The sequence below is a fragment of the Rhinoraja longicauda genome, chromosome 31 (genome assembly GCF_053455715.1).
Source record: "Rhinoraja longicauda isolate Sanriku21f chromosome 31, sRhiLon1.1, whole genome shotgun sequence".
NCBI lineage: Eukaryota > Metazoa > Chordata > Chondrichthyes > Rajiformes > Arhynchobatidae > Rhinoraja > Rhinoraja longicauda.
Window position 1 is genome coordinate 29079380 of NC_135983.1, and position 142844 is coordinate 29222223.

General features: G+C 48.2%; 7 protein-coding genes and 2 non-coding genes across 14 annotated transcripts; 2 read left to right on the plus strand and 7 right to left on the minus strand.

Moving 5' to 3' along the window:
- Positions 1-6746: 6746 nt before the first annotated feature.
- On the minus strand, positions 6747-7313 carry LOC144608477 (E3 ubiquitin-protein ligase RNF183-like). Its single transcript, XM_078426282.1, has one exon. It carries the CDS (start codon positions 7311-7313, stop codon positions 6747-6749), a length of 567 nt encoding a protein of 188 aa, XP_078282408.1.
- A 12665-nt stretch (positions 7314-19978) lies between these two features.
- LOC144608312 (RING finger protein 225-like) lies at positions 19979-42325 on the minus strand. 3 transcript variants are annotated; one of them, XM_078425943.1, is made up of 2 exons: positions 42268-42325; positions 19979-21602 (listed from the first exon to the last, which is right to left on the minus strand). In XM_078425943.1, the coding sequence occupies exons 1-2, from the start codon at positions 42280-42282 to the stop codon at positions 21051-21053; spliced, it is 567 nt and encodes a 188-aa protein (XP_078282069.1). In that variant the 5' UTR covers positions 42283-42325; the 3' UTR covers positions 19979-21050. The 3 variants fall into 3 exon arrangements, 2 of the variants coding, with proteins under 2 accessions (XP_078282069.1, XP_078282070.1); XM_078425944.1 differs by lacking the exon at positions 42268-42325 and adding an exon at positions 30669-31071; XR_013549187.1 differs by lacking the exons at positions 19979-21602; positions 42268-42325 and adding exons at positions 24010-24096; positions 30669-31071.
- On the plus strand, positions 36716-36787 carry trnap-agg (transfer RNA proline (anticodon AGG)). The gene has a single exon. It is a non-coding gene; the product is annotated as a tRNA-Pro (tRNA).
- trnak-uuu (transfer RNA lysine (anticodon UUU)) lies at positions 38347-38419 on the minus strand. The gene has a single exon. It is a non-coding gene; the product is annotated as a tRNA-Lys (tRNA).
- Positions 42326-42628: 303 nt separating the features above from the next.
- Positions 42629-57767, minus strand: wdr31 (WD repeat domain 31). 2 transcript variants are annotated; one of them, XM_078425941.1, is made up of 10 exons: positions 57350-57767; positions 54863-55022; positions 54624-54753; positions 53396-53470; positions 51170-51314; positions 49570-49670; positions 47741-47808; positions 45770-45911; positions 43473-43635; positions 42629-42804 (listed from the first exon to the last, which is right to left on the minus strand). In XM_078425941.1, exons 2-10 carry the CDS (start codon positions 54907-54909, stop codon positions 42644-42646), a joined length of 1032 nt encoding a protein of 343 aa, XP_078282067.1. In that variant the 5' UTR covers positions 54910-55022; positions 57350-57767; the 3' UTR covers positions 42629-42643. The 2 variants fall into 2 exon arrangements, with proteins under 2 accessions (XP_078282067.1, XP_078282068.1); XM_078425942.1 differs by lacking the exon at positions 54624-54753.
- Positions 57768-59307: 1540 nt separating this feature from the next.
- LOC144608350 (ganglioside GM2 activator-like) lies at positions 59308-68024 on the minus strand. Its single transcript, XM_078426019.1, has 5 exons — positions 67866-68024; positions 67588-67725; positions 63719-63868; positions 63091-63273; positions 59308-61619 (listed from the first exon to the last, which is right to left on the minus strand). Exons 1-5 carry the CDS (start codon positions 67872-67874, stop codon positions 61464-61466), a joined length of 636 nt encoding a protein of 211 aa, XP_078282145.1. The 5' UTR covers positions 67875-68024; the 3' UTR covers positions 59308-61463.
- Positions 68025-81158: 13134 nt separating this feature from the next.
- bspry (B-box and SPRY domain containing) lies at positions 81159-98604 on the plus strand. Its single transcript, XM_078425934.1, has 6 exons — positions 81159-81382; positions 91618-91716; positions 92421-92651; positions 92738-92763; positions 94878-95002; positions 95995-98604. Exons 1-6 carry the CDS (start codon positions 81164-81166, stop codon positions 96516-96518), a joined length of 1224 nt encoding a protein of 407 aa, XP_078282060.1. The 5' UTR covers positions 81159-81163; the 3' UTR covers positions 96519-98604.
- A 1097-nt stretch (positions 98605-99701) lies between these two features.
- On the minus strand, positions 99702-107141 carry hdhd3 (haloacid dehalogenase-like hydrolase domain containing 3). 2 transcript variants are annotated; one of them, XM_078425936.1, is made up of 2 exons: positions 107039-107141; positions 99702-104388 (listed from the first exon to the last, which is right to left on the minus strand). In XM_078425936.1, exon 2 carries the CDS (start codon positions 104356-104358, stop codon positions 103642-103644), a length of 717 nt encoding a protein of 238 aa, XP_078282062.1. In that variant the 5' UTR covers positions 104359-104388; positions 107039-107141; the 3' UTR covers positions 99702-103641. The 2 variants fall into 2 exon arrangements, with proteins under 2 accessions (XP_078282062.1, XP_078282061.1); XM_078425935.1 differs by lacking the exon at positions 107039-107141 and adding an exon at positions 106419-106484.
- Positions 107142-125101: 17960 nt separating this feature from the next.
- LOC144608339 (torsin-4A-like) lies at positions 125102-128715 on the minus strand. 2 transcript variants are annotated; one of them, XM_078426005.1, is made up of 2 exons: positions 128683-128715; positions 125102-126624 (listed from the first exon to the last, which is right to left on the minus strand). In XM_078426005.1, the coding sequence occupies exon 2, from the start codon at positions 126611-126613 to the stop codon at positions 125354-125356; it is 1260 nt and encodes a 419-aa protein (XP_078282131.1). In that variant the 5' UTR covers positions 126614-126624; positions 128683-128715; the 3' UTR covers positions 125102-125353. The 2 variants fall into 2 exon arrangements, with proteins under 2 accessions (XP_078282131.1, XP_078282129.1); XM_078426003.1 differs by lacking the exon at positions 128683-128715 and adding an exon at positions 127350-127480.
- Between the last annotated feature and the right edge of the window lie 14129 nt (positions 128716-142844).

Sequence of the window (142844 nt, forward strand, 5' to 3'; positions counted from 1 at the left end):
CGATTACAATCAATCTGTTCAGTGTACAGATAAAGGGTACATTTAGTGCAAGGTATAGTCTGATTTTTTTTCATTGGAAAGGTCTCCAATGAGGTAGATGGAAAGTCAAGAACGCTCTCTAGTTGGTGAGAGGATGGTTCAGTTGCCTGATTACAGCTGGGAAGAAACTGTCCTTGAATCTGGAGGTGTATGTTTTCAAACTTCTGCACCTCTTGCCTGATGGGAAAGGGGAGAAGAGGGAGTGGCCGGGGTGAGACTGGTCCTTGATTATGCTGCTGGCCTTGCCGAGGAAGCGTAGTGTAGATGGAGTCAATGGAAAGGAGGTTGGTTTGCTTGATGGTCTGGGATGTGGCCCTGAATTTATTTTCATTTGTACCGTCTTCATTTAAGACGTCTCACTGCTGCCTCAAACTAAACCTACGAAGATCTCGTAGAAACCTAGTGTTTTAACAGAACCATAGAGAGTAGACCCAGAGAGGATGGTCATTATCTCCAGTGACTCCAGGACCAGGGGTCTCTGAGCCAGCGGGTCCATTTAGTGATCAGAAATTTCTTCAACCAGATGATGGTGCACCTATGGAAATTTCTCAAAGTGAAGGCAGTGGAGTCTTGTCATCTATTCTGGAGGGAATTGGATACATTCCTCACTGCTAAAGAGAGCAGTGATAGTGGAAGAGGCAGTTTCAGGGGAACTGAAATGGATCAGCCAAGAGTGTAAATTTGCCCAATCCTCTGCCTATTTTCTACATTTGGTTTCTGTCTCATAGAGTCAGTGTCACAGAGCGTGGAAACAGGCCCTTCAGTCCATACTGGCCAACATGTCCTAGCTACACTAGTCCCACCTGCTTGTGATTGGCCCACATCCCTCCTAACCTGTCCTATCCATGTACCTGTCCACATGTTGCGATAGTCCCAGCCTCAACTACCTCCTCTGGCAGCTCGTTCCATACACCCACCACTCTTTGTGTGAAAAAGTTACCCCTCAGATTCCTATTAAATCTTTTCCCCTTCACCATAAACCTATGCCCTCTGGTGCTCGATTCATCTACTCTGGGCAAGAGACTCTGAGCATCTACCCAATCTATTCCTCTCATGATTTTATACACCTGTGTTAGATTTCAAACAAGGAAACCAATTGTTAGTTGTGATGGGCAAGTCATTGGGATTTTCTAATGTAATGTTGGGAGTATTTCAGATAATGTTTATACTTCAGCATTACCAAAGCAGATGATCTCATCGATATCACAGTACTTGCTCATTTTTACAGCTCTACTTTTTGAGATTGGAGAGTGCTGACAATTCAGTGTTTAATTAGGGTCCTAAGACCACTGAAGCCAGATAACAACTACAAATTGTTTCCTATTTTATGATGATGAATATTAATGATATTCTGCATTACAATTAAAGAGAAGGAAGTTTAATACAGTTAATGCTCCGGTCTTTTCTATTTTGTTTAGTTTAGAGATATAGTGTGGCAACAGGCCCTTCGCCCCACTGAGTCTGTGCTGACCAATGATTACCCGTGCACTAGCACTATCCTACACACTGGGGACTATTTACAGAAGCCAATTAACCTACAAACCTCTATGTCCTCGGGATGTGGGAGGAAACGGGTACACCCGGAGAAAACCCACACAGTCACAGGGAGAACGTGCAAACTCCGTAGACAGCATCTGTGGTCAGGATCGAACCTGGGTCTCCGACGCTGTGAGGCAGCAACTCTACCGCTGCGCCACCGTGCCGCCTCTAGACAGATCATGATCTTGTGAGAGAGATGAATGAAGATATTTCCCATCAAATGAAGGTTTGCAAAACTAACAGCCATTACCAATTCCAACATTGCTATGGCAACCTAAGAGTTGATAAAAATCATAAACATCCACCAGGGAATGAAAGATTGTTGGCATATAGGGATTTCAATACTATAGGAACATGTGACAATGAAGTGTCGTTGAAACATCGAGCACATTAATGATCCCATTAAAGTTAATCTCATTGTATCATCCACACAATTTCCCATTAATTGCCCCTCAGATGCCACCATTTTTTACAGCAGCCAATTATCCCTCAACCTGCACGTCTTCACGAGATGGGAAGCAGAGTGACAAAGGAAAGCCCCCCCCCCCCCCCCCCATCACAAGGAAACTGCAAACTCCACGCATTTAGCAGTGAAAAGCCAAGGGAAGAACATTCCAGCAAAGCAAGGAATGAATCAGGAATATCCAGTTGTTCCACAGCCCACATGCCCCAGGCTGGAGGCTCAGCTGCGATTCTCTCATCCAACATATTTGGCAGCTTTCTTTAATGTCACACCCATTACAAAATGACAAAGGCACAAAGTTATTTATCTAAATTCCATTGCTGGCACTTCTCGGTGAAACTAACCCGTTCACCTGTTACACCCAAGCAGGGCGAGCTCACCCTAAAGCACCAGGGGGTCAGGCAACGTCTGTGGAGGAAAGTGGACAGACCACACTTTGGGTCGGGTCTGAGGTTCCTCCAGCAGTTTGGCTTTTACTTGGGTTTTTGGCATCTGCGGCCTCTTGAGTTTCGAGCTTAATTTTGAAATGTGATCTCAGCATTGGCTAAGATTGTGACCTCTGTCCCTCTACAAGATGTGGTGCTGCAGACCCACATGCGGTGGGAGTCAGTGTGCGCAACACACGGACACTGGGAACCTGACTACGGGTGCTGTCTGTATGGAGTTTGTACGTTCTCCCTGTGACCGTGTGGGTTTTCTATGGCTGCTTCGGTTTCCTCACACACTCTGAAGATGTACAGGTTTGTAGGTTAATTGGCTTCAGTAAAATTGCAAATTGCCTGTAGGCTAGTGCTAGTTTACGGGGCGATCGCAGGTCAGCACGGACTTGGTGGGCCGAAGGGCCTGTTTCCACACTGTATCTCTAAAGTCTAAAGTAAAGAACACAGATAGCATCCTTATCATATCACAACAAACAAGTGTGTGTAGTTAGTGTGTCAGACACACAGGTGCTGGGTGAAGGTACACCAGACCCAGAGGTTCTAGGAGTCAATACCCCCTGTTATTTTGTGTACTGATCACTCTTGTATGGAGTGATTAGTTCAGTCTGAAGAAGGGTCTCGACCCGAAGCGTCACCCATTCCTTCTCTCCAGAGATGCTGCCTGTCCCGCTGGGTTACTCCAGCATTTTGTGCCTAACTATAGACTGGTACAAGAAGCAGGTACAATAAAACACTTAAATAAAATTGTGATGTTAAATGACACTTGAACAGGTACATGAGGAAGGGTTTAGAAGGACGTGGGCCAAACGTGGGCAAATGGGACCAGCGTAGATGAGACATCTTGGTCGGCCGGGACAGGTTGGGCCGAAGGGCCTGTTTCCGTGTGAGCCCATGACTCTGAGATCGTTTAGCAGAGCAGGTTTCTCACTCCACCTTGGTATACGTGACAACAATGAACCAGGATCAGAACCAACACCAACACTAGGAGTGCCAGAGAGGCAGTCTCTCGTCTTCTATCAGAACTACCTAGTCTATCCATCAGGTACTGAGATGAGAAAAAAACGTTTTCACCCAGAGAGTTGTGAATTTGTGGAATTCTCTGCCACAGAAGGTAATGGAGGCCAATTCACTGGATGAATTTAGAATAGAGTTAGATAGAGCTCTAGGGGCTAGCAGAATCAAGGGATACGGGGAGAAGACAGGCACAGGTTACTGATTGTGGATGATCAGCCATGATCACAATGAATGGCGGTGCTGGCTCAAAGTGCCAAATGGCCTCCTCCTGCACCTATTGTCTATGTTTCTATGATGCTGATTCTAACCTGCTGTTGTACCTGTTCAAATGTCTTTCAAACCATATACCTGTTCAAATGTCTTTTAAATGTTTTTATAGTTTCTGCCTCAACTACCTGGTAGCTCATTCCATACACCCACCACCCTCTGCGTGGAAAAACCTGCCCCTCAGGTTCCTATTAAATCTCCCCCCCCCCCATCTTAAACCTATGTCATCTGGATCTTGATTCCCCTACTGTGAGTAAAGGACTGTGCATTCACCCAATCTATTACTAAAGTAACACATCAGTGTTTCCTGCAGCCAAGCACTGTCTCAGACAACTCCAGCCCAGTCTCTCAGCAGCCCCTGACTTTAGTTTAAGGATACAGCGTGGAAACAGGCCCTTCGGCCCACCGAGTCCACGCCGACCAGCGATCCCCACACATTAACACTATCCTACACACACAAGGGACAATTTACAATTTAACCCCAGCCAATTAACCTACAAACCTGTGTGGGAGGAAACCGGAGCACCCGGAGAAAACCCATGCAGGTCACGGGGAGAACGTACAAACTCCGTACAGACAGCACCCGTAGTCAGGATCAAACCTGGGTCTCTGGCGCTGTGAGGCAGCAACTCTACCGCTGCGCCACCGTGCCACCCTTGTGTTGCCCAGACCGAATAGCCCTGGGATAATGTGTGTGGTGGGAGGAGGGGGTTGAGGACTGCCCCATGTTGAGAGACGCTGATGATGGGGGAACAGATGTTAGCCCAGAGTAAGGATTGCACACCCCAGAGGTAATGGGGAGTGTTTCCAAAGTAAACTGAACTCAACTTAGTTTAGATAGACACAAAATGCTGGAGTAATTCAGCAGGACAGGCATCATCTCTGGAAAAAAGGAACAGGTGACGTTTCAGGTTGAGACCCTTCTTCAGAGTTTAGTTTAGTTTAATTTAGTGTATTACTGTTACGTGTACTGAGATACAGTTAAAAGCTTTTGTTGCATGCTAATCAGTTAACGAAAAGACTAGAAGGCAGACTCAAAATGCTGGAGCGGGTCAGGCAGCATCTCGGGAGAGAAGGAATGGGTGACGTTTCGGGTCCACAGTGTACAGATAAAGGATAAAGGGTATAACGTTTAGTGCAAGATATAACATTGAAGTCCAATAATGTTCGACTAAAGACAGTCCAAGGGTCTCCAATGAGGTAGATGGGAAGTCAGGACTGCTCTCTATCTGGTGATAGGAAGGCTCAGTTGGCTGATAACAGCTGGGAAGAAACTGTCCCTGAATCTGGAGGTGTGCGTTTTCACACTTCTGTACCTCTTGCCTGATGGGAGAGGGGAGAACAGGGAGTGGCCGGGGTGCGACTGGTCCTTGATTATGCTGGTGGCCTTGCCAAGGCAGCGTGAAGTGTAGATGATGTCAATGAAAGGGAGGTTGGTTTGCGTGATGGTCTGGGCTACATCCACAACTCTCTGCGATTTCTTGCGGTCTTGGATGGAGCTGTTCCTAAACCAGGCTGTGATGCATCCCAATAAAATGCTTTCTATGGTGCATCTGTAGAAGTTGGTAAGAGTTGTTGGGGAGCTGCCGAACTTCTCAAGTCTTGCCTCCTTAAGCGAGTGGGTGAGTTTAAAAACCACAAGGACAGAAGGGCAAAAGTAACATTGGCTGGAAATCTGAAATAAAAGCAGAAAATGCTGGAAACACTCAATGGGTCAGGCAGTGTCTGTGGAGATAGGAACGTGGAACAGTCAACAATTCGGGTCTGAGACCCTGTGTGGTTTAAACCTGCAGAGATTTTCCAGTAGTTTCTGTTTAATTTACCAAGGAAGGCAAGGTGTTAGAGGGTGGTGAATATGTGGAATTCATTGATTGAATGGGGGAGTAGACTCGATGGGCCGAATGGCCTAATTCTACTCCTATAACTTTGGAACTTGTGAGAAGGCTGTGGAGGCCAAGTCAATGGATATCTTCAAGGCAGAAATTGACAGATTTTTGATTTGTACAGGTGTGGGAAGAAGGCAGGAGAATGGGGGTGAGAGGGAAAGATAGATCAACCATGATGGAACGGCAAAGTAGACTTGACGGGCCGAATGGCCTCATTCTGCTCCTCGAACTTATGACGCTATGAGATGCATTTTCTCGCTGTTCAGACAAGCGTCTGTCCCCAAACACCGATCAAAACCCAATCACCCAGTTATTTCTGTGAGGTCAACTGGGTTGTCCTATTTGCTATATTACAACGTAACTACACACCCAGATCAGGTAAGTCATTGAGTCACACAGCGTGGAAACAGGCCCTTCGGCCCAACTTGCCCACCCTGGTCAACGTGCTGCAACTTTGTAAGCGCCCTTTATGGGAGTCTATTCGCATACCTTGGCATGGTGTGCAAGCAAAGAATTTCATTGTGACTTGTCACATGTGACAATAAAGTATTCAATTCAATGCCCCATCTACGCTAGTCCCACCTGCCTGTGTTTGGTCCATATCCCTCCAAATCTGTCTTATCCATGTGCCCATCTAATTATTTCTTAAACATTGGGATAGACCCTGCCTCAACTACCTCCTCCGGCAACTCGTTCCGTACACCCGCCACCCTATATGTGAAAAAGGTTTCCCCTCAGGCTCCCATGACATCTCGTCGCCCTTGGGTTGCCAACTGTCCTGTATTAGCAGGGACATCACATATTTTGGGCTACATCAGTTTGTCACGGTTGCCAACTCCCTCGCTCCCAAATACGGGACAACGGGTGACGACGTCATCGCCCCGCGCCCCACGTGACTTCGCCCGGCCGGCGGCCACGTGCTCCCGCTCCCCCAATGGCGGCCGCCCGGGCCGGGAGGGAGCACGTGACCGCTGGCCGGGCGAGGTCGCGCGGGGCGGCGACGTCACCCTCCGTCCCGTATTTGGGCGGGAGGCAGTTGGCAACCGTCGTCCGCCATTCACCTTGGCCAGGCGGGTCGTCGTGTGGAAGGTTCTCGGCTCAGCCCAGGTCCCAGAGTATCTTCTTGGTCCAGAAGAGGGAGATGACGAGGATGATGGTGATGCCGAAGATGACGATGAGGATGTAGGTGACGGTGCGGCATGGCGGGCTCTGGCAGCAGCGCCACATGGTGTTGTGTGGGAGTCTCTCGTCCATGGCGGGCGCGGCCTGTGTGCGGACGGGCAGCCCGTTCTCCCGCTCCACCTCCAGGCTCAGCGTGTAGACGGTGGGTCGGCGCAGCAGGAAGCTGGCCTTGCCTGGGCCCTTGTAGAAGAGGCGGCCATGGTCCAGGTAGACGTGCAGTGGCTGCAGCCTCATGCGGCTCAGGATGTCGCCGTTAGTGCGTAGGCCCGTCACCAGTTGCCCGGGGCCCAGGGGGGTAAGGTGGCGGCACAGTGGGCACGACATCGCAGGCTCCATGTCGGGCACTGAGGCCAAGCTCATGCGGGCCAGGCACTCCAAACAGAAGGTGTGTTTACACTCCAGGATCTTGGGCGTGCGGAACGCGTTGTCGTAAGGGTTCCAACACACGGCGCACTCACACTCTGACCCGTTACCCTCCAGCATGGTGATGCCCCCACCACCCTCACCCTCACCCTCCTCTCGCATACACCCCTCACTCACTCACCCACTCACTCACCCCTCACTATCACTCTCCCCCTCTCAACCTCTCCCCCCTCTCACTCACCCCCCCCCTCTCAACCTCTCCCCCCTCTCACTCACCCCCCCCTCTCAACCTCTCCCCCCTCTCAACCTCTTCCCCTCACTCACTCACTCACTCACTCACTCACTCACTCACCCCTCACTATCACTCTCCCCCTCTCAACCTCTCCCCCCTCTCACTCACCCCCCCCTCTCAACCTCTCCCCCCTCTCAACCTCTTCCCCTCACTCACTCACTCACTCACTCACTCACTCACTCACTCACCCCTCACTATCACTCCCCACCTCACTCACCCTTTCCCCTCACTCACCCTCCCCCCTCTCACTCACCCTCACCCTCCTCACTCTCCCCACTCACCCCCCTCTCACTCGCACTCACCCCCCCCCCCTCACTCTCCCCCTCACTCGCCTCTCCCCCTCCCTCTCTCCCCCTCACTCCCCTCCCTCACTCCCCCTCACTCACTCACTCACTCACCCACTCCACCCTCACTCACTCCTCACTCTCCCCCCTCTCTCTCTCTCTCTCTCACTCCTCTCTCTCTCCCCCCCTCTCTCTCACACAGCTGGGCTGGGCTGGGCTTCACATCTGGTCCTCAGTGTGAGAAGTTCACCGACTCAGGGTCTCAGTGCCTCTGGTCCCGGCCTCCAGCGCCCCTCGCCCCGGCCCGCAGCCTCCTTGTTAACCGGGACAGGTTCAACTTCACCAGCACGTCCAAAGTTTCTTTGCTCTTGATCCAAGCCGCCCTCGGCTGCAGAGCGGCAGCGACCCTCGGACTCCTTGCAGGAAGCCGCTCCGTCTACGCTCCGTCCTCTACCGCCAGCGCTGTCTCCGAGACTCGAGCAGCCGAGCAGCTTGAGTGCAAGTCTGGAGCAACAGGTTCTGCGGGTTTGGTGCGGGGAGGGTTCTCACCACAAGCTGCCTCCTCCCCTGCAGACAGGTTCATCAGAACCATCACCCCATCAATCACACGCCAGGGATACCCGAGATAGGCACAGAGTGCTGGAGTAACTCGGTGGGTCAGGCAGCATCTGTGGAGAACATGGATAGGTAATGTTTCACAGAGTGCTGGAGTAACTCAGTGGGTCAGGCAGCATCTGTGGAGAACATGGATAGGTAATGTTTCACAGAGTGCTGGAGTAACTCAGTGGGTCAGGCAGCATCTGTGGAGAACATGGAGAGGTGACGTTTTGGTCTCTAACTTCAAGTAACCTTTGCTTTCATTCTCTCTCGATCCCTACCCACCCTAGTTCTCCAACTAGTTTAACTGTCTTGATTAATTTTACTGTCTCATTAACTCATAAATGATAGGAGCAGAATGAGGCCATTTGGCCCATCAAGTCTACTCCACCATTCAATCATGGCTGATCTATTTTCACCCAGAGAGTTGTGAATCTGTGGAATTTTCTGCCACAAAGGCAGTGGAGGCCAATTCACTGGATGTTTTTTAAGAGAGAGTTAGATTTATCTCTTAGGGCTAACAGAATCAAAGGATATGGGGAGTAAGCAGGAAAAGGGTACTGATTCTGGATGATCAGCCATGCTCGAATTGAATGGCGGTGCTGGCTCGAAGGGCCGAATGGCCTACTCCTGCACCTATTGTCTATGTTTCTATATCTCCCTCTCAACCCCATTCTCTTGCCTTCTCCCCATAACCTCTGACACCCGTACTAATCAAAAATCTGTCTCTGCCTTAAAAATCTAAATTGACTTGGCCTCCACAGCCTTCTGTGGCAAGTAAACCTTCAAGTAACCCTGGCTTTCCCCCTCTGTCCCTCCACCACCCTAGTTCTCCGCCTAGTTTCACTGTCCTGATTAATTTTATTGTTTACATGCTCGTTATCACCTTCCCCTCAGCCAACAATGAACCATTCTACATTTCCGTGAACACCATCAGCTTTGATGTGTCGTTTTCACATCATACCCTTCATACCGTTCCGAGTCAGCATGGATTTACGAAGGGGAAATCATGCTTGACAAATCTACTGGAATTTTTTGAGGATGTAACTAGGAAAATTGACAAGGGAGAGTCAGTGGATGTGGTGTACCTCGACTTTCAGAAAGCCTTCGACAAGGTCCCACATAGGAGATTAGTGGGCAAAATTAGGGCACATGGTATTGGGGGTAGGGTACTGACATGGATAGAAAATTGGTTAACAGACAGAAAGCAAAGAGTGGGGATAAATGGGTCCCTTTCGGAATGGCAGGCAGTGACCAGTGGGGTACCGCAAGGTTCGGTGCTGGGACCCCAGCTATTTACGATATACATTAATGACTTAGACGAAGGGATTAAAAGTACCATTAGCAAATTTGCAGATGATACTAAGTTGGGGGGTAGTGTGAATTGTGAGGAAGATGCAATAAGGCTGCAGGGTGACCTGGACAGGTTGTGTGAGTGGGCGGATACATGGCAGATGCAGTTTAATGTAGATAAGTGTGAGGTTATTCACTTTGGAAGTAAGAATAGAAAGGCAGATTATTATCTGAATGGTGTCAAGTTAGGAGGAGGGGGAGTTCAACGAGATCTGGGTGTCCTAGTGCATCAGTCAATGAAAGGAAGCATGCAGGTTCAGCAGGCAGTGAAGAAAGCCAATGGAATGTTGGCCTTCGTAACAAGAGGAGTTGAGTATAGGAGCAAAGAGGTCCTTCTACAGTTGTACCGGGCCCTGGTGAGACCGCACCTGGAGTACTGTGTGCAGTTTTGGTCTCCAAATTTGAGGAAGGATATTCTTGCTATGGAGGGTGTGCAGCGTAGGTTCACTAGATTAATTCCCGGAATGGCGGGACTGTCGTATGTTGAAAGGCTGGAGCGATTGGGCTTGTATACACTGGAATTTAGAAGGATGAGGGGGGATCTTATTGAAACATATAAGATAATTAGGGGATTGGACACATTAGAGGCAGATAACATGTTCCCAATGTTGGGGGAGTCCAGAACAAGGGGCCACAGTTTGAGAATAAGGGGTAGGCCATTTAGAACGGAGATGAGGAAGAACTTTTTCAGTCAGAGGGTGGTGAAGGTGTGGAATTCTCTGCCTCAGAAGGCAGTGGAGGCCAGTTCGTTGGATGCTTTCAAGAGAGAGCTGGATAGAGCTCTTAAGGATAGCGGAGTGAGGGGGTATGGGGAGAAGGCAGGAACGGGGTACTGATTGATAGTGATCAGCCATGATCGCATTGAATGGCGGTGCTGGCTCGAAGGGCTGAATGGCCTACTCCTGCACCTATTGTCTATTGTCTATTGTCTATTGTCTAATATATTTAGTCTCCCTCCTGTTAGGTAACCTCTAAGTAAACCCCCTGCAGACTTCCCCTTCTCTCCCCTCCTCTCCCCTCCCTTGTTCCTTTGTACCTCATCTGTCATCCCCCCTAACCCCCCCCCCCCCCCTTGCTACTTTCCTCCCTCTGGCTTCACAATCCACAACTCTTCAAACCTGTCCCACACCTTCTGTTCCTATCTCTGGCCTTTGGGGTTAGCAAAAAAAGCCTCTCCCCTTATCCAACTTCCATCTCCTTCCCCCCCCCCCCCCCGCCCCTGATCCCATTCAGTCTGAAGAAGGGTCCCGACACAAAGCGTCACCCATCCTTTCTCTCTCCAGAGATGCTGCCTGAACCGCTGAGTTACTCCAGCACTTGGTATCTATCTTTGGTATATACCAGCATCTGCAGTTCCTTCCTAAATCTCTCTAGCCCTTAATCATTCCAATCTCTGCAACAATTTGAGTGTTTCCTGCACGCCCTCTATTGTCTGAAGATTATCACATTTACATTGAACCACTATGTTAGCCTGACATGCGATAGTAACATCAATATGCAAAAAAAAAACAATTATCTTCACCAAATTCCTGAAAACCTTTGCTGTAGGCCTTGTAAATACAGAGAAAATTACATTTGGAGTATTGCATGCCCCCATTACAGGAAGGATGGGGAGGCCTTGGAGAGGGTGGGTCGGAGGTTCACCACAACGCTGCCTGGATTAGAGGGCATTAGATACAGGGAGAGTGTGCAGAGGAGGTTTACCAGAGTGCTGCCTGGACTAGAGGGTTTCAGCTACATGGAGAGGTTGGATAGACTTGGATGGTTTTCTTTGGAACGTCGGAGATTGAGGGGAGACTTGATAAAAGTGTATAAAATTACGAGAGGCGTAGTAAGATGAACAGTCTGAACCTTTTTCCCAGAGTGGAAATGTCCAGCACTAGAGGGCACTAGAGGTTAGAGGGGAGAATGTGCAGGTGTTTCACACTGAGGGTGGTGGTGGCCTGGAACGCACTGCCAGGGGTGGTGGTAGAGGCACATGTAGAACGCATTGCCAGGGGTGGTGGTGGAGACCGATACCATAGTTGTGTTTAAGAGGCTTTTAGACAGGCACATGGAAGTGCAGGGAATAGAGGGATATGGGTCATGTGCAGGCAGGTGAGATCAGCGTAACTAGGCATCATGCTCTGCACGGACATTGTGGGCCGAAGGGTCCCGTTCCTGTGCTGTACTGGTCTATGTTCTAAAGCTGGCTCTGCACAATGCATCGACATAGACTGAGGGAGAGGACTGTTGGATGTGAACCATCTTGCACAGGGTTCACGTGTTATAGGAGTAGAATTAGGCCATTCGGCCCATCAAGTCAACTCCACCATTCAATCATGGCCAATCTCTGCCTGCTCATCCCATTTTCCTGCCTTCCCCCATAACCCTTGACACCTGTTCTAATCAAGAATTTGTCTATCTCTGCCTTAAAAATATCCCCTGACTTGGCCTCCACTGCCCTCTGTGGCAATGAGTTCCACAGATTAATGCGTTTAAAGTGAGGAATTCCTGGAGAAACTGCCTGATACAGGGGCAGCACGGTGGCACAGCGGTAGAGCTGCTGCCTCACAGCGCCAGAGACCTGGGTTCAATCCTGACTACGGGTGCTGTGGACAGAGTTTGTACGTTCTTCCTGTGACCGCGTGGGTTTTCTCCGGGATCTCTGGTTTCCACCCACACTCCAAAGATGTACAGGTTTGGGTACGTGTAGGTTAATTTGGCTTTGGTAAAAAAAAAATGTTAATTGTCTCTAGTGTGTAGTGTCTTCCCATCCCCTCCCCTCTCTGCGTTCCGCAGAGACCGTTCCCTCCGTAACTCCCTGGTCCACTCGTCCCTTCCTACCCAAACCACCCCAACCCCGGGCACTTTCCCCTGCAACCGCACGAGATGCAACACCTGTCCCTTTACCTCCCCCCTCAACTCCATCCAAGGACCCAAACAGTTTTTCCAGGTGAGACAAAGGTTCACCTGCACCTCCTCCAACCTCATCTATTGCATCCGCTGCTCTCGATGTCAACTTATTTACATCGGCGAAACCAAGCACAGGCTCTGCGATCGCTTCGCTGAACACCTGCGCTCGGTCCGCATTAACCAAACTGATCTCCCGGTGGCCGAGCACTTCAACTCCCCCTCCCATTCCCAGTCTGACCTTTCTGTCATGGGACTCCTCCAGTGCCATAGTGAGGCCCACCGGAAATTGGAGGAACAGCACCTCAAATTTCGCCTGGGCAATTTGCAGCCCAGTGGTATGAACATCGACTTCTCCAACTTTAGATAGTTCCTCTGTCCCTCCCTTCCCCTCCTCCTTCCCAGATCTCCCTCTATCTTCCTGTCTCCACCTATATCCTTCCTTTGTCCCGCCCCCCTGACATCAGTCTGAAGAAGGGTCTCGACCCAAAACGTCACCTTCCCGAGATGCTGCCTGACCTGCTGAGTTACTCCAGCATTTTGTGAATAAAACAATAAGGATACACCATTACGGTCTAAACATGTGGGTGAAAATAAACCCGAGCAAAAAAAAAACTACAGACTTTGGTTATTGAGGAGAACTATCGTGGAAAAAAGCTGTTTTTATGTCTGGCTGTGGCTGCTTTGACAGTCCAGAGTCGCCTTCCAGAGGGAAGTGCTTCAAAGAGTTTGTGGCCAGGGTGAGGGGGGTCAGAGATGATCGTGCCCGCTCGCTTCCTGGCCCTTGCAGTGTACAGTTCGTCAATGGGGGGAAGGTTGCAGCCAACAACCTTCTCAGCTGTGCGAACGATCCGTTGCAGCCTCCGGATGTCGTGCTTGGTGGCTGAGCCAAACCAGACCATGATGGAGGTGAGAACAGACTCAATGATGGCAGTGTAGAATTGGACCATCATTGCCTGTGGCAGATTGTGTTTCCTCAGTTACCACAGGAAGTACATCCTCTGTTGGGCCTTTTTGACTGTGGAGTCGATGGTGGCCCCCCATTTAAGGTCCTTGGAGTTCCAAGGAACTTAAATGACTCCACAGATGTGACTGTGGTGTTGTTGATGGTGAATGGGGGGAGGGGAGTGGGATCTCTTCGAAAGTCTACAATTAGTTCCACTGTCTGAGCATTGAGCTGCAGGTTGTTGCGATGGCACCAGGACGCCAGCTGTGTCACTTCCCCTCTGTAGGCAGATTCCTCCCCATCCTGGATCAGTCCAATCAGGGTAGTGTCATCCGCAAACTTGAGGAGCTTGACAGAGGAGTCTGTGGAGGTGCAGTCATTGGTGTAGAGAGAGTAAAGGAGAGGGCAGAGTACGCAGCCTTGCGGTGCTCCTATGCTGAGGGTCTGCGGGTCTGAGATGTGCTTTCCCAGCCTCACATGCTGCTTCCTGTCCGTCAGGAAGTTGATGATCCACTGACTGAGGGGTTCAGGCACAGTCAGCTGGGAGAGTTTGGAGTGTGGTAGCTCTGGCACAATGGTGTTAAAAGTAGAGCTAAGGTCCACAAACAGAATCCTGGCATATGTCCCCTTGCGGTCTAGGTGGTGGAGGATGAAGTGCTGGCCTAGATTGATTGCGTCATCCACTGATCTATTGGCCCTGTATGCAAACTGCAGGGGGTCCAGCAGGGGGTTTGTGATGTTTTCAGCTGGGCCAGCACAAGTCTTTCAAAAGTCTTCATGACTACAGAGGTCAGTGCGACAGGCCTGTAGTCATTAAGACCAGTGATCCTTGTCTTTTTGGGTACAGGGACAATAGTGGAGACCTTGAAGCAGGTAGGGACAGTGCAGGTTTGCAGGGACTGGTTGAAAATGTCTGTGTAGATCGGTACCAGTTCGGCACAGAGCTTGAGGGTAGAGGGAAATGATCAGCCATGATCACATTGAATGGTGGTGCTGGCTCGAAGGGCCGAATGGCCTACTCCTGCACCTATTGTCTGTTGTCTATCAACCTACAAACCTGCAAGTGTTTGGGACATGGGAGGAAACCGGAGCACTCGGAGAAAACCCACGTGGTCACAGGGAAAATGTGCAAACTCCCCACAGACAGCACTCGAGGCCAGGGTAGAACTGGGTGCCTGGCGCGATGAGGCAGCAGTTCTACCCGTTACACCATCATGCCGTCCCTCAGTTGCAACATCAAGGATGATCTGCATTCCATCCAGCTGTGGTAACCCCTCCAAGCTCATGTTTCAAGCATGCGCCTTGACGTAAGAGATGGGAACCTTGATCAAAGTGTTGGAGCAACTCCAAGAATGTGTCCACCTCTGACTCCAAAATATTCAAAGACTCTGCATCCTCCCTTCGAGAGAGACAAAGCCTCACAACCCTCTGAGAGAAAATATTTCTTCACCTTTGTCTTTTAAATAGTCATTGGTGATTCTAGATTCCCCCAAAGTGGGAATGTCCTCTCCAGAAGCAAGCTGCCGAGACCCCTCATCATCCAACACGATTCCATCATGTTCCTCCTCACCTAAACTCCTTCATTCAGGTCATGAGGAGAATAGTTTAGTTTGGCCTATCATTGTCATGTGTGCCAAAATACAGCAAAAAGCTTTTTTGTTGCGTGTTATCCAGTTAGCAAAAATTTGTCCAGTGTAGGGGAATCAAGAACCAGAGGACATGAGTTTAAGGTGAAAAGAGAAAGATTAAATAGGAACGTGAGAGGCAACTTTTTTACACAAACGGTGGTGGGTGCATGGAATGAGCTGCCAGAGGAGGTAGTTGAGGCAGGGACTATCATGACATTCTAAAAGACTCTTGGACAGGAACATGGATAGGACAGGTTTGGAGGGATATGGGCCAAACGCAGGCGGGTGGGACTAGTGTAGCTGGGACATGTTGGCCGGTGTGGGCAAGTTGGGCCGAAGGGCCTGTTTCCACGCAGTATCACTGTGACTATGATTCTAGCAGATAAAGGGCTAACCTGCGCAACCTTTCCTCATTCGATAGCTTGCCGATCCAAGTACCAGTCCACCTTCTCCCATCTGTTCCCAATACATAGACAAAAGGAACAGCACATTGAGGCAGTGGGACAGGACAGTGGGGCGGGACAGTGAGACACAGTGGGGCAGGACAGTGAGACACAGTGGGGCAGGACAGTGAGACACAGTGGGGCAGGACAGTGAAACACAGTGGGGCAGGACAGTGAGACACAGTGGGGCAGGACAGTGGGACACAGTGGGGCGGGACAGTGAGACACAGTGGGGCAGGACAGTGAGACACAGGGGCAGGACAGTGAGACACAGTGGGGCAGGACAGTGAGACACAGTGGGGCAGGACAGTGGGGCGGGACAGTGAGACACAGTGGGGCGGGACAGTGAGACACAGTGGGGCAGGACAGTGAGACACAGGGGCAGGACAGTGAGACACAGTGGGGCAGGACAGTGAGACACAGTGGGGCAGGACAGTGAGACACAGTGGAGCAGGACAGTGAGACACAGTGGAGCAGGACAGTGGGACACAGTGGGGCGGGACAGTGAGACACAGTGGGGGGGGCACAGTGGGGCAGGACAGTGAGACACAGTGGGGCAGGACAGTGGGACACAGTGGGGCGGGACAGTGAGACACAGTGGGGCGGGACAGTGAGACACAGTGGGGGGGGCACAGTGGGGCAGGACAGTGAGACACAGTGGGGCAGGACAGTGGGGCAGGACAGTGAGACACAGTGGGGCAGGACAGTGAGACACAGTGGGGCAGGACAGTGAGACAGTGGGGGGGGCACAGTGGGGCAGGACAGTGAGACACAGTGGGGGGGGCACAGTGGGACAGGACAGTGGGGGGGGGGGCACAGTGGGACAGGACAGTGGGGGGGGCACAGTGGGACAGGACAGTGAGACACAGTGGGGCGGGACAGTGAGACACAGTGGGGGGGCACAGTGGGGCAGGACAGTGAGACACAGTGGGGCAGGACAGTGAGACACAGTGGGGCAGGACAGTGGGGGGGCACAGTGGGGGGGGGGGGCACGGTGGTGCAGCGGTAGAGTTGCAGTAATTATCAGCCATGATTGAGTGGCAGAGTAGACTCGATGGGCCAAATGGCCTAATACTATCCGTATAACTTGTGAACTTGTGATTAACAAAAAGATCCATGTGACAGGTAGAAACGAGGAACTGCAGGTGCTGGTTAATTCACAAAAGTACACAGAGTGCTGGAGTAACTCAGAGGGTCAGGCAGCATCTGTGGAGAACATGGATAGGTGACGTTTCACAGAGTGCTGGAGTAACTCAGCGGGTCAGGCAGCATCTCTGGAGAGAAGGAATGGGCGACGTTTCGGGTCGAGACCCTTCAGATTTACAAGTCGACTTGCCTCTGATTCCATGGGCGACAGAGCAGCCCTGACCAGTGGAGGGCGACAGTGCACACTGGTTAATGGTCCAGTGATCGCCCAGAGCAGGGGAATGGAGGAGCAGAGGACCGAGGTTTAAGGTGAGGGGGGGAAAGATGTAATAGAAATCTGAGGGGCAACTTTTTCCCACACATGAGGGTGGTGGGAATATGGAACGAGCTGCCGGAGGAAGTAGTGGAGGCAGGGACTATCGGCTTGTTAAGTCTTCTTGTTGAGTTATTGTCAGTAACTCTTTTTCACCGAGCTCACAGCCAACAGCAGCCTGCTTCCTTTATCATCATTACCTTTTTGCAAATCTTTCATTCATTTAGAAACATAGAAAAATAGGTGCAGGAGTAGGCCATTCGGCCATGCTTTTCCCCATATCCCTTGATTCCTTTAGCCCTCAGAGCTAAATCTAACTCTCTATTTGTTTTATATCTCTCTACATCACTGGCTATATCTTTTGTTTCCCTTTCCCATGACTCTCAGTCCGAAGAAAGGTTCCGACTCAAAACATCACCTATCTCTAGAGAGAAGGAATGGGTGACGTTTCGGTTCGAGACCCAGGGTATCGACCCCAAACGTCACCCATTCCTTCTCTCCAGAGATGCTGCCTGTCCCGCTGAGTTACTCCAGCTTTTTGTGTCTACTCTCGCAATGTTTAAAAAACATTTAGACCGGTAGTGCGTAGGAAAGAACTGCAGATGCTGTTTTAAACCGACGATAGACACAAAAAGCTGGAGTAACTCAGCAGGACAGGCAGCATCTCTGGAGAGAAGGAATGGGTGACGTTTCGGGCCGAGACCCTTCTTCAGTCTGGTTAGTGATAAGGGAAATGAGAGATGTAGATGATGATATAGAGTTAAAGAACAATGAATGAAAGAAAAGCAAAAAAGTAACAATGATAGAGGAACTGTGAACTGTGAGGAAGATGCTATGAGGTTGCAGGGTGACTTGGACAGGTTGTGTGAGTGGGCGGATGCATGGCAGATGCAGTTTAATGTGGATAAGTGTGAGATTTTTCAGTCAGAGAGTTGTGAATCTGTGGAATTCTCTGCCTCAGAGGGCAGTGGAGGCCAATTCTCTGAATACATTCAAGAGAGAGCTAGATAGAGCTCTTAAGGATAGTGGAGTCAGGGAGTATGGGGAGAAAGCAGGAACGGGGTACTGATTGAGAATGATCAGCCATGATCACATTGAATGGCGGTGCTGGCTCGAAGGGCCGAATGGCCTACTCCTGCACCTATTGTCTATTGAAACAGGCCATTGTTTGCTGGGTGAAAATGTGACTTGGATGGGGAGGGATAGAGAGAGAGAGGGAATGCCGTGGTTACTTGAAGTTAGACAGGTACATGGATAGGACAGGTTTAGAGGAATAAGGGCCAAACGCAGGCAGGTGGGACTAGTGTAGATGGGGCATGTTGGTCGGTGTGGGCAAGTTGGGTGGAAGGGCTGAAGGGCCTGCTTCCACACTGTGTGACTCTACACTGGTTCGTGGGCACAATGATGAGGGACCTCTACATGCCACACGTGTCTGATGGTCACACACACTGGGGCAGGATCAATGACCTTCTCACCTGTTGCATTTTTACAGGCACATTTAATGCAACACACTACAAATAAACAGAATTTTCCTTGCTTCTACAATAAACTATCAGTGAGCTTCTGTTTTGTTTTTGCACAATATCGTTTTTTTAAATTTATTGAATTTTGTCTTTGTTTGATTAGTATATTATCTATGATGTTCTGTGTTTACAAATCTGTTGTGCTGCTGCAAGTAAGACCATTGTTCTGGTACAAATGTCAATAAAACACTCTTGCTAGTTTAGTTTACTTTAGAGATGCAGTGTTGAAGCAGGCCCCTCGGCCCACCTATTCCGCACCACCACGTACACTGGTTCCCCATCACTCGCACACTAGTTCTATCTTATACACTAGAGACAATTTACAGTAGCCAATTAACTTACAAACCCACACGTCTTTGTGATCTGGAAGGAAACTGGAGCATCTGAAGAAAACCCATGCGGTCACAAGGAGAACATGTAAACTCCTCACAGACAGCACCCAGTCAGAATTGAACCGGCGTCTCCGGAGCTGTGAGGCAGCAACTCTACCGCTGCATCACCATGCTGCCTGCTCCAAATACCTGATTTTTTTAATGATAAGGGAATTGAAGATTTGTGTCCTTTTATACGAATTACTGAAAGTTTAGTTTAGTTTAGAGATACAGTGCAGAAACAGGCCCTTCGGCCCACCGAGTCTACGTCAACCAGCAATCCCCGCACACTAACACTATTCTACACTCACTAGGGACAATTTACAGAAGTCAATTTACCTACAAATCTGTACGTCTTTGTGGAGTGTGGGGGAAAAACCGGAGCTCCCGGGGAAAACTCACATGGTCACGGGGAGAACGTACAAACTCCATACAGACAGCACCCGTAGTCAGGATCGAACCCAGGTCTCTGGCGCTGTAAGGCAGCAACTCTGTTCCTATGACTTGTGAACATGATCTCTAGTTAAACTGATCTAATTTGCCAGTACGTGACCTATATCCCTCCATTCCCTGCATTTCCATGTGCCTGTCTAAAAACCTCTTAAACACAACTATGGTATCGGTCTCCACCACCATCCCTGGCAATGCGTTCCAGGCCTCCACCACCCTCTGTGTAAAAACACTTGAACCACACTGACCAACATGTCCCATCTCCACTAGTCCTACCTGCCCGCGCTTGGTCCATATCCCTCCAAACCTGTCCTATCCATGTACCTGTCTAAATCTTTCTTAAACATTGGGATAGTCCGTGCCTCAACTACCTCCTCTGGTCCTCGATTCACCTGCTCTGGGCAAGATTTGCAGGATTTAGTGGGAACTGGCATTTCTCTGTCCAACCCGGCAAATGATATTGGATACAACACTGTTGGTTAAGAACGCAGATCAAACACAACACCTTAATGGATAATAATTTACTTTAGACAATGATTCATGCTGGAAATTATTTGTTGGACAACAATTCATTCTTAATAATAATTTATGTTCAACAATAATTCATATTGGGTAGTAACTGATGCTGGGCACAATGGCACATGAGAACATGTCATCAATAATAAACGATGGACAATAATACATTTATTTATGATTGTATTGGATCATAGTCCATTTTAGGCTGTAGACATGCCAGATATTCTGGTATTGGCCAATAATGAAAGCATGTACAGTCACAAAATGCAGGAGTAACTCAGCGGGACAGGCAGCATCTCTGGAGAGAAGGTTTTGGCTTGAGACCCTTTTTCATACATTCAAGCATTATGTATTATGCATATTATGCTGCGTTTTATGTTGGAAATCACAGTCTCTTTTCATCAAATTGGAAATCAAGTTGGGTGGGAAAGTACTTGGAACCAGGGCAGAACGTTAGTTTGGAAATTACTTCTTGTTGGCGATATTTTGTATTATTGAAGGTGGACACAAAATGCCGGGTAACTCAGCGGGACAGGCAGCATCTCTGGAGAGAAGGAATGGGTGACGTTTCGGGTCGAAACCCTTCTTCGGACTGCATTGTGTTATTGAACTCGACCATGGACTCTACCTTTTATTAAATTCAACCCTGTGTCGGCCCACAGCTGGTGTTGGAAGCTTCTCTACGTTACACTAATTTGTATCGGTGTGTCTTGTGTTGAGTGCTAATATATATATTACTCTTTGCCTTCTAGATCGCTACATCGTACTGGACCACATGAGAAGTTATCCCTTTCCATAGGCTTGTGGAGGCAGAGTTTCCCCCACGTTGGGAAGAGTCATTTAGATGACCAGAAGACAGAAGACCAAGTGTAGAAAGGTGGTGACCTGGAGCTCAGTAGCTTCAGTGATCCAGGGAATGAGGTTCAAATCAAACAGAGAGAAGGTTGATGACGTTCAGGAGCTGGAGTAAGAACAGGTTTACATTTACAAGTAAGTTTACAAGAAGAATGTCAGTATGAAAATCCTTCACCACACACGTTGCATTCCTTGAAGCCTCTGGTTCTGTCCAGGTTGGCCACCTTGGTCACTGCTGGTGATGGTGACTAACGCACCACAAACACCCAGATGGAAGTGATGAGGATGGCCAGTGTGACCAGGACGACGATCATGATGGTGACGTGGGACTTGTGGGCACAGCACCACCACCGCCGCCCCGTCTCCTGGCGATTGTCCTCGTCTGATGGGCGGCCCACGTCCAGGCTTTGACTCACTGAGCTGGCAAACATTTTCTTCTTCCCCCTCTTCTTCTGGGACCGCTGGCCCTTCTTCACGAAGAGCCGGCCCTTGCCCCGGTTGAAGCGAATGCTCTGGATTCTCTGCATGGCCTCGGGCAGGCAGGACAAGACGCTGGAGTTGTTGCCCAGCTTGGGCAGCCCATCCTTGGGCACGCGGGTCAGCGAGCGGCAGATGGGGCACTGGATGGCCTCTGCCACCTGCGCCTTCATGTTCATCCGCGCCAGGCACTCCAGGCAGAAGGTGTGGCTGCAGGCAAGCTGCTTGGGCGCACGGAACACATTGTTATAGTTGCTGAAGCAGATGGCACACTCCAGATCACAGTCTTTCACCTCCGACACGCTCATCCTGAAAGCAGCAGCCTGAGCAAACACAGTCACAATAGAGAGAGCCATTCATAGAGGCAGATAATCACAGAGTCATTCATAGAGGCAGATAGTCACAGAGTCATTCATAGAGGCAGATAGTCATAGAGTCATTCATAGAGGCAGATAGTCATTGAGTCATTCATTGAGTCATAGAATTAGTCATAAAATCATAGGGTCATTCATAGAGTCAAAGAGTCGTCATCATAGAATCAGATATTCATGGAGTCAGCCACAGAGTCAGAGTCATAGACAGTCATAGAGTGATACAGTGTGGAAACAGGCCCTTCAGCCCAACTTGCCCACACCGCCCAACATTGCTGCACTAGTCCCACCTGCCTGCGTTTGGCCCATATCCCTCCATCCCTTTTGAGGATGTAACTAGGAAAATGGACAGAGGAGAGCCGGTGGATGTAGTGTACCTTGACTTTCAAACAGCCTTCGACAAGGTCCCACATAGGAGATTAGTGGGCAAAATTAGAGCACATGGTATTGGGGGTAGGGTACTGACATGGAAAGAAAATTGGTTGGCAGACAGAAAGCAAAGAGTGGGGATAAATGGGTCCCTTTCAGAATGGCAGGCAGTAACTAGTGGGGTACCGCAAGACTCGGTGCTGGGACCGCAGCTATTTACAATATACATTAATGACTTGGATGGAGGGATTAAAAGTAACATTAGCAAATTTGTAGATGACACAAAGCTGGGTGGCAGTGTGAACTGTGAGGAAGATGCTATGAGGTTGCAGGGTGACTTGGACAGGTTGTGTGAGTGGGCGGATGCATGGCAGATGCAGTTTAATGTGGATAAGTGTGAGATTATCCACTTTGGTGGTAAGAATAGGAAGGCAGAGTATTATTTAAATGGTGTCAAGTTAGGAAAAGGGGACGTTCAACGAAATCTGGGTGTCCTAGTGCATCAGTCACTGAAAGGAAGCATGCAGGTACAGCAGGCAGTGAAGAAAGCCAATGGAATGTTGGCCTTCATAACAAGAGGAGTTGAGTATAGGAGCAAAGAGGTCCTTCTGCAGTTGTACAGGGCCCTGGTGAGACTGCACCTGGAGTACTGTGTGCAGTTTTGGTCTCCAAACTTGAGGAAGGATATTCTTGCTATTGAGGGCGTGCAGCGTAGGTTTACTAGGTTAATTTCCAGAATGGCGGGACTGTCGTATGTTGAAAGACTGGATCGACTAGGCTTGTATACACTGGAATTTAGAAGGATGAGAGGGGATCTTATTGAAACATATAAGATTATTAAGGGGTTGGACACGTTAGAGGCAGGAAACATGTTCTCAAGTCCAGAACCAGGGGCCACAGTTTAAGAATAAGGGGTAGGCCATTTAGAACGATGAGGAAAAACTTTTTCAGTCAGAGAGTTGTAAATCTGTGGAATTCTCTGCCTCAGAAGGCGGTGGAGGCCAATTCTCTGAATGCATTCAAGAGAGAGCTAGAGAGAGCTCTTAAGGATAGCGGAGTCAGGGGGTATGGGGAGAAGGCAGGAACGGGGTACTGATTGGGAATGATCAGCCATGATCACATTGAATGGTGGTGCTGGCTCAAAGGGCCGAATGGCCTCCTCCTGCACCTATTGTCTTGTCAAACCTGTCCTAGTTCTATGCTACTCGGGTTGCAACCTTCCTCACTCCCAAATACGGGACAAGGTGACGTCACCGCCCCGCGCCCCACGTGACCTCACCCAGCCAGCGGCCACGTGCTCCCGGCCCGGGCGGCCGCCATTGGTGGAGCGGGAGCACGTGGCCGCTGGCTGGGTGAGGTCACGCGGGGCGGTGACGTCACCCTTTGTCTCTTATCTGGGAGTCAGGAAGTTGGCAACCCTACTAATACGGGACAAGGGCGGTCCCGTACGGGACAAACTAGCCCAAAATACGGGATGTTCCGGCTAATACGGGACAGTTGGCAACCCTATAATGCTACACACCATGGACAATTTACAGAGGCCAATTAACCCACAAATCTGCACATCTTTGCAATGTGGGTGGAAACCAGAGCACTTGGAGAAAACCTACGCGGTCACCGGGAGAACGTGCAAACACCAAACCGACAGCAGCCAGGGTCAGGATCAAACCCAAGTCTCTGCTGCTGTAAGGCAGAAGTAGTAGTTTATCTGATTGTCACATGGAACAATCTTGAAGGAAAATAATCTGCTAATCTCTTGGAAATAGCCCTGAGGTAACGGGCTGAACAATCGCTCTCTGCAGAGGGACAACCAATGATGTTTCATCAGCTTTTGTCCCCTGCACCTCAATCCTCACTGTTCCCAGATTCCATCCCTCCCCTCACCCACCGTCTGTGGCTAAAACACATCCCGTGTCACCTCAGCTTGCACTCGCTGGAGTTTAGAACAACGAGGGAGGACCTCATTGAAACTTACCGAATAGTGAGCGGATGTGGATAGAGTGGATGTGGAGAGGATGTTTCCACTGGTGGGAGAGTCTAGGACCAGAGGCCACAGCCTCAGAATAAATGAACGTTCCTTTAGGAAGGAGATGAGGAGGAATTTCTTTAGTCAGAGGGTAGTGATTCTGTGGAATTCATTGCCACAGAAGGCTGTGGAGGTCAAGTCAATGGATATTTTTAAGGTGGAGATTGACAGATTCGTGATTAGTGCGGGTGTCAGGGGTTATGGAGGAAGGCAGGAGAATGGGGTTGGGAGGGAGAGATAGATCAGCCATGATTGAATGACAGAGTAGACTTAGTTTAGTTTACAGATACAGCGTGGAAACAGTCCCTTCGGGCCACTGAGACCGCACCGACCAGTGATCCCTGCACGCTAACACTATTATATACACACGAGGACAATTTACAATTTCACCGAAGCCAATTAACCTACAAACTTGTACGTCTTTGGAGTGTGGGAGGAAACCGAAGCACCTGGAGAAAACCCAGGTAGGTCACGGGGAGAACGTACAACCTCTGTACAGACAGCACCCGTAGTCAGGATGGAATCTGGGCTCTGGTGCTGTGAGGCAGCAACGCTACCGCTGCACCACCGTGCCGCCCTTGATGAGCTGAATGGCCTAATTCTGCTCCTGGAACTAACAGTATGAACCTGTGAGCGGCTGTAACCTTGTGTCACGTGGAGGCCTCAGCATGCCAGCTCCACAAGATCATCATTGCCCAACCCTGCCCCCACCTGCTCTCAGATGAAACTCTCCATTCAGCCCGACACGTTAGCCTGGCCACCTTCCCGGTCTCACACACTGACCTGATAGAAAGTGCTAAACCTGCTTCTGAACTGATCCACAATGATTCCTTGTTAACCACAGCCTCCATATTATATTATATTTTTCAATTCCACCCATGTTCTCACCCCTCCCTTCTCTAGGAACTCCCCCCAGGGCTGGTACTCTCTTAGATCGGCTGTACATCTCCAGTTCTGCCCTGTTACTGAACTCCTACACTATGTGGAGTGCCTTAAGCACTCACCTCTTCCCATTCCTTTGACCTTTGGGGTCTGTAAGTCCTAGGAACAGAATTAGGCCATTCGGCCCATCAAGTTTACTCTACTTAGGGGAGGCACGGTTTTTTCACTACCTCAGTACACGTGACAATAAACTAAACTGAACTAATCTAGACTGCTCTCTAGTTAGAAACTTAGAAAATATATGCAGGAGTAGGCCATTCAATATGATCACGGCTGATCATCCAAAATCAGTACCCTGTTCCTGTTTTCCCCCCATATCCCTTGACTCATAGACATAGAACATAGAAAATAGGTGCAGGAGTAGGCCATTCGGCCCTTCGAGCCTGCACCGCCATTCAATATGATCATGGCTGATCATTCAGCTCAGTAACCTGTACCTGCCTTCTCTCCATACCCCCTGATCCCTTTAGCCACAAGGGCCACATCTAACTCCCTCTTAAATATAGCCAATGAACTGGCCTCAACTACCTTCTGTGGCAGAGAATTCCACAGACTCACCACTCTGTGTGAAGAAATTACTCCGTTAGCCCAAAGAGTTAAATCTAACTCTCTCTTGAAAACATCCAGTGAATTGGCCTCCACTGCCTTCTGTGGCAGAGAATTCCACAGATTCATAACTCTCTGGGTGAATGTGTCACCCATTCCTTCTCTCCACAGATGCTGCCTGTCCCGCTGAGTTACTCCAGCTTTTTGTGTTTACTCTCTGGATGAAAAAGTTTTTCCTCATCTCAGTCCTAAATGGCCTAGCCCTTATTCTTAAACTGCCCCAGGTTGTGGTTGTAGTAGGATGGTTCAGTTGACTGATAACAGCTGGGAAGAAACTGTCCCCGAGTCTGGAGTGCAAGGAATGCAAACCCAGACTCTGCAGCTAACATTGATAAGACAACGCTGTCACCCAGGGGTTGACCCTGGCGGATATGTTGGGACTGTCTGTGATGAGCTGCGCCCAGCAGGACAGCATCACCTTCTCCCTGCCCCCCTTGTAAGCAAAGGCCAACACGTACCCCGTACATGAGCACAATCACCGGGTCAGCACAGAATGTACAGTACAGCCCACTGGCACTTTTCCACAGTCCCAGCTGCCAGTCCTGAAAGGGATTACGACAGTACAGACAGTGTGGGCCGAAGGGCCTGTTTCTGTGACTGTGATGGAAACAGAGGGACAGCATGAGCGTTATGGGCCTGTGCGCGTGACTGTGATGGAAACAGTGAGGGACAGTATGGGCAGAAGGGCCTATTTGCATGACTGTGACGGTGATGGAAGCAGAGAGGGGTCTCTGTGGGGAAAGCAGTGAGTCCTTGGTCGGCTGCCAGACCTCCTTAATATTCAGCTCCCCATGCAAAGGTTGGGCTGATTTGCCTGCTTCTGTGTAACTTGTCCTGACCATACTTTCCACCTTCATTTGATTATCAAATGTCTGCTACGTCACTGTGCCCATTGTGTCAGAGCTGATCAGACCCAGCGATCTGCACCATTTGCCTGTGGATGAAGGCATCGTGTGTCTGCGGTGAATCGCTCAGGCCCCAGCCTGTGCCTTTATGTAAGCAGATGAAAACGCACACCTCCAGATTCAGGGACAGCGTCATCCCAGCTGTTATCAGGCAACTGAACCATCCCAACACAACTAGAGAGCAGGGCTGAACTACCAGCTACCTCATTGGTGCCCCTCAGACTATCTTTGATCGGACTTTACTGCACTTTATCCTGCACTAAACGTCATTCACGTTTTTCCCTGTATCTGTACACTGGACGGCTCAATTGTAATATTTCTGATGACTGGATAGCAGCACCTCGGTACACGGGACAATAAACTAAACTCAACTGAACAAATTAAACTAAGTTTGAACTTAAACTGATGTTTTCAAGAGAGTTAGATAGAGCTCTTAGGGCTAACGGAATCAAGGGATATGGGGAGTAAGCAGGAACGGGGTACTGATTCTCGATGATCAGCCATGATCATGTTGAATGGCGGTGCTGGCTCGAAGGGCCAAATGGCCTCCTCCTGCACCTATTTTCAATGTTTCTAAACAAACTACAGAGGGCGGCACGGTAGCGCAGCGGTAGAGTTGCTGCTTTACAGCGAATGCAGCGCCGGAGACTCAGGTTTGATCCTGACTACGGGTGCTGCACTGTAAGGAGTTTGTACGTTCTCCCCGTGACCTGCGTGGGTTTTCTCCGAGATCTTCGGTTTCCTCCCACACTCCAAAGACGTACAGGTATGTAGGTTAATTGGCTGGGTAAATGTAAAAATTGTCCCTAGTGGGTGTAGGATAGTGTTAATGTACGGGGATCGCTGGGCGGCACGGACTTGGTGGGCCGAAAAGGCCTGTTTCTGGCTGTATATATATGATATGATATGATATAGGAATGAAGGATGACCTGATTCAAACATACAAGATCCAAAGGATACAAAGTGCTGGAGTAACTCAGTGGGTCATGCAGCATCTCTGGAGAAAAGATCCTTCTTCAGACTCTGACCTGAAACTTCGCCTATCCATGTTCTCCAGACATGCTGCCTGACCTGCTGAGTTACTCCAGCACTCTGTGAAACGTCACCTATCCATGTTCTCCACAGATGCTGCCTGACCCGCTGAGTTACTTCAGCACTCTGTGAAACGTCACCTATCCATGTTCTCCACAGATGCTGCCTGACCTGCTGAGTTACTCCAGCAATGTGTCCTTTTGTGTATTAACCAGTGTCTGCAGTTGCAGAGGGTGATGGGTGTATGGATCGAGCTGCTGGAGGAGATAGTTGAGGCAGGGACTATAACAACATTTAAAAGCCATTTGGATGGGTTTAATTTCCTCTCCCCAGGGCTGAAAGGTGCTATATAAATGTAATTTGTTGTTGTTGCTTGTTCTGTCTTTGAGTGAAGTAGGCAACTGTACTCAGCCCCTATGTCTAGGGTTGCCAACTATCTCACTCCCAAATACGGGACAAGGTGACGTCACCGCCCTGCGCCCCACCTGACCTCACCCAGCCAGCGGCCACGTGCCCCCGCTCCACAAATGGCGGCCGCCCGGGCCGGGAGGTGGGTTGCTACGCAACCTCCATTAAGCGAACACATGGCGTTAGCCTACACTGTCCCGGCCGACAGCGGCCTGCTGGCCTAGTGTGGGACAAGGGCGGTCCCGTACGGGATAAACCATTTTAGCCCAAATTACTAAATGGCGACTAATACGGGACAGTTGGCAACCCTATCCCTAATGTAAAAACCACTAAAGTGCTGCAGGTTAGTGTGACAGAGAAACAGAGAACGTTACTAGTGTGTGCAGGGGAAGGCTGAGGTCACATTTCAGTTTAACGCTGCCTCTCTTTCCACAGATGATAGACACAAATGCTGGAGGAACTCGGCGGGACAGGCAGCATGATCCACTGAGATGCTCCAGCATTTTGTGTCTATCTTCGGTGTAAACCAGCATCTGCAGTCCCATCCTACATATCTCTTTCCACTGATGCCTTCGGACCTGCTGTGTGTTTCCTGCATTTTTTTGCATTGATTTCAGGTTTCACAAGGTCATAAGTGATAGGAGCAGAATTAGGCCATTTGGCCCATCAAGTCTACTCCACCATTCAATCGTGGCTGATCTATCTCTCCCTCCTAACCCCATTCTCCTGCCTTCTCCCCATAACCCCTGACACCTGTACTAATCAAGAATCTATCTATCTCTGCCTTAAAAATATCCATTGACTTGGCGTCCACAGCCTTCAGTGGCAAAGAATTCCACAGATTCACCACCCTCTGACTAAAGATTTCCATCTATCACTAACAGCCTGTTGTACGATAGTCCCTCAGCCTGACAATTCCTTGAGGGACAGAATCAGAGAGCACGGAAACAGGCCCCCCAACCACTGCCTCCGTACACACCGCCCCACACTCAATAACACTCACCCCACACTCAATAACACTCACCCCACACAGCCTCATATTATCCCATCAATCCCCAAGATTCTACCACTCTACGGGAAAGTTCGTTTTCACTTTAGCGCAGAAACAGGCCCTTTGGCCCACCGAGTCCGCGCCGACCAGCGATCCCCGCACCCTAACACTATCCTACACCCACTAGGGACAATTTTACATTTGTACCAAGCCAATTAACCTACAAACCTACGTCTTTGGAGTGTGGGAGGAAACCGGAGATCTCGGAGAAAACCCACACAGGTCACGGGGAGAACGTACAAACTGTACAAACAGCGCCCGTAGTCAGGATCGAACCCGGGTCTCTGGCGCTGTGAGGCAGCAACTCTACCGCTGCGCCACCATGCCGCCCAATTTACAGTAGCCAATTAATGTAACAAGCTGCTCCATATCACCAATCTGTTACAGCTTTCTCATTCCATTTACAAGGCTAGCAGCATAATCTAAGACCAGTCTCACCCCGGTCACTCCCTCCTCTCCCATCGAGCAAGAGGTACAGAAGTGTGAAAACGCACACCTCAGATTCAGGGACTGTTTCTTCCCAGCGGTTATCAGGCATCTGAACCATCCTACCACAACCAGAGAGCAGTCCTGAACTACTATCTACCTCATTGGTGACCCTCAGACTAACCTTGATCAGACTTCACTGAACTTTATCTTGCACTAAATGTCATTCCCATAATCCTGTATCTGTACACTGTGGATTAGTAAATTAGGAAAGAAAACTGCAGATGCTGGTTTAAATCGAAGGTAGACACAAAATGCTGGAGTAACTCAGCGGGTCAGGCAGCATCTCTGGAGAGAAGGAATGGGTGATGTTTCGGGTCGAGACCCTTCTTCAGACGAAGGGTCTCGACCTGAAAAGGTCACCCATTCTTTCTCTCCAGAGATGCTGCCTGTCCCGCTGAGTTACTCCAGCATCTTGTGTCTACCAGTCAGTTAGTTTAGTATATTGTCAGCCGTACCGAGGCGTACCGAGGTACAGTGAAAAGCTTTTGTTGCGTGCTAACCAGTTAGTGGAAAGACTATACATGATTACAATGAAGGTGTCCACAGTATACAGATACACGATAAAGGCAATGTAGTCTTTCTGCTGACTGGTAAGCATTCAACAAAAGTTTTTCACTGTACCTCGGTGCAGGTGACAAAAACTAAACTGATCAATAAATTGCTTAAAATTGCTCCAATGCCTCCATGTAGTTTTGTTCCTGGTATCTGGGAGGTGAATAATTCCCAGTGTGTAGGAAGGAACTGCAGATGCTGGTTTAAATCGAAGATAGACACAAAAAGCTGGAGTAACTCAGCGGGTCAGGCAGCATCTCTGGAGAGAAGGAATGGGTGGCATTCCGGGATGAGACACTTAGCTATGAGTTGGGTGGTGAATTCATAAGTTCATCAGTGATAGGAGCAGAATTAGGCCATTTGGCCCATCGAGTCTACTCTGCCATGCAATCATGGCTGATCTATCTCTCCCTCCTAACCCCATTCTCCTGCCTTCTCCCCATAACACCTGACACCCGCACTAATCAAGAATCTGTCTATCTCTGCCTTAAATACCCCCACTGAATCTGCACTGGGAAAGGGGTCTCGGGTCTCTGCTGCTTTGAACGTGGGTCACCTGCGAGATGCATCAGACATTGGCTGGGTAAATATTCTTCAGAGTGAAGTCTGTTTAACGGGAACATTTAAGAGATACTCACGTTGTTGGATGAGTGATGAGGTCCGTGTCCTATCTCACCCACGCTGGGCTCCCCCTCGCCGACAGTGTTGGCCCGGGATAGTGGGCAGAACTTGGGACAGTGGCGCTGGGATAGACGGAGACTCTACACATGGGAGAGTGGAGAGGGTTTGCGACCTCGTTTAAAGGGCGCATGGACACTTCCTTGTGGAGTCCCGGGATGCTGAGCCTCCCTCCCTCCCTCAGGCGTGGCCGACACACATTCAAACACACACACACAATAGGGCTTTGTGTGGACACGCATTCCCCCGGCGCCCTGTTCCACTGAAACACGAGAACGGCGCTTGAATGAAAGAGGAATCCTCTTGCAGGCGGCTTTCATTGGTCCATGTTGTTGGGAGGGAGGGTGGCAGAGGGACACTAGTCTAGTCTACCCTCACCCCCCCCCCCCCCCGGGCAGCGGCGGGGACCCTGGCTCCAAACCAGCTTCACCCCGGCTCCACTCTGACTCACACCAAGATCACAGTCCCGCACTCTCTCCCTCGGTAATTGGGTCACAACCTGAGATCCCACCCCCACACCATGCTGAACACACACCACTTTCACACACACACATACACCCCCCCCCCCCCCCCCCCCACACACACACTCCCACCCCCCACACTACTCAATAACCAAAGTCTGTAGTCTCTTTTTTGCTCTGGTTTATTTTCACCCACATGTTTAGACCGTGATGTTGTATCCTTATTGTTTTGATGTGTTTATGCTTTATTCTTAATTGTTAACTGTATGTTTGTGTTGTCATTTGTGAGCGGAGCACCAAGGCACATTCCTTGTATCTGCACATACTTGGCCAATAAACTTGTTCATTCATTCATTCATTCAAAATGCTGGAGTAACTCAGCGAGACAGGCAGCATCTGTGGAGAGAAGGAATGGGTGATGTTTCAGGTCGAGTCCCTTCTTCAGGAACATTCATACCGCTGGGCTTAAAGTTGGGTTCCAAGTGAAATATAAGGTGCTGTTCCTCCAATTTGCATTGGACAAATTTGTTAGATAATTTTGCATCTGCAGTTCCTTCCTGCACAGATGATGCTGTTCACAAGTTACAGGAGTGGAATGAGGCCATTCAGCCCATCGAGTCCACTCCGCCATTCAATCATGGCTGATCTCTGACTCCTAACCCCATTCTCCTGCCTTGCCCCCATATCCCTTGACACCCGTTCCAATCAAGAATCTGTCTATCTCTGCCTTAAAAATATCCACTGACTTGGCCTCCTCAGCCTTCTGTGGCAATGAATTCCACAGATTAACTACCTTCTGACTAAAAAAGCTCCTCACCTCCTTCCTAATTTCTGAGGCTGTGACCTCTGGTTCTTCACTCTCCCACCAGTGGAAACATGCTCTCCACATCCTCTATCTATGCCTTTCAAGGAGGTTCTCCCCTCAACCTTCTAAACTCCAGCGAGTACAGGCCCAGTGCCGACAAACGCTCATCATATGTTGACCCACTCATTCCTGTTATGTAAGAAGATAACTGCAGATGCTGGTACAAATCGAAGGTATTTATTCACAAAATGCTGGAGTAACTCAGCGGGTCAGGCAGCATCTCTGGAGAGAAGGAATGGGTGACGTTTCGGGTCAAGACCCTTCTTCAGACTGAGAGTCAGGGGAGAGGGGAACGAGAGATGTGGAAGTGCAGGGTGTTGAAGGGAGAGGTTCGGCAAGAGAGAATGTTGCACAACTCTCCACAGCACCAATGGTGAATTCAGCAATACTTGCTGTGACTGGGGATTGGTTGGTTACAACACGGTTTTGATCGGGAACCACGGAACCTGTTGAGTAACTTTGTAAATTGGCAAGTAGAATAGAAAGCTGTCTTGATAAAGACCTGTTTCCATGTAACCACCCAGCAGTAACCAAACACCATTGTGTCTGAAAAACGACACTGTCACCACACTGCAGGAGGCCGCTGACAATACCCAGCAATCACTCCTGTTGCCACTCGACACCAGCGCGGTACACAATACTCAGCGTGTGGTCTTGCACAGAGCGCTACCCCGCCACCACTACTCATCCCAGGAGTGAGGTTTACAGGAATGATCCCACAAACATGTGGGTTAACACACGATGTGTGTTTGGTGGCACTGGGCCTGTACTCGCTGGAGTTTGGAAGGATGAGGGCGGAACCTCATTGAAACTTACCGAATAATGAAAGGCCTGGATAGAGTGGGTGTGGAGAGGAGTGGGAGAGTCTAGGACCAGAGGGCACAAGCTTAGAATAAAAGAACATTCCTTTTGGAAAGAGATGAGGAGGAATTTATTTCATCCAAGGGTGGTGAATCGGTGGAATTCTTTGCCACAGAAGGCTATGGGGGTCAATGGATATGTTTAAGGCAGAGATGGACAGATTCTTGGTTAGTACGGTTGTCAGGGATAATGAGGAGAAGGCAGGACAATGGGGTTAGGAGGGAGAGATAGGTCAGCCATGATTGGACGGTGGAGTAGACTTGATGGGCCGAATGGTGTATCTAAACTAAACCTCAGCCCAGCCCTGCTGACCTTTGGACAGCAGGAGTGGAGGGCGGAGGGGATTGGGTGGGTCAGTCTGGAGATCTCTTGTGGAGGAACAGGTTTACACTGAAGATAGACACAAAATGCTGGAGTAACCCAGCAGGACAGGCAGCATCTCTGGAGAGAAGGAATGGGTGATGTTTCACGTCGAAACCCTTCTTCAGAAGGATCTCGACCTGAAACGTCACCCATTCCTTCTCTCCAGAGATGCTGCCTGACCCGCTGAGTTACTCCAGCTTTGTGTGTCTATCTCCAGTCATCCTACTGTTTGCATCCTTGTATCCTTGTCATTAGTACACCTTCCCCAGCCAACAATGGGCCATTGTGGGCTCCACCCTTCCTGAGGTCAACTGTTGATTTGTTCTGGCCTTTTCTCGCCGCCTGTCCCCTCCCTCCTCACCTTTATCTTTCAGTCTGAAGAAGGGTCTCGACCTGAAACGTCACCTATTCCTTCTCTGCAGAGATGCTGCCTGCCCGCTGAGTCACTGCAGCATTTTGTGTCCATTTTCGGTGTAAACCAGCATCTGCAGTTCCACCCTACACTGCCATAAGCATTGACTGGTGGGGTAGGATCGAGGGACCGAGTGGCCTATTCCAGATCCTCATGGCGTGTATGCTGTGTGTAAGTCCATAACGTCATCGTGTCTACAAACTCTATCTGTCCTACTGAAATATATTTTTTAAGAAACCGTGTACACATTCTACAAATATAAGATGATTTATTAAATATATTGATTACCAAGTCCATTGATGTGAAAGACATCTAATGTTTGTATCATAATTACCACAGATTAACCAGACTAAAGAAAATCTTCCTCATCTCCTTGCTAAAGGTATGCCCTTTTATTTGTGTCTATCTGTGTCTACCTGTGTCTATGTGTCTATATGTCTACCTGTGTCTATCTGTGTCTACCTATGTCTACCTGTGCCTATCTATGTCTACCTGTGTCAATATGTGTCTACCTGTGTCTATCTTCACCAGATGGGTTTTGGTATCCCCTTTGGTTTACATTGAAACTCGATGAGCTGAAGGGAAAGGCTGGTGCACTGGGATTGTGTTACAGTGGAATGTTGGCCACATTCATTACTAACAATCAAAGAGGTTTGTTGTGACAACAGACTGAGCAGTGAACAACCTTTACACACAAAGGGTGCTGGGTGTATGGAACGAGCTACGAGAGGAGGTAGTTGAGGCAGGGACTATCGCAATGTTTAAAAAACATTTAGACAGGTACATGGATAGGGCAGGTTTAGAGGGATATGTGCAAACGCAGGCAGGTGGGACTAGTGTAGATGGGGCATGTTGGTCAGCATGGGCAGGTTGAGCCGAAGGGCCTGTTTCCACACTGTGTGACTGTGTCTATGTGACCAGTGTAGATGGGGCATGTAGGTTAGTGTGGGCAAGTTGGGCCGAAGGGCCTGTTTCCACACTGTGTGACTCTATGTCTATGTGACCAGTGTAGATGGGGCATGTAGGTCAGTGTGGGCAAGTTGGGCCTGTTTCCACATTGTGTAACTCTATGTCTATGACTAGTGTAGATGGGGCTTGTTGGTCAGCATGGGCAGGTTGGGCCGAAGGGCCTGTTTCCACACTGTGTGACTCTATGACTGTTGCCTGCAGCTTGGATAGACGTCATGCTGGGATTTGTGCTTGTTCACAGCAGCGTTTCTCGGTAAAGGTCAGCCAGTTTTGCTTCAGTTGATAATACTTTATGGCCTGGTAGTTTGCAATGGCCAGCGCTGTCCTGTCAGTGGTGGTGGGGATGAGTAAAGGGGCATTGTGTTGGGGACGGTTCCGTGGTTGCAGGCTCGGGCAGCTGCCGATGGGTTCGAGGACCATGAACGTGCCTGGGCTTGTGGAGTGATGCCGTATCCCAGCACAGCTTGCCATCACTCCCACTTCAGCAAGGCACTCTGCCAGAGCATTTAGCTGTGGTGTGACACAGTGCAACTAGAATTGCCAACCGTCCCGTATTAGCCGGGACATCCCGTATTTAGGGACAAATTTGTTTGTCCCGTACAGGACCGCCCTTGTCCCGTATTAGTAGGGTTGCCAACTTCCTCATTCCCAAATAAGGGACAAAGGGTGACGTCACCGCCTCGCGCCCCATGTGACCTCACCCCGCCAATGACCACGTGCTCCCGCTCCACCAATGGCGGCCGCCCGGGCCGGGAGGCGGGTTGCGAGGCCGCTGGCTGGGTGAGGGCACGTGGGGCGTGGGGCGGTGATGTCACCTCGTCCCGTATTTGGGATTGAGGAAGTTGGCAACCGCACTACACTAGAATGATGAACAAACAGAAGCCAACCAGCTCCCTCCCCACTGAGAGAGGAACGTTAATCCCAGAGGCTCGCACTGACCTACTGAGCAACTACTAAACAATCCTCGACCTGGGAATATATCGAAAGGCCACAATTACTCTGTCCGCCTTTTAGAGATACAGCATGGAAACAGGCCCTTTGGCCCATCGAATTCACGCCAACACACTATGACACTGAGAGAAATTTTCACTGTAGATATTAAGCCATTAGATGATTGACCTTAAAAAGACACAGAGTGCTGAAGTAACTCAGCGGCTCAGGCAGCATCTCAGGAGAACATTGACAGATAACATTTTGGGTCAACACCCTTCTCCAATCTTCCAGATGATAGTCCTTCATCTTTTAAATGCAGAAATTTACATCGAGATATCTGTAAAAAGTCTATTTTTCTCTGGGTTTATTCGTGGATTTCTACATTTAACCAGTGAGCCTGACAGACGCATCGTGCCCAGTTCCCAGCTACGTTAACTATGATCTCATAAGGTCATAAGTGATTGGTGCAGAATTAGGCCATTTGGCCCATCACGTCTACGCAACCATTCAATCACGGCTGATCAATCACTCCCTCCTAACTCCATTCTCCTGCCTTCTCCCCACAACCCCTGACACTCGTACTAATCAAGAATCTATCTCTCCTGTAAAAATATCCACTGATTTGGCCTCCACAGCCTTCTGTGGCAATGAATTCCACAGATTCACCAACCTCTGGCTAGAGAAAATCCTCCTCATCGCCTTTCTAAAAGGTATGTCCTTTTATTCTGCGGCTGTGACCTCTGGTCCTATACACTCCCATTACCGGAAACATCCTCTCCACATCCAGTCTACCCAGGCCTTTCATTATCCGGTAAGTTACAATGAGATCCTGCCATAAACTCAAAGACTAGAGGGCATAGCTTTTAAGGTGAGTGGGGTAACGCATAACGAGTGGTGAGTGCCTGGAATGCACTGCCACGGGTGGTGGATGGGACCGGTACAATAGTGGCATTTAGGATACTTGTGGATAGGCACATGGAAGCCAATGCCAGTGATGGTGTATCTGATTAAGAGTTGGCACCATGAACTGAGAAAGGAAAACTAAAACAAAATGATGCATGTATCTAAAATGTGAGATAAAGATCGAGATGGAGGTAGGGCTCCTCCACCATGCAATAAAACCATAGCAAATCCAACCGACCTGGCTCGTTGGTCTAGGGGTATGATTCTCGCTTAGGGTGCGAGAGGTCCCGGGTTCAAATCCCGGACGAGCCCTCATTTTTAGATGAATATGGACAAACGGGGACCAGGGTAGTTGGGGCATTATGGTCGGTATGTGCAAGTTGGGCCGAAGGACCAGTTTCCATGCGGGATGGTTCTACCACAGGACAGCACGGTGGTGCAATGGTAGAGTTGCTGCCTTACAGCGCCAGAGACCCGGGCTTCATCCTGACTACGGGCGTTGTCCTTTTGGAGTTTGCACGTTCTCCCCGTGACATGCGTGGGTTTTCTCCGTTTTCCCACCACACTTCAAAAACGCACAGATTTCTAGCTTAATTGGACTTGGTAAAAATTGTAAAATTGTCCCTGGTGTAGGATGGTGTTAGTGTGTGGGATGGTGTTAGTGTGTGGGATGGTGTTAGTGTGTAGGATGGTGTTAGTGTGTGGGATGGTGTTAGTGTGTGGGATGGTGTTAGTGTGTAGGATGGTGTTAGTGTGTAGGATGGTGTTAGTGTGTAGGATGGTGTTAGTGTGTGGGATGGTGTTAGTGTGTGGGATGGTGTTAGTGTGTGGGATGGTGTTAGTGTGTGGGATGGTGTTAGTGTGTGGGATGGTGTTAGTGTGTGGGATGGTGTTAGTGTGTGGGATGGTGTTAGTGTGTGGGATGGTGTTAGTGTGTGGGATGGTGTTAGTGTGTGGGATGGTGTTAGTGTGTGGGATGGTGTTAGTGTGTGGGATGGTGTTAGTGTGTAGGATGGTGTTAGTGTGTGGGATGGTGTTAGTGTGTGGGATGGTGTTAGTGTGTGGGATGGTGTTAGTGTGTGGGATGGTGTTAGTGTGTGGGATGGTGTTAGTGTGTGGGATGGTGTTAGTGTGTGGGATGGTGTTAGTGTGTGGGATGGTGTTAGTGTGTGGGATGGTGTTAGTGTGTGGGATGGTGTTAGTGTGTGGGATGGTGTTAGTGTGTGGGATGGTGTTAGTGTGTGGGATGGTGTTAGTGTGTGGGATGGTGTTAGTGTGTGGGATGATCGCCAGTTGGCATGGGCACAGTGGGTCAACAGGCTTGTTTCCACGCTGTATCTCTAAAGTCTAAACTTTCCTCAAGTCCACTTTCCTCTGCTCTCTCTATAACCTTGATCCTTCAAGAGTCAAAGTCTGAGATACAGCATGGCTACGAACCTTTCAGCCCATCGAGTTTCTCCAAACATCTACCACCTTTTTAGGCCAATCCTCTATATTATATTCTCCCCACATTCTCACCAACTATCTCCACACTCCACCGGTCACCTACACACCAGAGGCAATTTAATTTACAGCTGCCAAACACCCTCCCAACCCGCACAAGTTAAGCACTTAACGTTTATAAAGATCTATATGGTAGGTCACTTAACTTTGTAACTTTGTCAGCTCCAACACGTGTGCTTGTGGGCAAAACGAAGCATTTCAATGGTGACAATAAAGTATCATTCATCCATTCATCCATCCATCTATGGGATGTGAGAGACCAGAGCTGACAGGTAGAACGTGCAGCACAGACAATACCGGTCATTGGAGCTGTCCGTGAGTGCATCGGATCAGTGGGGTGGGTGACAATGTCCACAATATAATGACAACGCCTGAACAGGGACTTGAACCCTGGACCCTCAGATTAAAAGTCTGATGCTCTACCGACTGAGCTATCCAGGCTCTTAATAATCAAACATCTATTTCAGCTTTGAACACGTAAAGGGATTCAGTTTGCTGGAAAGAAATTCCAAAGACTGATAATCCTTGTGAGAAAGAACTCTTCCTTCGAATAAATTCTTCAAATATCACCAGCAATTTATCACATCGAAGAATGCACACCAACTTGGAAGGCTTAGGGGGTTGGGCATGAACCCCTACAACTCTCACCAACTTCTACAGATGCACCGGAGAAAGCATCTTAAGGGGATGCATCACAGCTTGGTTTGGGAACAGCTCCATCCAAGACCACAAGAAATTACAGAGAATTTCTGTAATTCGCAGCCCAGACCATCAAACAACCAACCTCCCTTCCATTGACCTCATCTACACTTCACACTGCATCATCAAGGACCAGTCTCACCCCGGCCACTCCCTCCTCCCCTCTCCCATTTGGCAAAAGCTACAGAAGTATGAAAACGTACACCTCCAGATTCAGGGACAGTTTCTTCCCAGCTGTTATCAGGCGACTGAACCCTCCTCTCACCAGCTAGAAGAGTCCTGACCTCCCATGTACTTAATTGGAGACCATTGAATTACCTTTAAACCGACTTTATCAGATTTCAATGTTATATCTTGCACTAAATGTTGTTCCTTTATCTGTACAATGTGGATGTCTTGATTGTATTAATGTAGTTTTTACTTTGACTCCTGAGCATGGAAACAAAAGCTTTTCACTATTCCTCAGTACATTGACAATAGTATCCAAACACATCTCACTCTGAAATGGACTACCTTTATTCTGATATTCTGCTCTCTGGTCTTTGATTATTTCATGAGGGAAAACATCCTCTCAGCTCGCCAGCCCATGGGACAGAGAGAGAGAGAGAGAGAGAGAGAGATAGATGGTTGAATGGCAAAGTAGACCTGATGGGCCGAATGGCCTAATTTTGCTCTGAGAACTTATGAATGTGGGAACTCAACAGCAGTGCTGAACTACCATCTACCTCATCGGTGACCATCAGACTATCTTTGATCGGACTTTGCTGGCTTTACCTTGCACTAAACGTTATTCCCTTATGTATCTGCACACTGGAAATGGCTCGATTGTATCATGTATTGTCTTTCTGCTGAATGGTTAGCACGCAATAAAAGCTTTTCACTGTACCTCAGTACGCGTGACAATAAACTAAACTTAACTTTCCTGTCATAGAAACATAGTAAATAGGTGCAGGAGTAGTCCCCTTGCTAACTTCACCGTTTATATTCCTTCATTATCACCTCATCCCCAGCCAACAATGGACCATTGTGGGCTCCACCTTCCCTGAATCATCAGTGGTGGCTCTGCTTTGTTCTGTACCTTCCCCTACCTCCAGTGTCCCCCTCCCTGACTCTCAGTCTCATGAAGGGCCTCGACCAGAAAGGTCACCTATTCCTTTTCACTGGAGATACTGCCTAACCTGCTAAGTTACTCCAGCATTTATCTTCGGTGTAACCGGCGTCTGCAGTTCCTTCTTAAACAATGCTGTTAGGAGTAATAGAAAATAGGTGCAGGAATAGACCCATCGGCCCTTCGAGTCAGCACCACCATTCAATATGATCATGGCTGATCATCCAAAATCAGTACCCTGTTCCTGCTTTTTCCCCATATCCCTTGATTCCTTTAGCCCGAAGAGTTAAATCTAACTCTCTCTTGAAAACATCCAGTGAATTGGCCTCCACTGCCTTCTGTGGCAGAAAATTCCACAGATTTACATCTGTCCTCATGCGCCAGATGTTTCATGGGCTTCAGCTGAGCAGATCCAAATCTGGACATTGGAAGCAACTTCCAGGTGAATAGGAGCCCTTTGATGGAACTGTTGATGGAACTACCATTCTGTTGAGGATTAAGTGCAGGCTGTTTCAACACCATTGCGATGGGTTGGATTTCTTCCGCTTGCTGTGGCTGTGGCACCGACATGTTTACTCAGCTACTATTCAAATCAACTAAAATACTTCCCTTTGCTGTGGTCACCACGAGCAGCCAGAGCTGGAGGAACAAGAAAACCCTTACTGTACAGGATTATTTTTAGCACTCATTTAATCATCCAAAACCTAATTTGGCTGTAACATTTATACAAATTAAATATTTAAATAGAGAATGATATTTTTATCTTCTGTTTCTATGTTCTTTAAATCTTGCTTTCAACATTTGTTGCAGTGTTACAGGAAGGCCATTTTACTTTGGCACCTGCTCCTGGAATACATGTACAGTATTACAACGATATGCCAGAATTGTAACCAAACAAGTGAATTACATTGTTTGTGAAAGACATTGTACACTAAAATGCACCGTAGATCAGTAGATGGATCCCATACACATTGTACACAAGGAGCAATTCTTCACATCATGATGCAGATTCCTGCTTTGGTGGTATCTCTTCACTAATCTGCAGTACAGGAGTCAACTCCAGAACAAGGTAGAATGATGGGACCATTGGAGCCCAGAAGGTAGGCTGCTTGTTTCAATGAGTCTACAGTCTCTCAGCAGAAAGGTTTGCATAGATCTAATGTGTAGGAAGGAACCGCAGATGCTGGTTTAAACCAAAGATAGACACAAAATGCTGGAGTAACTCAGCGGGACAGGCAGCACCTCTGGAGAGAAGGAATGGGTGACGTTTCGGGTCGAGACCCTTCTTCTTGCCCCAAAACGTCACCTATTCATTCTCTCCAGAGATGCTGCCTGCCCCGCCCCCCTGACATCAGTCTGAAGAAGGGTCTTGCCCCAAAACGTCACCTATTCATTCTCTCCAGAGATGCTGCCTGCCCCGCTGAGTTCTCCAGCATTTTGTGCCTATCTTCTTGCATAGATCTAATTTCTCTTTTTTCTTACTCTCCTCAACTAAAACTATTAGTGGAGGAAACCCACCAAAAGACTTGTGAAAGTTACTACAATCAAGTGAGCCAGGTCCTGATACTGGCTGCCATAATGTGCCACATATATCAATAACACCACAGTGCTGAAGTCAGCAATGTGCAAACATAGCAAAGTCTCATAACACATTGGGAGTTTGCAATAAAATAATTGGCCCAAATTATTAGAATTGGTCCAAAGTTCATTTTACCATCCGTTGTCCTTCCTCATGACGTCTTTTGGTTCAGCCTTATCTTATCTATTGCTCCGGGTGTCAGGGGTGATGGGGAGAAGGCAGGAGAATGGGGTTGAGGGAGAAAGATAGATCAACCATGATTAAATGGCAGAAGACTTGACGGGCCGAATGGCCTAATTCTGCTCCTACACCTTATGAACCCTATCCTTTCAAATAACCAAAGGTTTTTGCCTTCAATGCTGCCTATTATCAGACAGCACGGACACACAGCTAATGGCTGCTGCCCCGTAGCACCAAGGACCAGGTCCAGACCAGATCTTTAGAGCTACCTGAGGAGATTGCACATTCTCCCTGTGGCTGTGTGGGTTTTCTTCCACATCCCAAGGACACGTGGGTTAATTGCCTAACATGCTGTACTCCGATCACCACTACCAATAAAGCTGCAACTGATGTTAAAGTGAAAAGCTCAGAGGACAGGAGTGGCCACGGGTCGCTCCGGCCCATCGGATACAGTGCTGATAGATAACTGTCAGAAACAGGGTCTTTGTGAGTGAGGGGACGTGTGTGGCTCTGTCACCCAGCTACCCACCCCAGGGCCTTGAGACTGACTGCAATAGTGCTGCTCCTGCCCACTGGCATCAGCGAGCTCACCATTGACTGGCAATGAAAGAGGAGAACGTTCTTATGTCAGCAGCTCACGTACCCAATGGTTAAACAATGGGTATTTACAACAGTGCATTCAGGAGTTAATTCTGCACAATAAATTAAAGTATTCTGACCTACACAGATACAGTCCATATTCTGAGGATCTTTGTTGCATATGGAAATAGCTTATAAGAGGAAGCTTAGTTAACAGAGACCACCGTTCCTTTGCATCTTGCGTTGCTGCCTTCCTACTCTATGTTGAAGTGTGTCGGAAACAACTGCAGATGCTGGTTTACACTGATACACAGAATGCTGGAGTAACTCTGAAGATGGGTCTCGACCCAAAACGACACCCATTCTTTGTCTCCAGAGATGCTGCTTGTCCCGCTGAGTTAGTCCAGCTTGTTGTCTCTATCTTCAGTGTTGAAGTGTCTGGTCCGGTCTCCGCTTGTGATCCACTGCCGTCCATTCCACTAAGGGCCTCCCACAAACCAGCCTCAGCTCTCCGGCCCGCTCAGAACCTGGCCACCTCTGTCAGGCTGCAGCCGTTCCAATGGGTCAGCTGGAGACGGTGAATTCCGGTGTTAAAGCTGCCACACAGCAGGCTGGCAGCGTCACTGGAGACCAAGGACGTGAGAGTGCCGGCCCCATCCAGGCACAGAGAGCCCACACACACTGCAGTGAAGACGGAAAACACCCAGTCAACGTACAAACACATCCCTGTACCATCCCTCACCCCCTTTACTAACGTCACCCAGTCAACGTACAAACACATCCCTCTACCATCCCCCACCCCCTTTACTAACGTCACCCAGTCAACGTACAAACACATCTCTCTCCCTCCCTGTACCATCCCTCACCCCCTTTACTAACGTCACCCAGTCAACGTACAAACACATCTCTGTACCATCCCTCACCCCCTTTACTAACGTCAGGGTTAGATTTACCTCTTAGGGCTAACGGAATAAAGGGATATGGGGAGAAAGCAGTAACGGGGTACTGATTGTGGATGACCAGCCATGATCATATTGAATGGCGGTGTTGGCTCGAAGGGCCGAATGGCCTACTCCTGCACCTATTTTCTATGTTTCTATGTTGCCCATTGGAATCAATGTAATCTTCACTGCATGCTTTTTAAAAATAAAGTTTCCTGTCTTACAAAATGAATGCTTATTTTCCACGGGTTCGGGCTTCCTACATCTCTCTGGAGGAGCGCTGTAAGAACTGTAAGGCAGCAACTCTACCGTTGAACCCCAGGTTTTATGTTGCCGGGCAGCCGAGGGAGGTAGACTGAATCTAGATTCAAATGACTTCAAATGTGGCGTTCAGCACAAGGACAGTACCTGCAGTGTCGCGGTTCCAGATCCTCACAGTGCAGTCATGTGCAGAGGTTGCAACCAGAGGGAAGGAAGAAGTCCCACGTGGGAGGAAGATGCAGGCTGCAGTGCTCTCAAGATGCCCCTTATACTCGCACACCTTAAGCTTTGCCTGCCTTAAATCCCAGAGCTGGAAGAGAGAGGGAAGCTGAGTGATTAGTAATCATAGCAGCAACCCACTCGACTGTGTCGCTGATACTCGTGAGTCTTGCACTGTATTCACACTGTCTTGATATCATCCAGCAGCTTAATAATCTTTTGAAAACCCTCTTGCACTACCAGGTTATTGATAACTTTGTTACAATCTGTTTTGTAGGTAAAATTAAGAGTTTCTGGCGGGGACAGAAATGAACGTGAGAAATGCCACCCCCCCCCCCCCCCTCCAGCTCCCTTATATCCCCCCTTGCTGGGGTGTTTAGAACAGAGACACAGTCCTGCTATAAGGGGTTGACCATGAAGGACTGAGATGAGGAGAATGTCTGAAGAAGGGTCTCGACAGGGCGGCACGGTGCCACAGCGGTAGAGTTGCTGCCTTACAGCGAATGCAGCGCCGGAGACCCGGGTACCATCCCAACTACAGGCTCTGTCTGTACGGAGTATGTACGTTGTCCCCGTGACCTGCGTGGGTTTTCTCTGAGAACTTGGGTTCCTCCCACACTCCAAAGACGTAAAGGTTGTAGGTTAATTGGCTTGGGTTTGTATACTTGGTATAATTGTGAATTGTCCCTAGCGTGTGTAGGATAGTGTTAATGTGCGTGGATCACTGATCTGCACGGACTCGGTGGGCCGAAGGCTGTATCTCTAAACTAAACTAAAAGGACTCGAAAAGTCACCTATTCCTTCTCTCCAGAGATGCTGCCCGTGAGTTACTCCAGCTTTTTGTGTCTGTCTTCCAGATGAGGAGAACGTTCTTCAGCTGCTGGGAAGGGAATCCTGGTAAATCTTTCCCCAGGAGTGTTATGCCGGCTCGGTCACCAAATATATTTAAGACAGAAATTGAGGATCTTTGAGATATACTTAAGAGGGAGTTAGATGTGGCCCTTTTTGCTAAAGGGATCAGGGGGTATGGAGAGAAGGCAGGTACAGGCTACTGAGCTGGATGATCAGCCATGATCATATTGAATGGCGGTGCAGGCTCGAAGGGCCGAATGGCCTACTCCTGCACCTATTTTCTATGTTTCTATGTTTCTATGTTAAGGGAATCAAAGGTTATTGAGTTATTGCAAAGTAGTGCTGAGAAAAAGATTAGACGTGGTCTTATGGAATTGCTGAATAAGGATGAGAGGTCCTTATTCTGACCTACTCTGACTTTGATTTCTTTTACTCTTATATTATTAATTATTATTGCAGAATTTGAGAATAAAATCAAACTGGGGGTGGAGATAGGGGTGATATTCAAAGGAAGAAAGCACCAAAATACAACGCTAATAAACTTGTTTTTGGCAAATGTGATGGATTAAAGTACAGATAATTATGAGGTGGGGCATTTTTGGTGGAAAAAAATACTGATTGGATTATATTTACAAATGGAGCAGAGGTGCAAAGAGAGCTCCTTACATATTCATAAATCACTAAAGTAGTGAAATGCAGAAACGAGGAACTGCAGATGCTGTTTTACAAAAAAGACAAAGTGCTGGAGTAACTCAGCGGGTCAGGCAGCATCTGTGGAGAACATGGATAGGTGACGTTTCACAGAGTGCTGGAGTAACTCAGCGGGTCAGGCAGTATCTCTGGAGAACATGGGTAGGTGATGTTTCACAGAGTGCTGGAGTAACTCAGCTGGTCAGGCAGCATCTCTGGACTTCATGAATAGGTGGTGTTTCGGGTTTTCAGAGTGATTTCAAAGAGGGGGGGAAGAAAGCTGGAAGTGAGGTTGGGGCAGGACAAAGTCTAAAAGGGCAGCACGGTGGCACAGTGGTAGAGTTACTGCCTTACAGCGCCAGGGACCCGGGTTTGATTCTGACTACGGGTGCTGTCTGCATGGAGTTTGTACGTTCTCTCCGTGACCGCATGGGTTTCTCCGAGATCTTCGGTTTCCTCCCAAACTTGAAAGACGTGCAAGTTTGTAGGTTAGTTGGCTTGGTGTAATTGTAAATTGTACCTAGTGTGTGTAGGCTGGTGTTAATGTGCTGGGATCGCTGGTCGGTGCAGACTCAGTGGGCCAAAGGGCCTGTTTCCATGCTTTATCTCTAAAACTAAAAAAAACTAAAAGCTGAAAGTGATGGATGCATTCTTTAATCTGGGCTAATATGGTAATTACGTACTGTCGCCTCACATCCCTCGCCTCCAAAGCCGTTGCTACAGGTGATGCAATATCGCCCATCAGGACTGGTGTCACAGTGGGTCTGAATGTGCTGCTTCATGGGGAAGGTATGGGTCACCTGCAACTCACGGACATCCCAGATCCTGCAAGCACAACACAAATAACAGGAGGAAAAAAAACTGCAGATGCTGGTTTAAATCAAAGGCTGACACAAAATGCTGGAGTAACTCAGCGGGTCAGGCAGCATCTCGGGAGAGAAGGAATGGCTGACGTTTCGGGTCGAGACCCGTCCCCCATTCCTTCTCTCCAGCATTTTGTGTCGACCTACAAATAACAGGGGCGGAGACACCACTGGTTAATAATCGTAGTTTAAAAAATAATATTTTTTAGATTATTTCAGTTCCCTTATTTTTTACAGCCAAATCCTAATTCCCCATTCTGTATCTCAACATCAAACTGTGTTCTCAGCCACTAAATGAGGAGCAGTTTGTGGCATTATTTTCATATTTTTTCAAAAAACGTTGGGGCATTGCATAATAACATTTTTGAAATATCAAGCAAATTCATTTGACAAAGGATAATCAGGCATTTCACTGTGATAGAATCATACATACAAACAGTTATTTATATATCCAAAACATGGAAGTTTACCAAAAAATAGCTGTGAAACAGAACCAGCAGCTGTCGAGGCTAAACTAACCTGACTATTATAATTATAAGAGCATAGCACATAAACTAAACCTCAGTAGGAAAGAAAACTGCAGATGCTGGTTTAAATCGAAGGTAGACACAAAATGCTGGAGTAACTCAGCGGGTCTGGCAGCATCTCTGGAGAGAAGGAATGGGTGACATTTCGGGTCGAAACCCTGGGTCTTGAACCGAAACGTCACCCATTCCTTCTCTCCAGAGATGCTGGCTGACCCACTGAGTTACTCCAACATTTTGTGTCTACCTTAAACTAAACCGGTGGCTGATTCTTGCTGACAAATGCCAGCCGCTCCACAGCAAACTGCCGACATTTATTGTGTAAATGCTGATAAATTCAGGACATTGGCATATGTGTATGCAAAGACAGAAGGTGCAAACCTACAGAAAGATGTCAGCCGGTGAACCAGTCTCTTCTCTTTGTAGTGGACCATAGACATGTTGTGTCGGGTGAGCTGCGGTGCTCAACCTAACAGGACCTATGTTACTGCTATCATGCCCAAACTGCTGAGCGGAGAGATGTTGACTGATTCCAAAGATAGACACACAAAGCTGGAGTAACTCAGCGGGTCAAACGGCATCTCTGGAGAAAAGGAATAGGTGACGATTCGGGTCGAGACCCTTCTTCAGACTGAGAGTCAGGGGAAAGGGAAACGAGAGATATAGACGGTGATATAGAGAGATATAGAACAAATGAATGAAAGATATATAAATAAGTAATGATGATAAAGGAAACAGGCCATTGTTAGCTGTGGGCTAGTTGAGAACAGGTTACAGACAATGAGACTCAACAAGACAACTTTGAAGAGGTGCGACTTGGGTGGGGGAGGGATACAAGGGCTACTTGAAGTTAGAGAAGTCAATGTTCATACCGCTGGGGTGTAAGCTGCCCAAGCAAAATATGAGGTGCTGTTCCTCCAATTTGCATTTGGCCTCACTCTGACAATGGGGGAGGCTCACTACAGAAAGGTCAGTGTGGGAATGGTAAGTGGAATTAAAGTGTTTGGCAACCTGGAGATCAGGTAGGTCCAGGCGGACTGAGCGAAGGTGTTCAGCGAAACTGGAGTGTGGGAGGAAACTGAAGATCTCGGAGAAAACCCACGTGGTCATGGGGAGAACCAAACTCCGTACAGACAGCACCCATAATCGGGATTGAACTCGGGTCTCTGACACTGAAAGCGCTGTAAGGCAGCAACTCTACCACTGCACCATTGTACCCACTTGATTAATGATTCTTACTGGTTGAAGTGGACCTTGGTTTACCTACCTGATCATCTTATCTTCTGAAGTCTGGATGACCAGTGATTCTGTGGGGATCCAGCAGATATGTGTCACCTAGAAAAGCCACATCAATTAATCAATGCTGCCACATAATCAAACAGCTATAGGTCAACTTGTGACTGTGGCAGTAGTACACATAGTGACTGAATTGTGTCAAAGGCTTTGGGGAGAAGGCAGGAGAATGGGGCTGGGAAGGAAAGGTAGATTAGCCATGACTGAATGGCAGAGTAGACTTGATGGGCCGAATGACCTAATTCTGCTCCTATCACTTATGAACTTCTGAATCTTCTTGCATTGCTCTCTTTGGGCCACTGAGGGAGAATTTAGACCATGTTCTCTGGAGATGTTCATCATTGGTACCTTTGTCAAGCTGTTCTGGGACCTTTAGCAGGTGATAGTTTTACTTGTCCTCATGGTTCCTCCCCCATAACTAAAATGATTGCTGGTCCCAACCCCTGGATCCTTCTTCATATCAGCTGGTGACTTCCTTTGTGCATTGCTCCCAAGCTGAACAGAAACTTGTGATGGGAAGTTACATGATTGAACCACTTGTCGCTAGCTCCCTGCAACATCTACCAAGCTCACTCTTACTGGGTGCACTGCAATTGCAAGCCATTGCTCTACATAACTGTTTATTAACATGCAAAGAAAAATTGTAATTGTCATAACAAAGTTGGAAACATAAAAATAAAATGTTGCATCTTTCATAACCTCAGGATTTCTTGTGTTTACAGCTTTTGGTATTGTTTTGAGTTGGGTTAACAGCTGTGGAGCATGAAATGCAGCGGCCAGCCTGCACACAGCAAGCAGCAGTGAGATATAAAGTTAAATCATCTGGATGCTATGACAAGGCCAGCATTTATTGCCCAGTCATAATTGCCTTGAGAAGGTGAGCCACTTTCTTGAACAGCTGCAGTATCTTTCTGGTGAAGGTGTTCCCCTCATGTTGTTCAGCAGGGAGTTCCAACATTTTTACCCCATCAATGATTAAGGACCCGCATTTACTTTTCCAAAATCAGGATGTTATATGAGTTTGAGGGGAAGCTGCAGGTAGTCAATAGATGTTGCAGGTTGGACAGGTGTGGTGGTAGTACCTCGGCAAATAACTGCAGTGCATCTTGGAGATGGTGCATAGCATGTCCACTGTGCGCTGATGGTGGAGAGGATGAATACGGGTGCCCCCTGTTGATCAGATTCCAGTCAAATGGGCTGCTCTGTCCTGAATGTTGTGGAGCCTTTTGCAAGTGAGGACTACTAATTGCACGTGCTTCTGACTTGTGCACTGGAGATGGAGGAGAGGCCCAGCTGTGGCAGCATTTTAGGGAGAACACAGCTGCTCTTAGGTGCCATGTGATAGAGTCATAGAATCACACAGCGTGGGAACAGGCCCTTTGGCCCAACTTGCCCACACCGGCCAACATGTCCCATCTACACTAACCCCACCTACCTGCGTTTGACCCATATCCCTCCAAACCTGTCCTATCCATGTATCTGTCTAATTGTTTCTTGAACGCCGCAATAGTCCCTACCTCAACTACCTTCTCTGGCAGTTCATTCCATTCACCCACCATCCTTTGTGTGAAAAAGTTACCCCTTAGATTCCTATTAAATCTTTCCCCCTTCACCTTAAACCTATGTCCTCTAGTTCTTGATTAAACCTATGACCTCTAATCTGTACAGCTTTTACATTTATTAGAGGAGGCATGGTGACTTAGTTTAACAGGTCATCTGAAACATGGGACAGCTTGTAGGCTCTCAACATTGCAATCATAAACACTGGGAAAAAAACCATCAATAGTTGTTCATCAGTCGTACCAGATTCCTGGAAATGGAAGATTTTTGTAGACAGATTCCAGTTTGCACATCCCAGATTCGCAGGGAGTTATCCCGTGATCCCGTACACAACTGGAAGCCACCTGGCAAGAGAAATGAAACAAAACCGTGACACAGTCTGCAGCATAAATCACATCGTGCCACAAAGAAAGCTCACCATGGGTACAGTGTCCTTTCAGTAATGGTCGCAGAACAGAGTCAGGAAGAGATCAAACATCTGTTAGCAAAATTATTTATTAATAATAGTAATTATATATATGAGATAGCTCACAGAAATAAATGGTATTCTTCTCTTCCTGCCTCTTTCAATGCATGTTGTTCATTCTGCAACTTTTCCGTAGTTTCTATTTTTCTTTTCTTTCTGCCTGTCAAAGTTTTAAAATATTATCCCATTGGCATCTTTTCTCTTTCACTCTAAATCTTTCACGTTCTTTCGTTATATTTTCTCATTTCACTCTATCTGTAAGCCTCTTGTTTTCTGTCATCATTATTCGACTTGCCACAAACAAATAAATCAGGACAAGATAGACACAAAATGCTGGAGTAACTCAGTGGGACTGGCAGCATCTCTGGAGAGAAGGAACGAGTGATGTTTTGGGTCGAGATCCTTCCTTAGACTGTTACTCCAGCTTTTTGTGTCGACCTTTGGTTTAAACCAGCATCTGCAGTTCCTTCCTACACAATTAAGATGCCTGTTCTACCATTTAATAAGACTGGGCTGTTCTGGTTATGACCTCAAGGCTACATTCTATGCCACCCAAGTAACCTGTCATCACTGAAGATAGACACAAAAAGCTGGAGTAACTCAGTGGGACAGGCAGCATCTCTGGAGAGAAGGAATGGGTGAAGTTTCGGGTCGAGACCCTGCCATCTCCTTGCTTATCAAGTACACATTCATTTTAGTGTTAAAAGTATTCAAGGACTCTGCTTCCACAACCCTTTGAGAAAGACAGTTTCAGTCTCGTGAACCTCTGAGAGGAATAAATTGCCTCATCTTTGTCTTAAATGGGTAAGCCCTTATTATAAAACAGCTACTCCCTTAGTTCTAGATACTCCTAGGAGAAAACATCCTCTCCACATCAACCCTATCCAGACTCTTTAGGTTGTTATCAAATCCTCTGTCTTCTGGCAGATCCTATGACAACCTGCCCATTCCAGGCATTAACTAATAAATCTTCTTTCAACTGTTTCTGATGAATTAACATTCTTCTCTAAATAAGTAGGACAATACTCTATGCAATGGAGAAGGGCCTTGACCCAAAACATCACCTATTTCCTTTCTCCAGAGATGTTTTCTGACCCGCTGAGTTACTCCAGCTTTTTGTGTCTTTCTTCGGTTTAAACCAGAATCTGCAGTTCCTTCCTACACCAAGCAGTGCTCCAGATATGGCCTCACCAACACTTTATGCAACTGAGGCAGTTTTGTATTCAATCCCAGACCTATTCTGTTGTGACCCTTTCTCTCTTTATATCAGATGCATGATTTCACTCTGCCCTAGTTAAATATATTATGGCAACCACACTTACGACAGAATATAAATTCTAAGGTGCTATGGAGATTGATAGCTTCCAGTATCCAAACCTGGGCTCACAGCTAGGCCTGTCACTCCCAGTTCATGGCCAGTAAACTCCTGCAAAGGTCCAGCTTCACTATCCACATCCCACATCAGGGCCGTTTTATCACGTGAAGCACTGAAGATTCTATTTGATTGAAAGATGCACGTTACCTGAAATGAAACAAAAACAAGCACAGTTTAAAATATCCACATGTAGGTCATTTCAATGCAGGAATGGGTTTCAAACGACCACCCATTCACCGCCCACTCTGCCCCCTAATGCCCCAGTGAATAGCTGGGAATAGCCCCAGACACCTCAGAGAATATCACACTATGTGGGTGTTTCATGCACACCATGTACGGGTGCAAATGCAAAGACAAACCACAGGCATTAGATTGGACCTGACCACATTCTCACAACTCATCTTCATCTCTACAACTCCATACCACTGTAATACAATTCCCTCAGGTCAGCTGCTCAGATCTTAACTTTGATATCTGTGTTTGTCTGTACGGAGTTTGTACGGAGATCTCCCTGTGATCTGCGTGGGTTTTCTCCAAGATCGGTTTCCTCCCACACTCCAAAGACTTGCAGGTTTGTAGGTTACTTGGCTTGGTGCAAGTGTAAATTATCCCCTAGTGTGTTAATGTGCAAGGATCGCTGGTCGGTGTGAACTCAGTGGGCCGAAGGGCCTGTTTCCACGCTGTATCTCTAAACTAAACTGACTATGTGAAAGTAAAGACCACTATTTTATAAGTTAATTCCATTTATAAGTTTACATTGAGAATTATTTCACAGCTGACAGGAGCTCAGAGGCAATTTAAAAAAAACGTAGTCAGAATTACCCACTACAAGATGACACTGGGAATTTATTTTCAGTTCATGATGCAAAATAGGAAATATAAATGAAAATAGGGAACAATGTTTAGAAGTTGGCTACCATGCAATTCCTCCAAGTCAAAATTACTCTTACCACCAATTATAATCTTCACCACACAGTTTGTTTTTGACAATCTATTAAGATGTTTGAACGTCAGTGTTTTGAGTTTTAACTTTGCATACATTTTTAAGAGCTATACCAAGAGCTATTTGGCTTAGTTTAGTTCGGAGAAACAGATGGAAACAGCCCCTTGGCCCACCGAGTTCATGCCGACCAGCGATCACTAATTCTATTCGATACACCAGAGACAACTTATAGAAACCAATTAACCTACAAATCTTGGAAATATGGGAGGAAACCGGAGAAAATTCACATGGTCACAGGGAGAATGTACAAACTCTGTACAGACAGCACTTGTAGTTAGGATCAAACCTGGGTGTCTTACGCTGTCAGGACGCACTCTACCATAGGGCCACCGTGTGCACATTTCCTGTATGGTATTTCACAGCTAACAGAAGCAGAATCACATGTGTGCTTATAAAGGCAGCAAAAAGCTGCAGGTCACCTTTCACTCAGCCCTGTCCAACTTGATACGTCTCTTCACAATAACTGGAAACAATCCATGGTACACCAAAGTGTGAAGCAGGACTAGAATAATAGATCACCAATCAATGGAGGATTGTGTTTCTCCACTCTCAGTGCTTTGTGATCCCAACTGTCCGTGCCACATCAACCATCTTGACTTCTCCACTCCTGGTAATCTCGAGCAGCACGGTGGCACAGCGGTAGAGTTGTTGCCTTACACCGCCACAGACCCAGGCTCCATCCTGACAATGGGTGCTGTCTGTGAGGAGTTTGTACGTTCTCCCCATGACCGCATGGGTTTTCTCCAGATTCCTCCCACTCTCCAAAGATGTATAGGTCTGTAGGTTAAATGGCCTTGTTATAATTGTAAAGAATTGTTCCAAGAGTGTAGGATAGTACTAGTGTATGGGGATCGCTGGTCAGCCCTGACTCAGTGGGCCAAAGAGCCTTTCTCTGCCCTGTATCTCTAAACAAAACTCCTATCTCACCCCCTCCAACTCAGAGGCAGGTGAAGATGGGTCCCAACCCGAAATACCATCTATCCATGATCTCCAGGGATGCTGCCTGATCCGCTGAGTTACTCCAGCATTTCATGTTTCTACATCATTTTGGGAACCATACATCAGAACAAAATACATACTGAAACCTCTGCAAAAATCTATTACCAATGGGCAAGTTAAATCCCGGACATTAAAGCCTAGCCCGAGATAATAGTCTGTGGCAGACCTCTAGTTCTCCACTTGTGCATCAAGATTAGTTAGTACACTGCCAATAACGTATTCTCACCTTGGTCACGTCACGTTCATGGCCCATGAATTTCTGCTGCACAGCACCAGACTTCCAGTTATATATGACCACTGTCTGTAAGGCAGGAAATGGGAACATCTCAGTGACTCGACCATGGAATTAAATTGGTACTTAAATATCTGCAAACACCTGCACATGTACAATATAGCTGCCATAACCGTGATGCCATTTGAAAACCCATGTAAAACATTTAATAAGATGGATGATAGACACAAAAAGCTGGTTTAACTCAGCGGGACAGGCAGCATCTCTGGAGAGAAGGAATGGGTGACGTTTCGGGTCGAGGCCCTTCTTCAGACCCGAAACGTCACCCATTCGTTCTCTCCAGAGATGCAGCCCGTCCCGCTGAGTTACTCCAGCTTTTTATATCTATCTTCAGTTTAAACCAGCACCTGCAGAATCTACATATTAAATAAGATGGAATTCACAATACAAGTTGTGATTGACGTTACCACACTGCTGCACAGGGCACCAGTTACAATACCTCCACTATCTACCCCTACCACCACTAATCTGAACCAAACCACCCGTCTCAAGTGAAGCACAACACTACAGTGAGATAGGGAGAGAGAGGAGAATGAAAGATGCCTTGTGATAATGTGTATAAGATTGAGAGACATAGAGACAGGCAGCCCAGAAACAGGCCATTCGGCTCAACTCATCCAGGCTGACCAAGATGCTCCAACTAAGTGAGTCCCATTTACCCGCGCCTAGTCCATATCCCTCTGAATCCTTCCTATCCAGGTACCTATCCAAATGTTCTTTAAATGTTGTAATTGTACCTGCCTCAACTGCTTCATTTGGCAGACCGATCCACCACCCTTTGCACAAAAAAGCTGCCCCTCAGCCTCATTAATTTTTTCCCTTCTCACCGTGAACCTGTGCGCTCTAGTTTGTGAATCCCCTACTCTGGGTCACTGACTCGGTGCTTCACCCTCTCTGTATCCCTCATGATTTTATATACCATTGTAAGATCACCCCTTAGCCTCCTGCACTCCAGGAAATAAAGTCCTAGCCTGCTCATCCTCTCCCAGTAGCTCAGGCCCTCGAGTCCCGGCAACGTCCTTGTCGATCCTCTATTCTCTTTCGAGCATAATGACATAGTTCCCACATCACAAAACTATCACAATACCGGTGCCCAATGGTGTAAAGTGATGCTGAAATTCTTTCTCTCCAATTCTTCCCTCTCAGAAGATAAAAGTCTCACCTTGTCCTTGCCACCGGACACGCATTGTTCAGACGTGAGTGAGGTGAGTGATGTCACAGCATCATTATGTGCAGGGCTGTATTGCTGTACAGTGTGTGTGGAAGAACTGTGGCCTGCATGCCCATCAATCCTGGAAAATATACAACAACTCTAGTAGAAAGCAAACGGCTTGTAACTGCAGAGTGATGATAGATTTGTTAACTGTTCAAAGCTCAGTGGTCTCTGAACTCTTACTGTACCTGCATCGTGAGATGTTGCGTTTCTGCTTACTTTGCAGTTTTCCCATGGCAACAAAGCATCAACTGGAACCATCCAATAGTCAGGTGGACGGCTTACTTGTAGACATGGCTTCAGCTACAGTTAACACACTTTTCATAGATACATAGTGATGGTCAGACCCTATGAGAAGAGATAATCACATCGAGCAAAGAAATCACGTTAAAGAACCAATTAAGTGAAAGTTTTAAAGTTGTAATTTCATAAGGGATAGGAGCAGAATTCAGCCATTCGTCCCATCAAGATTATTCTGCCATTTGATACAGAATGTGCAAGCAGCATTCAAAAATGTTTGATCAATATTTTGCTTCCACAGATTTGCTTATAAGAGCCAGAAAATTTATCATAACTAGGTGTCAGAGATACATCAAAGGGAAGGAACATTTAATTGAACTATCCCATAACTCAAACACAATTCAACCTGGACAACCCTGTATCTGAACATTCAGAAATCCCAATGGTTGGGTGTTTGTTCACCAGGTTATGTGTTCCCTTCCAACTCACCAGGGCAATGCTTCCTATGTTCCGAAGTGATTGGAGCAGAATTAGGCCATTCAGCCCATCAAGTCTACCCCACCATTTAATGGTGGCTGATCTATCTTAATTCCATTCTCTTGCCTTCTCCCCATAACCCCTGACACCCATGTTAATCAAGAATCTATCTATCTCTGCCTTAAAAATATCCATTGACTTGGCGTTCACAATGTTCTGTGTCAACAAATTCCACTGATTCACCACCCTCTAACATGTAGGGCCTGGCTTTAGAAAACATAGAACACAGAAACAAAGAAAATAGGTGCAGGAGTAGGCCATTCGGCCTTTCGAGCCAGCACCACCATTCAATATGATCATGGTTGATCATCTAAAATCAGTACTCCGTTCCTGCTTTTTCCCCCATATCCCTTGATTCCTTTAATCCTAAGAGCTAAATCTAACTCTCCCTTGAAAACACATGCCATCCACTCACTGGAGCTCACATTCAACTCATTGGGACCCCTGCTTCCCTGGCTCTCATCAAAGTGAGCATGGTCCTACTTCCCCTTCTCCCTCTAAACTTACCTAGTTACAAGGACATTTATTACAATATAATGTATCATTCGCCAAAAACAAGGTTAAAATGGGTGATTCTAATCAAAGGAATAAGTGTGGAGAATCTGCTAACCCGGCACTGCCAAAATCCTGACCATTCAGATTATTGGTTTAGGTCACAAAATGGTGGAGTACCTATCACCTATCCATGTTCTCCAGAGATGCTGCCTGACCCTCTGAGTTACTCCAGCACTCTGTGAAACGTCACCTATCCATGTTCTCCAGAGATGCTGCCTGACCCTCTGAGTTACTCCAGCACTCTGTGAAACGTCACCTATCCATGTTCTCCAGAGATGCTGCCTGACCCTCTGAGTTACTCCAGCACTCTGTGAAACGTCACCTATCCATGTTCTCTAGAGATGCTGCCTGACCCGCTGAGTTACTCCAGCACTCTGTGAAACGTCACCTATCCATGTTCTCTAGAGATGCTGCCTGACCCGCTGAGTTACTCCAGCACTCTGTGAAACGTCACCTATCCATGTTCTCCAGAGATGCTGCCTGACCCGCTGAGTTATTCCAGTACTTTGTGTCCCTTTGTGTATTAGCCAGCATCTGTAGTTCTTTGTTTCCACTGTAGAATTAATAACATATTGCAGAATCAAGACTGTGTAGAATGCTGTTAAGTTAATTGAGCCTTATTTATTTTAATTAATCCAGAAACATAAAACTCAGCCACATATGGGTGCAAATTTGATGTAATGTGCCAATATAATGTTTCTAACTAAGGGAGTGGCCCCATGGCAGAAGCACCCATGTCGCAGGGCTGGAAACTAGAGGTGTCCTGAGCTAATTCTGCTACCACCATCATTTATTGTACAAGTGATGGCTCCCACTGATTGTCGCCGGAAGCTTGCGCCCTTTTCAGGACGGACAATGACAGTGATGTAACATTTGAGACATGGATGATGGACACAGAAGAAGAAGACTAAGGGAGTGAAATTGGCTGATGAACTCTCTTGTGCAAAAAACACAAAGTCCTGGAGTAACTCCAGAATATATAAACACTATAAAATATAAAACCTCTTTATATTTTCAGGACCACAAGAGGGAGATTGTACAGAAATTTTACAATCCAGTTGAAGTTAGTAAAACATGGTAATTTTAACATTATATTTTGCATGTATTGTATTTGGGGACGAGTGCAGGTTTATTCGGCTGAAGAAGTAATTGAATGTGGACTCAGATGCTGGGTTTTGCTTTCAGACTGATGAACTGTGGGGGAATGCTAACAACAGCAAGTTGCCCACTTTCTAAGAAATGTGTCATTGCAAATCCAATTTACGTGGATCAACATAATTTTCAGTGCATTGTGTTGGGACTGCTCTCTGGCTAAATGATGATGGACAATCTCAAAGACATACCTGATCGGAGATCTGCGGCCACTTGTTCAATCACAGGACACCACTGAGCTCTCATCTTGCATAGCAATGCTCAAGGCTGTTCACTCTGTTCATTGCCAACATGGGCTGCGTCCGGTTTATGTAATTATTTCCTCACGAATAATTGCTTCATTCCAATCCCTGTCACTTCTCCAGTCTCCGCTCTATTTTTCCGCATGCATTCACCTGCCCTCCTCACTGCATTTACCTGTCCCCCTCTCTGCATTTACCTGTCTCCCTCACTGCATTTACCTGTCCCCCTCTCTGTATTCACCTGTCCCTCTCTGCATTCACCTGTCCCTCTCTGCATTCACCTGCCCACCTCCCTGCATTTACCTGCCCACCTCTCTGTATTCACCTGTCCCCCTCTCTCTGCTTTACCTGTCCTCCACCTGGTCCCGCTTGCTCGCACCTAGCAACGCCTCTCCGGTATCCAAGGGGGTCCCTCCCTCTAACCTGTCCCACGCCGCTGCTTCCGGTCCGTCAGTCTAACTCCTCCCACGGCGCCCAGGTGAAGGTGCTGGGGCCCAGGAGCTGAGAGAAAGGCGCACACACAAGTCAAGTACTTTCATTATATTGTGTATATCAAGTTCATGAGAGAAAAAACAGTAATCAGTACTGACTTTCTGAATATTAATCCCGAATGATTTAAAATATATAATTGGAATTTTCCTAAGATTGTGTCTAGACCCACATTTGGTTAAACTTAGGCACTTTATTATCAGCACTAGTTTCTATAGTAAACTGCTTAGTTTTATTTGCTCTGTTTTCCCACTAAGGTTTGCCACCACCATATTGGCTCAATCTGAGTATAGTACGTCTATACTGCTGCTGCTGGAACTATACATGTGCCAAACTCACCTCAGTCTGAAGAGGGGACTTGACTTGACCTGAAACATTACCCATTCCTTCTCTCCAGAGATGCTGCCTGTCCCACTGAGTTACTCCAGCATTTTGTGTCTATCTTCAGTGTAAACCAGCATCTGCAGTTCCTTTTGACACACTACCTCACCTTTTATTGATTTTACAAATATTTTTCTTGTTGGCTTCGTTGCCTCCAATCTTTTGCAAATCCATGTTGTCAAAATCCATTGTCCTCTTCCACTTACCATTTAAAATCATCATCCAACTCCTGCCCTGCATTTGTGTTATTTGCTCAAACTCTTGTGGGCTAATTATGGGCTAACAATGATGCATTCTACATTTCCTTGATCTCAGTCTGCTTTTATCTGTCATTTTCACACCTTGCCCTTCCACATATCTCTAGTCCCTCTTTCCCGACTCCCAGTCTGAAGAAGGGTCGTGACCCAAATCATCACCCATTCCTTCTCTCCAGAGATGCTGCCTGTCCCTCTGTATTAATCCAGCATTTTGTGTCTATCTTCAGTGTAATCCAGCATCTGCAGTTCCATCCTAAACAACTATTGTCTTTTTTATTTCCTAATTGCATTGTTTGATGTACGAACAGATAATGTGGTGGGTGTTTCTAGTGTTATTTTCAAGAGTATGTCCTGTTATTTGTTATGAGTTATATCATTAAACTATCTTCAGTCTCTGCACTCTCCCAGGAAACATACGGGAGAGGTTTTCTGCCTCCCTTGAAGATCACCATGGCATCTGCGCTTTTACCTGTGAGGGCAGGAGGGGTCTTTGTTTAACATCTCATTCAGAATTCAGCAGATCAGAAGGGTCTCAACCCGAAACGTCACCCATTCCTTCTCTCCAGAGATGCTGCCTGTCCTGTTGAGTTACTCCAACATTTTGTGTCTATCTTCGATTTAAACCAGCATCTGCAGTTCCTTCCTACACATTCAGCAGATCAGGCATTGTAACACTCACTCACTGTGGAAACTGCCTGGGTTTAGTGCTGGAGCACAAATTAAATATAGTATTACAGAGAAAGTGATAGGAAACTTCTCATGTTGGCAAATAAAGCCTTTATTTTGGGAAAGCACAGCATTTCAAAAAAATTCAGAAACATTTTTAAAAAATCAGAAATGTTATTTTAGGTCCAGTTTGAGCATTTGCTTAAAGGGTTATAAGAAAAGCATTTATCAACGTTTATTTTTTAACCATTTCTTTGCATACAGTATGTGAAATGTTAGATTTTGAGATGCATCATAATTTCTCTCTGATTATTATCAAAAATGGTGCATATATCTAATGTCTTTCCCTCTAATTGAGATTGTCAGATTCTGCTAAAAATAGAATATATTACCTCTTTAAAAGTAGGTTTTGCAAATCTCTCGGAGTGCCGAAAACAATCAACTAAGTGCAATGTAAGGATAAGTAAACTGTCTCTGTGATTGTTTTAGCGTGCAACTTAGTTTAACTTCACCAACAAATAATTTGTGTTGATGCAGATTGATTAACAGTTCCGACTGTTTCATATTATTTGATAGTGTAACAGTGCAGTGTTGCAATTTTTAATTTGATGTACCTTTTGTAGTTTAGTTGAGTTTAGTTTATTGCCACGTGTACCGAGGTACAGTGACATTTTTGGTTGCCTGCTAACCGGTCAGTGGAAAGACAAAACATGATTACAATCAATTACAATTGTAAATGCAGAACTGAGAATGATGTCAATATTGTAAACATATGAAATGAAATAATTTAACTCTAAGGCTTTTTATCAGCAGATTAGCTAATAACCAGAGGGAAAAAAATGAGATGATTGGCAAATGAACTGGAAGCAAGATGGAGATTTAATTTTTTTTATATAGTAACCTGCAACCCACGTCTGGAAAGGATTGACTTTCAAAAGGGATTTGGATCCCCAACTTGAAGAAAGAAAAGAATTGTACAAATATGGTGAAAGGGGAAGCGAGATTAACTGGAGTCAGTTCGGCCGACACCCAGGCGATGGGGAAATGGCCTGCCTCTGGATGGGACTATTCTGGCCCTGGTCACTGCAGTTCACCGTCTTTCTGTACCCATCAAATAGAAAGACTGGGGGATCTTTGAAGTTTGCCCAAGGCACATGCAAGGTTGGCAGCAGCTCTCCACTTATCTGCTGGGTTAGTGTGAAGTAAATTATTGATGCTGTTCAGAAGGCTAATTGTTCTTGCGACAATTTCTATTGGCGTGCAGTGCGTTCACTTCAGGCTGTAAATTTGCTGTAGTTGGGTTAGTTGCTTCATAGTCGAATGAATTATACTTTATTATCCTTTAGCATGAGAAGCAAATATTGACGGGAATGTGAGAGTTTTAACCGATCAATACAATCAACAATCGTTCGTCTGATGAATACAATAAGGAAAACCGTATTACTGAGACTAGCTTTTTGATTTCGCCAGGCCTCTGTTCAAATTTGGAGCAGCATTAGTGTAATGCAGAACGTCACAAGAATGTTGTGAGTTTAGAAAACTCTCTTCGTCTGGAGCCTGTATTCCACTGCCTTGTGGAATTTAACCCAAACCTTGAGTAATGAGGGTTGTAAGAGGACAAGATGCTGCCAATAATGGCAAATCGATTTCAAATGTATCTGATAACCTGAGGATTTCAATACGCATTTTGCAACACAAAGACAACCAGCCGTTCGAAATTATCAATGTTCCTGTTTAAACCTCATCATGGTCTCCGAACAGTGAAGAAGGAATCAGAATAAGGATGACAACTGATTCCCATCAGATGAAGTGTGTGTGTTTTCTGTGCGTAAGAGAGAGTTTTCCCTGCCTTTATATTTTGGACAGAATTAATAAATGAAGATGAGACCCGCCCTACCTCTGTTTGACCCACCTACAAAGAGAGGAATGGTTCTCAGAGCACAAGGTTACTCAGTGAGTCAATATCTGGGGCATGAAATTCTCACCTCAGCACTAGTGACCTTACTCAGACTGGGGCATATTGATTTCTTAACTACTCCCCTTTTTACACGCTGAAAGAAACTCACTGGATGAAAAGAAAAGAAGCAACATATTTTAAACTGAAATAATGTTTTTGTGGCAGCAGATCATAGTTGGAAAAAAATGAACATTAGTTTTTCAGACGTGATTGCTGTTGCAAAACTTAGCAGATGGAGGCAAATTGTTATTTCTTGTTCTATGGTTCCAAGCAGCTGTGTGTTACAAGCTGGAGAGTTGCAGGCTTGATCTGATCATTCACTCTTCAGAGAGAAGGCGAGTTTGACACACGCCAGCTGCTCTTCGTTGCTTGTCAGGATTACCACAGCCTTGTAGTTCCCATTGGCCATCCAGTACGGAAACTGAACATAAGGGATGTTGAAGTTGGTCTTTGGCAGAGAGTACTTACCCTGGGTTAACAAAGAAAGAAAACAATGTAAAGCAGGAAATGCTCATCCCTGTGACTGCAGCCACCAGCTCCTACTTGCAGTGATTAGTTTTTGTTTTTTCCTCATACTACATCCTGCTCCAGGTTTGCTTGTTTATCCCTCCTCTTTTTGTTCTCTTCCTTCCATCCCTGACTGAGGAAGCTGGCTCCTTAAGTTCATAAGTGATAGGAGTAGAATTAGGCCATTCGGCCCATCAAGTCTACTCCGCCATTCAATCATGGCTGATCTGTCTGTCCCTCCTAACCCCATTCTCCTGCCTTCTCCCCATAATCCTTGACACCCACACTAATCAAGAATCTATCTATCTCTGCCTTAAAATATCAATTAACTTGGCCTCCACAACTGTCTATGGGAATGAATTCCACAGATTCACCACCCTCTGACTAAAGAAATTCCTCCTCATCTCTGTTCTAAAGGCGTCCTTTTATTCTGAGGCTGTGACCTCTGGTCCTAGACTCTCCCACTAGTGGAAACATCCTCTCCACATCCACTCTATCCAGGCCTTTTACAAGTTTCATCGTTCATTATCAAACAAAATTAGTTTGAATGAGGAGGCGTTTAATATGTGGAACCAGCAGCCAGATTGTTACACTCTTGTGACAGCACTTTAGAAGTAACTAATTGGCTCTAAAGTGCTTTGTAATGAACCAACACACCCAAAATAGATGCATCTCTGAACATGTAACCAAAGACCCAGACAGATGTGTGTATACACGAGCTGTGGATGCATAAAACCATGAATTTGTGTTCTAATTGCTCAGATAATGCAGCAAAGATGCAGTGTAAATGATCACAGTTGCTGCATTCATACGGCTGAAGACAGGCACAAAATGCTGGAGTAACTCAGCGGGACAGGCAGCATCTCTGGAGAAGGAATGGGTGTCGTTTCGGGTCGAGACCCTTCTTCAGACAGAGTCAGAGGGCACGGAGATATGGAAGGGTAAGGAGTGAAAACGAGGCATCAAAGGAGACGAGATCACGGAGAATGTAGAATAGATCATTGTTAGCCAGGGGAAGGTGACTACAAAGCATACAAAGATAACATTTAATCAGGAGGACAGTCAGACTGGTCGGAGAACTAGGGTGGGGTTGGGATGGAGAGAGAGGGAAATAGACAATAGGTGCAGGAGGAGGACATTCGGCCCTTCGAGCCAGCTTCAATGTGATCATGGCTGATCATTCTCAATCAGTACCCCGTTCCTTCTCCCCATACCCCCTGACTCCGCTATCCTTAAGAGCTCTATCTAGCTCTCTCTTGAATGCATTCAGAGAATTGGCCTCCACTGCCTTCTGAGGCAGAGAATTCCAAAGTTTCACAACTCTCTGACGGGTTACTTGATGTTAGCAAAGTCACATGGCTGATCCTGTGATCAGGAGAACATTTCAGATTGTGCTTTTACTCTGCCTGTGGAAAGAGGGATGAGCATCTTACCGCGTGAAAGGGACAGTGACATGGAAGGCCGTATGTGAGCAGTGGTTCAGGGCAGGTCTGTCCGGGTGGGATCAGCATGTTCAGCAGTTCACAGACATCGTTGTAGACGCAGCTTCCGATATCATCAATACATGGAATTCTCTCCCACATTCCTATTACTTCCTTGTACAACGTTAAATTACCCTGTCAAACAGAAACTTATTTATATAACTTGTTTATACAAGAATTTATACAGCTATTGCCACATCAAATATCCCAAGGGACTTCCCTGTTGTCTTTGAGGCCAAAACGTCCATAAGTTCTTAAGTGATGGCAGCAGAATTAGGCCATTCGGCCCATCAGGTCGACTTCGCCATTCAATCATGGCTGATCTCTCTCTTCCTTTCAACCCCATTCTCCTACCTTCTCCTCATAACCCCTGACACCCATATTGATCAAAAGTGACATCGACCCAACTAAGAGGTAACTAGGAAGGTGACAAAAATAAAAGAATGTAGAAACAAGGAACCGCAGAGACTGGTTTTACAAAACAAAAGACACAAAGTGCTGCAGTAACTTTGTTCTCTTTTGCCTGGAACAGGGTAGAGGAACCTAGCTGACAGCGTGCAGGGAAGGGATTGATTCTTACCGTTAAAGGTGTTGTAAGAATAACGCTGGTGGAACCTGTTGCACTGGCCTGAAGGTCCCCAGGAAGCACGATCGGATCAGGTTGAATTGAAAGAGCCTCAAGGACAGCAGGCTCTTTCTCACTCCCACAGTTGGCCCAGGAAAATGTGGCCTGAATAACATAAAAAGTGAACTTACATCTGAACACATCCGCTCAGTCCGCCTAAACCTACATGATCTCCCCGTTGTTAAACACTTTAACTCCCCCTCCCATTCCCACACTGACCTTTCTGTCCTGGGCCTCCTCCACTGTCAGAGTGAGGCCCAGCGCAAACTGGAGGAACAGCACCTCATATTGTGCCTGGGCAGCTTACACCCCAGCAGTAGGAATTATGACTTCTCTAACTTCAAGTAACCCTTCTTTTCCTCTCTCTCCATCCCTCCCCCATCCTAGTTCTCCAACCAGTCTGACTGTCTTAATTAAATTTTACCTTTGTATGTTTAATTGTCACCTTCCCCTAGCTAACAGATCTATTCTTCATTTTCCTTGACCTCCGTCCCCTTTGATGTCTCGTTTTCACACCTTACCCTTGCATATCTCTGTATCTCCCGCTCCCCTGACTCTCAGGCTGAAGAAGGGTCTCGACCCGAAACGTCACCCATTCCTTCTCTCCGGAGATGCTGCCTGACCCGCTGAGTTACTCTCTGGATAGGATGGATAGGTGACATTTCAGGTTGGAAACCTCTTCAGTCCGAAGAAGGGTCCCGACCCAAAACGTTAACTAACCATGTTCTCCAGAGATGCTGCTTGACCTGCTGAGTTACTCCAGCACTTTATATCTTTCCTATAGTGTGGTGCTCAGAACAGTATTTCAGTTACAGTGCTGCCAATGTTATATAAAACGGTCATCATGATTTCTTACCCTTGCATTTAACTCCTGTTGATAAAGCCAGGCTCTCATATGTCTTTGTCAGCCTTCATGTCAACCTGCTTTCAATGAAATAACTAAATGACCTTTAGATCTCTCTGTTTTTGTAGGGCTTTAGAATTATCTCCCACAGTTTATATATACTCTTCTTATTCTTTCCAACAAAATATAAACATTCCAATTTCTCTGCATTAAATTCCACCTACCACCCACCCTGCTTAACGTCCTGTGTTCTTAGAGGCCATTGTTATCCACTTCAGCATTCACCACAGTTCTAGATTTGTTCTATCTGCACATTTGGATATTTTGTTCATCATTCTCTGATCTGAATTACTATTTCCATTGAAGCAGAACCTTGATACCATCAAACTGAGAATTACCAGCTGGAGAATTACTGTTACATTTCTGCTGCAAGGACAGAGCCTGCATTGTTGATTTCACAATAACTGGAATGAACTTGTTAGCATCTAGCACAGTGTGTGTAGATTACATTGTGCAAAAATTAACCTCGAGAGATATGGGTCCTTGATGGGACTCAGCATTTTCTTATGTAAGGAATACTGCCAAAGCCTTGTTAACATTTTATGTTTACTCAACACCTTCCACAGCTTGAGGAGGTCAATTAACATATTTTTAGATAAGTCACTGCTTTTGAAACTTATGAAACGAGGCAGTCCGTATCTAGAACGTACAGGGCAGTACCGTGGGCCATAATGTCAGAGCTGTTGCCTCACAGCACCAGAGTTCGATCCTGACTACGGGTGCTGTCTGTACAGAGTTTGTACGTTCTCCCTGTGAAACAGGCCCTTCGGCCCACTGAGTCCTTGCCGACCAGCAATCACGCTGCACACTAACACTACCCTACACTCACAAAGGACAAATTACAACTTTGCCGAAGCCAATTAACCTACAAACCTGCACGTGTTTGGAGTCTAGGAGGAAACCGGGGCACCTGAAGAAAACCCACGCAGGTCACGAGGACAATGTACAAACTCCATCCGGACAGCACCTGTAGACAGGATCGAACCCGGGTCTCTGGCGCCGTGAGGCTGCAACTCTACCGCTGCGCCATCGTGCCGCATGACTGTATGGGTTCATACTCTCCAGGGTTGACTGAAGTCTCAGCTGGAAACTGCACTCCATATCTCCTGAGGTTACCTTTTGCACAATGTAACCCCCACACACTGCGAGATGCCAACAAGTCAGTTGTAAAATGCCATCGTAAAATCAAAAGCCTGATTCAGCAATTCAGACTCTGTTCTTGCAGTAAGTCTCTCACTGGCTTTGTCCAGTGCTGCCAAAGGATTCAGTAAGCTTCTAATTACATGGAAATTGTCAGATCAGAGAATGATGATCAAAGTTTCCAAATCTACAGATGGCACAAATTTAGATATGTGATGAAGAGAGAGGCAGATAATAATAGACTTGAATAACATATTTGGGAGTGTGGGCACTCAATAAAATTTAATGCAGAGAAATAGGGAGTTTTTACATTTTGACGAGAAGAGGAGACAATGGGACACAATTCTAAACGGGCTGCAAAAGGCAGAGAAATGGCAAAACATCGATATATGTCACTGAAAGTGCCATGATAGGTTGAGAAAATGGCTTAAGGAAAGCTTGTGGGGTCTCACGAAATAACCTTGCATTATTCAGCAAGACTGCTACTTCTGTTCGCCCACGACCATCCATGGGACTGCTTCAGCCCTTGTTATCTGTGACACACCGCGTTAGCATTAGCTGAAAGGCATTAACCTAAAGAGGTCCCATCGCCCTGTCTACATCAACCTACACTGATTGCATGCCCGACAATGCATTCATTGTAAAAGGACACAAAATGCTGGAGTAATTCAGCAGTCAATGGTGCAGGCAGCATCTCTGGAAAAAATGGGGAGGCAGCGTTTTGGGTCAGGACCCTTCTTTTAGCTGATTGTGGGGATGTGAAGGAGACAGCCAGCCACTACAATCAGTCTGAAGATGGGTCTCGGCCTGAAACGACCTCTATCCACATTCTCCACAGATGCTGCCTGACCCGCTGAGTTACTCCAGCACTCTGAAATGTCACCTATCCACATTCTCCACAGATGCTGCCTGACCCACTGAGTTACTCCAGCACTCTGTGAAACGTCACCTATCCATGTTCCCCAGAGATGCTGCGTGACCCACTGAGTTACTCCAGCACTCTGTGAAACGTCACCTATCCATGTTCCCCAGAGATGCTGCCTGACCCACTGAGTTACTGCAGCACTCTGTGTCCTTGTTGTGTATTAACCAGCATCTGCAGTTCTTTATTTCTAGTCATTATTAAAATTGTTTTTCCTCGGTGTATAAATCCTTCCAAAGGCAACACCCCTTCCTTGCTAGACACATAAAGCTGGAGTAACTCAGAGGTCTCGACCCCGAAACGTTAACATTCCTTCTCTCCAGAGATGCTGCCTGACCCGCTGAGTTACTCCAGCATTTGAGCGTCTATCTTCGGTGTAAACCAGCATCTGCAGTTCCTTCCCACACATTCCTCCCTTGCTCTTGGAGATTTCTTTCCTTCTCTAATTATGGGTTTGAGCTTGTTGTTTATTTTGCTGGTTGCAGCTTGCTCAGCTGTCAATCCCCCTCCTTCCCCATTTCATTACCTCAGCTTCCTCTTTTCAGAATGTCCACCAAATATCACCAATGTTCGGTCACCTGCCCTAATATCTTCTGAAGAAGGGTCTCGACTTGAAACGTCACCCATTCCTTCTCTCCAGAGATGCTGCCTGTCCCGCTGAGTTACTCCAGCTATTTTTGTGTCTATTTGCATGCAGTTCCTTCCTGCTCTGCCACCTTCTTGCGACATTTTTGTTCGGTAATACTGTTGCACTGAGTGGCATGAATGATACAAAATGGATTGCAAATGTCTACAAGAGTAAAACAGCTTGACCACAGCGAGAGGAGAAGACACATACAAACATACAAACATACATACCAGCGAGCGACGCTCAGCATTCGGCAACTGAACATAGATTGTATTTCCATTGTCCACGTGAGATGTTGTAGAGCCACATCCCAAACAACAGAGGATTGCAAAAATAACTTTAATTGCACTGAATTTTGTCTGAAAGGTCTGTGGGAGGAAAAAGGGATGCAGAGAGTGAAGGAGATGATAAAACTCTAAAATTGCAACAACAAAATCCTCGGTCGCATCAATAGCACTGACTGTAATTGGGGTGGGTGCTGTTTTGTTAAAATACAAGAGATACTTGCGTTCGTCATTGTTGCAGTGGCAGGCTCACACTGAAGAGTAGTAGCGTCGGCTCTGCAGAGTGCCCACCCAGTAAATCAGACAACCACAGACAAGGATACTAATGGCTGTGGACAAGGGGCTGGTTCAAGGCGTGCTGCCTCCCCATAAACAACGTGAGCAGAGAGACTGCCTCGCCCTCTGTGGGCTGGATGGCCATGTGTCTGGCCAGCAACATAGAAACATAGAAAATAGGTGCAAGAGTAGGCCATTCGGCCCTTCGAGCCTGCACCTCCATTCAATATGATCATGACTGATCATCCAGCTCAGTAGCCTGTACCTGCCTTCTCTCCATACCCCCTGACCCCTTTAGCAAAAAGGGCCACATCTAACTGCCTCTTAAATATAGCCAATGAACTGGCCTCAACTACCTTCTGTGGCAGAGAATTCCACAGACTCACCACTCTCTGTGTGAAGAAATGTTTTCTCATCTCGGTCCTAAAAGACTTCCCCCTTATCCTTAAGCTGGAGGACGACAGCTTGACTCAAGAGTCTTTTATTGTCAGATTTGATTTGAGGAAATAAAAAAAAGGAATGTTCCCAATGTTGGGGGAGTCCAGAACCAGAGGCCACACAGTCTGAGAATAAACGGGAAGCCATTTAAAAACTGAAGTGAGAAAAAACTTTTTCACCCAGAGAGTTGTTGTGAATTTGTGGAATTCTCTGCCACAGAAGGCAGTGGAGGCCAATTCACTGAATTAATTAAAAAGAGAGTTAGATAGAGCTCTAGGGGCTAGTGGAATCAAGGGATATGGGGAGAAGGCAGGCATGGGTTTACTGATTGTGGATGGTCAGCCATGATCACAATGAATGGCGGTGCTGGCTCGAAGGGCCGAATGGCCTCCTCTTGCACCTATTTTTTATGTTTCTCTGTAGGATGGCAATGTGGTACAGCAGTAGAGTTGCTGCCTCACAGCGCCAGAGACCCGGGTTCGATACTGACTACAGATGCTGACTGTGTGGAGTTTGTACGTTCTCCTTTTGACCGCGTGGGTTTTCTCCGGGTGAAACATAGAAAATAGGTGCAGGAGTAGGTCATTCGGCCCTTCAAGCCAGCACCACCATTCAATATGATCGTGGCTGCTCTGGTTACCTCCCACATTCTAAAGATGTGCAGGTTTGTTGGTTAATTGGCTTCTGTAAATTGTACCTAGTGTGTAGGATGGGAAAGTGGGATAACATAGAACTAGTGTATGGATGATTGATGGTCGGCATGGACTAGGTGGGCCAAAGGGCCTGTTTCCACGCTGTATCTCCAAGCTAAACTAAACTAAACTGTTTTAATTTCTGTCCCTGAATGGTGTTTAAAATAGTTTTTTCAATTATGTAAATCATTTTTAATTGTTTTAGATCTCTGCTCAGCAGAGACATTTAATGGGAGTTCAAAGACAGCAATGAGCTGCGGAAAAAACCCATCAGGGCAGTCAAGCCAGACGTGGGCTCAGTGTCCACCAGCTGCAGCCTAGATGTCCTTGTGGCCTGGTCGGCTTGACTCTGGGAAGCTGCAGCAGTAACTCCAGTAGATTCGAGTCAATAGGACTAGCTTAGGTGGGGCATTTTAATTGGCAGGGAAGAGTTGGGCCGAAAGTTGGGTTACCAACTGTCCCGTATTAGCCGGGACATCCCGTATTTTGGGCTAAATTGGTTTGTCCCGTATGGGACTGCCCTTGTCCCGTATTAGGCCCGGGGGGCACTGTAGGCCCGGACGCTGTAGGACTGGATGCTGTAGGCCCGGACAGTGTAGGCCCGGACAGTGTAGGCCCGGACAGTGTAGGCCCGGACATTGTAGGCCAGGACAGTGTAGGCCCGGACAGTGTAGGCCCGGACAGTGTAAGCCCGGACAGTGTAGGCCCGGACAGTGTAGGCCCGGACAGTGTAGGCCCGGACAGTGTAGGCCAGGACAGTGTAGGCCCGGACAGTGTAGGCCCGGACAGTGTAGGCCCGGACAGTGTAGGCCCGGACAGTGTAGGCCCGGACAGTGTAGGCCCGGACAGTGTAGGCCCGGACAGTGTAGGCCCGGACAGTGTAGGCCCGGGCAGTGTAGGTCCGGGCAGTGTAGGTCCGGGCAGTGTAGGTCCGGGCAGTGTAGATCCGGACAGTGTAGATCCAGACAATGTAGGTCCGGAGGCCCAGGCGCCGCCTAATGGAGGTTGCTTAGCAACCCGCTTCCCGGCCCGGGCGGCCGTCATTGGTGGAGCAGAAGCACGTAGACGCTGGCTGGGTAAGGTCGGTCACGTGGGGCGTGGGGTGGTGATGTCACCTTATCCCTTATTTAGGAGTGAGATAGTTGGCAACCCTAGCCGAAAGGCCTGTAACTGAGCTTTGTGATTCTATGTCCCGTATCAGTACACTGTGGATGGCTCGAATGTAATCATGTATTGTCTTTCCGCTGACTGGTCAGCACCAGTGTTGCAGTGCTAATTGTTTAGGTACCGGAGCTATCACTGGTGCCAGAGCGGCCGCTGTTTAATTCCCCGCTGGTTATTGTGGGTTGTTTACAGAGGTGATGGAGTGGCGCTGTGGTGAGCTCTAGCAGCACTGCCCCCCTGGTTAGCACGCAACAAAAACCTTTCACTGTACCTCGCTCGGTACGTGACCATAAACTAAACTTAAACTCAAAGAATTAACTGTTTCTCGTTCTACAAATGTTGCCTGACCTGCTGACTGTTCCGAGTACTTTTTTCATATGTTCATACGTTGTAGGAGCAGAATTAGGCCATTCGGCCCATCAAGTCTACTCTGCCGTTCAATCATGGCTGATCTATCTCTCCCTCCTAACCTCATTCTCCTGCTTTCTCCCCAAAACCCCTGTCACCCACACTAATCAAGAATTTATCTATCTCCACCTAAAAAATATCCATTGACTTGGACTTCACAACCGTCTGTAGCAATGAATTGCACAGATTCACCACCCTCTAACTAAAGAAATTCCTCCTCATTTCCTTTCTAAAGGCACGTCCTTTTATTCTGAGGCTGTGGCCTCTAGTCCTAGACTCTCCCACTAGTGGAAACATCCTCTCCACATCCACATATTTTGTTTTAGTGACTGGTGACTTAGTCCCTGATTATTATTTAATTCTCCTAAAATATGGTGTTTACCCTCCCCCTCTGTGGCCCTGAGGTTTTGCTGTGCGTTCACCCTGACGATGACCATCCTTTGCCTTCGTTGGTGAGGCCACATTTCATTGGCAGCCTGAGGGACAAGTGGTGGGAGTGGCAGGCTCCAACCTGTCTCAGTTGTGTGCAAATAAAACAGATCAACAGGTTCAGCAAGGAGTTACTTTATCCAGAGTGCTTGACATTTTGTGTACCGATCTTCTCTTTGCATAAAAAGCTGGAGTAACTCAGCGGGTCAGGCAGCATCTCAGGAAAGAAGGAATGGACGACGTTTCGGGTCGAGACCCTTCTTCAGACTGAAGAACCGAAACGTTACCCATTCCTTCTCTCCTGAGATGCTGCCTGACCTGTTGAGTTACTCCAGCTTTTTGTGAATAAATACCTTCGATTTGTACCAGCATCTGCAGTTATTTTCTTATATATTCTCTTTGCATTATGTAGGTGACGTTTCACAGAGTGCTGGAGTAACTCAGCGGGTCAGGCAGCATCTGTGGAGAACATGGATAGGTGACGTTTCACAGAGTGCTGGAGTAACTCAGCAGGTCAGGCAGCATTCCTGGAGAACATGGATAGGTGATGTTTCGGGTGGGGTCTCTTCGTCAGACTGCGGAGAGAGGAGCAGAGGTTCTTGAGGAGATCTTGAGGAGATTTTGCAGTGGAGCAGTCAAAATGTCGGAACAAGAAACTGCAGATCATATCATATCATATCATATATATACAGCCGGAAACAGGCCTTTTCGGCCCTCCAAGTCCGTGCCGCCCAGTGATCCCCGCACATTAACACTATCCTACACCCTCTAGGGACAATTTTTTTACATTTACCCAGCCAATTAACCTACATACCTGTACGTCTTTGGAGTGTGGGAGGAAACCGAAGATCTCGGAGTAAACCCACGCAGGTCACGGGGAGAACGTACAAACTCCTTACAGTGCAGCACCCGTAGTCAGGATCGAACCTGAGTCTCCGGCGCTGCATTCGCTGTAAAGCAGCAACTCTACCGCTGCGCTACCGTGCCGCCCTGTTGGGGTTGGGGTTTTTTTTAAAAAGACACAAAGTGCTGGAGTAACAGCAGATCAAGCAGCATCCTTGGAGAACATAGATAGGTAGATGGAAGAAGGGTCCCGACCCGAAATATCATCTATCCATTTTCTCTACAGATGCTGCCTGACTTGCTGAGTTACTCCAGCACTTTGTGTCTTTTTTTTATAAACCAGTATATACCAATTCTTTCCCTCTTTGCATAATAAGTGAATGGTTCTGGCATTACTATCTGGGAGTTAACTGTTTACATGCTGGACTTGTTATTTCTCACTGAGTTGTGTTCTGCTTTTTCCCCACACAATGACCCACCTATCACTCCCCACCATTCTTCAGCTTCATTGTTGATTCATAAACCCATCCTCATGGTTCACCTTCCACCTGCAACAAAAAAACAAAGCGCTGGAGGAACTTAAATAATATTTTTCTTACAACAAAAGGATAATTTCCCATTTTCCCCACTGCAAAGTTTTGAGCACTTGTTATATCACTTGTGTTCTGGGCTTGTATTCACTGGAGTTTAGAAGGATGAGAGGGGATCTTACAGAGACAGAACAAAATTATAAAAGGATTTATTCACAAAATGCTGGAGTAACTCAGCAGGTCAGGCAGCATCTCGGGAGAGAAGGAATGGGTGACGTTTCGGGTCGAGACCCTTAAAAGGACTGGACAAGCTTGATGCAGGAAAAATGTTCCCAATGTTGGACTAGTCCAGAACCAAGGGCCACAGTGTAAGAATAAAGGGGAGGCCATTTAAAACTGAGGTGAGAAAAAACTTTTTCACCCAGAGAGTTGTGAATTTGTGGAATTCTCTGCCACAGAAGGCAGTGGAGGCCAATTCACTGGATGGATTTGAAAGAGAGTTAGATAGAGCTCTTGGGGCTAGTGGAATCAAGGGATATGGGGAGAAGGCAGGCACGGGTTACTGATTGTGGATGGTCAACCATGATCACAATGAATGGTGGTGCTGGCTCGAAGGGCCGAATGGCCTCCTCTTGCACCTATTTTCTGTGCTTCTGTTTCTGTGTTCTCCTCACTGCCTACTTTCCCATGACGTTTGTATCATCAGCAAACTTGGGTGCAGCAGACTCATTCCAGAAACACATAAAGCTGGAGTAACACAGTGGGACAGGCAGCATCTCTGGATAGAAGGAATGGGTGAAGTTTTGGGTTGAGACCCTTCTCCAGAGGGTCAGGTGGGAGAGTCAGGGGAGAGGGAGATTAGAGATATGGAAGGGTAAAGTGTGAAAAGGAGAGATCAAAGGGGGGTGAAGTCAAGGAAAAATGTAGAATGGTTCATGGTGAACTGAGGGGAAGGTGGCAACAAGGCAGATATCAGTAACATTTAATCAGGAGGACGGTGAAACTAGTTGGAGAACTAGAGTGGGCGAGTGATGGTCCAGGATGGGAGAAGAGGGAGTGACCGGGGTGAGACTGGTCCTTGATAATGCTGCTGGCCTTGCCGAGGCAGCGTGAAGTGTAGATTGAGTCAATGTGGGGGTGCCAAATTCCTCACTCCCAAATACGGGACAAGGTGATGTCACCGCGCCCAAGGTGACCTCACCCAGCCAGCGGCCACGTGTCCCCACTCCACCAATGGCTAGGCAGCCCACCTCCCAGCCCGGTCGGCCGCCATTGGTGGAGCGGGAGCATGTGGCCGCTGGCTGGGTGAGGTTACGTGGGGCGTGGGGTGGTGACGTCACCTTGTCCCGTATTTGGGAGTGAGGAAGTTGGCAACCCTAATAACAACCCACCCTATGAAGCGATGCCTGAGATCAATATCCACACAGGCTGCCTGGGCACAGACCATCCAGCCTCATGTTGTACTGTGGAGGGCTGAGATTTATTGCACTTTCAAGAAGGTTAACCTTAACCGGTTACTGAACAGAATGAGTGTTTGTAAGGTGTAGAATTTATAAATGGTATGTGCTTGTATTCAATCACTCTCTGGTCATGGGGGTGCTGCTATTCTATGTGTTGTTGGAGGGATTCATGGATATAACTTGCTCCCTGAATCTGGCCTTAACATATCCCCTTAATTATGACTCAGGTCAGGACAATCACTGGGCCTGTACTCGCTGGAGTTTAGAAGGATGAGGGATGACTTCATCCACAGCCATCATTGTAATCATGGCTGTGGATGATCAGCCAAGATCACAATGAATGGCGGTGCTGGTTCGAAGGGCCAAATGGCCTCCTCCCGCACCTATTTTTAAAATCTAAACCTCATTGAAACTTATCGAATAGTGAAAGGCCAGGATTAAATGGATGTGGAGAGGATGTTTCCACTAGTGGGAGAGTCCAGGACCAGAGGGCACAGCCTCAGACTAAAAGGATGTACCTCTAGAAAGGAGATGAGAAGAAATGTCTTTAGTCAGAGGGTGGTGAATCTGTGGAATGTGTTGCACAGGACGGCTGTGGAGGCCAAGTCAGTGGATATTTTTAAGACTGAGATTGACAGATTTTCGACCAGTATGGGTGTCAGGGGTCATGGGGAGAAGGCAGGAGAATGGGTTTGAGAGAGAATGATAGATCAGCCATGATTGAATGGTGGAGTAGACCTGACGGGCTGAATAGCCTTTTACTGTTCCTAAAAACGGATGAACTTATGACAGCACACAAAGAAAATCTCATACAGCAGGGGAACGTTTAGAACATAAAATCTAGAACAGTACAGCACAGGAACAGGCCCTTCAGCCCACAATGTCCAGCACAACATGATGCCAAATTAAACCAATCTCCTCTGTCTGCACATGATCCACATCGCTCCACCCCTTGAACAAATCCGGTTCTTACGGCCTTATTGACATACATACTGGAAAGCATACCTGGGAGAGAGCTCAAACATACGCCATTTGCCAGAAATATTCCAGTACTTTCCAGTATTTGGGTTACAATATTTATAGAGTGATACAGCGTAGGGACAGGCCCAATGTTGTAACTTGCCCACACTGACCAACATGTCCCATCTACACTAGTCCCACCTGCCTGCGTTTGGCCCATATCCCTCTAAACCTATCCTATCCACGTACCTGTCCAAATATTTCTTAAATGTTGTGATAGTCCCTGCCTCAACTACCTCCTCCGGCAGCTCGTTCCATACACCCACCACCCTCTGTGTAAATGTTACTATTAAATCCTTTCCCCTTCACCTTAAACCTCTGTCCTCTGGTCCTCGATTCCTCTTGCTCTGGGCAAGAGTCTCTGTGCGACAACCAGATCTATTCCTTTCATGATTTTGTACACCTCTACAAGATCAGTTACATACAGATGCTGCAGTTTGCAATAAATCATCAGGTTCCTGCTCTTATTTGGGGACAGGGATTGTTATTCATTTATACGTTTCTTGCCTGACCACAGTTTCTCCTTCCTTCTCAGAGACAAGGACTTTGTGGGTTTGGTTTCCTGCGCTGATCATACCTTGCTAGTCCTGTCAATAGCCCAACATTCCAGCCCCAGACACTGCTCTATTTGTTCCGATTACTTCTGCCTTTTTCTACTCTAATTGCTAGACTGATCTTTTCTAACATGACCTTCAAGTTACCTTTTTTAAGTTAGCCTAATTTTCCATTGCACTCTCAACAAGGCACATGGCACAATGCACTGGAATTTAGAAGGATGAGAGGGGATCTTATCGAAACGTATATGATTATTAAGGGGTTGGACACGTTAGAGGCAGGAAACATGTTCCCAATGTTGGGGGAGTCCAGAACAAGGGGCCACAGTTTAAGAATAAGGGGTAGGCCATTTAGAACTGAGATGAGGAAAAACGTTTTCAGTCAGAGAGTTGTGAATCTGTGGAATTCTCTGCTTCAGAAGGCAGTGGAGGCCAATTCTGAATGCATTCAAGAGAGAGCTAGATAGAGCTCTTAAGGATAGCGGAGTCAGGGAGTATGGGGAGAAGGCAGGAACGGGGTACTGATTGAGAATGATCAGCCATGATCACATTGAATGGCGGTGCTGGCTTGAAGGGCCGAATGGCCTCCTCCTGCACCTATTGTCTATTGTCTATTGGGTTGACCATGTTACTAACATTGACTATTCTCTTCTGATTTCTGTGCATTCCTTCGTCTTCGCTGCTGCCGGGATAAGGGAACGGAGATGAATCACCTTCCCTGTGAGCAAGGAGATTTTGTGATGTAAAATGGGCCCAAGGCACGGTGCTGAGTGGCGATGGGGAAGTGGCTGAGATACGGGGCCTGAGGGTGGCTCTGGCTCCTGATAGTGGCTGAGATAAACGACCAGCTTGGACAGGGCTAGCTGCCAGGGTGACACGGTGGCGCAGCAGTAGAGTTGCTGCCTCACAGTGCCAGAGTCCAGGTTCAATCCTGACTATGGATGCTGTCTCTGTGGAGTTTGCACATTCTCCCTGTGACCGCGTGGGTTTTCTCCAGGTGCTCCGGTTTCCTCCCACCTTCCAAAGATGAGCAGGTTTGTAGGTTAATCGGCTTTGGTAAATTGTCGCAACTGTGTAGGATGTGAAAGTGAGATAAAGTAGAACTAGTGTATGGGTGATCAGGACCCAGGGGGCCGAATGGCCTGTTTCCATGCTGTATCTCGAAACTAAACTACACTGAAATGAACTGAACTAAAACTAAACTAAACTAAACGGAACGGAACTAAACGCATTGTCCGCCTTCTGTTGCAAGTGTGATCGGTGTTTCCTAATGACATGGAGTCTAGCCCCTGCTCGGGCTTTCTCTGGCAACTGCCCATGGTCTTTGGGTTCTTTGCTTTTCCAAGTCTCAGACATGTTGGGCTAAAACGAGACTTTTGGGTTAGCAAGGAGCTCTTGTAACTTGGATTATACAGCAGTTACTTCCAGCGAAGTGTCATTGAGTGTGGGGTGAGTGTTATTGAGTGTGGGGTGAGTGTTATTGAGTGTGGGGTGAGTGTTATTGAGTGTGGGGTGAGTGTTATTGAGTGTGGGGTGAGTGCTATTGAGTGTGGGGTGAGTGTTATTGAGTGTGGGGTGAGTGCTATTGAGTGTGGGGTGAGTGTTATTGAGTGTGGGGTGAGTGTTATTGAGTGTGGGGTGAGTGTTATTGAGTGTGGGGTGAGTGTTATTGAGTGTGGGGTGAGTGTTATTGAGTGTGGGGTGAGTGTTATTGAGTGTGGGGTGAGTGTTATTGAGTGTGGGGTGAGTGTTATTGAGTGTGGGGTGAGTGTTATTGAGTGTGGGGTGAGTGTTATTGAGTGTGGGGTGAGTGTTATTGAGTGTGGGGTGAGTGTTATTGAGTGTGGGGTGAGTGTTATTGAGTGTGGGGCGGTGTGTACGGAGGCAGTGGTTGGGGGGCCTGTTTCCGTGCTCTCTGATTCTGTCCCTCAATGAATTGTCAGGCTGAGGGACTATCTTACAACAGGCTGTTAGTGATAGATGGAAATCTTTAGTCAGAGGGTGGTGAATCTGTGGGATTCTTTGCCACAGAAGGCTGTGGAGGCCACAAGTCAGTGGATATTTTTAAGGCGGAGATGGATAGATTCTTGATTAGTACAGGTGTCAGGGGTTATGGGGAGAAGGCAGGAGAATGGGGTTGGGAGGGAGAGATAGATCAGCCATGATTGAATGGCAGAGTAGACTTGATGGGCCGAATGGCCTAATTCTGCTCCTAGAAGTTATGAACTATAAACCTTGCAAAAAGACCTATATTGATCAAGGGTTTGTTTTATTTCAGAAATAGTCTTTGTTTATTAAAAAATATACACAACAAACACAAAACAGTACATGGTTCTGTGTACATTCATCGTGTCATTAAATCTATAGTTGTAACTTTCTAACAAACAACTAAATGCTTCTTCCTTGGACTTGATCCAGAATTATGATTTCATTACATAATTGCTTAAAACTTTGTATTGAATATTTGGAAATAGGGATGCTGGAATCGCGAGCAAAATATAAAGTGCTGGAGCAAGTCAGTATCTGTGGAGGGGATGGATAGGTGATGTTTTGGGATCCTTCTTCAGACTGATTGTGGTAGAAGGGAGGAAAGCTGAAAAGAGAGGCATCCACTTATCACTGGCCAAGCTTTGTCGTGCCTCCAAACTCTCTTCTCCAGCTTTCTCCCCCCCAGCCACCCCCACCAGTTAAAATCAGCCTGAAGAAGGACCCCAACCCAAAAAGTGTAGGAAGGAACTGCAGATGCTGGTTTCAACTGAAGATAGACACAAAATGCTGGAGTAAATCAGCGGGACAGGCAGCATCTCTGGAGAGAAGGGATGGGTGATGTTTCGGGTCGAGACCCTTCTTCAGACGGTTAGGGATAAGGGAAATGAGAGATGTAGACGATGATGTGGAGAGATAAAGAACAATGAATGAAAGATATGCAACCCAAAATGTCACCTATCCATCCCCCCACAGATGCTGCTTGACCCGTTGAGCCATTTCAAAGTCTAGAAACTTGATTTAACTATTTGCTTCCCAGTATTTGCTTCAACAGAGTATGACTCCCTTATGAGTCATGAGGAACATGGTTTTGGGTAGGTGGTGACTCTGTGGTCCACACATTCGAGTTCAGGCCTATTTCTCACTTTGTTTCTAATTCCAGTAAATGGGTTTGTAACAAACATTCGAAGATAACCATTGGCCATAACCAATTAGAAAAATAAACATAAATAATTAATTACTATATGATTCAATTTATTCTTAATTAGACCGGGCTCTGGGGAATATTGTAGAGCAGAGAGATCTAGAAGTTCAGGTACATAGTTACTTGAAAGAGGTATCACAGTTAGATAGGGTGGTCAAGAAGGCTTTCGGTCCATTGGCCTTCATCAGTCAGAGTGTGGAGTATAGAGGTTGAGATATCATATTACTGTTGGTGAGGCCACATTTGGAGTCTTGTGGTCAGTTTTGCTCACCCACCTGTACGGAGTAGGTTGCTAAGTGGAAAGAGTGCAGAGCAGATTTACGAGGATGTTGCCTGAGCTGTTGGGAGAGGTGATGGGGCCTGAGCTGTTGGGAGAGGTTGAGCAGGCTAGGGCTGTATTCCTTGGGACTCAGGAGGATGAGGGGTGATCTTATAGACTGTATAAGAGCTGAAAGACCTAATTCAGCTCCTATCAGTTATGAACTTATGATATGGGCCAAGTTTGGACAGGTAGGACTGGTGTAGATGGAGCATGTTTGTTGCATGGGCAAGTTGGGCTGAAGGGCCTGTTTCCATGCTTTGTGTCTCTGTGACTCCATGGCAGATTCCTGGTGAGTTTACCATGAATGGTGTTTAAGAGCTGCCCTTTGTGAGTTTTCCACTCTGCCTCCCACAGCTGTTCAATGTCGATGTCCAGCACTCCCTGACCCTGTCTCAGCCATGTCATCTCTCTTAGGTCTTGCCCCAAGAACAACAACCGTCTGGTTGCAAAGATGTAAGATCGCAGATGACTGGAGATGTGGCCGTGAAGAGGAGGTGAAATAACCGATTTCGTTTTGAAGAGATGGTAGGTTTAAGTTGAAGGGAAAACGGGTTTAATAGGAATCTTTTTCACACAGAGGGTGGCGGGTGTATGGAGCGAGCTGCCAGAGGAGGTAGTTGAGGCTGGGACTATCGCTGCGTTTGGGAATCATTTAGACAGGTACATGGATAGGACAGGTTTGGAGGGATATGGACCAAACGCAGGCAGCTGGGACTAGTGTAGCTGGGGCATGTTGGCCAGTGTGGGCAAGTTGGGCCGAAGGGCCTGTTTCCACGCTGTATCACTCTGTGACTCTGAGATGTTTCGGATGTTCATTGGTATTTGCAAACCTGGTGGACTGTTGGGGAACCCGGAGCCGCGGAGTTGTCTGAGAAGCGAAGATCGACACAAAGTGCTGGAGTAACTCAGTGGGTCGGGCAGCATCTGTGGAGGGAAGGAATGGGATGGGTGGCGTTTCAGAAAGGTCTGAATTCACTCATTCTGAACAAGGGTCTCGACCCGAAATGTCACCAATTCCTTCTCTCCACAGATGCTGCCTGACCCGCTGAGTTACTCCAGCACTCTGTGTCTATCTTCGGTTTAAACCAACGCCTGCAGTTCCTTCCCAAACATCTCTGTGAAGCGAGTTTGGGCGTCTTGGAGGGTTATTAACACAAGGATTCTTCCATTAAATCGCTTTATTCGCACAGGACAAGCTGAGGGTTTGAGAGCAAGGAGCTCGCTGGATCTCAATACTTTCCCCACCCATCAGCTCAGGGCGGGAGGTGCGTGAAGTGTTCAAATGTCCAGAGGCGAACAGGCAGCGCCTCGGTATCTCCATATCACAGTCTCGCCATGTCCTCCCCTCCCCCTCCCTCCCCATCTCCCCCCTCCCTCCCTCCACCCTCCCTCCCCATCTCCCCCCTCCCTCCCTCCCCATCTCCCCCCTCCCTCCCCATCTCCCTCCACCCTCCCTCCCCATCTCCCCCCTCCCTCCCCATCTCCCTCCACCCTCCCTCCCCATCTCCCCCCTCCCTCCCTCCCTCCCTCCACCCTCCCTCCCCATCTCCCCCCTCCCTCCCTCCCCATCTCCCCCCTCCCTCCCCATCTCCCTCCACCCTCCCTCCCCATCTCCCCCCTCCCTCCCCATCTCCCTCCACCCTCCCTCCCCATCTCCCCCCTCCCTCCCCATCTCCCCCCTCCCTCCCCATCTCCCCCCTCCCTCCCTCCCCATCTCCCCCCTCCCTCCCTCCCCATCTCCCCCCTCCCTCCCCATCTCCCTCCACCCTCCCTCCCCATCTCCCCCCTCCCTCCCCATCTCCCTCCACCCTCCCTCCCCATCTCCCCCCTCCCTCCCCATCTCCTCCCTCCCCATCTCCCCTCCCTCCCTCCCTCACCCACCCACCTCACTCCCTCTCCCCCTCACTCTCTCCCCCACCCTCTTCTCTTCCTCCCCACCTGCCTTTCAACCTCCCTCCCTCCCACTCACCCATCTCCCCACCCACTGACCTCCACAGTTTCCGCGTTCACCTGTTACCGGCCGCTCCTCCCTCCCTCTCTTCCTCCCCTTCTCCCTCTCCCTCTCCCTCTCTCCCTCTCTCCCTGTCTCTCCCTGTCTCTCTCTGTCTCCCTCTCCCTCTCTCCCTCTCTCCCTCTCCCTCTCTCTCCCCCTCTCCCCCCCTCTCTCCCTCTCCCTCTCTCCCTCTCTCTGCCCCCATGTCCGAGCCCGGACCCGCTGTCCCCGCCGGCCCGGCCGCTGGAGCCGAGGCTGGGGGTGGAGATGCCGCTGGGAGCGGCGCCTGTCCCGTCCACGGAGCCCCGGCCGACGGGGTCAGCTTCACCGGGGGGAGGGCGCCGTGTCCCCGCTGTGTCCCCGCCCCCGGCAGCCAACACCTCGGCACCGGCACCGGGCAGGCGGCGGCGGAGTGCATGAGGGTGAGTGAGGGGAGGGGGGGAGGGAGGGAGAGGGGGTGTGAGGGGAGGGGGAGGGGGAGGGGGAGGGGGAGGGGGAGGGGGAGGGGGAGGGGGAGGGGGAGGGGGAGGGGGAGGGGGAGGGGGGAGAGAAGGGGGAGGAGAGGAGAGAGGGTGTGAGGGGAGGGGGCAGGTGTCAGGTGACAGGTAACAGGTAACAGGTGCAGAGAGTGTTGGGTACAGAGACAGTGTGGTACAGGTAGCAGGTACAGAGACACAGTCACACACAACATCCCTCCCCACCTCACTATTCCCTAGGGTACAGGTGACGGGTACCAGGTAGAGGCAGCGGGTCAGGGCTGAATGGGGTGCAGTGGGAGTAGGGTTGAAGTGTCGGGGCCAGGTGCATGGGGGGCCAGGTGCATGGGGGGCCAGGTGCATGGGGGGGGCCAGGTGCAAGGGGGACTGGGGTACAGGGGGACTGGGATACAGGATACAGGGAGGTGAGGTTCCAGTGAAGCAGGTACAGGGAGCAATGTGCAGGGCTGATACAAGGGGAATGGGGCGTGGGATACAGGGGAATATATCACAGAGAACGCCTGGGGAAGTGGGGCATTAAGAGAAGAGTGTGCAGGCTCTCAGGCAGAGGACTGAAGGCAGAGGGAGGGCACGCACGTCTCAGCCTATTTTTGGAAACTGCGACTGCATAAACCTGTTCTCAGGAGTCAGGTTAAAAATGTACACCCTGTGTTCAATCTCAGCTGTGAAACGTGACTCCTGGATCAACAGGAGTTGCTTTGGGAATGATCAGTGCTTTTGGTCCTTGTAGAACCTAAATCAGGTCACGCTGGTAAACACTGCCATTCATCAGCTCTCCCCCCCCCCCCCCCCTTCCAGCCTCACAACAGAGATTTATGAGGATTTTTTCAGAACTCGAGGCCCTGAGCTATAGGGAGAGGTTGAGCAGGCTGGGGACTCTATTCCATGGAGCACAAGAGGATGAGGGGTGATCTTATAGAGGTGTACAAAATCACGAGAGGAATAGATCGGAATAGACGTCCAGAGTCTCTTGCCCAGAGTAGGGGAATCGAGAACCAGAGGACATAGGTTTAAGGTGAAGGGGGAAAGATTTAAAAGTAATCTGAAGGGTAACATTTCCACACAGAGGGTGGTGGGTGTATGGAACGAGCTGCCAGAGGAGATAGTTGAGGTTGGGACTATTGCAACGTTTAAGGAACAGTTAGACAGGTAGATGGATAGGACATGTTTGGAGGGATATGGACCAAACGCAGGCAGGTGGGACTAGTGTAGCTGGGACATGTTGGCTGGTGTGGGCAAGTTGGGCTGAAGGGCCTGTTTCCACAGTGTATCACTCTGTGATTCTCTCCCTGGTGCTGGGACCGGGGTGTGAGTTGGTTCCAAGCCCTGAGCTGATTGATGATGCACCTGTGGCACTGGAGCAGAGCTGTCAGACATGACGTTTCTGGGCTAGACTGTGATGTGCAGCTCACTAACTGCTCATTTGACTAATGGTCCTCTGACAGTATCTGTATTAGTCTTCTCCCAATCTATTTCATCTCATGAAAAGACACAAAGTACTGGAGTAGTTTAGTTTTGTTTATTGTCACGTGCATCGAGGTACAGTGAAAAGCTTTTGTTCCGGGTTAACCAGTCAGCGGAAAGACAATACATGATTACAATCGAGCCGTCCACAGTGTACTGAGTAACTCAGCTGGTCAGGCAACACCTCTGGAGAACATGGATTGGTGACGTTTCAGATCCAGTCTGAAGAAGGGTCTAGACCTGAAACGTCGCCTATCCATGTTCTCCAGAGATGCTGCCTGACCCGCTGAGTTACTCCAGCACTGTGAAACATCACCTATCCATGTTCTCCACAGATGCTGCCTGACCCGCTGAGTTACTCCAGCACTTGTCCTTTTGCGTATTAACCAGCATCTGTAGTGCCTTGTTTCTACTATTTCATTCCATTCTTTTGGTCTATCTTTTTTGAAAGGTGGGCTCCTCTAGGCTGCAGAAGTAGCAGGTGGTCTGGGAAACCGTGAACCAGCTTGAAACCCGGTTGCTCTGTGCGGTGTTCTCCGCCCAAGGTCCTCGATGCAAAGGGGAGGCCTCAGCACCTTTACACAGTAGAAGTTAAGAACTGCAGATGCTGGTTAATACACAAAAGGACACATTGATAGGTGACCTTTCGGGTCGAGACCTTTCTTCAGACTCATAGGGTCTTCAGAAGAAAGGTCTCAATCTAAAACATCCCCTATTTTTGTTTCCATTAATTTAGTTTATTGTCACGTGCACCGAGATGAAGTCAAAAGCTTTTGTTGCGTGCTAACCAGTCAGCGGAAAGACAATATATGATTATAATCGAACTGTCCACAGTGTACAGATAAGGGAATAATACTTAGTGCAAGGTAAATCCAGCAAAGTCCGATCAAAGATAGTCCGAGGGTCACCAATGAGGTAGATAATAGTTCAGGACTGCTCTCTGGTTGTGGTAGGATGGTTCAGTTGCCTGATAACAGCTGGGAAGAAACTGTCCCTGAATCTGGAGGTGTGCGTTTTCACACTTCTGTACCTTTTGCCTGATGGGAGAGGGGAGAAGAGGGAGTGGCCGGGGTGAGACTGGTCCTGGATGAAGCTGCTGGCCTTGCCGAGGCAGCGTGAGGTGGAGATGGAGTCAATGGAAGGGAGGTTGGTTTGTGTGATGGTCTGGGCTGCGTCCACAATTCTCTAAAATTTCTTGTGGTCATAGATGGAGCTGTTCCCAAACCAGGCTGTGAACATTTTTAGATCTGGACATGTAGAATTAGTAAGTTTAGAGAAACAATGTGGAATCAGGCCCTTCGGCCTACCAAGTCCACGCCACCCATTGATCGCCCACGCACAAGTTCCATCCTACCCATCAGGGACAATTTACAGAAGCCGCTTAATGTACAAACCTGCATGTGTTTGCAGTGTGGGAGGAAACCGGAGCACCGGGAGAAAACCCCCAAGGTCTCAGGGAGAACGTACAAACTCTGTACAGACAGCACCCATAGTCAGGATCAAAGCCGGGTCTCTGCGCTGTGAGGCAGCAACTCTACCGCTGCCACCCAGAGGTTGCATTAATTAATGATCTCATGGTAAAAGATCCTTTTGGGGAGAGGTGATCATACAATAATAGAACTTCACGTTCAGATTCGGAGAAGCTTAGTCCAAAACTAATGTCTTAAACAAGTAAAGGCAATTACAAAGACATGCAGGCAGCAAAGTTTGGTTTAGGTTAGAGATACAGCGCAGAAATAGGCTCATGGGCCCACCGACTCCACGCTGCTGAGCCATCCCCGCACACAACACTACCCTACACACTGGAGATACAGCACAGTAACAGGCTCATGGGCCCACCGACTCCACACTGCCCAGCCATCCCCGCACACAACACTACCCTACACACTGGAGATACAGCACAGTAACAGGCTCATGGGCCCACCGACTCCACACTGCCCAGCCATCCCCGCACACAACACTAACACTACCCTACACACTGGAGATACAGCACAGTAACAGGCTCATGGGCCCACTGACTCCACACTGCCCAGTGATCCCCGCACACAACACTACCCTACACACTGGAGATACAGCACAGTAACAGGCTCATGGGCCCACCGACTCCACACTGCCCAGTGATCCCCGCACACAACACTAACACTACCCTACACACTGGAGATACAGCACAGTAACAGGCTCATGGGCCCACCGACTCCACACTGCCCAGTGATCCCCGCACACAACACTACCCTACACACTGGAGATACAGCACAGTAACAGGCTCATGGGCCCATGGAGTCCACGCTGCCCAGTGATCCCCGCACACAACACTAACACTACCCTACACACTGGAGATACAGCACAGTAACAGGCTCATGGGCCCACCGACTCCACACTGCCCAGCCATCCCCGCACACAACACTACCCTACACACTGAAGACAATTTACAATTTTACTGAAGTCAATTAACCTACAAACCTGTACGTCTTTGGAGTGTGGGAGGAAACCAGAGAAAACCCACACAGGTCACGGGGAGAACATGCAAACTCTATGCCGGCAGCACCCGTTGTCAAGATTGAACCCGGGTCTCTGGCGCTGCAAGCGCTGTAAGGCAGCAACTCTACCGCTGCGTCACCGTGTCCGCAAAGTAACGGTACGTGTCACTGACGATGCTATCAGGAGACATTTACTCCACTTGGGCCTCCACTTGGCTCCAGACTTGACAGCCTTGGTCTGACCAAAGGCCAAAGGACTTGGATGTGGAGAGGATGTTTCAATAGACAATAGACAATAGGTGCAGGAGGAGGCCATTCGGCCCTTCAAGCCAGCACCGCCATTCACTGTGATCATGGCTGATCATCCACAATCAGTACCCCATTCCTGCCCTCTCACCATATCCCTTGACTCCGCTATCTTTAAGAACTCCATCCAAGTCTCTCTTGAATGCATCCAGAGAATTGGCCTCCACTGCCTTCTGAGGCAGAGAATTCCACAGATTTACAACTCTCTGAGTGAAAAAGTTTTTCCTCATCTCCGTTCTAAATGGCCTACCCCTTATTCTTAAACTGTGGCCCCTGGTTCTGGACTCCCCCAACAACATTGCTGGCTTTACTTTGCACTAAACGTCATTCCCTTATCATGTATCTATACACTGTGAATGGCTGGATTGTAACCATGTATTGCAATTCCGCTGACTGGTTAGCATGCAACAAAAGCTTTTCACTGTACCTCGGTACACGTGACAATAAACTAAAGTGAACTACATCACGCCAAACACAAGTACAAAAGGTAGAATGAAGGGAAAGAGAGCAGAGTGCAGAATATGTGTTGGAGGGAGGCAAGGAGAATCAATCGGCAGAAGCTACAGGACATGTTGCTCTGTTCTACAATTACACTCGTGAGAACACTCTCCACATGAGTGAAGTTGTTTCTACATTTTTGTGTATTCATTCCAAGAAGTTGTGGCAGGTATCCACTGGTGTGTGTGACTTTTTAATTCCACGATTTCTGCTCCTGCAATGCTGACCACCCTCTCCAACTGAATAAACACACATATTAAACCGCAGAGCTTCCATTCCAACTGGTCGTGAACTGCTCCAGCGGAGTTTTAAACATGAGGATTGTTTTTCTCTATCTGTTCCTTTCCTCCTTGCTTCATTTCTCAGCCTGTACTTAATTTGACTCTAATTCACTCTGCTGCTCTTGTCATTATTTCTATTTCAGTCCTTCAATCTTCATAATTAACTCTTTATCTTCAACTCTCCCTCCTGTTCCCACACTGACCTTTCTGTCCTGGGCTTCCTCCATTGTCAGATTGAGGCCCTGCACAAATTGGAGGAACCAGCACCTTATATTTGGCTTGGGTAGTTTACACCCCAGCAGTATGAACATTGACTTCTCTAACCTCAGATAGCCCTTGTTTTCCCTCTCTATTCCCCCCCCCCCCATTCCCATTCTCCCACCAGTCTTACTGTCTCTGACGACATTCTATCTCTGTTTCGCCCCCTCCCCTGACATCAGTCTGAAGAAGGGTCTAGACCCAAAACGTCACCCATTCCTTCTCTCCAGAGATGCTGCCTGTCCCGCTGAGTTACTCCAGCATTTTATGTCTACCTTCGATTTGAACCAGCATCTGGAGTTCTTTCCTGAACATTCATAATTCAGGAGATATGCTCAATGCTCGTTGCCCTATTATCACACATCCTTGCAGCAAGTTACAGTGCAGGCAATGATGGAAGCTATTGAACCTCCCACCTGTGTCTCTGTGGATGATCAGACCACACAATGAGCCGCTGAGACAAACATTGAGAAAGTCTTGCAATGGCCGGATAGGTTTGCAGAAGGGTGGCACAGCGGTAGAGTTGCTGCCTCACAGCGCCAGAGACCCGGGTTCGATCCTGACTACGGGTGCTGTCAGCACAGAGTTTGTACGCTCTCCCCATGACTTGCGTGGGTTTTCCCCGGGTGCTCCGGTTTCCTCCCACACTCCTAAGACGTACAGGTTTGTAAGCTAATTGGCTTGGTAAAAATGTTAATTGTTCCTAGGATAGGTAGGATAGTGTTAATGTGCGGGGATTGCTGGTCGGCGCGGACTCGGTGGGCCGAAGGGCCTGTTTCCACGCTGTATCTCTAAAGCTAAACTAGGCCGTGGCACAACTGTGTGTGTGTGTGTGAGGCTGTATCCGGTGAACAGCTGACCTGTAATTGAGAGGAAATCTATAAATTGCACAATTATACTCTAAAACGTATAATTCAAATACAATGAGGTATGGACAAGGCACGAGTGTGTCACGCTGCCGTGTGTACTAAGGAGCTTTAGTTTCAGACTAGTTGCCACAGTTCCATGATTGGATTGGAGAGAGTGAACAGTCAAGTCTGACTTTGGAACCTGAGGTTGTAAACGGTGCAGGATATTCAGATAACACAGGTCACATTGTGGAAGTGCAGGAGGCTTCAAACATTGCCGCCATTTGAATCATTATCATGTTGACTTATTGGTATCCATATTCCTGTGTGTTGGTGGAGCAGGACAGCAGGAGAATGCAGAACAGATTCATCAGACAATGGGCCGAGGAAAGAAACGTCACCTATCCATGTTCTCCACAGATGCTGCCTGACCCGCTGAGTTACTCCAGCACTCTGTGAAACGTCACCTATCCATGTTCTCCAGAGATGCTGCCTGACCCGCTGAATTACTCCAGCACTCTGTGAAACGTCACCTATCCATGTTCTCCAGAGATGCTGCCTGACCCGCTGAGTTACTCCAGCACTGTGAAACATCACCTATCCATGTTCTCCGCAGATGCTGCCTGACCCGCTGAGTTACTCTGCAACTTTGTGTCCTTATTTAGAGTACAGAATTCTCTTTCCGGTCCCTCTCCCATCCATAGTTAACCTGAAGGACAGAGTTTTATTTGCATTTCCAGCACCCATTGTGTTCGTGATCACTGTATAGGAAGGTACTGCAGATGCTGGTTTACACTGAAGATAGACACAAAATGCTGAAGTTATCTCTGTGTCTTCTTCTCCTCTGACTCTCAGTCTGAAGAAGGATCTCGACCCGAAACATCACCCAATATTTCTCCAGAGATGCTGCCTGTCTCGCTGAGTTACTCCAACACTTTGTGTCTATCTTCGGATTTCCTGATCATTATCAGGCTTTCTAAAAAAAAAACGTGCTTTTTCTTTTCTGGAATTGATTAGTTATTTCCTGCTGGCTTCGAAAACTACTTAGAAAAGTGGCACCTGGGTTTGATCCTGACTACGGGTGCTGTCTGTACGGAGCTTGTATGTTCTCCCTGTGACCACGGGGGTTTGCTCCGGGTGCTCCGGTTCCTCCCACACTCCAAAGACGTTTAGGTTTGTAGGTTAATTGGCTTTGGTAAAATTGTAAATTGGTCCTAATGTGTAGGATAGTACCAGTTGTATGAGGTTGGCATGGACTTGGTGGGCCGAAGGGCCTGTTTCTGCACTGTATCTCTAAAGGCAAAGAGAGACCAGGATTTATGTAGTTATTTGTTATATGTTTCTCAACCAATGGACCACTTAGAAATGTAGTTCGTGTTCTGTTTACACTGGCACAAAGCATGATGGTCTCGTGGTTTTAGCAGCTGACCAAGGATGTGTTGCCCATTTGTATTTCTTCACTGACTTCAGTGGAAATAAAAATGAACAGAGATGTAAAACATCGTATCAATTAACAATCTCCCATCTTAAACTGTTGGACAAAATCAAGATCTGCCTCCTTGAACCGTAAACATATTTATGTACAGAATATCTCCTTGATATGGAATATAAATAAACATCAAGGAGGAATTTGGTTATATCTTAAACACTTAATCATCTTCTCTCTCTTTGTATGGCTTACATTTAACTTAGTTCTGGGAGTTTAGTTCACCAAGGCTCGATACCATTCTGATTTTCCTTCAGTGCCCATTAGCATCCACACATGAACATACAAGGCACTAGATATGACACAGAGTGCTGGAGTAACTCAGCAGGTCAGGCAGCATCTCTGGAGAACATGGATAGGTGACGTTTTGGGTTGGGGCTGGAAAGCTGGAAAGGGGAAGAGACAGGACAGTGTGGCAGGCGAGGTACAGGGGAGGGGAGTTGACAGGCGAGGTACAGGGGAGGGGAGTTGACAGGCGAGGTACAGGGGAGGGGAGTTGACAGGCGAGGTGCAGGGGAGGGGAGTTGACAGGCAGACGGTTAGAACATTGGGTGTGATGGGGTCCTAATTCTGATGATCTAATCTTTACTTCCTGGAGAAATAGAAACATAGAAACATAGAAAATAGGTGCAGGAGTAGGCCATTCGGCCCTTCGAGCCTGTACGCACCGCCATTCAATATGATCATGGCTGATCATCCAGCTCAGTAGCCTGTACCTGCCTTCTCTCCATACCCCCTGATCCCTTTAGCAAAAAGGGCCACATCTAACTCCCTCTTAAATATAGCCAATGAACTGGCCTCAACTACCTTCTGTGGCAGAGAATTCCACAGACTCACCACTCTGTGTGTGAAGAAATGTTTTCTCATCTCGGTCCTAAAAGACTTCCCCCTTATCCTTAAGCTGTGACCCCTGGTTCTGGACTCTCCCAACATCGGGAACAATCTTCCCGCATCTAGCCTCTCCAACCCCTTAAGAATTTTATATGTTTCTATAAGATCCCCCCTCAGTCTTCTAAATTCCAGCGAGTGCAAGCCCAGTCTATCTAGTCTTTCCTCATATGTAAGTCCCGCCATCCCAGGGATCAATCTGGTGAACCTTCTCTGTACTCCCTCTAAGGCAAGAACGTCTTTCCTCAGGTTAGGAGACCAAAACTGCACACAATACACCAGGTGCGGTCTCACCAAGGCCCTGTACAACTGCAGCAGAACCTTCCTGCTCCTAAACTCAAATCCTCTTGCTATGAATGCCAACATACCATTCGCTTTCTTCACTGCCTGCTGCAGTGAAAACCAAGGGTCATAGGGAAGGAACTGCAGATGCTGGTTTACACCGACGACAGTCTTAAAATGCCGCACTAACTCAGCGGGACAGGCGGCATCTCTCGAGAGAAGGAATGGGTGATGTTTTAGAGAAAGGTCACGACCCGAAAAGTCACCCATTCCTTCTCTCCAGAGATGCTGCCTGTCCCATTGAGTTACTCCAACATTTTGTGTCTACCTTCGACCATCATCACCAATTTGCCCACTAGAGATTTCAGGGAAAACGTCTTTACCCAGAGAATGTGAAACTCTTGTGTAGTGCTGGAATTATGATCTTGACAGAGAATATCTTTTGCTGTATAAACATTTGTATTCCCACTGACAGATGCTCATGTCTCAGTGATGTTAATTCCAGGTTATTTAATGAGCAAGACTTAAGTTCCACATTTGGACATGTGAATCAGGTTATTTGGATGTCATATACAATTATCTAACTGCGATACCATCTTTATTTTACTTAATATAAATGTTAATGAGGAGAATATCACCTTACAGATGCTGCTAAACAAAATGATGTCTCTCATATCCCACTAATTAACAGATCTTTGGGAAATGGGGGTGGAGGCAGGGCTGGGGGGAGTGGGGCTGGGGGCAAGTGGGGGTGGGGGCAGGGAAGGGGCAAGTGGGGTGGGTAGGGGGGATGGAGTGGGTCAGTGGGGGGAGGAGGGGGATAAGGGGGATTGAGTGGGGGGGGTTGAGGGTGCTACACCAATACAGGAGAGGCTTTGGATCCAGGGCTCACAGTGACACCCTCTCCCCTTCCCTGTCCCCCCTCTATGAGGAATGGACCCAATGGGTCCACTTGGTCTAGTTTCTGTATAAATGATAGATGCACAGGGTCTCTTGCCCACAGTTGGGGAATCGAGGACCAGAGGACATAGGTTTAAGGTGAAGAGGAAACCATTTAATAGGAATCTGAGGGGTAACTTTTCCACACAAAGGGTGGTGGATGTATGGAATGAGCTACCAGGGGAGGTAGTTGAAGCTGGGACTATCCCAACGTTTAAGAAAAATGTAGACAGGTACATGGATAGGACAGGTTTGGAGGGATATGGGCCAAATGCTGGCAGGTGGGACTAGTGGAGATGGGGTATGTTGGCCAGCATGGGCAAGTTGGGCCACAGGGCCTGTTTCCACACTGTATGACTCTATAACTAGGTGAATAATCAGTTTATTCTCTTTTTTTTGCATCAACCTTTCCCCTCCCCCCTATTCCCCACAGAATAAACTGGTTGATGTTTGTGAGAAGCTGCAGGTGAGGATAGCCTCAGTCACCAGGTTCATGGGAGATACTCTGAACAATAAAGACCACCACGTTAAGGTAAGTGCATTTGGTCAACAAAACCTTAGTTCTTGAAGGGGGCAAAATCCTTGAAGTGGGCAAAATGTGCCGAGAATGTTATTTGCAGGATCCAAAACACAAATATTCTGCACCTTTTGACGGGGTTTTCACAGATCATCTCTGATGGGTGGTATTGGTTGAAGAGCATGAGGATCGGGACCTGGTGGATAGTTTGCTTGTAAGTGCTGCAGTGGGGCATAAGCGAAAGACTTTGATGAACAAATGGAAGTTGCTGCAATAGGTTCATAAGTGATAGGAGCAGAATTAGGCCATTCAGCCCATCAAGTCTACTCCGCCATTCAATCATGGCTGATCTATCTCTCCCCCTCAATCCCATTCTCCTGCCTTCTCCCCATAACCCCTGACACCCGCACTAATCAAGAAGCTATCTATCTCTGCCTTAAATATATCCATTGACTTGGCCTCCAGTCTTCTGTGGCAATGAATTCCACAGATTCACCACCCTCTGACTGAAGAAATTCCTCCTCATCTTCATAAAGGAACGCCCATTTATTGTGAGGCTGTGCCCTCTGGTCCTAGACTCTCCCACTAGTGGGACCATCCTCCCCACATCCAGGCCATTCACTGTTCAATCATGCCGTCTTTCTATGGACTTGGCGATTACGATGAGGAAGACAGCAGCTCGTCCTCACTAACAGCTTCGCTCCCCTTCCCGCTGGCAGGCACACGCGAGCGGGTCCAGGGAGCTGATCATCCATCGCTTGAACTTCATCCGCGAGGTGTGTGAGAACGAGGAGCAGCGACTGCTGGACGTTGTCCATGATGAGGAGGAGCGGGTCCAGCAGAGTGTCCTCACACAACAAACCTACTGGGCGGAGGCCCACCAAAAACTGACGGACATCAAAAAGTACCTGGTGGACATGCTGACCAAGATGGATGACGCTGCACTCATGGTGGGTCAAGGCTTTCCATGGGTGGTCTGCCAATTTATCATTTGTCCCTCTTTCAAATGAACTGAACTCACTTTCTTTTCCTGCAGGAACGACAGAAGGAAATACTTGAAAAGTACGTCCAGCCAATGACACCCAACTCAACTCACCCCCCGAGCAATGCCCCTGCAAGTTATGAATGTCACAGAGACTCACAAGCTTTAGTTGTGCTTGTTCTGACTAGTGGTATCCCAGTGCCATGCCCAAGCTCCCAAGTAGTGCCGTTCAATGTCAGAATTGTCTTTGCTCATCTTCAGACTTTAATTTAGACGTTAGCAACACAGCACAGAAACAGGCCCTTCAGCCCACCAAGTCCGTGCCGACCAGCATTCACCCATTCCACCAGCACTATTCCACACACACACTAGGGGTAATTTTACAATTTTAGCGAAGCCAATTAACCTACAAATCTGCATGTCTTTGGAGTGTGGGGGGAAACCAGAGCACCCGGAGAAAACCCACGTGGTCACAGGGAGAACGTACAAACACCGTACAGACAGCCCCATAGTCAGGATTGAACCCGGGTCTCTGGCACTGTGAGGTAGCAACTCTACTACTGTGCTAACCACACTAACACTATCTGAATTCTTGACTAGTGCTGCACTGTTTCTGGGCTCTTGATAGTGCCTAACCTTTCTGATGTCTTGAATTATTCCGCGCTTGGTCTTCACTTGCGATTAGCGCTGCGCCTTGTCTGAACACATGAGTACCGGCTAACACTGTCACCTCCTGACAACGTGACCAATCTCCCACATCGGTCCTGTCCACTAAGTGGCACAGATGCATTGTGAAACCAAAACAGAAACAGTGGAAGAACTCAGCTAGTCCAGCGGTATCTGTGGAGAGACTGCAGCCTTCACCAGGTGGATGACAACTTCTCAAGGTCATAATATTCTTCCTGTTCAACATCACCCACAGCCTGTTAATGAAGTTTAAGTAACTCACCATTGTAAGAACTCTTGAATCTGAGAGACAATATTCCCTTTGCTCTTGCCTTGAATCCCATTTCCTATCCAGGTGGTGAAACCCTTACCTTTGCTGCCCAATCTTTTGTGTGGGATTTATCAAAACCCTTCCAGAGGTCCATGCAGGTAACACACACTGCAATCCCTTCATCGGCTTGATAAAGGAGAGCTAATAGGAATTTGTTAAAGGCAAATTATGTTTGATTAAACTGGATGAAAGTTTGCTCAAGTCACAGAGAAGTTGATGAAGAGATTGCAGTGGGTGTTGGCTACAGGGACTTCTGGAAGGCGTTTGAGCAGAGAGCAAAGGGAATGTTGTTTCTCAAGTGGCGACAGGGTGGCACAGCAATAGAGTTGCTGACTTACAGACTGAGGGACTCGGGTTCGACCCTGACTACGGGTGCTGTCTGTACGGAGTTTGTATGTTCTCCCTGTGACCTGCATGGGATTTCTCTGGGATCTCTAATTTCCTCCCACATTCCAAAGACGTGCAGGTTTGTAGGTTAATTGGCTTCGGTAAAATTGTAAATTGCTCCTAATGTGTGTAGTATAGTGATAATGTACAGGGATCGCTGGTCGGCATGGATTCGGTGGGCCGAAGGGCCTGTTTCCATGCTGTATATCCAAAACTAAAAAACGAAACCTCATATTCAAGAATGGTTACAGTGGTGTTCTCTAGGGAACAGTATGGGACTCCTTGGGTTTGTTAATAACCATTAATAATTTGGTATCTATGGAAAAATGTCCATGTTTGTGGATATTCCAGAGATTGAAAGAATATCATGCACTCAGGATGGGAATAAACTGCAAGACCTGGAAAAGCTGGCAAAATAATACTCGCTGAAAAGTCATTTGTCCATTTCCCTCCACAGATGCTGACTGACCTGCTGAGTTCCTCCAGCACTTTGTTTTTTGCTCAGTTCAAGGGGTAATCTGGTTGATATCATATTTCTGAGACCATGTGCTCTCATTGGCTGCCACCACCTACTCTCCAAACCTTCCCCCCTGGGCATGGAGCTCTTTGGAATGCCCCTAAGGTTATGTTAGGTGCTCGGTAATGCTGAAGTCTGCAGATGGGTCTCAACTCGAAACGTCACCTATTCCTTTTCTCTAGAGATGCTGACTGACCCGCTGAGTTACTGCAGCATGTTGTGTCTGTCTACTAGATTATGCAAGTTCCTCTTTCTGTTTCTCTTGTTCTGAATGCGATTCTTCTTTGTTCCAGAGCAGAGGAAGCAGAGGGGATCCTGGAACCTACGGACTCGAACAAGCTGAACTTCAACCTTGCCTGTGCTCGCAGTAATCTCCTCAGTAGCCTGTGGACATCTGCGACCATGATCTGCATGGCAGGTCAGTAAAGGTCCATCCACATAATAAACTGGTACCGTGGAATAGGAGTCAGCTGTCTCAATGTCAGCTGAGTGGCTCATGAACTAGTTCATGAGTTCATAAGTGATTGGAGCAGAATTAGGCCATTCGGCCCAACATCTACTCCGCCATTGAATCATGGCTAATCTATCTCTCCTAACCTCATCCTCCTGCCTTCTCCCCATAACCCCTGACACCTGTACTAATTAAGAATCTATCACTGCCTAAAAAAAATCCATTGACGGCCTCCATAGCCTTCTGTGGCAAAGAATTCCACAGATTCACCACCCTCTGACTAAAGAAATTCCTCCTCATCTCCTTCCTAAAGGAACATCCTTTTCTTTTGAGGCTGTGACCTCTGGTCCTAGTGGGAACATTCTCACCCCATCCACTCTCTCCAGGTCTTTCACTATTCGGTAAGTTTCAATGGGGTCCCTCCTCATCCTTCTAAACTCCAGCGAGTACAGGCCCAGTGCCGACAAACGCTCATCATATGTTAACCCACTCATCCCTGGTTCAGAGACGTCATCGTTGTGATGTGGTCTCCAGGCATCTATTAGCCCAAACAAGATAGGGACATCAGATTTATTTTCCTGGAGAACAGTGGTGGAGTTTAATGCCAATTTGATCGTATCAATGATAATGGACGAGTAGTGACTAAGAATTACAAAGGAAGAGAGGAACCTTGAAGTTAGTGTCATGGTGTCATGGAAGGTCGGCTGGTCAGTGTGTGTTTTACCCCTCGGGCTACCTACTGCCTCCTCCCCTTTCCATGTCAATAACGCAGGTAGACGAGGTGGTCAACACGACAAACGTGATACTTTGCTTTGCTAGCTCGATGCATGGAATATAGGAGTGGAGAAGTCACACTAACGATGCATAAACACATATTCAAGGCTTTGGTGAATACAGTGTGTACAATTGTTAACGAATAAGTAAATGTAATTGAAGTAAAACAGAATCCCCTGTTTCAGGTGCCGAAGATGTTCACGTTGATGAAAAAACATTACACCCATCCTTGGTATTATCTGAAAATAAAAAGCGATTGACCTTTGCAAGCAAGAAGGTCCACTTGTACCCGGAAGGCCCTGAACGCTTTGACCACTGGCCCAACGCTCTGGGACTGGAGTCTTTCCAAAGTGGACTCCACACCTGGAGGGTGGATGTGGGGAGAAGCTGTGCCTACAAAGTGGGGCTGGCGTGCGACTGCCTTCCACGTAAAGGTGCTGGCAATGAATGCCGGCTCGGATATAACCCGTCTTCCTGGGTCTTCTCCCGGTACGATGAAGAATACACAGTTGCCCACGATGGACAGGTGAAGAGTCTGGATCTGTTGAGGCGCCCAACAGTGATTGGTGTGCTTGTAGACTACGATGGAGGTGAAATCCTCTTCTATGACCCTAACACCTGTGCCATACTGCAGTGTTACAGAACAAAGTTCACCCATCCTGTCCATGCAGCATTGGCTGTAACAGATGAAAGTATCTCAATCATCTAGAAGCATGTTTATGGATCGCACGATCGAATGAGATCTTTGATTCTCACCTAATATTTTGGCTCTGGAATATCCCTATTCTAGGACAACACTCCAGTGTTATGGGCTGGGAATCAACATCTATGCCAAATCTGGGTTCATCTGCCCACCAAACTGAGTCATCAACATACTGATATTTCATTCTTGGGTCAGAGTTTGGATAAGATGTTGACTGTGTGGGAAAGGTTGGGTAACTGGGACTTGCTTCAGTTGTTTCTGATCTTATTTGCCTTTAGAAAAAAACGATTTCCTTGCGAGTGGTAATTTTAAATAAATGTCATACTTGGGTGTTGGTGCTTTGGCCAGACTAGGATTTCTTCATTGCCCATGGTTCTCTTGAAGAGAAGATCATGGGGTGCCTTATTGAACTGTTATATTGAACTATTGAAGGAACTGCAGATGCTGGTTTACATTGAAGATAGACACAAAAAGCTGGGGTAACTCAGTGGGTCAGGGAGCATCTCTGGAGAGAAGGAATGGGTGACGTTTCGGGTCAAACCCCTTCCTCAGACTGATGGTTCTCAAACCTGAAACGTCGCCCATTCCTTCTCTCCAGAGATGCTGCCTGACCCGCTGAGTTACTCCAGCATTTTGAGCCTTATTGAACTCCAGGGATTGAATTAAAACAAGTGATGGGTGGGGCAGGAGACCCGCACAGGCCTGGAGACCCACACAGACCAGGCCAGGAGACCCACACAGGCCAGGCCAAGCGACCCGCACAGGCCAGGCCAGGCTCGGAAGGATTTCCTTCCCCAAAGAACCAGTGTGGTTTTATATTGCTCCAGTAACTCCATGGCCACTTTTATGTTGCCACATTTTTAGTTTCATGTTTTAGAAATGACCAACTCACCATAATTTGAAGTGAACTTATTTAAGAGATTACTAACCGAGTTACATATCCACAATATGACCATATCTAACCTCAATGGTAAAATGTTGACACAAGATCTTTGAGTAAATGTTGGCAGGCCATTTCACTGTCAGGCACTTCTTGAATAGGACAACAAACTTTAGGCTTCAGAGATTGAGCGTGTATATAGGCCATTCAGCCCACTGAGTCCTCGCCAGCCAGCGACCCCTCCCCGTACACTAGCACTATCCTACACACCAGGGACAATTTACACTTTATATAAGTGATTTAACCCACAAACCCGTACGTCTTTGGAGTGTGGGAGGAAACTGGAGCACCCGGAGAAAGCCCATGCAGCCAGAGGTGGAAGGTATAAACTGCGTACAGACAGCACCTGTAGTCAGGATCAATCCCGGGGCTACCGCTGCACCACTCTGCCATGATAGAAATTTTGGATGATTCCCACCAAAGTTGAGCTCAGAGTGATAATCCCAATACTACCACTGTCACCCGGTAGCTGGTGATCCAAACCTAGTTGCTGGCAGCTGTCATGAAGCTTTCAGTGTTGGCTGTTTGTGACAGGAAATGTCTGGTATTCAAACATGAGACGATTGGTCTGGAACTCAGTACCTCCAAACTCTTTTGAGGCCACATAGTTAGGGGGATCTCAGTTCCATGTGCAGTGTGACCAGGTGATACTGAGAGGAAGAGGCTGGAGAGCTCAGTAGCTTGACCCAGCTCCTACACGTCCTAATTCACCGGGATTGCTATACTGATCCATGTTAGACAGTCGTGATGTGATGCCCATGTTGTATTGCCCTCCTCACCTCCATTGCTCTCTGCCCGTGTCTCTCCATTCATCTCTGTCTGCATGTATCTGTATCTGCATCTCTCCCCTTTCTAGCTGTGTCACACAACCACAGACCAAAGGGCCTGCTTCCACGCTGTATGACTCTATCACGTGGAACTAGTGTAGATGGGGCATCTTGCTCAGCACGGGCCTAAGAGCCTGTTTCCTTGCTGTGTGACTCTTATGAACCTTGAAAGCTATTTGGAAAGTGTTGGATGACAATCTTCTGGGTTGAACTGCATTCTTCCGGAAATTGTAAAGCCATGACCAACCCAAGGGAAAAGTGAATAGAAGTGGTTAAACTATATTTTAAAACATGTTTACTTCTGAGTTCTAGAGGTATTAAAGCCTAGAGGTGTTTAGGGTGGGGGGATGGGAATGGCTTGCGGGAAGCTGAAGCGGGGGAGGTGTGGAGGGAGTTAACAAGCCCAGTGGCCCAGTGAGATAAGGTTCTGCTGTATTGAAAGACATAAGAAATATGGTGGAATGAATGGGGTGATGGGAAGGTTGGTTAATTCAAAATTCTGATTTCAAAGGGATGAAAGTTGGATGCCAAGGGCATGCTATTATATAGAAACAAAGAACTGCAGATGCTGGTTAATACACAAAAAGACACAAAGTGCTGGAATAAATCAGCAGGTCAGGCAGCATCGCTGTAGGACATGGATAGGCAACCGTTTCAGGTCGAGACCCTTCTTCACTCTGATGAGATGCTGCCTGACCTACTGAGTTACTCCAGCACTTTGTGCCATCATTTTATGCTCTCTGCCACCACGGACCTCAGAAACATGCCCCAAACATATTGTTCTCGTGACTGAAAGGATTATTGCTGTCATACTTTCTAAGCTGAATGAACATCCTTGCCCATTACAGGGTTATAGGTTGCACCTCTGGAACTGTATCGTGCCTGGTCCCTAATAGTTACTGATGAATGTATTATTTATTCTGTAGCCTGTTATAGTTCAGCAGAAATATTTAAACTCATGTTTGTACTTTTGACATATGAATATATCTTCATTCAACACAATTTTGTCCTCCAGTCTTTAATGACCAGTGCATTCTCTGAACCCACGTTAAAATGCCAAGTTCCATACGCGGAAACTAAGACACAATGTGGAAAAGCCGGAGAGAGGCACAGAGAGAAATGATTCAGCAGTCTCTCTCTAGAACTGCCCCTCGCCTCTTTCATGAATCATGAAATATGAGCTTCTGATGAGCAATTAATAGCAGTGGCGACCTAAATCTCAGTAGAAACTTTAAAAAAATGGTGCAGCTGCATTGTGGACAAGGCAGATACGATTATGAATTATGGAAATGGTTGAGAGGGAGGTAGGAGACCATGAACTCACTGGGGTCGATGGTTTGGACTATTGCCCCAATGTGATGCAACAAAATATGTGATTTCCACAGGATTGATACTTATTAATCAAGAGTGTTTAATTGTCATATTTACTGAAACAGGAACAATAATTTTTTTACTTGCAGCAGCATAACAGAATACGCTTAAAGAAATATTAGAGGCTGGAATAAAGTGTCACTGAAGATGGCGCTGAAGCCAGGCGACTCTGCATGCTGGTCCCAGAAGTGGATCCGCGATCAAACATTACCATCGCTCCACTCTTCTAAACCTTTATTTATCTGTGCATTGTGGACGGTTTGATCGTGATCATGTCTGGTCTTTTCTTCACTGGATAGCACGCAACACAAAAGCTTTTCGCTGGACCTTGGTACATGTGGCAATATTAACATTTAGTGATACAGAGTGGAAACAGGCCCTACGGCCCACCGAGTTCACGCTGACAAATGATCACCCCAGTCACAACATAGAACCAGCTAGTGTGGGAGGAAACCAGGGTATCCTGGGTGAGACACAACATCTACATGGCACATGTATTCTTTATGCAGGGCCATCTGGCCTCTCACCTGGGTAGCCTGGGTGAGACACAACATCTACATGGCACATGTATTCTTTATGCAGGGCCATCTGGCCTCTCACCAGGGTAGCCTGGGTGAGACACAACATCTACATGGCACATGTATTCTTTATGCAGGGCCATCTGGCCTCTCACCTGGGTAGCCTGGGTGAGACACAACATCTACATGGCACATGTATTCTTTATGCAGGGCCATCTGGCCTCTCACCTCATTAAACATAGTCATGTTAACAGATTGCAAATATTGTCAGTGAATGTCGGCAGTGGAAGAACGCAAATCAATGGCCTACACTGCATTGGGACTTGGGAGTGCTGGTACAGGATTCCCAAAAGGTTAATTTGCAGAATGAATCAGTAGTAAGGAAGGCAAATGCAATGTTAGCATCCATTACAAGAGGACTAGAATATAAAAGGAGGGATGTCATGCTGAGGCTTCACAGGGGACTGGTTAGACCATATTTGGAGACAAGCTTTGGACCCAATATCTGAGGAGGGATGTGCTGGCGTTGGAGAGGGCCCAGAGGAGGTTTACGAGAATGATCGGGTTGACGTATGATGAGCGTTGACGACATACTTACAGAAGCTCTCTTCCACAGTGCTTATTCCCACTACTGTTGGCCCTGCTTACACCTCCATGTGCTGTAGAGTGGAGGATATGTGGAAGGGTGCCTTTAGCTAAGTTTATTTCATGTTGTTTAATAGGAAAAGGAGTGGTAACATTTTCACACAAAGGGTGGTGCATGTATGGAATGCGCTGCCAGAGTTGAGGCTGGGACTATCCCAACGTTTAAGAAACATTTAGACAGGTACATGGATAGGACAGGTTTAGAGGGCAATGGCCCAGACGCGGGCAGGCTGGGTCATACTGGTCGGTATGGGCAAGTGGGCCGAAGGGCCTGTTTCCGTGCTGCATAACTTTATTTGTCTCTCTTTAAAAAGATTCCACTTGGTATCAATGCTTGGAAGAGTGCTAGCACAGTATAAGTTGTTAATAAAGTGCATTCTTGCTCCACCTTATGGCTGAACTATTTATTTATTGCATTTTATATGCTGTTGAAATCTCAATTTGTTGGCGAATTTGCTGGTTAACCTGCACATGATGGTGCTCTGGGAAGACAATAGACAATAGACAATAGACAATAGGTGCAGGAGTAGGCCATTCAGCCCTTCGAGCCAGCACCGCCATTCAATGCGATCATGGCTGATCACTATCAATCAGTACCCCGTTCCTGCCTTCTCCCCATACCCCCTCACTCCGCTATCCTCAAGAGCTCTATCCAGCTCTCTCTTGAAAGCATCCAACGAACTGGCCCCCACTGCCTTCTGAGGCAGAGAATTCCACACCTTCACCACCCTCTGACTGAAAAAGTTCTTCCTCATCTCCGTTCTAAATGGCCTACCCCTTATTCTCAAACTGTGGCCCCTTGTTCTGGACTCCCCCAACATTGGCTCTGGTCAGTACTGGGGCAGTGCTTTTGTTTGCCCTGGGCTAACAGTACACTGGAGTTTACTACACCAACATGCAAACAATGCATTGTAAGGAGTAAACGTTAAAGATTCTATTATTCACTGCAGTGGGTATCGATGACAAGCCCAGCATTGATTGAGCCTCCCCAGATGCCTTGCTAAGGAGCTTGCTGCTACCTTTTAATATTTTTTAGCAGGAAAGCTATTGTAGACGTAGAGGCAGGACCAATAAACAACAGCAACTCTCTTCTCTGAAAGACACTGGTGAGTGCATTTTTCTCTCAGAGATTTCAACGCTCTATATTTATTCTGAATTAATCTTGTTATTTTCTTCCAAACTTAAGTTTGCACGTTGGTGTGGTGAACTCCAGTGTGTCGTTAGCCCAGGGGAAACAAAAGCACAGTTTGAACAGCAGTGGGATTTACATACCAGAGCCAACATTCTTCCCAAAGCACCACCATGTGCAGGTTAACCAGCAAATTCACCAACAAATTGAGATTTCAACAGCATCTAAAATGCAATAAATCGATCAGTCATAAGGTGGAGCAAGAATGCACTTTATTAACAACTTATACTGTGCTCGCACTCTTCCGTTGCCTCTCCGTTCAACATGGTGCACTCACTGCAAACTAATCATTGTTTCCAGGCAAGAACACGCGGGTCGCATTTGCTCCACATCTGAGAAAGACTGTGCAGATACTGATCTAAAGTGCAATGTGTAATTTTTTTTTCTTCCATATTAAATGTGAAAAAAAATTATCAAAACATTCCTGATTAAAATGTCACCAAAGAACCACAGCAGAATGTAATCCATTGGATTCTCTTTTATAAATGTTATCAATTTGCATCAACCCACAGAATTGTGCAGATTTCCTCCACTGCTTGCTCATTGAGGGAATATTTACTGGGGTTGAAGACATCCCTCTGCCTAGCACTCTCATTTACACCAGCTCACACCGCTAATTTACACCAGCTCACACCGCTAATTTACACCAGCTCACACTGCTAATTTACCAGCTCACACCGCTAATTTACACCAGCTCACACCGCTAATTTACACCAGCTCATACTGCTAATTTACACCATTCACACTGCTAATTTACACCATTCACACTGCTAATTTACACCACTCACACTACTAATTTACCAGCTCACACTGTTAATTTACCAGCTCACTGCTAATTTACACCACTCACACTGCTAATTTACACCACTCACACTGCTAATTTACACCACTCACCCTGCTAATTTACACCAGCTCACACTACTAATTTACCAGCTCACACTGCTAATTTACCAGCTCACACTGCTAATTTACACCACTCACACTGCTAATTTACACCAGCTCACACTGCTAATTTACACCTGCTCACACCGCTAATTTACACCAGCTCACACTGCTAATTTACCAGCTCACACCGCTAATTTACATGCTCACACTGCTAATTTACACCACTCACACTGCTAATTTACACCACTCACACTGCTAATTTACACCACTCACACTGCTAATTTACACCACTCACACTGCTAATTTACACCAGCTCCCACAGCTAATTCTCTCAGGAAGCAAATCCTACCTGAACGTTTCAATAACTATCAGAAGTCTAAACATCAGCAATCGATGGTCAGGATGAGGGTACTTGGAGTTTAGTTTAGAGATACAGCACGGTAACAGGCCCTTTGGCCCACCGAGTCCACACCGACCAGCGATCCCCGCACACTAACACTATCCTACACACACTGGGGACGATTTACAATTTTACCAAAGCAAATTAATCTATAAATCTGTACGTCTTTAGAGTGTGGGAGGGAACCGGAGCTCCCGGAGAAAACCCAAATGGTCATGGGGAGAAAGTACAAACTCCGTACAGACAGCACCCGTAGGCAGGATCAAACCCAGGTCTCAGGCACTGTGAGGCAGCAACTCTACCGCTGCGCCATCGTGCCACCATGTGCTAGGACAGGCACACACTATTAAGCCTTCATTTAATGAGGCCACACAGTTGGTGCAAGGAGCTGAGGATGTGGGCGCTAGGCACCAGCCCCTTCGCACCACAGGGCTCCTCTTGTCCTCTGCAGATCAGGTAGCTCTCCATTCCGACAGCCCTGGCTGCCAGGTAATCCATCCTGATGTCATCTCCGATGTGCAAGACCTGTCTGGGCTCTACCTGGGCGAGGTTCAGGGCTGCACGGAAGATCCGCTGATCCGGCTTGGCGATTCCGGCATCTTCCGACGTCATCACAAACTGGAAATACTGCCGCAGGTTACAATTGGCTAAAATCTGCTCCAGGCGGCGATCAAAGTTGGAAATCACTGCCATGCTGACACCCAGCTCCCTGCAGTGATCCAGGGTGTCCTGTACGTCACCATACACCTCCCAGTTGGCAGCGCTGCAGAACTGGTGGTAAAGCTTCTCTGCCAGTGGAGACAACACCTGCTCATCGCTCACTCCGCAGAAACAGAAGGTTTTTTTGACCACGTCCACCCACCACTGCTGGGAGGTCAGACCCCGGCCTCGCCCATAGTTGGGCAACTGCTTGTCTTGCATTTGGAAGGCAGCTCGGAATGATCTGTCCAGAGCTCTGGCCTCAAGCTGGAGTCCGTGGAGCTTGGCCTCTGAGGAGTACAGCTCACCAACTGAGCGGCGCACACATAGCAGAGTGCCCCTCACATCCCACGTCAGGAGCTGGGGCCTCATCCTCACATCAGTTATAGCTGTGACTATTCTCTGAAAGAGAACAAACACACTGCACTCACACAATGCCTTCAAAACTCCAGGACATCCTTAAACATGGTCACTGTTTATCAAGTCAAAGCAGCTAATTTATTTCTTGCAAATACCTTAAGCAACAAGATAATAATGTTCATATTTCATATTTTTCATATTTCAGATACAGCGCGGAAACAGGCCTTTTCGGCCCACCAAGTCCGCACCGCCCAGCGATCCCCGCACACTAACACTATCCTACACACACTAGGGACAATTTTTACATTTACCCAGTCAATTAACCTACATACCTGTACGTCTTTGGAGTGTGGGAGGAAACCGAAGATCTCGGAGAAAACCCATGCAGGTCACGGGGAGAACGTACAAACTCCTTACAGTACAGCACCCGTAGTCAGGATCGAACCCGATTCTCCGGCCCTGCATTCGCTGTAAAGCAGCAACTCTACCGCTGCGCTACCGTGCCGCCCCTGTTAAGATATGGTCTCCCAGCACAGTGAGATGCTGCTGAGGACACGCGCTGAAGCTTGATGCAGCCATCGCAAAGGCTCTGTGAGGGAGGACCACAGTCTCAGTTTCTTCCACTGCTGGACCTTGAGGGACCAAGTCCAACGGGGAAACCCTCATGCAAGGGAAGGGCTATCACTCCAGGTGGACACACGAGTAGCATTGGTGCTACGTGTAAGGAAAACGTTTTGTTTAGTTTGGTTTGGTTAGAATGCGGGTATTCTGACGCTCATGTGGGGGTGTGGGGTCGAATCCCACTCCTGACAATAAGTTTAGGACCGGCACGGTGGTGCAGCGGTAGAGTTCCTGCCCTACAGTGCCAGAGACCCGGGTTCCATCCTGACTATGGGTGCTGTCTGTGCGGAGTTTGCACGTTCCCCCCGTGACCGTCGTGGGTTTTCTCCGGGAGCTCCGGTTTCCTCCCACACTCCGACGACGTGCGGGTTTGTAGGTTAATTGGCTTGGTGTAAATGTAAATTGTCCCTAGTGTGTGTGTTGGATAGTGTTAATGTGCAGGGATCGCTGGTCGGTGCAGAACAAGAGAGTTAGATTTAGCTCTTAGGGCTAAAGGAATAAAGGGATATGGGGAGAAAGCAGGAATGGGGTACTGAACGAGTCAGTTCCCCTACTCCCAATTCCTTCGTCTACGCCACATCTGCGCCCGGGATGAGGTGTTTCACAATAGGGCATCAGAGATGTCCTCATTCTTCAGGAAACAGGGCTTCCCCTCCTCCATTATAGATGAGGCTCTCACTAGGGTCTCTTCTACATCCCGCAGCTCCGCTCTTGCTCCCCCTCCCCCCATTCGTAACAAGGACAGAATCTCCCTCGTTCTCACCTTCCATCCCACCAGCCAGCGTATCCAACAAATCATCTCTTCCCCTCCCCTTCGCAGTTCTCCCTCTATCTTCCTGTCTCCACCTATATCCTTCCTTTGTCCCGCCCCCCTGACATCAGTCTGAAGAAGGGTCTCAACCCGAAACGTCACCCATTCCTTCTCTCCTGAGATGCTGCCTGACCTGCTGAGTTACTCCAGCATTTTGTGAATAAATACCTTCAACGGGGTACTGATTGTGAATAGTAGACACACAGTGCTGGAGTAACTCAGCGGGTCGTGCAACTGAGTTACTCCAGCATTGTGTGTCTACCTTTGATTTTAACCAGCATCTGCAGTTTTTTTCCTACTGATTGTGGATGATCAACCATGATCCTAATGAATGGCGGTGCTGGCTCGAAGGGCCGAATGGTCGGCTCCTGAACCTATTTTTCTATGACTTGGTGAGCCGAAGGGTCTGTTTCCGTGCGTGGTTCTTGGTCCTCCAAAAGGGATTTAAACTGGAGGTGGCGGAGTGTGGACTTAAGCAAGAAGGGCTTCTTAGTTGCGTCTGGTTAGGTAACTATAGTAGGGTGAAGACCATTCCATGCTTTAATTGTGCGAGGGAAGAATGAATTGCTATACACATCTGTCTTAATCGTTGGTATCTCGAATTGAATCGAATGCTGAACTATACCACTGCCCCACTCACATGTAAGCAGCTCGTTGTTGCCGGTCTGTAGCGCGGCGCCCTGGAGTGTCATGGCGGCCGTCCCAGCCTCCCGCCGTCATCAGTCCGCGCCCGTGGTCGCCCAGCAACCGCCCGCCTCGCCATCATCAACCCGCACCCGCTGGAATATCGTCATCACCCCGCGCCCGCAGGCCCGCCGTCGCCCGGCAACAACCAACCGCCAGCCCGCCCGCGGCCTGCACTGAGGCCCGCGGCCTGCACTGAGGCCCGCGGCCTGCACTGAGGCCCGCGGCCTGCACTGAGGCCCGCGGCCTGCACTCACTGAGCCCCGCGGCCTGCACTCACTGAGGCCCGCGGCCTGCACTGAGGGCCGGCGCCGGAGCATCCTCGACCACGCCAGGGGATGTCCATGTTACTCAGAGTTAGAAAGGTCAGATGGGTCAAGGGATGGAATTCAAACTGACAGACTTAAAACACAAACTCCAAGATGAGTTTGCCTGGCAGTGAGGCTGTAATTAAGCAAGTAACATATCCTGATGACTGTCTGATGATTTGCTGGCAATATTTCACTTGGTATGATACCCTGGTAATATGTCACCTGTCTGCAGTTAATGTCAAAATTCCCATTCTAAAACACCTACCCAGCTTGAAAATGTAGAAAATAAACAGATGCGTTTAGACCAGAGGTGAGCATTTGGGAGAAAGTATGGAGATGATTTGATTTTCAAATAACGAAGGGCTGCTGCACCCTGCCAACCAAGTCCACCGGATGGCAGCATTGTAGCACAGTCTGGACTGGCTCCAGAGGGCAGAAGCAGCAAACAGCTAATGAACACAATTTAACCCTAACTCCCATCTCAGCATCCAAACAACTAAGCCATGAATCCTACATTAAAGTACAGGACAAAATCTTCATCACGATGCAACACGCCTGCCCCTTCAGTAACACGAGGTCTCCTTTGAGAAGCTGGATATTCATTCTGAACCCCCCTGGTGTGGGTGGTCACAGACAGGCAGAGATGCTTTGTGCAGTAATTAAGAGTGGCAGCAAGCAGTGAACCCCAACCTCAGAGGGAGAGGAAAGGGAACCAGAGGTGGGAGGGCATTTGTTCTGCTCTCTGCTACATTGTGGAGCAGCATGCGGACTGCAAGATGCAGACACGGACACAGCTGGGCCAGTTACAGGGGGTGGGCACTTGTGGGGGTGGGAGGGGGGACTATATAAAGTGGTGAATCTGAGAATTCATTGCCACAGACGGCTGTGGAGGCCGTCACTGGATATTTCTTAGGAGGAGTTTGGCAGGTTCTTGCAGTACTGGTGTCAGGGGTTACAGGGAGAAGGCAGGATAATGGGGTTAAGAGGGAGAGCCAGATCAGCCATGATTGGTGGATTAAATGTCCTAATTCTGCTCCTACAACATATGTTGTAGGGGAACAGGCAGAGGCAGCTGCCTATGCTCTGCGGTGCACGGACGCGGACTCCAGCAATGATGAGCGGTGCTGGAAACACTCGGCATGCCGGGCAGCCGCTGGGGGAGAGGGAACCAGGAATGCTTCAGTCACCCTTCACTGAGCGGGGTGAGGCTATTTGCTCTGAGCCGCCGAGGTGGGTGGAATCCACTGGGTGCCTGCACCCTTGTCACCAGGGAGTGGACACCCCCCCCCCCCCCCTCAGCTCTGGGCATGTTGGCACGCCGAGTCCATGCACTCTCTAATCCCCATCTCGCCCCACATATCACTCGCACGCGTTTTGTCTTTTGACTTTTTCTTTTATTCAGCAAATCCCGCACATGGGCCGCACCATTAACGATCAATAAATAAACAATAAGTCAACATTAACAACAGTGTCACATAATAAACAGTTAACCACAGCCCGCCCGACCTGGAGCCTGTGTGTTCCAGTGGAGTTTATTGTCATGTACAGAGAAAAGCTTTTGTTGCGCGCTGTCCAGTCAGAGGAAAGACAGTCTGAAGAAGGGTCTCGACTGAAACGTCACCCATTCCTTTTCTCCACAGATGCTGCCCGACCCGCTGAGTTATTCCAGCACTCCGTGTCTGTCTGGCGGAAAGATAATACATTGCAGCGGAAAGATAATACAATACATTCCCAGTGTGCAGAGACATGATCAGGGTTGAGTGCAAGGTAATGTGCCATCAAGGGTAGTCCGAGGGATGGTCTGCACAGAGGCAGATGGTCGTTCAGCACCGCTCTCTGTGGCCTGAGGACAGCTGCGAGTGGTTCCAGGGCCCGGCCTTGGCCTTGGCGTCTCTGGCCCCGGGCCCCAGCCTCCAGCCCGGCCCCAGACCCAGCCCCAGGCCGCCTCCACCAGTGTCGCCGCTGTAGTTGTGGGCCAGGGCCGGGCACGGGGGGTCCCGCGGGCCCGCCTCTCCCTCCTCCCCGTCCGGCTGCTCGGTGCAGACCTGCAGCGCGACCAGGGCGCCGAGGGCGAGCAGCCAGAGCCGGGGCCCGTCCCGTTGCCGCGGCGGCAGGTAGCGCCGGCCCGAGGCTGGGTACAGCACCCGCCGGGCCCGGGGCCTCCGTCTCCTCCTCCCGCCCACCTGGCGGTGGCTCTGCCGCTTCACCGGGCCCCCGGCCACCGGCTCCGCCGCACCGCACCGCCACTCGGCGTCCAGGGCAGAGCCAGAGCAAGGCCCGCAGCGCTGCGGCACATGCCGGCCTCTGGCCGCACTGTCCCCGGCCTCCGGCCTCGCTCTCTCTGTCTCTCTCTGTCTCTCTCTGTCTCTCTCTGTCTCTCTCTGTCTCTCTCTGTCTCTCTCTGTCTCTCTCTGTCTCTCTCTGTCTCTCTCTGTCTCTCTCTGTCTCTCTCTGTCTCTCTCTGTCTCTCTCTGTCTCTCTCTGTCTCTGTCTCTCTCTCTGTCTCTCTCTCTGTCTCTCTCCCTCTCTCTCTGCCTCTCTCTCTCTCTCTCTGCCTCTCTCTCTCTCTCTCCGGTGCTCTGTGCTCCTCTCGCTGCCCGGTCCCCGGGTTATATCCACGCAGAGCTCCAGGGCTGGGGCTTGAATTTTCCCTCCCTCATTCACCCAGTGACAGGCGGGGCCGCCCACTTGCCCGGCCGCAAAGATTTATTAAAGCTTGAACGTCGGCAAACATTCCTGAGCAGTGTGTGGGCGAGTAATAAATGTAAACCTGACAAACTGCAGAAAGGTTATGTTTAAATGCAGCTTCTCTGCTGTAAACAGACCTCTCATAAACTAAAGGTCCAGTCCCCATCTCCCGACCTACCTCGTGGGGTGTTTGCATTTTGTTAATCTGCACTTTCTGTAACTGTAACGCTATAATTCTGTAACACGTTGTTATTGTTCACTTTGCACCGCATGCTGATGTACAGTATGATGCAACTGGGAAGCAAACAGAGTGCTCCTGGCCAAGTTCTATAAACCCGTGCAGACCAACTGGACGGAGTTTTTGCGGAAATCTTCAATCCCTCATTACTGTTGTCCAAGGTTCCCAAGTGCATTAAAACGACATCAATAACACTGGTGCCGAACAAGAGTAAGTTGACATGCCTCGATGCATTGCTTGTGGCACTAACGTTTGTGGTGATGAAGTGCTTTGAAAGGTTATGCATGACGCATATCTGTAAAACATATCTGCCATAGAAGGACCTGGACCCACGACATTACAGACACAATACCTCTTAAGGATAGCGGAGTCAGGGGGTATGGGGAGAAGGCAGGAACGGGGTACTGATTGTGAATGATCAGCCATGATCACATTGAATGGCGGTGCTGGCTCGAAGGGCCAAATGGCCTCTTCCTGCACCTATTGTCTATTGTCAACAAGGGATGCAATCTCACTGGTTCTCCACTCTGCACTGGACAATTGGACAATAAGAATACATACGCCAGGCTGTGGTTCATTGACCACAACTCGGCGTTCAACACTCTCCTCCAACCTTATCAGCAAACTCAGGGAACTGGGTCTCTATGGAATTAGATCCTTGACTTCCGAAACGGCAGACCACAAAAGGGTACGGGGAAGATTTACGAGGATGGTCCCAGATCAGGGAGGGGAATCCCCGTTCCCTAAAGAATGAAGACATCTCAGATGTCCTAGTATGGAGCACCTCATCTTGGGCGCAGATGCGGTGTAGACAGAGGAATTGGGACTGACATAGTGACTGATGTCTATTACAAACCCACTGACTCCCACAACTATTTCCACTGCACTTCTTCCCAATTCCTCCGTCTATGCCGCGTCTGCGCCCAAGATGAGGTGTACCATACTAGGACATCCTTAGGGAACGGGGGTTCCGATCCCATCATAGGTGAGGCCCTCACTCGTGTCTCCTCGGTAGCTTAATTCTGTGTCTAACTTTGCAGCTTTGTATATAAGCTTTGTATATAATTATCTTTGTAGCTACTACATTGGGAATGTGTAATGGGACAGTTCTGAGGCAGCTTCATTTCATATCCAAGTCGTGCTATACCTGTTCTACAAACATTTTATGGGCTAGGCAGAACAGATCTTTACTATAGATCGAACATACTCTAACTGACTTACAAGCTGTTGATAGGGCAAAGTAGAACATATTTTACTCTCCACTGAGAGTACATATCTTATCTTATCTTACATATCTTATCTGAAATTGTTTGCTGGATCAGCAAAGAGGGAGATTATACATTTTCGACTTCTTGAATCTCTCTTAGTTTAGGGATACAGTGTGGAAACAGGCCCTTCGGCCCAGCGATTCTGCGCAGACCAACAATCATCTGTACACTAGTTCTAATTTACAGAAGCCAATTAACCTACAAGCCTGCACGTCTTTGGAAAGATTGGAGGAAAGACCAGATGTTGAGAGCTCTCTTATACCTGCATTAAGGAGGTAATTAAACACACCTGAGTAATTACAAACGCCTGTGAGGCCATGTGTCCCAAACATTATGGTGCCCTGAAATGGGGGGACTATTCTGCTTTGCTCCCTTTTTGTGCAGCTGGGTAATATTGACAATTTTCCAATAATCTGGAACCACTCCTGACTCTAGTGATTCCTCCAATCTATACAATCTATATGCTAAAATTCTCGTTTGTTCCTGAACTACAGGGAGAGGAGAGGGTGCTGCACTTATGCAGAGAGGTTTGGGCCCAATAGGTTCACTTGTTCTAGTATCATTATAAATGCCTCTACAATCTCTAAAGCCACCTCTTTCAGAAGCCTAGGGTGCAGTCCATCCGGCCCAGTTGACTTATCACCTTCAGCCCTTACAGCTTCCCAAGCACCTTCTCCCTGGTAATAGCCACTCCACTAACTTCCACCCCCTGACTCTCTTGAATTTCAGGCACGTTGCTGGTGTCTTCCACTGTGAAGACTGATGCAAAAAGGTTATTCAACTCCTCTGCAATTTCTTCATTCCCCATTATCACTTCTCCTGCATCATTCTCCATCGGTCCAACATCCACTCTTGCCTCTTTCTTGCTCTTTATAGAACTGAAGAGACTCTTGCTTTCTTTTATGTTATTAACAAAGCCAAAGTCTGTAGTCTCTTTTTTGCTCTGGTTTATTTTCACCCACAGGTTTAGACTGTAATGGTGTATCATTATTGTTTTGATGTGTTTATGCTTTATTCTTAATTGTTAACTGTATGTTTGTGTTGTCATTTGTGAGCAGAGCACCAAGGCACATTCCTTGTATATGCATACTTGGCCAATAAACGTATTCATTCATTCATTCATTCATTCATTCATTCATTCATTCATTCATTCATTCATTAACTAGCTTACCTTCGTATTTCATCTTTTCGCCCCATATTGCCTTTTTAGTTACCTTCTGTTGTTCTTTAAAAGCTTCCCAATCCTCTGGCTTCCCACTAATCGTTGCAATGTTATACACCTTCTCTTGTAGTATTATACTGTCCTTGACTTCCTTTGGCAGCCTCTTTCTCCCCCTAGAATCTTACATTATGAACCACTAGTGTTTTTTTGGGGTTGGGTGGTTTGAGTGCCTGTTTGATGTTTTTATTGTTGGACTGTGTTTTTGGGGGTTTTAGGGTGTGTGATTTGAATGCCTATTTAATGCTTCTATTGTTGGACTGTGTTTTGGGGGGTTTTTGGGGTTGGGTAATTTGGGTGCCTGTTTAGTGCTTTTATTGTTGGACTGTGGGTGATTGAATTAACATTTTGTTCAAGATGGCCGCGCCGTTGTGTTTGGCTGCCTGCCACTGTATGTTTCTGTATGTTTTTCCTAGTCAGATGTGCAGCACTTTGGTCAACGTGGGTTGTTTTTAAATGTGCTATACAAATAAATTGACTTGACTTGACTTGACTAGTAGAGGGATTGAGAATAATCAGTGCTGGGGTTCGAGGGGCATGGGGCAGGGGGCAGGGTACATCAGGGCCCGACATGCAGAGCACGGATAAATGAGATCACTCGTTTGCAAGAGCTAACCGATACTCAGTCAATTGTTCACAAGAAGTGGAGGCTTTTGATAGCCAGCAGCAATAACCATTGAGAGGGAAAGGTGTGTGGATGGAATGAGGTCACAGTTGACTGCAATGTCTTTGAAGGTTGGGATGGGCCTGTGGAGTGAGTAGGCTCGGCTCCTGTGGGTGTGGGCGTAGTCGCTGGGAACGTTCTATTTATAGATGTTGGAGATAGGACCAGCCAGTGACTGGGAAGAGGTGACAGCTAAACTGTAATCAGTCAGCAATGTTGGAATGGGGAGAAAGTGATGGGCACTGCGCCTAAGCCTACTGCATCTCCCGGTTGCCAAACACTTTAACTCCCCTTCCCATTCCCACACCGACCTTCCTGTCCTGGGCCTCTTCCATTGTCACAGTGATGCCACGCACATTGGAAGAACAGCACCTCATATTTCACGTGGGTAGCATACGTTGGTTTGCACATTGATAGTTACGATGGTTTGCACATTGAATTCTCCAATTTTAGGAACTGCTTAATGCTCCCCCTCTCCCTTCTTCCCCATATACTCACCCCGTTCCCCGCACCACCTGTCCCCCCTGTGCCCCACCTGCACTCACATCCATTTCTCCTTTCTCCCTCTCCTGGAACTTACATTCCTTCCTCTAGCTTCACAATTCACAACTCTTCAATCATTTTGTCTTACACCTTCTGTCCTTTCATCTTAGTTTAGTTTAGAAATACAGTGCAGAAACAGGCCCTTCGACCCACTGAATCCGCACGTACCAGTGATTCCCACACACGAACACTATCCTACACACACTAGGGGCAATGTACATTTATACCAAGCCAATTAACCAGCAACCCTGTACGTCTTTTGAGTGCGGGGGGAAACCGAAGATCTCGGAAAAAATACACGTGGTCACGGGGAGAACGTACAAACTCCATACAGACAGCACCTGTGGTCGGGATTGAACCCCGATCTCAGGCGCTGTAAGGCAGCAACTCAATCGCTGTGCCACCGTGCCGCAAAAGAGGGATGTCATTTATCCGTGCTCTGCATGTCGGGCCCTGATGAACCTTGGCCCCTGCCCCTCGAACCCCAGCACTGATTATTCTCAATCCCTCTATTGGTGGTTCATAATGCTTTAAGAACTATAATTTGATCCAGGTTTGATCTTGAATATGGGTGCCCTCTGTGTAGAGTTTGTACGTTCTCCCTGTGACCGCGTGGGGTTTCTCCGGTTTCCTCCCACATTCCAAAGACGTGCAGGTTTGTAGGTTAACAGAAATTCTGGAGCAACTCAGCTGGTCAGGCAGCATCGCTGGAGTAAAGAAATAGGTGATGTTTCAGGTCAAGATCCTTCATCAGACTGAAGGGCCGCGACCTGAATCATCACCTATTCCTTTTCTCCAGAGATGCTGCCTGTCCCGCTGAGTTACTCCAGCTTTTTGTGTCTATCTTTGGTGTAAACCAGCATCTGCAGTTCCTCCTTACACAGGTTTGTTAGGTTAATTGGCTTCTGCAAATTGTCCCTAGTGTGCTGGATAGAACTATTGTACGGGTGATCATCGGTGGGCATGGACCAGGGAGTGCAATGTGGCTGATGTCCCAAGGGCAGAGGGTGTGTAAGAAAATAACTGCAGATGCTGGTACAAATCGAAGGTATTTATTCACAAAGTGCGGAGTAACTCAGCAGGTCAGGCAGCATCTCAGGAGAGAAGGAATGGGTGACGTTTCGGGTCGAGACCCTTCTTCAGACTGAAGAAGGGTCTCGACCCGAAACGTCACCCATTCCTTCTCTCCTGAGATGCTGCCTGACCTGCTGAGTTACTCCAGCACTTTATGAATAAGGGCAGAGGATGTTGTGAGTGAGACTCAAATTGTGCAGGAATGATTGGTCAGGGAGGCTGGTGCCCTTCATCGCAATGTCTGCTTGTGGCACAGCTGGAATGGCTGCTTCCTCTCTACACCAGACGCACGGCCTCCATCCTGACCTCAGCTGCTGCTGCCTCTCTAAACCAGACACACGGCCTCCATCCTGACCTCAGCTGCTGCCTGTGTAGAGTTTGCGCGTTTCCCCTTTCACACGTGTGTTTCTTCCAGGTGCTCCAGTTTCCGCCCACATCAGAATCAGAATCAGAATCGCCTTTATTGTTATCCAAAAAATCATGTCTTTTGGATGAAATTCCGTTACCCACAGTCCAACAATAAGAGCAATAAAAACAAAGCAATAACACACACAATCACAAAACCAACACAAAACAAAAAAGAAACATCCATCACAGTGAGTCTCCTCCAGTCCCTCCTCACTGTGATGGAAGGCCAGAATGTCTTTTCTCTTCCCCTGCCGTCTTCTCCCACGGTCAGGCTGTTGGAGTTGCCACGTCGGGTCGGTCGGGGCTCCCAACATTGAAGCCCCCTCCGGGCGGAGAAAATCCCGCGGCCTATTCCAGGCCGTGCCGGACGGTGAAAGGTCCGCAGCGGGCCAACCCAAGCCCCGCGATTAGGGGCGGGAGAAGACGCTGCCGCTGCCGGAGCTCCTGATGTTGGCCCCCACCCAGGGCAGGGCCTGCAAGCTTCCGACGTCCACTTCCCAACGACATGCAGGGTGTAGGTTTATTGGTCTCTGTAAATTGCCCCTCGTGTGTAGGGAGTGGATGTGAAAGTGGGAGAACATAGAACTCGTGTGAATGGGTGATCAACGGTCAGTGTGGACTTGCTAGGCTGAAGGGCCAGTTTCAATCCTGTATCTCTAAACTAAACTAAACATTCATTCTCCAGATCAATGACCTGTTGGAAGAGCTCATTGCTCTCAGCTATTTAGCAAATGTGTACATATGCAGCATGAATCTTTCTTTCAACATTGTGTGAATGTATGTAAATGCTGGCCTGGATAGATGCAAATAGGTGGATAGAGGTCAGGTATGGCCCAGGATTGACAGATACAGAGTGGACGCCTGTCAGCTTGGGCCAATGTTGGGGATGAAGTCGGCTTGATGTGGCTCACGGATACCTGGGGCTCGCCTGGAGAGGGCAGTACAGCTCTGGTCTCCACACTGCCAGTCAACGCCACATCATGCTCCACACAACACCAATGGTAAACGCCACATCATGCTCCACGCTGCTGTCAACGCCATGTCATGCTCCACGTAACACCAATGGTCAACGCCACATCATGCTCCACACAACACCAATGGTCAATGCCACATCATGCTCCACACAACACCAATGGTCAACGCCACATCATGCTCCACGCAACACCAATGGTCAATGCCACGTCATGCTCCACACAACACCAATGGTCCTCTGGTCACTCTCATCCCTTTGGACCATTGCTCCCCTGCAGATAGACACAAAATGCTGGAATAACTCAGCGGGTCAGGCAGCATCTCTGGAGAGAAGGAATAGGTAACGTTTCACAGAGTGCTGGAGTAACTCAGCGGGTCAGGCAGCATCTCTGGAGAGAAGGAATGGGTAACGTTTCACAGAGTGCTGGAGTAACTCAGCGGGTCAGGCAGCATCTCTGGAGAGAAGGAATAGGTAAAGTTTCGGGTTGAGCTGCAGTTCAGCTGGCCAGAACAGGGGTAGGGGGCTTCTGAACTCTGAGTATCAGAGGAAGTCGAAATAGCAATTGAGGCTGCTTGTGCATGTCGATACCTTTGATAGAAATAGCCTGCTGTGGAAACCATTCAATATGTAAAACAAACAAACACTTGAGTTACTCCAGCACTTTGTGTCCTTTTATAATGAGGGTAATGGATGCGATGTTAAATGAGCAGAGTGTATAATTATAGATATAATATGTGTGTATAGAATGGGAAGGATGCAGATTGAGTGGCTGCATAATGGCTGCCCTCCTGCCCTCCTCGCCTGCTTCTTGCATAATCCACAACTCTTCAATCCTATCTCACACCTTCTGCTTTTATCTCTGGCCTTTGTTCCAACCATTGCCTATCAAAGCCCCCCTTCGCCTGTGCCTACCTATTACCAACCACGCTTTGTCCTGCCTCTCCCCTTTTCCAGCTTCCCTCTCCCCTCCTTCCATTAGTCTGAGGAATGTCACCTATCCACACCTCTCCCGAGAGGCTCTAACTCACTGAGTTACTCCAGCACTTTGTCCTTTTGTGTATTAACTAGCATCTGCAGTTCCTCATTTCTACATAATGGGCAGATATATAATGTGGGAGGTATATGGATGGCAGGTGTAACATGGCTAGAGTATATCATGGGATGTATAATGGGAGGTATGTGTAATGAATGGTAATAGATGAGCTGGGAATGGGTAGGGTGTAGGATGTAACTAGGAAAATTGACAGGGGAGAGTCAGTGGATGTGGTGTACCTCGACTTTCAGAAAGCCTTCGACAAGGTCCCACATAGGAGATTAGTGGGCAAAATTAGAGCACATGGTATTGGGGGTAGGGTACTGACATGGATAGAAAATTGGTTGACAGACAGAAAGCAAAGAGGGGATAAATGGGTCCCTTTCGGAATGGCAGGCAGTGACCAGTGGGGTACCGCAAGGTTCGGTGCTGGGACCCCAGCTATTTACGATATACATTAATGACTTAGATGAAGGGATTAAAAGTACCATTAGCAAATTTGCAGATGATACTAAGCTGGGGGGTAGTGTGAATTGTGAGGAAGATGCAATAAGGCTGCAGGGTGACTTGGACAGGTTGTGTGAGTGGGCGGATACATGGCAGATGCAGTTTAATGTAGATAAGTGTGAGGTTATTCACTTTGGAAGTAAGAATAGAAAGGCAGATTATTATCTGAATGGTGTCAAGTTAGGAAGAGGGGATGTTCAACGAGATCTGGGTGTCCTAGTGCATCAGTCACTGAAAGGAAGCATGCAGGTACAGCAGGCAGTGAAGAAAGCCAATGGAATGTTGGCCTTCATAACAAGAGGAGTTGAGGATAGGAGGAAGGATATTCTTGTTATTGAGGGCGTGCAGCGTAGGTTCACTAGGTTAATTCCCGGAATGGCGGGACTCGTATGTTGAAAGGCTGGAGCAATTAGGCTTGTATACACTGTAATTTAGAAGGATGAGGGGGGATCTTATTGAAACATATAAGATAATTAGGGGATTAGACACATTAGAGGCAGGAAACATGTTCCCAATGTTGGGGGAGTCCAGAACAAGGGGCCACAGTTTAAGAATAAGGGGTAGGCCATTTAGAACGGAGATGAGGAAAAACTTTTTCAGTCAGAGAGTGGTGAAGGTGTGGAATTCTCTGCCTCAGAAGGCAGTGGAGGCCAGTTCGTTGGATGCTTTCAAGAGAGAGCTGGATAGAGCTCTTAAGGATAGCGGAGTGAGGGGTATGGGGAGAAGGCAGGAACGGGGTACTGATTGAGAGTGATCAGCCATGATCGCATTGAATGGCGGTGCTGGCTCGAAGGGCTGAATGGCCTACTCCTGCACCTATTGTCTATTGTCTATTGTCTATATGTATTATGTATAATGCACAGTGAATATAAGTCATGTTAACATCAGAGGTTGAGCCTCCGTATATAGATGATGCTTATATCTGTGTGCACTGCAAGGCATCAATGTCTTGTTCACTGAGGTACAGCTGATGTGGACCTTAGCCACATGCACAAGGTTCCGTTTCACTTCAGTTTAGTATATTGTCACGTGTACGAGGTACAGTGAAAAGCTTTTGTTGCGTGCTAACCAGTCAGCTGAAAGTCACTGCATGATTACAATGGAGCCGTCCACAGTGTACAGATACATGCTAAAGGGAATAACGTGAATAGGGTAAAGGCCTTGCAATACCACAGCATCCTCCAAAAATGAAGATTCACAGCGACGTTAGAGAAATAGACCACTTCTCATATCCCGAGAGGCATGTTTGGTGAAGGAGTGCATCCATGAAGAGACTGACCACTGCCTTGCTGTTGAGGAGGGTATTATCAAACTTGGAGCCATGCATTGGAGCACAGAAGCCTTGCGTATGAGTGAAAGAAACGCACCACTTCACAAACCACCCACTGCCCCACCAGTCACCACAGACTGTGGTTTCCACACTGCCTTTATTACCCATCTCAGAGGCAGAGTAGAATCAAATTGTCCTCCATCTTGGGTGTACTGTGGGAGGGTGCATGTTGGCTGGTATATATGTAATAGGTGGAGTGTACAATGGGTGGGTTGTAATCTAGGATGGGTGTAAACTAGGTGTGTAAACTAGGTGTGGTGAATCATTAGCTGAGCAGGTAATGGTTGGTGAATACAATGGAGAGGTGACTGAGGGGCAATGCCACAAGCCAAATGTAAAACAGCTGGATGTGCTGTGGTGGTATACGTGCACTCGGTAGGGTGTGCAGTTTCTGTGTGTTCAAGGAGAGGTTGTCTAAACAACTTTATAACTGGCAAGGTAAACAGCTTGGAACAATTATCAGCCGGATATATCTTGGGTGGATTTCGAACAACCTGCGTGTGTAACGTGGTGTGTTAAACCTGTGTGGCTAGGGGAAAAATGAGCTTGAATTACGGCTGTGATGTATAAAAGTTGCCATGATAATTGAACAGATGTATAACATGAATGCATTTTGGGAAGTCAAACCAGGGCAGGTCCTTCACAGTGAACTGGCAGGGCCCTGGGGAATATTGTAGAGCAGAGGGATCTTGGAGTACCATTAAAGTGGTGTCACAGGTAGACAGGGTGGTGAAGAAAGCTTTTGGCACATTGGCCTTCATCAGTGAGGGAATATAGAAGTTGGGACATTATGTTATAATTGTATAAGATGTCGTTGAGGCCGTACTTGGAATAGTGTGTTCAGTTTTAGTTTGTGCTGTAGGAAATATGCCATTAAGTTGTAAAGGGTGCAGAGAAAATTGACGAGGATATTGGCAGACCTGAGAGAGGGAGGTACAGGGAGAGGTTGGGGAGGCGACCTGAAAGAGGTGTGTAAATCCACGAGGAGAATAGGTAAGATGAATACATTGTCTTGGAGCTAGAGGGCATGAGTTTAAGGTGAGAAATAAAATGTTTGGAGGGATCTGGGCAAAACGCAAGTAAATGGGACATGCTTAGATGGGCTGCATCGGTCAGCATGGATGAGTTGGGCCAAAGGGCCAGTTTCCGTCCTGTATGAATCTATGACTCTAAGCAAAGTATATACTTGTGCAGGATATATAACGAGCAGATATATACTTGATGGATGTACAAGGGATGTGGGAGATGTGAGGTTGGAGATGGATGTGTGGTAGGTGAAGTCAACACTGGCCACACGTGCAGTGAATTGTGAGTATTAGGTGCACTGTTGTGGTGGGAGCAGCATGTGACTGCTGGAGCAGAGATGGGCAGCAGCTTAAATAATGCAGATAGATTTCACAAAAGAATAGCTTCCTTGGTTGCAAAATCGATGAAAGGTATTAACAGCCTAACCTGCCACTTCATAGGTGAACACATGCAGAAGTAAGGACACGGAGTGCTGGAGTATCTCAGCGGGTCAGGCAGCATCTGTGGAGAACATGGATAGGTGACGTTTCACAGAGTGCTGGAGTAACTCAGCGGGTCAGGCAGCATCTGTGGAGAACATGGATAGGTGACGTTTCACAGAGTGCTGAAGTAACTCAGCGGGTCAGGCAGCATCTGTGGAGAACATGGATAGGTGACGTTTTGGGTCAGGATCTTACTGAGTTCCTCCAGCATTTTGAGTCCTTTTGTGTATGAACCAACATCCACAGTTCTATATTTCCACATGTAGTGTTGAGACAGGGGCCGTTCAACACACAGCATTGTGGGGAGACATGCAGTGTGGAGGGTAGAGGGTTGTGTGGAAATGTAGGGTAGTGTGGAGCCACCAGGAACTGCAGACTCTGGTTTACAAGAAAAGGCACAAAGTGCTGGTGTAACTCTGCGGGTCAGGCAGCATCTTCAGGTGGGAATGGGGTTATGTGAGGGAAACAGGTGGTGCTTCAGGAAACCAACCTTTCAAGGTAGTGAAAGAGATAAATAAGATATAAAAAGCAGGGAGGGAACAGGGCAGGGATGTGTTAGGCTAGGATGTGGGTGAGATTAACTGATGCAATGGATGCTGGTGAACAGTAACAGGGAACAGAGATGGGGCTGGTAAACAGTCACATTTTATGAGGATGTTGCCAGGATTCAAGGGTGTGAGCTACAGGGAGAGGTTGAGCAGGCTAGGACTCTAGTCCTTGGAGCGCACAAGGACGTGGGGTGATCTTATGGAGGTGTATAAGATCATGAGAGGAATAGATCGGGTAGACGCACAGAGTCTCTTGCCCAGAGCAAGGGAATTGAGAACCAGAGGCCCCAGGTTTAAGATGAAGGGGGAAAGATTTAATAGGAATCTGAGGGTAACTTTCTCACACAAAAGGGTGATGGGTATATGGAATGAGCTGCCAGAGGATGTAGTTGAGGCAGGGACTATTGCAATGTTTAAGAAATAATTAGACAGGTATATGGATAGGACAAGTTTAGCGGGATATGACCCTTCTTCAGACTGATTAGGGATAAAGGAAAGGAGAGATATAGACGGTGATGTGGAGAGATAAAGAACAATGAATGAAAGATATGTAAAAAAGTAATGACGATCAAGGAAACAGGTCATCGTTAGCTGTTTGTTGGGTGAGAACGAGAAGCTGGTGTGACTTGGGTGGGGGAGGGATGGAGAGAGAGGGAATGCCAGGGTTACGTGAAGTGAGAGAAATCAATATTCATGTCACAGGGCTCTTAGCTGCCCAAGCAAAATATGAGATGCTGTTCCTCCAATTTGCGTTTACGATCTGTGTAGGAATGGGAAGGAGAATTAAAGTGTCCAGCAACTGGGAGATCAGGCTGGTTCACGCGGGCTGAGCGAAGGTGTTCCGCGAAACGATCGACCTGTCTGTATTGGGTCTCGCTGATGTATTGGAGTCCACATCTTGAACAGCGGATACAGTAGATGAGGTTGGAGGAGGTGCAAGTGAACCTCTGCCTAACCTGAAATGACTGTCGGGGTCCCTGGACAGAGTCGAGGGAGGAGGTATAGGGACAGGTGTTGCATCTCCTGCGGTTGCAGGGGGAGGTACCTGGGGAGGGGGAAGGGATTAGTTAACCAGGGGGTTGCGGAGGGAACGGTCTGTGCGTGGGCAAGTTGGGCCAAAGGGCCTGTTTCCACGCTGTGTGACTCTCGCAGGGGGCCAGATGGGGTTTTGGTGAATCATTGACCTGCGATCAGGGCCCACTCACTTGCTGAGGTGTCTCGCCAGTGTGACTGGAACTGTGGGCAGCCCAGAGAGAAGACTCACGGAAACGAGACGTGTGATGAGTAATGTCAACAGCAGGGGCCCTGAGGATTCACTCTCTTAAAATGACACAACTTTGGAAACTATATGTCCCTCAATAACTAAATCACATCCTTTATCCCCACCCCCACAACATCCCAGTCTGAAGAAGGGTCTCGACCCGAAAAGTCACCCATTCCTTCTCTCCACAGATGCTGCCTGTCCCGCTGACTTACTCCAGCACTTTGTGACTATCTTCGTTTTAAAGCAGCATCTGCAGTTCCTTCCTGCAGGTCCCATTCTTAAACATTTCTGCTTTTCAGGCACATGACGTTTGCTCTTTTGACCAGCGTGGCTTGTTTTAGGGAAAGGAAAGTGCTGCCACAGTGAGCTGTATCACACCACAATGCCGCTGGTTAACGTTAGCTGTTGTGAAAGTGCTGCCACAGTGAGCTGTAGCACACCACAATGCCCCTGGTTAACGTTAGCTGTTGTGAAAGTGCTGCCACAGTGAGCTATAGCACACCACAATGCCCCTGGTTAACGTTAGCTGTTGTGCAATCTAGACTTTCAGCAGGAAGTGTTGCTAAATTTAATCAGACACTCATCCGACTGAATGAAGTTACTGTTCAAACATACTGACCGTGAACTCAATGGTGACCATTGACTTCCCAGCAGAGCTGGTGCCAGGATCCGCAAAAGCACCACCTCTGCTGAGCAGTAAAAAGAGGGATATTTGCGGGTTATATCCTCCTGGTGTCCACTCGCACGGGGAAATGTGGGAGTGCGGTAGGCCGCTGTGGACAAGCAAGCTGGGCTCGCTCACTGACTGACTGACTGACGTTCAGTGCTTGCTTCCTCTTCTGCATTAAACATCCTGCGGCTCTTGAACTTCACCCACACCGTGTCACAGTTCCTTCAACAACCAGTTTCACACATACTCGCTGAGGAATTGGAGTATTCCCACCCATTGCAGCGTTTAGCCTTAAAACCACACTGGAGGACTGCATTAACTAACTAACTCCTATGTTTCTGGGGTTAGGTGGGGTGGGGGGGATGGGGTGTTGGGGGGGGGGTGGAGTGCAGGGGTGGGGTGGGTTGGGTGAAGGGGGTGGGTTGGGGGGTGATGGGTGGGATGGGGTGAGGGGGTTGGGAGCGGTGGGGTGGGATGGGGGCATGGGGTGAGGGAGTGAGGTCGGGTGCGGGGGGTGAGGGGGTGGTGGGTGGGGTGAGGGTGTGGAGTGGGGTGGGATGGGGTGGTGTGGGGGTGGGGTGGGGTGGGATGGGGTGGTGGGTGGGGCAGTGGGGTGTAGTGAGGGGGTGGGTGGGGCAGTGGGGTGTGGTGAGAGGGTGGGGTGGTGTGGGGGTGGGGTGAGGTGGGATGGGGTGGTGGGTGGGGCAGTGGGGTGGGGTGAGGGGGTGGGGTGAGGTGGGGTGGGATGGGGGTTTGGTGGGGTGAGGGGGTGGGGTGAGGCGGGGTGGGATGGGGGTGTTGGGTGGGGTGAGGGGGTGGGGTGGGGTGATGGGGTGAGGTGGGGTGGGATGGGGGTTTGGTGGGGTGAGGGGGTGGGGTGGGATGGGGTGAGGTGGGGTGGGATGGGGGTTTGGTGGGGTGAGGGGGTGGGGTGATGGGGTGAGGTGGGGTGGGATGGGGGTGTTGGGTGGGGCAGTGGGCTGGGGTAAGGGGGTGGGGTGATGGGGTGAGGTGGGGTGGGGTGATGGGGTGAGGTGGGGTGGGATGGGGGTGTTGGGTGGGGTGAGGGGGTGGGGTGGGGTGATGGGTTGAGGTGGGGTGGGATGGGGGTTTGGTGGGGTGAGGGGGTGGGATGGGGTGAGGGGGGGGGTGGGGCAGTGGAGTGAGGGGGTGGGTTGGGTGGGGTGGCCTAACAGAAGCGGCCCTTTACTCTTTCAGATGGAGGCAATGTGTTAAAGGGGAGCGAGAGCCAGCTTGTGCTGTGTGCCAGGGGTCTGGGCATTGAGAGTGCAGCAGGAAGAGGGTGAGGGTCTTTGTGTTCCTGCAACCACTCTGGGTGCTGCCAGCTTGCTGTGTTGGTGGTCATTCACTGCGGGGCGGCCCAGGTCTGGGCCCGGGTCTGGGCAAGCTCGTGGTCATTCACTGCGGGCCGGCCTGGGTCTGGGCCCGGGTCTGGGTGAGCTCGTGGTCATTCACTGCGGGCAGGCCCCGGGTCTGGGCCCGGGTCTGGGCCCGGGTCTGGGTGAGCTCGTGGTCATTCACTGCGGGCTCTCGCTCCCCTTTAACACATTGCCCGGGTCTGGGCCCGGGTCTGGGCCCGGGTCTGGGTGAGCTCGTGGTCATTCACTGCGGGCAGGCCCGGGTCTGGGCCCGGGTCTGGGCGAGCTCATGTTCACGAGCTGTTGCAGAATTTGCATTCTGTGCAAATGAGCCTCGGCCTCTCTCTCTCTCTCTCTCTCTCTCGTTGGTCTGTGAAAGCAAGCGGGTGCAAACAATGTAATTACCACGCACACCGGCCCCATTCAGCCAGTTTAACTGCAGATGAGAAGCATGATAATATGTCACCACAGTGCAGTCGTACATGCTGAGGCCGCCTCTTGGTGTGGGTCTGACCTACAAACACAATTCAAGAATAGAAAATGCCTGTCGGCTTTGCAGTTTAGAGTCAAGCAGGGTTAGGCACTACCATCTCATTTAACTGCAGATACAATAATATGTGACCAACTACCTGTGTACAGCACAGACTCAGTGTGGGCAGTGTAACATAGACTGGACAGTCCACCACTAACAGTGTGGACACTAACACAGACTGGACATTTACAGCACAGACTCAGTGTGGGCAGTGTAACATAGACTGGACAGTACAGCACTAACAGTGTGGACACTGTAACACAGACCAGACACTGATGTACTGTACAGCACTAACAGTGTAGACACTAACACAGACTGGACATGTACAGCATGGACTCAGTGTGGACACTAACACAGACTGGACATGTACACAGATCTGCACAGACTCAGTGTAAACACTTGCCTGAGGCACAACATTCACAGCACTCACTTTGCTTTTGAAATGGCTACTTCATTTTAGCAACAACAGATATTTCTCTTGACAGAAAGTGAACAGTAGACAGAGGTTTGATGAATTGCCATTCCCTTTGCACAGTTACTCCATGTGTGTAGCGTGGTCTGGTTAGAGTTAGTGAGCATGTGAGTATCCAACACACCTGCCCTTTGCCATTCCATTAGTAAACCTAGAGCCAGGGGCAACCAGAGAGCACAGTGAATGTCCCAAAGCCCCTCCAGTCATCCAGCTGTGCACATCCCTGGCAGCACGAGGCGTTACTGAGAATCAGCCTCAGTCATCAATGCAAGAGGTTCACCTTGGAGTCTACGTGTTTGCAGCCGTGTACAGAATACTGCAGCTCGCCAACAGAGTAGTAATTCAGCTCAGCAGACAGCTTGTCCAGATGGGCAGGGTCTGGGTAGAATCCTTCCGCCATCATCTTTTCCAAGAAGCAGTCCAGGATGTGGTTTTTGTGGAGCAGGGTGAAGGGTACAATGTCGGCGTGGTTCCACAGAGGGTGGATGTGCACCAGTGAAGATTGCACCGTGAACAGGAGCTCCTCAGACTTTGCTGGCTGCTGGGTCACGCCGCTAGAAGCATTGTGCAGAACAAACTTGGTTATCTCGGCCTGCCCGTAGTTGCTGATCAATACGTACACCACATTGAGGAACTCGTTGGTCTGGTTGGGTTGGAAGAGGTTGTACAAGAAGTCCAGGAGGGCGGGCTGCATGAACTCCACCTCGTCGAAGATGAGCAGCGGGATCTTCTCCTCATCCTCGGCACGGCTGACCATCTCTGAGATGACCGTCTGCAGCTCCTGCTGACAGCTGCTCACGTTGTCGTGGGTCGGGCAGTGATGCAGCACAAAGTACTGGAACACCAGCTCGTCACTCAGCACTGAGCGGAAGTGTTTGGCCAGCAGTCTGCCCACCAGGCTCTTGCCCACCCCAATGGGCCCATTGACAGAGAGCACCAGCGGCTTGTTGTGACTGTGAGTGGCCAGGTAGTCATTCAGCAGGTCCATCACACTGTCAATGGCAACTGCCTGCCCAAACACCTCCCTCTTCAGTGTCTTCTCCAGCCCTGCCAAGTCATACTTGAGCACATTGTCATCCAGGTTCTCGATGGCGTTGTATATCTGGAAGAACACAATGACACTCAGCAGGAAGAGGCAGTGCTTGGCCTTGCTTTTCTTCTTCTCGGGTAGGTACTTGCGGCTGTCATTTGGGTAGAGGACTCTGCGCTTCTTGCGTGAGTGCCTCTTCTTGGTGGGCCTGACTGGGATCTTGTCGAAGGTGAAGTACTCTGCCTGCTTGGCCCTGCTCCTGGCCCCTCGATACTGGCCTTCCTGCCCCTTCACCCCCGGCCTGTCCCCATCGCCAGGCTCCCGCTGCTCGGTGCTAACCCTCCGCCTCTTCATCACCAGGTACTTGTGGCGGATGCGGCAGGCGACTTTCAGCGGAGACGCAAAGCTGGACATCCTTTGCCTGGCCACAGACCCCCCATTGGGCATGCCTTCCACTGGACGTCTGCTTGGCTCAGGCCCCTTGGGCTCCATCACTGTGCTCCCTGCAACAAGCACAAGAACAATTTCACCAACACTGCACCTCACGCTGCCTCGGCAAGGCCAGCAGCATAGTCAAGGACCAGTCTCACCCTGGCCACTCCCTCCTCCCCTCTCCCATCCGGCAAAAGGTACAGAAGTGTGAAAACGCAGGGACAGTTTCTTCCTAGTTGTTTTCAGGCAACTGAAACATCCTACCACAACCAGAGAGCAGTCTTGAAATACTCATTGGAGGTCGTCAGCCTATCTTTTATCAGACTCTAATGGCTTTATGTTGCACTAAACATTATTCACATTATTGCCTTTATCATGTATCTGTACACTGTGGATGGATCAATTGTAATCATGTACTGTCTTTCCGCTGATTGGTTAGCACACGACAAAAAGCTTTTCACTGTACCTCGGTACACGTGACAATGAACTAAACTCAACGAAGCCCAAAGGCAGGGTATTTAACGAGGGGGCACTGAATCAAACTTTAAGGTAGAGGACCGCGCACATGGGCAATGTACGGAGGAGACAGAAACAGGAACAGGGTTGGGGAGCCAAGGGTGAGCAATCAGAGGCAGAGACGTTGCACTGGAGAGATGCCCATGGCTCTGTGCATTCCTGCAAGGCCAGAACACAGGGCTAAGTAATCCCACAGCACTGGGGCCGGGCAGCAACTACAAACACGCCTGCAACTCCAGAGGTTCCCTGAGGACACCAGATGTGGCTGCCCAGTACTCACCCTACGTCACGGGCTCAAGCTCAGCCGCCTGCTCTCCCAGCGAATGGTCCCGGCTACTTCCTAACTGCTGCTGAGAAGCTGTGTACTGTCCACAATATCAGGAAGTCCTGATGTAAAGAGTTGCTTCTGTTCAGCAGTGGGATTGCTCCTCCCCTTCCCCTTCTGCACGTTTGTGCACTGAGCTGCTGAAACTGTCCCGCCTGCAGCTCCCACAACGAGGACAACAGGCCATGTAACACCCCTCTCCTCACCCTGGCACAGTGCCCAGCACACTGGGCTGCCTGTTACTGCCCTCTCCTCACCCTGGCACAGTGCCCAGCACACTGGGCTGCCTGTTACTGCCCCCTCCTCACCCAGCACCCTGGCTGTGTAACACCCCCCTCCTCACCCTGGCACAGTGCCCAGCACACTGGGCTGCCTGTTACTGCCCTGTCCTCACCCTGGCACAGTGCCCAGCACACCGGGCTGTCTGTTACTGCCCTGTCCTCACCCTGGCACAGTGCCCAGCACACCGGGCTGCCTGTTACTGCCCTGTCCGCACCCTGACACAGTGCCCAGCACACCGGGCTGCCTGTTACTGACCTGTCCGCACCCTGGCACAGTGCCCAGCACACCAAGCTGCCTGTTACTGCCCCCTCCTCACCCAGCACCCTGGCTGTGTAACACCCCCCTCCTCACCCTGGCACAGTGCCCAGCACACCAAGCTGCCTGTTACTGCCCTGTCCTCACCCTGACACAGTGCCCAGCACACCGGGCTGCCTGTTACTGCCCTGTCCTCACCCTGGCACAGTGCCCAGCACACTGGGCTGCCTGTTACTGCCCTCTCCAGCCCACTCCCCCTCTCCACACCCTGGCACACTGTACCCATCGGAGTGCCAGAGACCGCTTCCTGCTCTCTCTACAAACATATCAATTCATACCCTTTGTGTGGGATAGAACTGCAGACGTTGGTTTAAATCGAAGATAGACACAGAATGCTGGAGTAACTCAGCGGGTCAGGCAGCATCTGTGGAGAACATGGATAGGTGACGTTTCACAGAGTGCTGGAGTAACTCAGCGGGTCAGGCAGCATCTGTGGAGAACATGGATAGGTGACGTTTCTGGTCGGGACCCTTCTTCAGACTCAACTTCCAATTGGGAATCACCGGGTGCAGCTTAATGAAATAAATCATTGTGGAATACTGCTGAGAGCAGTGCTGTGGTTGTGTGGGGCTGCCTGATGCTTAGTTACGTGTCTGCCTGACAGTATACAGTATCGCTTCATCAGTAGCTTACGTCTCTCCCCACACACCCACCCACTCTACAGGCCCCCTCTGCCTACCTACCTACCTACCTGTAGGGTGAAGCACTCTGACTGTTAGGAGCTGGTCTGGTCTGTGGTCTTGGTTCAGCTCTCTGATCCCAGCTCCTGTAGCCACGGTTAACACAGCACTGTTTGCTCACAGCTCTCAGAACAAGTAGATAAGTGCAGAGTCACGCAACCTGTAAAATCACATGCGAGTACCAAACCCACTTCCTCTCTCCAGGGCCCTGGTGCAACTGCTGGGGATGACAAATACATCAGTCATTCACTCAGAGGCCATGCCTTCTTCAGTCTGAAGAAGGGTCTCGACCCGAAACGTCACCCATTCCTTCTCTCCAGAGCCTGACCCGCTGAGTGACTCCAGCATTTTGTGATACCACCCAGAGGCCATGCCTGGTAAGATGGTCACCAACTGGCCCGTATTAGCCAGGACATCCCGTGTTTTGGGCTAAATTAGTTTGTCCCGTATTAGTAGGGTTGCCAACATCCTCACTCTCAAATAAGGGACAAAGGGTGACGTCACCGCCCCGCGCCCCACGTGACCTCACCCAGCCCGGGCGGCGGCCATTGGTGGAGCAGGAGCATGTGGCCGCTGGCTGGGTGAGGTCACACGGGGCGTGGGGCTTGGAGCGGTGACGTCACCTTGACCTGTATTTGGGAGTGAGGAAGTTGGCGACCCTACTCAGTGCCCATTGTCAGGGCAGGTCTGTGTGAATGGACAGTGCTCAGCTAATCATTGGCAGGCGGTCATCAAGACTCAGTCCAACTGTGGTAGACACCAAATGCAATGCTGGTGTAACTCAGCGGGTCAGACAGTATCTCTGGAGAGAAGGAATGGGTGAACATTCTGATCGAGACCCTTCAAAGATTCTTGACCTGAAAGGTCGCTGATTCCTTTTCTCCAGAGATGCTGTCTGACCCGCTGAGTTACTCCAAGTTTTTGAGTCCATCTTGTGGAGAGCTTCATCCTTCCTGACCACTGGCTCCTCAGTTTTAGAGAACTTTATTGTACATTCTGTACTCTCTCCACATCCCCCTCTCATAAAATGTACAGATGACTTCAGGTGGGGGAGAAGACCTCTTCATTTTCTGAAGAGCGCTTGATGAATAAGGGCAGCACGGTGGCGCAGCGGGTAGAGCTGCTGCCTCATAGCGCCAGCGATCCTGACAACGGGTGCTGTCTTTACGGAGTTTGAAAAGCCACCTTGTGACTGCATGGGGTTTCTCCATGAGCTCTGGTTTCCTCACAAGTTTGTAGATTAATCAGCTTCGGTAAAATTGAAAATTGTCCCTAGTGTGTGTAGGTTTGTGCAAGTGTGCAGGGATTGCTGGTCGGTACGGACTCGGTGGGCCGAAGGGCCTGTTTCCGTACTGTATCTCTAAACTAAACTAAGATGTTGAAGAGACTTTTGCCTCTCACTCCCACCCCTCTGGAATGAATCCTCCTGCCCTGTGGCTCTGTGGCTGTCGACTGGTCTGCTTCCCCGGGACATCCCTCCTCTCTCCTCTACTCTCCCCTATTTACAGCCTTATATTCCGAGATCTGGCTGGGTATTTTCCTGGATTCCTCCCAACTATCACTACTCCTGACCTACCATGGCCCAGCTTACAATCACACGGCAGCCTGGAGATTATCAACAGGCAAGAGTTCAGAGTTTAATTGTCATATGTTAAAAAAATGGAACAATGTTCCTACTTGCAGCAGCAATAAATAATTAAACTAAGTTAAACATGTCCATAAACATAATATTCATAGATAATTCCATTAACCAAAGAAAGTTCAGCAAATTTTAAAAATATATTATTGCAGAACAGAAGCCAAAGTCCCTAGTTCATATTTCCTAGATAACTTGGTGTAGATAACAATGAATTAGTTCATAGTTCGTTGTTTAGTTTAGAGATAAAGCGTGGAAACAGGCCCTTTCGGCCCACCGGGTCCGTGCCGCCCAGCGATCCCGCACACTAACACTATCCTACACCCACTAGGGACATTTTTTTACATTTACCAAGCCAATTAACCTCCAAACCTGTACGTCTTTGGAGTGTGGGAGGAAACCGAAGATCTCGGAGAAAACCCACACAGGTCACGGGGAGAACGTACAAACTCCGTACAGACAGCACCCGTAGTCGGGATCGAAACCGGGTCTCTGGCATTCGCTGTAAGGCAACAACTCTACTGTTGCATCACCATGACGCTCGTTCATGTGAGAAATTAAACAATAGTACTCCCAAATGTAAATCAAAAAATACAAATGTTGGATCCAGAAACAGAAAGGGTAGAAATACTGACTGGGTGAGGTTGGTGTTGCTGTGTTGGTCAACTGCTGCTGCTGGAGTATCTGGTTGATGGATTCATGAAGGGAGTTCAGGGGACCCAGCTCAAACAAAGGCATTTCTAGGTTCTGCAGTGAGGACGGTTAGAGAAAGAAAACAGAAACAATGCAATGTAAAAGCTGTGAACAGTGAGCGGCCTGCATAGAGTGGATGTGGAGAGGATGTTTCCACTAGTGGGAGAGTCTAGGACCAGAGGGCACAGCCTCAGAATTAAAGGACATTCTTTTGGGAAGGAGATGGGGAGGAATTTCTTTAGTCAGAAAGTACTTTCCTTCAGATGTTTGTATCTTCTGCGCAATGGGAGAGGGGAGAAGTGTAAATGATGGGGTTTGAATGGTTCTTGATTATGTCGGCTACTTTCCCAAGGTAGCCTGAAGTATAGATGGAGTGGCTGGTTTGTGTGTGAGACTGGGCTGCATTCACAACTCCCTGCAGTATTCTGAAGTATAGATGGAGTGGCTGGTTTGTGTGTGGGACTGGGCTGCATTCACAACTCCCTGCAGTATTCTGCAGTTTTGGGAAGGCTGGTTGCCATACCAGGCAAAGGTGCATCAGTAGGAATACCACTTGGAGATGTTGATACGTGCGTGCTGGTACAATCAGGCCTGTGTTTGGGAGATGGTACTGCAGAGGCCCAGGTTAGTTGCTCCACTGTCTGGTGCTGGGGAGAGTATCAGGGGGCCGTCTCCACTGCTGTGTCCAATCCTGTGTGTCAATGTGATGGAACCTGCTGTTCACTGACCCTCCTACTGTTCACCTTCTGGGGAAGAGAGCTGCTTGCTTTTAGTTCAGTTTAGTTTAGTTTAGAGATACAGCGCGGAAACAGGCCCTTCAGCCAACCGAGTCCGCGCCGACCAGCGATCCCCGCACATTAACGCTATCCTACACACACAAAGGACAATTTTACAGTTAGACCAAGCCAATTATCTTACAAACCTGTTCGTCTTTGGAGTGTGGGAGGAAACAGAACACCCGGAGAAAACCTACGCAGGTCACGGGGAGAAGGTACAAACTCGCTACAGACAGCACTTGTAGTCAGGATGGAACCCGGGTCTCTGGCACTGTGAGGCAGCAACTCTATCGCTGTGCCACCCTGCTGCTCCCACAAGGAGATGGTGGACCATTGTCCACAATGACTGTTGTTACACCACAACGAGATCCAGCCTCACTGAGAACTCGTGACAGCCCGGGACTGCTGGGCAGCAGAGAAACATAAAACATAGGTGCAGGAGGAGGCCCTTTGGCCCTTCGAGCCAGCACCGCCATTCATTGTGATCATGGTTGATCGTCTGCAATCAGTAACCGGTGCCTGCCTTCTCCCCTTACCCCTTGATTCCACTAGCCCCTAGAGCTCCATCTAACTCTCTTTTAAATTCATCCAGTGAATTGGCCTCCACTGCCTTCTGTGGCAGAGAATTCCACAAATTCACAACTCTGAGTGAAAAGTTTTTTCTCACCTCAGTTTTAAATGGCCTCCCCTTTATTCTTAGACTGTGGCCCCTGGTTCTGGACTCCCCCAACATTGGGAACATTTTTCCTGCATCTAGCTTGTCCAGTCCTTTTATTATTTTATACTTTTCTATAAGATCCCCTCTCATCCTTCTAAACTCCAGTGAATACAAGCCTAGTCTTTTCAATCTTTCCTCATATGACAGTCCCACCATCCTGGGGATTAACCTGGTGAACCTACACTGCACTGCCTCAATAGCAAGGATGTCCTTCCTCAAATTAGGAGACTAAAACTGCACACAATACTCCAGATGTGGTCTCACCAGGGCTCTATACAACTGTAGAAGGATCTCACTACTCCTATACAAATCCTCTCGTTATGAAGGCCAACGTGCCATTATCTTTCTTCACTGCCTGCTGTGCCTGCATGTTTATTTTCAGTGACTGGTGTACAAGGACACCCAGGTCTCGTTGCACCTCTCCTTTACCTATTCCGACACCATTGAGATAATAATCTGCCTCCTTGTTTTTGCCACCAAAGTGGATAACCTCACATTTATCTCCATTATACTGCATCTGCCAGTCAGAGTGAGCGGGCAGATGCCGGAGACTGAGAGAGACAAAGGAGAGCTGGGACCCAGCATAGTCTGTGCCTCTGAGGTTCTGTTTGATCTTTGACAAAGAGAATTCTGCAAAATAATTACTTCCAATAGTTTTAAAGAAACGATACTTGAATCCCATCAACTTTTAGCCTGGGGGCGATTCCCTTGTGTTTAGGAAACAAGCATGATTGCTCTAAATATTGCAGAATCTTGAGATATTTGACAGCAGCTCAGCATGTGAAAGCCTCCTCGCCCACTTTAGGAAGACTTGGCTTGTCTTGGGTGGGAACAAGCAGGGCTTGGGTGGGGAGGGGAATGATTTAACTAGGATTAGTCTAAATGTCATATCTTGTGATCTCATGTGTCCTCGTGTGGGGGACACTGTACACAGAAGCTTGGCCACCAACGAGAAACTATTTATAAACATCCTCACAATGCTTTCAATCTAATCAGTGCTTTTCTGGATAAACTCGACTTGATATTCTGTGTAGGAAGGAACTGCAGATACTGGTTTAAACCGAAGATAGACACAAAAAGCTGGAGAAACTCAGTGCGACAGGCAGCATCTCTGGAGAGAAGGAATGGGTGACGTTTTGGGTGGAGACCCCTCTTCAGACTAGTCAAGGGAAAGGGAAATGAGGTATATAGAAGGTGATGTAGAGAGATATAGAACAAATGAATGAAAGATCTGCAAAAAAGTAACGATGATAAAGGAAGCAGGCCATTGTTAGCTGTCTGCTAGGCGAGAACATGAACCTGGTATGACCTGGGTGGGGGAGGGATGGAGATGATGGAGGAACAGCATCTCATATTTCACAGGCAGCTTACAACCCAGTGGTATTGAATATTGATTTCACTAACTTCAAGTAACTGTTGCTTTCTGTCTCTCTCCATTCCTTCCCCACCCACTCACACCAGGTTACCACTGTCTATATATCTAGTTGCCCTCTCCCCTGACTAGTCTGAAGAAGGGTCTCGACACAAAACATCACCCATTCCTTCTCTCTAGATGCTGCCTTTCCAACTGAGTTATTCCAACATTTTGTGTCCACCTATTTGATATTATAATGCTTCTGCGTTTATTGATTTATCTAAATATAAATTAACAATATTTAACATTTCTGAAGTGCATTATTTTAAATAATAAACATATAAAGGAAAGCAACGTGACAATAATTTGCTAGGATTGTATGTGTATTAAATATTCTTCTGTGGGGAAGCTTGAATCTGTAGTCTCTCTGGCCAGCCCTGGTCCTGTTCACCAGTCACCAGGCTGTGACGTTGTGCTGGGTGTGGAGCAATATTAGTTGATGCACCATGGTGGTGCCTGCCATGCAGCCTGCAGAGCAGCTACTTCACAGCGCCCGTCACCCCGGTCCAATACTGACCTCGCCCACAGTCCTACTGTCTGTGTGGAGTTTGCACCTTCTCCCCGCGACTTCATGAGTTTCCTCTGGATGCTCCGCTTTCTTCCAGCATCCAAAGATTGCAAGTTGTTCAGCGAATTGTTAATTTGCAAGTCGTTAGGTTACTTGTTAATTTGCAAGTTGTTAGATTGATTGTTCACTGCAGAATGTCCCCAGTGGGCGGGTGAGAGGTATTAGCGGGGGAGGGGGAGGGGGAGGGGGAGGGGGAGGGGGAGGGGGAGGGGGAGGGGGAGGGGGAGGGGGAGGGGGAGGGGGAGGGGGAGGGGGAGGGGGAGGGGGAGGGGGAGGGGGGATTCATTGCCACAGACCAAGTCAGTGAATATCTTTAAGGCAGAGATAGATGGATAGATTCGTGATTAGTGCGGGTGTCAGGGGTTATGGGGAGAAGGCAGGAGAATGGGGTTGGGAGGGAGAGATAGATCAGCCATGATTGAATGGAGGAGTAGACTTGATGGGCTGAATGGCCTAATCCTGCTTGTATCGCTTCCGACCTTATGACTTTAGGAGTGGATGGGATTTGAGGGGAGTTAACAATGGGATTGGTGTAAATGAATGTTGAATAGTTCCCCGGGGCTGAAGGGCCTGTTTCCGTGCTGGCTCAGTTCGGCTCCATTGCTGGAAACTACAATCAAGCAGAACACTCTCAGCTCAGCCTCACAGCTTGGCTGGAACACGTGCTGAAATACTGCCCACTGCTCTGTCACACTGCCGTTTCATTGCTGCAAATTGCAATTATATTCATGGTGTCACGGAATATTTCAATGCATGCTCCACACTGGAAACCACAGAACTTGCCCAGTCAGTCCCTGGCAACGATCCCACTCAGGCAAGCCAATAACATTGATGGAATACAGTGCTGGGGCTGAGAGAGAGATGGGCAACGGTCATTGTTTACTGATGTCTCCCCACTTCTTCCTTGCCCCCTGACTGGACCGGGGGCTGAGAATCCATTCGGCCCATTCTAAGTGATCAAAAGGTCATAAGTGATGGGAGCAGAAGTTCCTCCAACACTCTGTGTTTAGCTACATTCCACCCATTGATTGCTGTTACGTTTCCTGTTAATATTAACCTCCAGACTCTCCCCTGCCCGTTAGCGTGATTCCCCTTTCTTAACGTCTTGTGGATTCTGCACAACCCTGCTATTGTTTTCTAAGTGACCTGTTACTACTTCCTTAATAGACACCAAACGCTGGAGTAACTCAGCGGGACAGGCAGTATATCTCTGGAGAGAAGGTATGGGTGACGTTTCAGGTCGAAACCCTTCTTCAGACTAGTCTCCCAGCGCAAAACGCCACCCATTCCTTCTCTGGAGAAAGGAGATGCTGCCTGTCCCGCTGAGTTACTCCAGCGTTTTGTGTCTATCTTCGGTGTAAACCAGCATCTGCAGTTCCTTCACACACACTACTTCCTTAATGAAGGATTCCCGTATTTTCCCCACTATGACCCAGCGGTCAAGGCTTCCGGTGGGGGCCTGAGCCAGCTCTCCCCATCATTCAGTCAGGGGTCACTACTGAGAATAATATATTTTATTCAGAATATAGACAATAGTCAATAGGTGCAGGAGTAGCCCATTCAGCCCTTCGAGCCAGCACCACCATTCAATGTGATCATGGCTGATCATTCTCAATCAGTACCCCGTTCCTGCCTTCTCCCCATACCCCCTGACTCCGCTATCTTTAAGAGCTCTATCTAGCTCTCTCTTGAATGCATTCAGAGATTTGGCCTCCACTGACTTCTGAGGCAGAGAATTCCACAGATTTACAACTTTCTGACTGAAAACGTTTTTCCTCATCTCCGTTCTAAATGGCCTACCCCTTATTCTTAAAATGTGGCCCCTGGTTCTGGACTCCCCCAACATTGGGAACATGTTTCCTGCCTCTAACGTGTCCAATCCCTTAATAATCTTATATGTTTCAATAAGATCCCCTCTCATCCTTCTAAATTCCAGTGTATGTGGTAATTACAATGAGGACATCTAAATCCCTTCATCCTCTGTATAAAGCCATTCAATATAGCTCTTGTTATATATTGATATATATATATATATATATATATATATGTGCAAGGGAATCCCCTAACACATATGTTAATAAGTTTTAAGAGTAGATTTAGGCCATTCGGCCCATCAAGTCTGCTCAGCCATTCAATCATGGCTGATCTATCTCTCCCTCCGAACCCCATTCTCCTGCCTTCTCCCCGTAACTGCTGGCAGTGTGTCGGAGCAGGGGGTGAGTCTGTGAGTCTTGGTCTCCCCATTACCCCCGACACAATCCCCTGTCCTGCTGTCACTGAGTATCAGACAATCCGGGGGCCGAGGGAATGGTGTCCAGAGTCGAGAGTGTTTTATTGTCAGGGATGTGTAGAAAGGAACTGCAGATGCTGGTTTACACCGAAGATTGACACATCCCTCCCCATCCCAGTTCCCCAACTAGTTTCACCATCCTCCTAATTACATTTCACTGATAGGATGCCTCGTTGTCACCTTCCCCTCAGCTCACAATGATCTATTCTGCATTTCCCTTGTTCACATCCCCTTTGATCTGTCCTTTTCACACCTTACCCTGTCCATATCTCTAGACTCCCTTCCCCGACTCTCAGCCTGAAGGAGGGTCTCGACCCAAAACATCACCCATTCCTTCTCTCCACAGATGCTGCCTGTCCCTCTGAGTTACTCCAGCATTTTGTGTCTATCTTTGGTGTTTTATTGTCATGGTGTCTCAAATAGAACAATGAAATTCTTAATGCAGCAGCACAACAGAATAAGTAAACATTATACATTGTAAACAATATAATAAACGAGAGCAAGGTTCAGTGTGTGTTTCTACACATATATATGTGAGTGAGTGTGTGTGTGTTAGGGTTGCCAACTTCCTCACTCCCAAATACGGGACAAGGTGACGTCAACGTGACCTCACCCCGCCAACGGCCACGTGCTCCCGGCCCAGGCGGCCGCCATTGGTGGAGCGGGAGCACGTGGTCGCTGGCTGGGTGACGTCACATGGGGCGCGGGGCAGTGATGTCACCCTTTGTCCCTTATTTGGGAATGAGGAAGTTGGCAACCCTATTAATATGGGACAAGGGCGGTACCGTACGGGACAAAGTAGCCCAAAACACGGGATGTCCCGGCTAATACGGGACAGTTGGCAACCCTAGTGTGTCTGTATGTACATATACACACTATATATATATATATAGAGAGAGATATAAGAAAATAACTGCAGATGCTGGTACAAATCGATTTATTCACAAAATGCTGGAGTAACTCAGCAGGTCAGGCAGCATCTCGGGAGAGAAGGAATGGGTGACGTTTCGGGTCGAGACCCTTCTTCAGACTCCAGTATATAGAGAGAGAGATATATAGAGATAAATATAGATATATAGATATATAGAGATAAATAGAGATATACATACACACACATATAGGTATGCACAACAAACAAACAAACAAACAATACCAGTGCAGTGGTGTGGAGCGGTGGGCAAGTGCTGACAAAGAGAGGGCTCTAGACTGGGTGGTACGGCTACCTAGAGATGATACAAATGTGGAAGCAAAGAGCAGGGACGCACTTTGGGTGAACGTAAAGAGAACAAGTGGCGACTGCCTGAAATCTGAAACAAAAACATAAATCTCAGCAGATGAGGCGGCGTGTGTGGCGGGAGTGAACTGTAAACCCCTTGGCCAGGCCTGCAACATTAACACTGTATCTCTTTCCAAGCCTGTATCACTGTGAGGCTCAACATTAGCAAGGGTGGTTCCTGGGAGGAGGGGTTTGTATGAAGACCATTTAAGGATAACTGGCTCCAGCAATCCCACTGTTTACTGCACTCAAGGAGAAACTAGAGAAGTAAATGAGGGAGAAAGTAACAACAAAGATATGGACAGGATTAGATAAGGGCTGGGCAGGGGAGGATCAGGTCACAACTTGTTGAAAGGAATGCAGAGTTTCTGAGTTGTAAATTCGGTGTCTACTTGTACATGGATTACAAGATACTGCATTTATTATTCTGAAGAAGGATCCCGACCCAAATCGTCACCCATTCCTTCTCTCCAGAGATGCTGCCTGACCCGCTGAGTTACTGCAGCATTTTGTGTGTGGCCCAGCTGAATATTGCAGGGTGCAGAGTGACCAGTGACCTTGCGTTCTGTGTAGAAGCAGAGATCGTATCTGTGAGACACTCTGCTAACAGCACACCTGACTGAACAGTAGGTGAGTGTTCCACACTCCTTCCTCAAATCCACCATGTAAATAAAACCCTACCTTTTCTTTCCAACTGCAAGCTGGGACGGCGGCCGAGGCTCTTCCCCCGACGCAGGTGGGCTCGCCTCTCCATTAGTTGAAACAGAGCTGCAGCCACAGTATGCAAAGGGCTAAAAAACCGAACGCAGAGCCCTCCTGACCAAGGCTTCGTAATGCTGGTTCCCAACAAGTCAATACATGTCTTTCTCCAGCGATCCTGCACCAGAATAATTCTGTCAGTTTCCTGAAATTACTCAAATGGAATTTGTATAATTCCAAAATATCCCCGTGTTTATTTGTTTTACTTCATGGTGCTGCATCATTTTGCATCTGATTTGCCTGCGCTAATCCTGCCTCAAGATGCCACAGTTTCTCTAAACAACTTCTATTCACAAATAAAACCCAGCCTCAGTCTGCCGAGGCAAGGCTTGGATGAATGTCCCTGTAACACAATCCACATCTCTGCAGTAACAATCCAAAACGGTGACAGAGAGATACAGCTTGGAAACAGGGCCTTCACCCACCCAGGCTGACCCATGACAACACTATTCCCATCAACCCCTCCACATTCAGTACATACGGGCGGGGGCTGTTTACAGAGACAATTCATCGCCCAACATGCACATCTGTGGGATGTGGGAGGAAACCGGAGCACCCTCCGAAACCCACATTATCATCAGGAGAACATCTCGCCAGCACCTGAAGTCAGGATTGAACCTGGGCCTCTGGGGCTGTGCAGTAGCAGCTCTACCAGCTGTACCACTGTGCCACTCCAAAGCTGCAGCACTGTTGGCCCTTATTGCAGGGTACTGGAGTACTGGAATCACAGGATCTTGCTGGGGATATACAGGGCTCTGGTGGGATCTCGTGAGCCTGATCCCGGCTCTGCGCCCAGTCTGGGTTTGAATGAGTGCAATGGGGTTAGTGTTGGAGGAGTGTAACTGGGTGCTAGATGATGGGGGTGGATTAGTGGGCCGAGAAAGCCTGCTTCTCTCTTGTATCTCTACGAGGGTCAATGCAATATCAGTTAGCAAGGGTGGTTCGTTCTGGGAGGAGGGTTATCATATGAAGAGCATTTAAGAATAACCGGCCCAACCCAAGGTCCTGGCTATTTTAGGGAGAATGTCAATGCAGAGGGTTGCAAATTCTTGAAAGTCTCACCCCAGATGGTTGAATATGTTTCTGACTGCAGGAGGCACGGTTAGTGCATTTGTAGATGACACCCGCGTTGGTGGGTGTGACCGATAGATCATAAGTGATAGCAGCAGAATTAGGCCATTTAGCTGATCAAGTCTACTCCGCCATTCAATCATGGCTGATCTATCTCTCCCTCCTAACCCCATTCTCCTGCCTTCTCCCCATAACCTCTGACACCCGCACTAATCAAGAATCTATATCACTGCCTTAAAAATATCCACTGACTTTGCCTCTACAGCCTTCTGTGGCAATGAATTCCACAGATTCACCACCCTCTGACTAAAGAAATCCCTCCTCATCTCCTTCCTAAAAGAAAGTCCTGTTATTCTGGGGCTGTGCCCTCTGGTCCTAGACTCTCCCACTAGTGGAAACATCCTCTCCACATCCACTCTATCCAGGCCGCTCACTATCCTGTACATTTCAATGAGGTCCCCCACTCATTAGGGTCGCCAACTTCCTCACTCCCAAATACGGGACAAGGTGACGTCACCGCCCCGCGCCCCACGTGACCTCACCCAGCCAGAGGCCACGTGCTCCCACTCCACCAATGGCGGCCACCCGGCTAAAAATACGGGATGTCCCGGCTAATACGGGACAGTTGGCAACCCTACCCCTCATCTAAACTCCAGTGAGTGCCGGCAAACGAGAGTGGGGAAGGTTGCCGGGGAAGGAGGATGGAGATTAATTAGAAGGTTGGGTGGAGCAGTGGCAGATGGAATGTAATCCCAACAAGCGTGAGGTCATGCATTTTGGAAAGTCAAGTAGCGGTGGGACAGATACAGTAAGTGGCCAGGCTTTAAGGAATGTTGATCTGCAGGTGGACTTTATGTTCTGGTTCATAGCACCCTGGAAGTGACAACGCAGGTAGACAGGACAGTGAAGTAGGATATGGCATGTTTGCCTTCAAAGGTCAGGGGAAAGAATATTACAGATACAGAGACTGCAGATGATGGAGTGTGGAGAAAAATACAAACTGCTGGAGGAACTCAATGGGTCAGGCAGCATCTGTGGACGGAGTGGACAGATGATATTGTGGGCCTTAAGCCCTATTCAGACTGCTGTTCCTGTGTTGGGAACTTTACCAACACTGGTTTGGCAGCACAGAATATTGTGCCGTTCTGGTTGCAAAACCTTCGAAAGAATGAGTGGAGAGAGAGAGAGAGAGAGAGAGAGAGAGAGAGAGAGAGAGAGAGAGAGAGAGAGAGAGAGAGAGAGAGAGAGAGAGAGAGAGAGAGAGAGAGAGAGAGAGAGAGAGAGAGGGGGAGAGGGAGAGAGAGAGAGAAGATTCCCTTTGCACCTCAAATTTCTCAATCCTCTCCTCATTTAGAAAATAGTCTACGCCCTTATTCCTTCTACCAAAATGCATGTCTGTACACGTTTCTACTCTGTGTTCCATCTGCCACTTCTCTGCCCACTCTCCCAACCTGTCCAAGTCCTTCTGCAGAGTCCCTGCTTTCTATATTCTGTATTCTACATCCAAGGATGTACACGCCACTGGAGATAAATGGGTCTACTGTGGATAGGGTGAGCAGTTTTAAATACCTGGGAGTCCACATCACAGAGGATCTGACATGGGCAACGCACATTGCCGCACTGGTGGGTAAGGCAAAGCAGCGCCTTTACCACCTTAGACAGCTGAGGAAATTCAGAGTGTCTCTGAGGATCCTTCATTGCTTCTACTCTGGGGCTGTAGAGAGCATCCTGTCCGGCAACATCACAGTCTGGTTTGGGAACAGCTCTGCCCAGGACAGGATGGCCCTGCAGAGAGTAGTGCGTTCGGCAGAACGCACCATGGGAACTACACTCGTCCCCCTGCAGGACCTATACATCAGGAGGTGCAGATCCAGAGCAAGTAAGATCATGAGGGACCCCTGCCACCCCAGTAACGGACTGTTCCAGATGCTACGGTCAGGCAAACGCCTCCGCTGTCACGCTGTGAAAATGGAGAGGATGAGACGAAGCTTCTTCCCACAGGCCATCAGGACTGTCAACTTTTATAACTCCAGAGACTAAATTTTTGTCTACACTATAGTAACTTATTAACTTTATTTATATGCTGTAACTGTAATTCTTTTTTGTGCACAACCCGCAGGCATTGCCACTTTCATTTCACTGCACATCGTGTATGTGTATGTGACAAATAAACTTGACTTGACTCTACACAACCTGCCCCTCCACCTATCTTCATATCATCCGTAAACTTGGCCACAAAGCCTTCAATCCCCTCGTCCAAATCAGTGACGAGCAGCGGCCCCAGCACCGAGCCCTGCGGAACTCAGCCAGTCACTGGCAGCCAAGCAGAAAGAGCCCCTTTATTGCCAATCTTGCCTCCTGCCATTCAGCCAACCTGCTATCCAAGTTAGCACTTTCCCTCTCTTACCATGGACTGTCATCCATTACAGGAATGATGTGAAGGCTTTGGAGAGGATGCAGAGGAAGTTTACCTGAATGCTGCCTGGGTTAGAGTGTTTCAGCTACAGGGAGAGTGTGCAGAGGAGGTTTATGACAACGCTGCCTGGATTAGAGGGTTTAGATTCAGGGAGAGTGTGCAGAGGAGGTTTACCAGAAGGCTGTCTGGATTAGAGGGCATTAGATACAGGGAGAGGTTGGACAGACGTAGATGGTTTTCTCTGGAAAGTCAGAGGTTGAGGGGAGACTTGATTGAAATATATAAATTATGAGAAATATAGACAGGGTAGACAGTCAGACCCTTTTGCCCAGGGTGGTAATGTCCAACAATAAAAGATAGAGCTTTAAAGTGAGAGGGGGAACGTTTAATGGAAATATGCAGGGCAGGTGTTTTACACAGAGGGTGGTGGCGGTGGCCTGGGTCGCACTGCCAGAGGGTGGTGGTGCACTGGGTCACACTGCCAGAGGGTGGTGGTGCACTGGGTCACACTGCCAGAGGGTGGTGGTGCACTGGGTCACACTGCCAGGGGTGATGG

Coding starts and splice junctions, on each gene's coding strand:
- wdr31 (XM_078425941.1), bottom strand. CDS start 54,909: ATGGGAAAACTGCAAAGTAAGCAGAAACGCAACATCTCACGATGCAG. Junction 43,636..45,769: donor GCGAGGGATGTGAGGCGACA/GTACGTAATTAC, acceptor TCTCTCTTCCAG/CTCTGGGATTTAAGGCAGGC. Junction 42,805..43,472: donor CTGGAACCGCGACACTGCAG/GTACTGTCCTTG, acceptor TCTTCACTGCAG/TGTGTGTGGGCTCTCTGTGC.
- hdhd3 (XM_078425936.1), bottom strand. CDS start 104,358: ATGAGGCCCCAGCTCCTGACGTGGGATGTGAGGGGCACTCTGCTATGT.
- bspry (XM_078425934.1), top strand. CDS start 81,164: ATGTCCGAGCCCGGACCCGCTGTCCCCGCCGGCCCGGCCGCTGGAGCC. Junction 92,652..92,737: donor TGGATGACGCTGCACTCATG/GTGGGTCAAGGC, acceptor CTTTTCCTGCAG/GAACGACAGAAGGAAATACT. Junction 95,003..95,994: donor GACCATGATCTGCATGGCAG/GTCAGTAAAGGT, acceptor CCCCTGTTTCAG/GTGCCGAAGATGTTCACGTT.
- LOC144608339 (XM_078426005.1), bottom strand. CDS start 126,613: ATGGAGCCCAAGGGGCCTGAGCCAAGCAGACGTCCAGTGGAAGGCATG.
- LOC144608477 (XM_078426282.1), bottom strand. CDS start 7,313: ATGCTGGAGGGTAACGGGTCAGAGTGTGAGTGCGCCGTGTGTTGGAAC.
- LOC144608350 (XM_078426019.1), bottom strand. Junction 63,869..67,587: donor ATGCTGAGCGTCGCTCGCTG/GTATGTATGTTT, acceptor TATGTTATTCAG/GCCACATTTTCCTGGGCCAA. Junction 63,274..63,718: donor TTCTTACAACACCTTTAACG/GTAAGAATCAAT, acceptor TCTGTTTGACAG/GGTAATTTAACGTTGTACAA.